Source organism: Colius striatus, chromosome 9 (genome assembly GCF_028858725.1).
Source record: "Colius striatus isolate bColStr4 chromosome 9, bColStr4.1.hap1, whole genome shotgun sequence".
Classification (NCBI taxonomy): Eukaryota; Metazoa; Chordata; class Aves; order Coliiformes; family Coliidae; genus Colius; species Colius striatus.
Window position 1 is genome coordinate 6,592,880 of NC_084767.1, and position 144,179 is coordinate 6,737,058.

The window sequence follows — 144,179 nt, forward strand, 5'->3', positions numbered from 1 at the left end:
ATAGAATTGTTATGGTTGGAATAGACCTTTAAGATCATCAAGTCCAACCACTAATCCCACATTGCCAAAATCATCACTAAACTAAACCATATCCCTCAGCACTCATCTACACATCTTCTGAATATTTCTAGGGATAGTGACTTCACTACCTTCCTGGGTAGCCCATTCCAAGGCTTAATAACCCTGTCAGTGAAAAAGTTCTTCCTAATGTCCCATCTAAACCTCCCCTGGTGAAACTTGAATCCATTTCCTCGTATTCTATCATTCATTACTGGAGAGATTGATCCCCACTTGACTATGACTCCTCTTCAGGTAGTTGTAGAGAGTGATTTGTAGCAAAAGTACAATGATTAGTTCCTGGAAAGGAATTATCCCCGTGTGTTGGTTTTGTCTCTACAGTTAATTTTCTTCACAGTAGAAAGTAGCTAGTATAGTGCTATGCTTGGATTTGTGCTGAAAAGTGCTGATAACACAGGGATGTTTTCATTATTGCTGAGCAGTGTTTGCACAGCACCAAGGCCTTTTCTGCTTCCCACTCCATCCCACCAGAAAGTCCGCCTGGGGGGCATGAGAAGTTGGAAGGGGACACAGCTGGGACAGCTTATCCCAACTGACCCAATGGATATTGCCAACCAGATGCCATCATGCTCAGCTTTTAAAGCTGGGGCAAGAAGGAGGAGGGTATGATCGTAGTGATGGCACTTGTCTTCCCAAGCAGTCATTACACACAATAAGGTCTTGCTGTCCCGGAGATGGCTCAATACCTGCCTGCTGATGGGATGAAACAATCCCTTGTTTAACTTTCTTTGTGCATGCAGCTTTCACTTTATCTATTAAATTGTCTTAATATCAACTTATGAGTTCTCACATTTATTCTTCCAATTGTCTCCCCCACCCCACTGGCGGGGAGGGACCAAGCAATTGTGTAGGACTTGGTTGCTGGCTAGCATTAAATTACGACACCCTGCCAAACATGCACTCATATGCCCTCATTTAACAAGGTATATATGGTTTTTGGTACTCAATTGCCAAAAACAGACCTTCAACACTGAGAGCTTTGGCAAGAAGAGATTTGCATGCATCTTTCTGAAAAACTATCTTTAGCAATTTACAGATAGAGGTGAAAAATCGGGATAAATTGGACTCCTCTGTTAAAACCTCTATTATTTTCAGACTTTATTAATGTTAGTTTAGAAAATGACCACATTCAACAAGGCCTCTTTTCACTTGTTTAAACTGCTTTAAGTCCCCACCAGGTAATACTATTAGCCTCTATGTTCAAGGGTTTGGTTGTTTGGGGTTTTTTTACTAACAGAACATTTCTTGAAGGAATTGGTCATTTACCAGCATTCCAGAAAATAAGCTCTTAGGAAATTGATACCTGTGCACAATAAGTTTTGTTCCAGAAATTACAAATCCCTACAGCAATTCCAATGCCCATTAAAACAGCAATCTGTACTTTCAGTGCAACCAACTATTTAGGTGATTCAACTCACCCACTAAGAACAAAAGCATATAATTAGTAATGATTAAGAAGCAGCAAAAAAGATCTTGTAATAGGTGTAATATTTATATGTATATGCCACTTCTACCCCCTCATATATACTATTCACCCAAATGAACATAATTAGAATGCAGACAGCATACACACAAAATACAAATGCTCACTAAACCAGAAGAATATAAGTCTCACTACAACACAATGGTTCGTAACACCCCAGAAAGACACAAAACCGTATATACTTGGAGCACAGCTCTGATGAGATATCATGGTTTTTCTTCAACAGAGCAAGTTTTTTGTGTCAACAATGATTAAGTCTTTATAAAAATAACATTATTAAGCTCAGTCAATAAAACACTGAAATAGCAAGGATTTTGCTCAGACTGCAAGTATGTCTGGTAGTTGCTGATTATTATTCCCACCATTTACATTTTGCATGCATCAGCTATATTCTGAGGTTTTTTTTCTTCTAGAGTTTTGTTTAAAACTCTGAATGAAGCAGACGTACTTCATCAGATCTAACACAGATCTTCAAGAGGATTTTTGCAGATCTTCAGGATTAATCATGAAGGACTCCATCCTTCTACTCACATACAAGGTGTTATTTTCTTCAGGATCACAGATTTCAGTAACAGTATATTTATATATGCAAATTAGCAAGTATAAGGGTAGCATTTTGAAATACCTCAATCAGAAATTTCTTGGTTTTCCTCAGTTAGTAAATCTGACAATATCTGGCTCCTAAGAGACCTGATTTTGTTGTGAAACTTAATCTTTCTTATCCTAGCAATAAACTCTCAGTATTCTGTTTTCAGCTTAGGATGCCACTGCTGAAAACCCAGCGTCAACTCTTTCTCAGGCAGCACTGTGAGTCTAATGATAGTTTTGCTGTGTAAATTAAGTTTAAGAAAGAAATTTCTTTCTTTAATTATCTCCTACATACAGCATTTTTTCTCCATATTACACTACCTTCCACACATTCTCTATTAACATACTTAACCTCCAGAGGACTGGCACAACATAAGCAAAAAAAATGACAAGAGCAAATGTTTAAATTGCAGGTCAGCCAAGTGCTGCAACACACTTCCAGAGTTTCTAATTTGTTGTTATACATTTCCAGAGCTCCACTGAAAGTTATCAAGGGAAGAGACTCCAGATTTGAAAGCTCCATGCTTTCAGTACCACCTGTATGCAGCAAAGGAAGCCTCTGATGGATTTGCTGCACTTGAACAGAACTTACAGAAAATGAAAGCTGTAGTGAAATGTGATGATTGACTTCTTTGTACCTCATTCTTTCCTGGCAGTTACAACATCTTACTCTTATATGTACAGTTTCAACAGGAATGCAGATCACCGTGTCAATGATAAATAACTTTAATTTTTGTCTTAGAAAACTCCCTTTATAACTGCTGAAGGTACAATGAATATTAGAAAATATACCATAATACAAAACAAACTCAGAAGACTGCATTTGTATGGGAGATAGGATGGAAAATGGAAAAGTGTGCAAGGTACTAGTACCTAACAACTTTCAGTTTTAGCTAAAAGGTTACTCTCAATATTTATGTCTTGGACTCTAGCTCCTGCTCTTACCAGTCATACGGGGAACAATGAATGAGCAAAGATTTAAGCTGAACTTATGTTAAGTGCTGATGCCCTGTGTCAGTTTGATGTCATCAAGTTTTCAGTTTTGTTTTTCTCAAGAAATGAAAAAACATTCTGAACTGGAAAATAGTACAGCAACTCAAAGCAATCATATATTAAAATCTTAACTAGAGGAAAGGAAGACTTGGGTTTGCAAATGTTACATTTTTCCTCCTCACGTGAGAGAAAAGTGACAGAGCAATTTCATGTCAAGAACAATTTTTACGCACGCTACTACCTTCAGATGCAATGACAGACTTGTGTAAATTGCAGGATTCTTTGACAGTTGCAACTAGCTTCCAATAAGATTTCAGTTGTTCTATAAAGGAAATCCAATCCATAGATTCCTCAACAAAAATAGTATACAACTTTCTATCCACAGGCCCACATGATTCATCCTCTAGGTTTCATATCCATCTGCCACCAGTTTCATTGAGAATTATCTACAGGAGGAAGGTATGCTCTTCATCTGATTGCCATAAATTCATTCTGTTATGATTTTATTAAGCATTTTCACCTAATTTGTTAGTATTTCAAACTGAAGTTTAGGATAGAATTGGGACTTACTGGTAAGTAGTGTCTACAGTCTATGATTCTGCCTTAAAATTAAACCAAACAATATCTTCTGAAAGATCTTTTCCCTGTCTAGTTTTATGTGGTGAAATACTTGATTTTTCAGCCTTATGGAGAATCTAAGCCAATTCAAGTTCACTGGAGGCCTGAAATTTGCCTCATTTCCCTAGTCGTATCTTCAAAAGACTTTCACACTTTCCACCTGTCAGCTCCCATGTAATAATTAGTAATTCTTCTCCCTCTCTCTCCAACAAAATAAAGACTGCAAAGCTGGCTAAGTAACAGCAAAAAATATATCAAGTAGATTCAATATGTCTGTTCATTCTCCATTATCACTCTGCCCAGCTTTCCTATACATCTCACCTTCACATTCTTGACTTCTTAGATACAATAGTCCACAACAAACTTTACTGTGAGCAAATAAACAGCAGTAAGCACAGTCTGCTGTATGATGCAAGGCTACCCTGTAGAAATTACTGTATTTGTATGTGTGGATTCTGTTGTTTAGAGCTGAATTTTACTATTTGTGTTTACTGTTCTCATTCTCACTGTTTTGTCTTAGTAAATGGAAAAAGAGTTACAAGTAAATCATCTGCTCTAAAAAGAATTGGACCAAGTGTCTTGGAAGTGGGAACTGTGGTATGTTTGGTTTTGAGAATTTTTTTGTTGCTGTTGATTGCTTGTTTGATTTTCTGAAATGAGAGATTTTACATTTTTTTGTGACAGTGCTATGAAACCTAGATCCAAATGTAAACATAGTTGTAACTTCTTTCTGCAAAAATCAAATATCTGCAAAACAGCTTGGAATAGAAGAGAGGATATTATTATTGCATACAAAATTACTACAGAGTCTTTCAGAACTAGGTCACTTTTAAGTGAACCACGTGTAATATTCCAAGCCAACACTTTCTTTTTTTTTTAATTTAAACTGCTGCCATCTTATCTCAATAAGAATACATTAAGGAAGACAAGTTGGCAGAGGGTGAGAACTTAATCATATTTTTTAGCTACTATCAATTGCCAATAAAAACTCATAACTGAAATCAAACTTTTAGAAGTTAAGCTTACAGCTGCTGTGTCACTGGAGTGACCTAAATATGCCATCATGATCTTTTCTCATCCCAGGAGGTCAACAAATGTTACTGCAAAACAGGGAAGGAGGCTGTCTTTTTTCACATAGTAGTTCCCCATAATTAACTTCAGTGGGTCCACTGACACCAAAGGCTTGAATTAAGCTTTCAAAAGTGCCATCACAGCAGCAGCAGGGGTCAAGAGTTCTTGGCTAGAAGCTCTGCCTGAAAGATTGGAGCAGAGCTAAAAAAATGTGGCTGTGAATGAGCTTTCTAAAGTTGTTTTAAGAGATTTTTATCAATGCATAGAAAGATCTTCAATATACAGTGCTGTTTGGAATTATGAGTTTTTCCATGCCCACAGTTATGCTTCTGGTTCCAGTAGTCTGGTCATTCTATGCAATTCATTCTGTTCTATTAATGGGGTCAAGTTTGAAGAGAACTAAGCACAGGAATGTATCATTAGGACTTCAAATGAAATAACTCTGAGGGGATTAAAAAAAGGCAAGTTTGTGGAAAGGATAGCAAACAGATTGGAGAAGCTGGCTCTCATAACTGTTTCTAATACGATTTTCCAACTGAAAGTAAAGATTACACAGGTAGTTTCCATGTTTGTGTACTTAGGAACAAAGCTTTAGAAAGACTTGCTGGAGGCAGATATTGCTGCCTAAGTAGTTTTTCCTTCCCCAGAAGAGGGTTTAATTAACATGTGTCCCTCTGGTGTGTAAACAAGAAAGAGAACTCACATTCACAATCTAGGAAGAGTATCTCACTAGCATTCTTGTGTTTTCTTACATCAGAAGCTGTGATTCTACCTTCCCTATAACTGCAGAGGAAAGTTTTCTTCTTTTTCCCTTCTTCACCATGTCACATATTCTATGCAATAAACTGTGGAATAAAACCCTTGAAAAGACAATGTCATTTTGGCATGGACCAGAACACTAGGAATTTTAAGTGTCTGGGGAATCTGTTGCATAAACTATTATCAAACTTGGTTAGAATTCACCTGAAATTCCACAATGTCTGTTCTAAGTCAGGTAAACTCAATAAATAGCATCCCAAACCACCAGCAAACTCAAAGTCAACCTCTGGCAGAACCAGAGCAAGGCAATAAAAATAATCATGTCTCTTCAGGTGACAGTCTGCCAGATCTTATTTGTTTACATAGTCTTGGCATCTACTAGATATGTGAGCATCAAGGCTGTCTAAACACAAAAAGGTCAGAGTAGAACCAGAAAGAAGAGTCCCAGAATTGCCTTTCCAAGGTTATTACAATCAGTGCTCAACTATCAGTCTTCACAAAATGCAACCATGCATGGCCTGACCAGTTGGTATGTAACAATACATTAAACAATAACTAAACAATACTTAAAACCAAAAAAAGAGATTAGTTTCAGCTGAAAATATTTGTTTGTACAGGAATGCTAATATGGTCATTTTCTCAAACTTTTTTTTTCCAGTAAAATACCTAGAGATTACTGTTCAACTAGAAGGGAATCACTGTAAATGAGTGCAGGCATGAAATCTATAATGGTGTTGTGAAGTTACACTTAGAAAAGTTATTTAAATACAAAACCATTTCTTCATTAAAAAAACAACCCTCAAACAACTTTAGTGACCACAGAACTCAACAATGATAGAGAGAAATAATTCAGATTCAAGATTTACCTGGATTCAGTGAATTAAAGAGGAAAGTCTTAATAAATATACATGAGTAAAACAGCTTTAAAACTTCTTTAAAAAATAAATATTTGCTTCATTTGCTTTTCAAACACTATTGCTAATGATGGATACATACAGCACCTTGGAATGAATGACATGCAAGTACCATGCCTAACTGCACTGAGTCCCAAATTAAGTCTCAGAAAAGACAAAAGGCTGCATTCTGGAAGTACATATTCACTTCTAAGGTAGCTTAAGGTAGCTTCTCGTATCCCTTTGGAGCACACATGGCACATTAGGTGCTATTTAGCAATAAGAGTTTTAAATCTTTTAGGGACTTTGTCAAAACAGTTTTGAGCAGATTTAAATCTCAAGAACAGGGTGCAGGCTTCTCAGTAGTAGAGCTCAAAGAGAAGCCTACTTGCAAGAGCCTGCTTCTCTGGAGAGGATTTGGTTTTTCTGCTAATATGCTTCAGGAGTGGTTGCTTTCCTCTCTGGCAATCATCCTCCTGATAATCATAATAATAAGTTTTGATACCATTGCAAAAAAAAAAAAAGTCCTCCTTTTCCTTTTGGTCTATTAACTGCTAACACTATATGCTATGTCTCAAATGTTTGCCTGTTTTCCTCAGAACAGGGAATTAAATTCCTTCCTTGCAGTTCTATGGTGGCATGAGTTACAATGAGGATCAGAAAAAGTAGTGTCTTTTGTTGGCAGAACAGGTCCGACAGAGATCACTGGAGACAAGTTTCAAGTAGCATTTAATATACAGATTAGATTTACTTTGCATTATTAAATGATCTAGAGTACACAGTTTGTGCTACAATTAACTCAGGAGGGACATTTCCCTGTGACTTTGGCAGGGAACCGTTGGTAAGTGTGGGATGGGTTTTTTTGCTGTGGGGAGAAAGGGGATATTTGTTCTATAACCTGTTGCCAGCCTAAGGCAACAAAGACTGCAAATCTTACTGAACATATTCTGCACTGTTACCAGAATATAAGGTTATTGATCAATATTTCTACCAAGAAATAGTGCCTGTCATTTAACTGTAAGCTTTCAGATTTTCCAGCATCTGCTGCAGGACATGACATAAATCTTCTACAGAACCTAGGCCTTTGTTGAAAGCTTATCTGTGTTAGCAAGATGCAGTGACAGAGAATCATCTAGGTTTATGTCCTTAACTGCATTCCTGAGAAAATTATTCTAGAGGTAATATTAGTGTAGTAATTTTAAAGGATTCGTTGTTTCAATAATAAGACTGGAAGCGGTAAAAGAGCTTGTTGACTATTACATGTGGTTCAAAGATTAGTTTGAATAAATCTGCCAGGATATTTTTTTCCTTCCTCTTTCCTGCCTGTTCATCCTCTTCTGAATCTCTAGATAATGAAAACACAGTTTGTACTTATAGAGGTAGGTGAACAATAATTTTTAGTGATAGACAATAAATGTTAAGATTATCTGTCTAAATGATAAGCGAAATAAACCAAGACTCACTCAGTAAGAAGCAGACCAATAATGACACACAAACATAACCAAGAAGCCTAACAGGCAAAGACAGAAAACACTGACTCAGCTAGTTCTACACCATCAGAGAAAAATTATACTATCCTTGGGGCAGACATCCACCAAGATGACTGTTAAAGGCATTCTCTCTTGGAAGGCCATGCACCTAAGGGGTCATAGGAGGTGAAAGAGAGAGATAGAGTTGTGTAAGTGAGGAATAAGCATGAGAAAAGAAAACCAACACAGGAAAATGAAAGTAGCTGAATGTTATTTCATCAAGCTATTAGTTAACATACTAATCTGAGCAAGCTCTATTTGATTACTGCACTCTATTCCATATTTTTATCAGCAGGTTTGCATGCTCTCTATTCTGAACCTGTGCGTGCAAACAGTATTGAATCAGAAGGCTGACAAGTCAGCAGGTAGCAAAAGTGGTCTGAGTGCCAGGGAGTGATGAGGAACTGTGGGTCTGGAGGGCGAGTAGGGATGAGCAACCAGATTGGCTACTGAGGAGATCACACTGTATGCAGGTCTACGTGAACTCAAGTGAACCTGAAGCCGAAATGGCCAGTGAGTAAAATCAGAGATACTCAAGAAAACAGCAGTTCCCTACCAGCCTGGACAGCCAGGATTAAGCTACTTGTGCAATGTGTGTTTATGCAGATATCACTTCAGTGTGGTCAGCTGTTTGACAGTGTGCCCGTGTGTGCATCTATTGCAAATACCTGCTGAACCTTGCACCTGGCTGGACCTGGGCACACCAATAGCAGCTTGCCATCTACCAACCTGGGACCAGCTGCAGAATTTGACACATGTAGCTCTTAGAGTCGGAAAGGAGAAGTCCCAGATGTTAAGTGCACGGGATTGGTTTGCCTCTGGCAGCAAGGATGAATGCTAATTCAATTTACTCAGAGAAACTGAATTGCTACATGCAATTTTACTTATAATAATCACCCATAACAATAGCCCTATAATTGAAGAAATTTATTACTCTGCTAATGCATCTAGGAAGACTGTTTTGCAGGTATCATTAATGGCATGGTTTTCTACCAATGCATTCCTTCCAAAATCATCATCACAATCCACAAAGCTTTTCATGATCAAAATCAAACAATAACATAAAGAAACAGCAACAAAAGCTCCTTCTACTCTATGAAAAAATAAGTCTTCATTTTTCACTTCATTCAGTCTAAATATCTAGATAAAGGGCCAATGATAGTAAAAAGTACTCCCCAAATCTGTTCTCTTTTTTATAATAATAAAATGGAAAAGAAGTCTTATCCCACAAGTGCTTGTGCTTTTCACTGGACAAACCCAGAGGCTTATCAACCTCATGTCATCACAGCACAGAGTAAAATCTTTCTCAGCTTATTATACTGACAGGACATCAGCTGTAAAAACTGCTCCATATGCTAACTTCCACTGTCTTTAGTCACGTCACTTGTTGGAACTGAATCTGTCTCAGATTAAACTGCATCCTCTTTAATCCCTGTATTCTATATCCTCCACTGATCTCACTTGTATTATTGCCTCTTCACACACTCAAAGGAATCACACATGCACTCTCACCTCACTTATTTTAATGAAATACTTCTCTTAGGAAAACCCTTGAAAATTATTAAAGTGTCTCTATTTAGAGGAAAGTTTCTGATATTAGATGATGAATACAGTAGATCATATTAGCTTGTTCATCAAAAGAATGCAAGACATTGACACTTCTTCCACAGAAGCAATATAAAAAACTCACTTAAAGTAGTAAGACATACTTTCTCCTTCATTTCTACTGCTGTCCCACAACTGCTCATAACTACTACAAATTAAGCTCACTAAAGATGTTCAAACTTAGACTTTTTTTTTTAGAAGCCACATAGTTGCAGTACACTTGTGTTAATGATCAAATAATAATATAATGGGGAATAGTAAGATTGTTTTAAACAATACCTTAATGATTGTGAAGAAAAAAAAGAGGAAAACCAGAAAAAGTAAAAAACAGAAGAGAAAAAGAAAGACTCTGTCATGAAACAGACTAGAATTTCTTTTGTACTCTAGAAGCATTTAAAAATCCCATGCTACATTAGATGTTACAATTAACAAATAGTTTCAGGTTACCCAATAAGAGGATTACATTATTAATATTAACCAACACTAAATTAGAATTTTTAGAAAAGCCACAACACACATTAACAGAGAATACTAAGTCCACTGGGACAACCTTACAAGGTGTACATAAAACAGAAATAACACCTTGAAGATAAAAACACTGTGTACTTTCAAAGGCTATATGAGATTATTTTTCCAAATCTGAGGCATAAACAGATTACATTTCAGAAATACAAGAATAAATGTGTCTATATACTTTGGTCTTCACACTCAAATGTAAGAAAGTATAGTAGCTATATTAGCAAACATTAGTTCCTACACATTATGCAGGCTCCTCAGCATATGCACACTGCGTGCTATTTCTTTTTTCAGCAAGCGCTTGTCTACTTAAAGTCACAGAATGGTAGTGTCTGGAAGGATCCTCTAAAGATCATCTAGTCCAACCTCCCTGTTGCAGGTCCACCTAGATCAGGTCCCACTGGAACGTATCCAGGTGGGTTTGGAAACCTTCAGAGAAGGGGACTCCACACCCTGCCTGGGCAGCTTGTTCCAGTGCTCTGTTACCCTTATAGTAAATGTTCCTTGCATTAAATTAGCTTTGATTTCCAAATCAGATTGCCTTAAATCCCCCATATACCCAAAGCATTATGGATCTAATTGCCTTTTCACGATCCTCTGCTAAACTATCTCTAGTAATTTGGTAATACTGAGCTAGCTGATAGAGTCTTATAAATTAAATGGAATAATCCATTGACAAATGGAATAATCCACTGAGCCCAAGTTGTAGCCAACATCGCTTCATGCTTGATGTCTGGTGGCAATTAAAGATAATAGAACTTTTCTGTAGCAATCTGATATCATTACTAATGGTTTCAGATTTTAGCTTTTCTATGAGCTACTAATTTTTTCAGAATTAATCTCCTGTACTAGTACCTGTAACAGCATGTTATATTGCTCAACAATGTGTATATTTTTGAATGTTTATCTTCACTTGATGAAGATAATTTTTGAGTTTCAGTTGTGGGAAAATTTTCTAGGTGCCTATATTCTGTTGAATACATTTTTCAGTCTCAATATTCCAGACTCATGATTGACATTTACTCAAAATATCTACAATAATTTCATCTTGAAACAGTCACTTTTATCCCTGGCTTGAAAGGGAAACAATTTTTTACAAGTGCCAAATTCTTTAACCTCCGAGCTTTGTTAGACTTGACAGATACCTGAATGTCCTAGGCAGGTTTTTGTCTTACTGATTCAGCTAAACAAAACTGAGGTTAAAGCAGACCAAGGAGCTTCAGAAATTACAATTGAAAATTCTTTCCAAATGATGAAACATTTAAGGTGCCAGATCCTATCAATTTACACAATGGCTCAGCTCACAATAATATACTCTTGCCATGTTTAAATGGGTGTAACAAGGAGAATTGTACTTAAAATTAGCAATAAATTTACATTTCTTTTTTGTCTCTCATGGACATCAGAGATTACAAATGAAAATTTAGGTAACAGAGGTACTAAATGACTTGACAATATATCAAGTGTAACACCATAATGAACAAGCACTCATTAGTAAAGTCAATAGAAGTATACATCAAATCATCATGGCATTAGTCTAGTAACTTCTAGAGACCTTCTCATCTGAATGTTAAATGGGCTACAGATATCTACAGCCACAAGGCAACAAGGGTGACCTCTCAAAACCTGAAGGAACATGAGTTTGGATACACTATTAACTGTCCTTTTACCACATGGTTGAGCAAATGCCAGAGTTTCTCAGTCACTGATTGGGTAAACACCACTGTGAAACAGCAGTCATAAGGAAGACCAAGTCACCTTAGTTGTCCTCACTAAACGAGAAGAAACAGAATAAGCTCTCTGCTATCCAAACCATTACATTTTTTTGTTAGTCCTTTAAGATTTTAATTTAGCTATGTAAGGAATAATAGGAAGTTTTATATACATATAGAAATATATATAAAATAAGCAATTAATCTTCAGTAAATGTCTTTACATGGCCTACTTCACAATTCTATCTTAATTCTGCCAAAGGTTAAATATGTGATTACAAATTAATCTATCTCCTTGTTAGTTCAGATTGGGAAGATAAGTCAGACTGATACAACTGAACAGATTTTTCTGTGTTGAGTCTATACTGACTACATTGTGCTTTGCTGTTAAAGCAGACCAATCATTGCTACAGGATGAGAATACAAGTAAAACGATCCCTCTTAGCATTGATGCTGATTGAACCTCAGAATTCATCAAATCCAAAATATGACTTGCTCAAAAATATGACAACTCTTCCTCTCACAAAACAAAACACTCCAACTGTCATTCCCATGCTTGATGCACAAATGAAAGTTAGTATATGATTGCCTAGAGCCACAGAAATAATAGCCACACAGACTCTTCTTATATGGAGCTGGAGGTTGAAAGAGAAATCTTTTCTATTACATTGTGGTTGTTCATTTCCCTGCTCTGAATTTGAACAGCCTTGAAAGACCTTTCTTTCCTCTTTCTTCACATCAAATACAACACTTTAAATAAAGTCTAGCAAAAAAAAAAACAACCCAAAACCGAAATGTCAGAAGTCTGATAACACTGAAATATTGCATTAGTGTTTTGTATTACAACTATAGCACAATGAAGCTTCTCTGAATGGAAAAGGCACTTGGAGACTGTGAGCAAACTTAGCCTTAGACAGTTTACAAAAGATCACTTAAGAGAAGATGCCTTTGCTTTACATACATTTAAACACAATATTTTCCTTGAAAAATTAACAAAAGTTGAAACCTATCAGAACAGGTCCCTTCTAAAAAAGACTTAATCTGAGTTAATCTAAATTCAGTCTTTGGCAAATGGTTTTGGACAAAAATAGTTTTGTGGAGTAGAGGAAGAATGAGATAGAAAATGTCACATCCTTTTTCAAAAGGAACATTGCAATTTTCCACGTAGAAAAGACAGCTACGTCTGTCCTTTCATAAAACATATTTCTTATCTGTCTCTATTTAATATGGTGGGGAAAAAAAAGAAAAAAAAAAAGATGAAACCTCAGTCCTCTCTGAATGAAAGATACATTGATTCAGGATAGGCCTGGCCACAGTAGAAAGATATGATCATTTTAGAAAAAAATTAAGCACAAGAAAAAAAAAACCCTGTAATTGTTTTTTAAGTGGTTACTTTGCTACAGAAGTCTATCCTTTGGTAACCATTCTGTCTTGGCCAACTTGCTGAGGAACTGACATCACAACCTTAGTTCAAGTAAGCACAAAACAGGGCAGCGGGTAATATAGGCCACCCGTGCTACTTCCAATAACGTAACAGAGTACAGTCTTCAAATGAAGTCTTCCAATTAATTCAGTACATCGATATTAAATCAATTTTCATTGAAAGTCAGGTAAAGAGATAAAGAGATTACGGTTATGCAATTTTAATAGCTGAAGTTTCACCCTGCTTTACAAAGATTTCAGTTTCAGTGGAGATTCAGAGAGTGACTTGCTGAAGTTTAATTCAAATCCCATCATGAAATCAATTCTGTATTCTCTGTAGGGAGCCATGTCAGCTTCCCACAAGACATGAGCTCTTTAACTGCTTCTGGAAAATATTCTTTAAACAAAAATGCAAATATAATGCTGTCAAGGTAGTGTATTAAAACACTAATGGTATTTGCACCAGCTCAGAAACTGTCCTGTTGCAGCACAGTAAGCATCAGCTGATTATGTTTATCAAGGACAGGATAGAGAAGGCTATTTATTTTTTTTTAATCTTCAAAGAAGTTAAAGCCAAAATCTGGAGAACAGAGAAGTGTAGAATCACAGAGGAAGAAAAAGTATCACAAATATGTTGACTAACTTTTCTGAAGGGATGATTTGATGTTACCAAGTAGAGAAATACGTAAATGAAAAATAACCCATTAGGGATGGCTCTTTGTTGAAATTTTCAATTACTACCTTTTCTCAGCACAAGCTAGTTTGTGCCTTTATGTTACTCATATGAAAAGGTTAGTTCTGATGAATTTCACAATTAAAATATATGGAAAATATCTCATAAGTGCCAGAATATTCTTTTTGATGAGTAAATAAAGGATCTATGTGTTTTCTCTTAAGGTCCAGAAGAAAAATATCTCTAAGGCAAAAGATCTCTATATAAAAGTTTCAAATAATTATCATTAATGGCTGTAATAATAATTAGTGCACCATGTCATAAAGAATACTCGAAGAAATGTATGAAAACTTAGTCTCTTTCAGCAATACTTGAACATTGCGTAAAATTTTAGGGAAGCAACTAACTTGAGACAGTTTGTATGAGAGTTTAGCATGGTTTAGAATTAAGTAGTCACTTCAATGTTCTGCTAAACAAAAGTTTTCATCTACCTGTGTATCATATGTTTCATATCGATAAGGTATTATGAACTTTATTCTTCTTCCAAGCACTAAACTAAAGCAGTTTCTGGTTTGCTAACTGTGATGTTATTCTACTGAAAAGAATGCCTAGGGTCCTGTCATTTGTGACCTTTAGCAGCTACAAGATGATAATGACTTCTGCCTGCCTGCCTTGGCTAAATTCATTTTCAGTCCCATAATAGGAAGTCAGAACTACGATAATGCTTCATTATGCCACACAGTATGTGCAATTGTTTTTATGCTGGGCAAAAGAGAAACTGAATTCAAACCAGAATTTGCCAAGAGAAATAACAAGTCAGCTGACAGCAGAAAAGGGCACTCTAGTTTTTGGCGGTGGGGTGGAATATGACCTTTGAATTTATTCACATTTGAAAGCTCTGTTCCCTTTTTATTTTAATGGCATAAATGTAAAAATAATCAAATAAAAACGACAGTAGCAGTTTCTCAAAGTTTCATTACTGCTAACATAACTCCAGGGTCTGGTATCTTTTATGCTTCTGTACTAAGCCTGTGCATGAGTCTGAGATTTTAAAATCCCTCTAAGAAGTGGAGGGGCAAACCAAACTTCAAAAACGAAATTTTTGCTTTATTTACTGCCCATTACAAGATTTGCCCATGGATTCATGTTTCCACACAAAAACATATCTAGACCTTACAAGCAACACAGATTCTTTTCTGACAGCTTCCAGAATTAGCATGAATAATTTGAAAACCATCTAAGAATTTTTTGATAAATCCTTTGTAGTTTTTAAACTTGCTAGAATCCTTTCTCAAACAGGTACAGAAAGACTTTAGTTCATTCCTGTTTTAATGACAAAACCATAAGAGTGCACATAAGTAATCTGCCACCTATTACAGCGTTAACTTTGTACCCTATTTATTTTGTATTGTCAAGTATAATTGGCATAATGCAAAAAGGAAAGCAAGAAGCAGGACATCCTCAGAGAATATCCAACTGGGTTTCAATTTTAACTTGTAAACAGCTTTAAGAAACGGTATCAGTAGGGATGTAGGGTTATTTTTCCTGCCTCTCCACTGTTCCTTAAAAAAAAGGACATAATTTAAAGTAACTGAAAAATCTCCACATGCACATTGTGGATCTCTGATCCTTGCTCTAGAGGAAATAAATGCTAACCAACTCTAATAAATTATGCCATTTATATTTTGCTTAAAACATATTCCCCACAGACTGTAATAAATAGATTAAGAATTTCTAAGTATGACATGATTTTTTTCTCCTAGTTTCTTTGAAGACCAAGTCAAATTACTTTTGGAAGAAGAAATAAAAGCACTTTTAAAGGTTTGCTAAAGATTTTGGTCTATTTATAGATTCTGCAGTTTTCTACTTGAGCAGCAAGTACCATTCAATATCTAGCGGAACAAACAAATCTTGTGTAGTACATGATCACAGAAAAACAGGTAAAATTTGATCAATAAATGTAAAAAAACCTCCACTACATTAATTAAAATTAGCCTTGTCAGAATTTTTTCTATCTGATTGGCACCAATTTTGAGAAGGACTTGGAGGTGCTGGTGGATGAAAACCTCTACATGAGCTGACAATGTGTGTTCACAGCCCAGAAATCCAAATGCATCCTGGGCTGCATCCCAAGCAGCATAGCCAGCAGGGCAAGGGAGGTGATTCTCTCCCTCTACTCCTCTCTCATGAGACCTCACCTGCAGTGGTGCCTTCAGCTTTGAGGTCCCAGCATAAGAAGGATGTAGACCTGGTGGAATGAGTCCAGAGGAGAGCCACAAAGATGTTCAGAGGGCTGGAACATCTCTTCTATAGAGAAAGGCTGAGATAGCTGGGGTTGTTCAGCCTGGAGAAGAGAAGGTTCCTGGGAGACCTTAGAGTAGGCTTCCAGCCTAACACAAGCACCTACAAGAGAGCTGAAGAGGGACTTCACAAAGGCATGCAGTGACAGGATGAGAGGTGATCGCTTTAAACTGAAGGAAACTAGATTTAGATTAGTTATAAAGAAAAAAAAACCCCTTCATTGTGAGGCACTGGAACAGGTTGCCCAGAGAAGCTGTAGCTGTCCCATTTCTGGATGTGTTTAAGATCAGGTTGGATGAGGCTCTGAGCAAATTGATCTAGTTCAAGATGTCCCTGCCTATGGTCTAGGGTGGATTAGATGACATTTAATGCTCCCTTCCAACCCAAACTATTACATATTTGAAGTTTGCTATACTGAATTGTTCAGTCTCTTCCATCAGAGCAATTTTATTCCCTATAGCTCGTGGTGTTAGAGTTGCCAGAAAGGTAACAATGACAGATGAAATCCTTTAAAGATAAATTACTTTTTTATAACAATAGATGTTATACCTTCTAAATTGAAATTGACTTTCTGATGAATAAAATAATTTAACCTTAATAACCTCCTAGATATCATCATGATTTGTACAAAAGAAACAGGACAGGTTAGAGGTGACGGTCATTCATGAGTGGAGTATTAGTTAGACCACAACAGAGGTGATGAAAGATATTAATATTTAGCAATGGGTTTATGATCTAGGTAATGACTCCTAGGTGTAATAAATGCAGTAAAATTAAGCAGTATATCAGCACCGCTTTTTTTGAGACTATACAACTGGATTCTCTTCTGCTTTCAAAACAGTGCTTTATACATTATGCACAAAGAAAGGGAACGATTACATTGGTTGGCTGATGTTATGTTCTTTCTAACTATGAAATACTTAGAGTTCAAATAATAAATCTACAACAGTGATTCTTACCAAAAGAAGTTGGGAACTCTCTGGAAGAAAGAACAAAGGAAGAGTTATGTTGTCCTACAAAAATACAATCGTAATTTTTGTAATTGTTTGTGTTCAAACCATGACCAGTCTGTTCCATTTAGCCACACTGGATCATCCATCTTTTTTTTCCACTGAATCTTACGATGCCTCATTTGCCAATCAAACACAGAGTTTTCCAAACTCCAAAATCAATAGCGCAAAGCAGAAGACAGGATATATTAGTATTCAGTGTGGGCAACTTTCTGGTCCAAAAGATATGCCAGCTTAATCCTGTCTAATTTTAACTATTAATAAAATGGTCTGTCATATGAAAATAAGATTCTTTAAAAAATGGGTCTCCCAATGAAAGGAAGGTATTGAAAACATGTCTCAGATCTAAAATATTTTCCTTCTTTAGTCAATGCAATTAAATTGGCCAGTTGTTTCAAAGTCATTAGCATCGTGTGTGTTATTCTAACTGTTAATAGTGGAAAGCAGCATATGTTCATTTTGCTGTCTTTGCAACTTCCAACTGAACATGTCCCCACGTTTATAAACATTAATTATTCTTTACAATAACTATGTGGCTAAATACCATTTTTTCATTATTCATTTCACATATAATAAAGGGTACCAGCTCTTTAGTGAGAAATCTACCAAAATTATGTAACCGTAATTCCTTATCACTGTCATAGCCCTATCCCAACAGGCAATATAACTACTAGCACTCTCAAATTAGATTGTCTATTAATTTGACTAGAATGTGTGAATACCTTGACATGACCTGCATGCATCATGCTCAATTATAACTTCTTGTAGTAAATCAGCTTTCAAGTCAATCTTTTAAAAAATGTATGTGATTTGTCACGCACCTAGATGATACAAATAGTACTAAGTCATCCTTTCCAAGCAAAGGCATATTTTCATTGTGTAAGCAGTTTTGTTTACAGATTAATCAGATATTAAACCAAGTCCTTTTGCCTTGGTGAGGGACTCCAATAGGATCTATAGCAGGAAAGTTGTACCAGACCTAACTGAAACTTGACATGAGACAAAGTCAGGGTGTCATTGAATTAGTTGCAATCAATAGGGATGTGAGTGTGTACTAAACAGAACCATAGTTAAGAAAAAGGAATGTAAAAGGGATGGTTGGTATTTGTTTTGGAGGTAACAAGTCTCAGAATGGGGCTTTAGAAACAAATGGATAACAGCCCAGAAGATCCATGTGAAATATCTTTATAGTTAGCTTAATTGGAAAATCAGAAAATGGAAAAGAATTGAGGAAGCATCAAAGTAAAAGCTACAAGGTACCATAAAGTTGTAAGTATTTGTTTATCTCTCTGTATCACAATGTCTAAACATAACTGTGTTAGTAAGCTTTTCACTGGAGTAGAATAAATTCAGTTTTTGCTTTCACTTTAAAGGCTTCCTTGACTGTAATGTTATTCACAACTGTTAAACTGTAGTCATTCTATCTTCTAGAAAGCAATCCTAGACATGGGATTCATGGGGTACCAAACACGAACTACAAAACAGAAGATATTGTGAAACTCAACATTCCCACATGAAATTGTTTTGACTCTTTGAGGAATTGCTAACATGGATAATAGGTCTGGTATACCATTACACCATGGGCAGATTATTTTTGGTCTGTAGCAAGACATTGGCAAGTTGTTTCTCAGTCTCTGGAGATCCCTCAAAGTTTCCTCAATTTTTCTGAATTATGCCATTGTGAGATCATTCCAGTGTTTCATTCTACACTATTACTAGTATTACGCCAAAATACCAATTGTGCTTGACATAGGACAGATACACAGTTTTCCAGACTGCTTTATCAGTAGCCTCTAACAGAGGAAAGACAGGTGAAAAGTCTCATTCACATTGCAAATAAAAGCAAAACTAAAATGCGTCCCCACATCCATTGCTTTGGCGAGACAAGTTCTGTATCTGTTAGATGATATTTTCTCTTGAGTTATCAGGGTTTCAGTTAGTTTCATAATTGTATCCAATAAGGTTATTTTCTGAGCAAGGAATGTTCTTCATTCCATCTTAAAATCCCCAGTGAATCTCAAGGGTGGCTTTTCATGCAAATGTTCGAGGTCCTTTAAATTAATTGGTTGGTTTGAAACATCCTTTGCTTAACTTTCACACCCCAGTAGTCACATTTTCATTTCTCACTCTACTAAATTTAAATACAGAAGAAGAAAATACAAATGAGAATTGTTTGTATTCTATTGGCTTTGGTAAAATTTCTGTGCATTTTCCATGTGAGTTGTTCTCTAATCTCTATCACACTCTACCCAGAATAAACAGTAGGCAGCAATGTGCCTTTTGCCCACAACAAACTACAGGGAGGCTGAAATGTCTTTGCACAACCAAGAATCAAATTTACAAAAAGCCACTCTAGAAGAAAAATATTCAGTGACAGTAAGAGGCATTTATAGAGTTACAAAGCATCTTACAATCATTTACTCTAATCTCACTATAAAACAGGCCATATGAGCTTCCTAAAGTACTTTTAAAGTAGAGTGACTTGTAGATGAAAAACAAGTCCTCTTTTGAAACTATCCAACAATGAAGAATCCACTCCAATAATTCACAAAGTATTCCTTTAGTAAGCTTTATCTATTGATAAAAATATGTCTTTCTAGCCTGAGTTTCACAGGATCAAGTTGGAAGACACCTCAGGAGGTCTGTAGTCTAACCACCTATTCAAAGCAGAGGCCGCTCTGAGCATAGAACAGGTTGCTCAGAGCTTTATTGTGTCTGGTCTTGCAAGGATAACAAGTACAAAACCTCTTCAGGCAACCTGCTCAGTTACTTGACTGCCCTCATGAGGAAGAATTTCTCCTTGTACCCAGTCAGAACTTGGTCACACACGTTACTAAATGGGGAAATTCCATTAGCAAAATTAAGATTTTTTTGAAAGGCAACACTTCCACCCCACCCACCCTAAAATTATCATTCCTTTAAAATGGGTTTTTGGACTTCCACCAAGATAAATATCCTGCTCTGGGGATGAGATACTTGCAGTGTTTTGGCTTCATTAATGCCTTAGTGGGGAGACAATCAAGCTGCTAGTATGGAACAATTACTACTCTAGAACCTAGGTATCTTGAAATCTTAGCATAATCCTATAAAGATGTACAAGTGCATACTACAATCCATAGAGTTCATTGACTGTATTTTATGCCCTTTCCATTTGCATATTAATTTCACAAGTGTTAAATGTCTCTTCTACTTTTCACCCAATCTTTAAGATCAAAACAAGAGGATTTTTTCTCACTTTGCTTTTTTTTTTTTCACTCTGCATATTAAAATACTGTTTCTATCTTCTCTTTTTCTCATGCTAATTTTCTTTATCTAGAGTAAGCTAATTTCTGTTTGGAACCCTGACTGTGAAGCCTCCACTACCTGCTTCTCAGGAGCATCACAGTTCCTTTGATGAACATTTGCTACTTAGTAAGAGACCACTGTTGGTTATTCCCTAGATTTAGGTTACAAAGTCATAAAGCAGAAGCTCTGGGGACAGTCATTACTGTAGAATATCTCTCACTTTTCTTACATGAAAGCCCACTAGCCAGACACACCTAATAGTGAATCATATGGAGTCAAAGGCTCCATCATTTAATTCAAGTGAGGTCTGAGCATGATTTCCAACAGCTTATTCATTACATTAATTTTCTAGTAGATATTATGTGATTTTTTTTTAAGACTCTTTCCAAAGTGTATCAGGTTCTGAATAAATGTACTTATTCCATCCTTATCTTAGGTTACCATTAAGTACAGAATCATTTTTCAGACTAATTTGCTCTAAGTAGTCTTCATATAGAAATTGCTGAAAGCACTTAAGTTACATAAGGACAAACCTTCCCCAGCGAGACCTTAAAGTCTCTTTTTTTTTTTTTGTTTTCTTAAAACATATTTTCTTTTTTGCATCTTATTTTCTTAGCATATGAATCAGTGGATTGCATTCTGTTGGTTTCCATTAAGATTGGTATGGATTTATAAAAGATGTACCTTCTTCCCTTTAACGACCTCCCAGTCAACAAGTTCTAAAACCATAACTGGCTCTTCTCTGATCCTTTTCTACCTTAGTTGAAGCAAGGTTTTCTTGAACATGTAAGACATGTTCTCTCAGCATCTTTCTGAGACAATTACCTGAATGCACTAGCTTACATTTGCAGATTAAACATTGAAGTTAATCCCAAACACAAATACCAAAACTAAGAGTATTTCCTCGACTCAAGTATGAATTTTGCTTCACTTCCTCCAATGGCCAAAACATCCCAATTACCTTATTGTTTTTAGTGCCATAATTTCCCAATTGTGGTATGAGTATTTTGGGTTTTAAACAGTTCTTCACTCTATAAATATATAGTAGGAAATGTTATTCAAATCTACCTAATGCTCTTCATATTCTTACACAAATAATCACAGAATGTCAAGGGCCGGAAGAGACCTCAAAAAATCATCTAGTCTAACCTCCCTGCCAGAGCAGGACCACCTAAAGTAGGTCATAATCATGATGGCAATTACTCTGTAATATTATCTTCAAGTGTACATTTATCTACAGAATAGAAGAACAAACAAATTGCCTTTTATTTATTTGTATTGCTTGGGAGATTCAGCTAGAGATCAGGATCTGACTGTCCTAGGGACTAAACAAATGTAATCAAGGAGCAATTTGCAAATACACAGTAGTAAATTTTTAGTTGCAGACTTTTCCACATGAAGAAAACTATTAATGAAAAGTTTCATAATCAAGAGGGAGTTACTGTGCAAAAAGCCTGGCAAAGATCTTTTCACCCAAGATCTGTGTACTGCAAATTCATATTTGAAATCACTGGTGGGAATTGGTGAGGTGCAAAAGCTATCCACAAAGACATAAACATGTTTATGTGAGATAAGTCAGACTCCAAGAACTGTTTAACTGCATCCTTTACATTTCAAAGCCCAGCAATAATATTCAAATACCAGAACCTAATATTGATACTCCATTCCAAGGTGCTTGCTTTTTTGTAAAGCTAAAATGAATTTCAGTTTTGATTCCACCTAAAATTCATTTAGATTTTGATGTGGCCTTCTTGAAGGCCACTTACTGTTTCAAGATTTTTGATTATTCCTTAACTAAGAGTTTAAGTTTTCCTACAATTCCAGAATCACTCTAATTGTTTAAAAGTGCACATCAAGCAGCTTAAACAAGTATTTGTTTGTATTTAGCCAACAGTACTTACTAATGCTTTTCCTTTGACAGGCTAAGTTGTTCAAGTAAGAAGGTGGTTACAGAGGAGTAAATGGAAACTATCTGGCTACTAATTGTAAACCATCAAGGAGGAAATTAATGGATATTACAGGTGCCCACATTCAATGAATTTAAGTAGTTATTTCTCTAAGTCTTTGTGTTCCTTTATCTTTCAGAACTGGCACTTTTTTTCACACCTTATGTGAAGTTCACCAAAAGAATGGTGAACAGCATTCTTTTGCCTTTCATCAGATTCTTGACTTTTCAGAAATAAAGAAAAAAAACGTCTTGAAAGACAATACAGACTAAACTGCACTTTTCATATAACATTTGACATAACTCTCAAGAGCCCATTGTTACACTAACTAGAAGTTCATTTTGGATTTTTTCTGTTTGGTTTCTTTCCTTTTAAAATCAAGGTAAATACAAATTGAAGAAAGATTTAAGATGTTAAAAAATTACTTCCAAATTATAAAAGACAACTCCAAAGCAGTTTCAGAAACTTGCATCAGCTATATTTTTCTACCTTGTCAAAGTAATTTCCATAATTAATGAAATATTTGCTATTCCTTTTCACAGATTAGTTGGCTTCATACATCAGGACCAAATGTACATCATTTTTTGGTTTATTTTAGGGCAGAGCAAAACAGAATTTCACACCTTACAGAATACAGCTATGAATCCTACTAGAATGCTAATCAGCTATAATTTTTCCATAGCTTTAAATTTCCATATTAAAACTTTTTTTTTTTCAAAATTCACAGGTAGTATCTCCTAGTTGCTTGTTTCATTGTCAGATCTAAATTGAAAATATTCAAAGCTTCAAAACTCTGTTTCCAAATATTTTGTAAAGGGCTCTAATCACTACTATGCTAACACCTCAAATTAATGATGGTTTATCTGCAAACTTAAACCTCAAAACATTAAGTGGCAGGCATTCACAAATCCTGAGTCCCAGTCTAAATTTTTGATTAGATTATAATCAGGTATCCAAATTGAAGTATGATGAAAAGAGATATTTTTTCTAAAGCCTCATCACAAACATAACATCTTCATACAAAAATAAGATCCTGTAAAATATGCAGTTATCCATCCAATCCCTAATGAATTCGACAGCAGTTTGCAAGACACTTTTCTTTGTTTTACTTTACCTTCATTATTGTAACAGAACTATTTCAACACTTAGGACAGAAAAAAAAATCATAATGAATGAAAATCAGCCTTATTTTAAAAATCCTTTCAAGGCAAAAGCAGATGATAGAGAATGATCAGGGCACCTACATGAGACTTCATTTGTTTCAAAGTAAACTGTCACAGAACTGCCAGGTATGCCACAGTGCCTTCTATACCAGTTTTTAAAATGTATTTCATTTTTGTCTCCTTTGTGTGGTCATTCATAGGACTAAAAAAATAATGTGTCAATGTATTAGTCAGGTGGTCTGTGGTTTTCAAATAACTTTAGGATATTTATTTCTGTACTAAGTGTACTCTAACAGTACAGAGCAAGCTCTTTATCTTCATAGAACATACAATGCACCATGATCACCTGTAATGGAAGAGAAAAAGAGTAGTAGATTGGGATTCAAGATGCATTTGGTATACAAGTAGTGACATGGCCAGGTTAAAGGAAGGAGAATAAAAGGCTGAGAAAAGGATTATTCAAGAAGGAATGATAGGTCAACACCTTTGCTGTAAAGGAACAAAGACTGGGAAGATCAGCCCTCCCAAATGTACTACCTTTAGCAAAGGACTAGCTGTTTCAGAACACCACTGAAGAGTACTTAGGTTGTAGCACTGCAAAAGTCCTTCTTTCTTTATTTTTTTTCAGTATTTTGTGTATGCTTTCATTGAAAATTAAAGTACATGACAAAAACCTATGGCATTAAAAAATGAATACACCACTGGATGAAAACACGCTATAGCTTATTTCTGTTGTTAAAACTCTAATATTAAGTTGAAAAACTGATGAAACTGAAGTAGTCAATACTTTTACTCACGAGGAAGATGGAGATTTTTCTCATTTACGCTTCTTTTATCAGTGATGGATGCATTCAACCTCTTAACCAAAATAGCAGCAGTTTGGTACAGGCTACATAGGAGGTAAAGGCCTGAGCCAAGCTGAGACAAGAACTACTCTAGTTTCAACTTGTTCTCTGAAAACTCACAAAGGATCAGAGTGACACAGTAAGTGCTGATGACTAAGAGCTTTGAACACCAATAGTGACCACCATATGAATAGTGTGTAGCTTCTCCAGTACTCATTTACCAAGGAGCAAAGCTTAGCATATAACGAGTCCCTCTAGACCTTTTATCAACAGCAGATCTTTGGTAGGCAATAAAATCACTCATATTCTTGTCATATCATAACTTCAATTTGTGCCTTGGTAAGTTCCATTTGTGCCTTATGAGTTTTGAAACACTGTTCAAATGATTGTGCTGTACAGTAACAGAGCGAACCTTGCCATCGAATTTTGTTAAGTCACACTTTTACAACATCACATTAAAACCACTTTTGCCAATACCTTTGAGAGTGGTTCTTTAAGTGATCTAAATCACCCACTTGTGACAAACTGACATTGTGGGCAGGATATTAAATCGGCATTCATGACAAACTGGTGTAGTCGGCAGGATCATAAATCAGGATTTGCAATAGGACCTTGCTTTCTTGTAAAGTCTTTTCTTGCAAATAAACACAGTCCAGGTGTGCTGACAATGCCTGTTTTTCTACTCTACACTGCTAAATGGGAAAAGAAAAATGTTTTTGTATTGACAGCAATATAAAGTACATTTTTCATACCATCTGCAAAGATAAGTAATTCATTTACTATCCAGAACACCTCTGAAAAATTCTACTATCACATTTTCTGGATCAAATATAACTTGACAGAGTTGAGCTTGGAGGGAATGAGATGCTAAAGTATTGCACAAGTGAATGGTCTATGATTATGAGAAACCCAGCAGCTAAGTAAGGATTAATTCTAGACCAATATGGAGGTTCAATTTCAGTGTCCATCCATACAAAATACCAAATGCTGAAATAGTATCACAAAAAGATTCAAATCACATTAGTTTTATTAATCAAGGGCAAACCATTACTTGTTACCTTATAGTACACAGCCATTTAGTATGTTTCGTACAAAGATGTTATTCTTATTTAACAGCTTCACAAATGACAGTAGGAATTAGGTGTATCTAATAAGAACTGTTAAAATATTATTTTTTTTCAATCTTGAATAACATTTCAAATAATTTTTACCAACCCAGAAGTTAATCTGGGTCAAGCAAAACTTCTGTGTTTCATAGTTAATTATACAGATGGTGCTCATCTAAATGAGGAAGTCTACAGTTGGCAACATCATGCCCTCTAGCAGGCAACTATTTTAAATAATTTGCAAACAAAGAATTTCAGTCTATCAAAAAGGATGTCATGTATTCAATGTTCTCATCACACATACGAAAAAGTTTTTAGCACATGAAAGAAAACATAAAAGTTAAAAGGTAACATAGTCAGGACCTTCCAGAATCTAGTTTCTGTAGACTCATCATTTCCATTTCATCGGACAACCTGATTGCTGCTTACAGTGTTGCAGATGGAGTTATGCCATATGTACAAACTGACTACTCATGATCTGAGAAATCTGTGTGTTTTGCTTTATCAAGCCTTAAAATTAGAAACCTGTTCACAAAAATTGCAAAGAATTCCACTAAATTAGATGGACATAATCAGTAGAAGATTTTAAGACTGACTCCAGAGGGAGCCTCACAGATCACTTAACATTAATGCCATTCTACATGGTTTTGGCAAGCATATAAAGTGCAAAACACACAATGCCTTTTTTCACCTGAGGTCTGCTCTCCAACTTGGGAGCTTAACTGCCATGACGCTAGAAATTGTTTTACCCAAAGCTTCCTTCATCTAATTGTCTACAACACAATTTCTAAAAACTCATTGTTCATCACCTGTTCATGTGCATCCACCAGCATCTTCTATCAGTTATTTTGAACTGAGTGATTTGCAAAGTGATTACCTGCAAGTACTGCCAGGGTTAGCTTTGGAGTAACTGAGAGTTCTCAAACCAGCTACAGGACTACACCTGTAGTTTCCCCTTCAGCTTTCAGAGTGAAAAATTATGATCAAGTTATCCAAAACCTAAACAATCTATATACACACATAGCTGGGAGTACTAGGAGTGCCATGAACTGGAAATTCTTAAACAAAAAACCCAGTATTAAATGGTAAAGTAATAGAAATACAATGACATTCAACAGTTTAACAGGTAAGTCTCAACTCAGAAACTATGATCTGAAAGTTCTCCTACCACTTAGAAACATACAAAGAGACAAATATTGCTGGGAGTTGTGGGCTGGCAGTTCAGAACTGTGACAAGGGGAGTGAAGAGCAAGTGTAAAAGACAGAAGATCCTCCAAGATGAAAAACAAAAGAAATTAATACAAACTAATTATGAGAAGACTAGAAGTTTTCTAAGCAATCAGCAGAGACTGATATTTTGGAATATGCTTCACACAGATAAAGTAAGGAGAAAACTCAGTTTACATTTGCTTATATATGAGGAATTGTATAAGTCACCTAAGGAAATATTTTCTGTGTTCTGCTCTGAATTGGCTGAAATACATAGAGTAAAAATGGAAACTACTGCATACTGGAGACTCAGTACAAGTGAAAAAACTGCTGCCACACTGCAGTTTGCTACAGTCAGTAATTATTCCTGGTTGTGATTAAGTGAACTAGATTAAGTGAAATTGCTCTAGCAATAATTGTTTTTCAATCTTAGGCCCCTGCACTTCTTACAAGCTTTTTAAATAACTGTAAACTGCAACTCAAGCGTCTTCTTGTGTCTCTTTGGTTGCTTATAAGTGAATTTGTGTTTAAGAAGTACTGCTGAGTTATACAAATTCTTTTTGCCTATCCAGAGCTCAGTATGCTGTTACTGCTCTTCCTGTTAAGCAAACAGCATGTAAGAAATTTTAGTCTTCAAAGTGTTTACTATAGCCTTGAACTTCACATGCATCTTGTAAAGCTCTGCCTTTCTTTAGGCACTCAGCTCATGTCGGTCTCTCTACAAAATAGGTTTTGTTCACTTTCTGGGGCTGGGGAACACAATAATAATGTCTTTTTTTGTCCATCTTAATTTAAATTTCCTTTGATTTTTCCAGGTATCTCTGTGTATGATGCTATTCTTAGTTATAAACTTGGTCAAAAACCTTTCAAGAAATTTAATAACAGATAAAAACTTTGAAGAAGAGAACTATTACACTAAGAAAAAATATCCATAATAAAATATAATGCTTCAGATAAAATACTTGGATCAACCCTCACGTTGTTCCATTATGCAGTATTTTAAAAAAAGACAGACAAGTAGGACAGTTCAGCTGAAGTGAGAACTACAGCTAACTGAAGAAAGTGCCAGAATAAAATTTCTCAGAACTTTTAGTTCTGCTTTTATGAATTTGAAAGCTCCAAATCCCACATTTACAGATTTTACCAGTGCCCAATTAAAGAAAAGCTCTTAAATATACTTCATTTTTTTTCTACTTTCAGGTGAACATATATGATCAACTGTCATTTTACACCAAAGGTCATAATGGAATAGAAGAACATTAGGATACAGTTTCTTTGCCATTATTAACTACAAGGTTGATATTCTTATCCTGGTATATCTGATCATGCACTCATTTGAGTATGATCTGCACGAGAGATCCAGCACTAAAGCCAGTGCAGCTTTTATTACAATCTGATCATCGCAGAATAATTGTTTATTCTGTCATTCTTGATTGTAGCTCTGATTATAGATCTTTTACATCTGTGGCTTTAAAAACTTATTTAATATACTGATATGAATGTATGACTGCTTAATACTGTGCACTACTGCTATCTGAAACAAATGACCAAAAATAAGGCTGTGATCATTTTTCCAGGCTACAACTCTTATCAACAGTTTGTGATGAGAAGCTCTTGCAAGGCACCCTTAAGTTGAGAGAGCCATTCACAAGGATATTAAAATAATATCTTTTCTTGCTTCATCTCTTTCATTTGTCCTGTCAAGACAGATAGTTTCAGACTTCTAAGAAAACACTGTTCATTTAGGAATAGCTGACCTTACCAGCCTTACTAAAATTTTATGCTGGAGATTAAGCAGTCAATGTCAACCAGAATACTGAGATACAATAGCACAGCTATTGCTGAGTCATGGGATAATAATACGATTAAGCTGGGTGGATTTCATTGCCAATGGCAGAGGAAAAAACTTCTGTTCTCTAATATGCACAGATGAGAAAAACCTGCAGAAGAGAAAATCCTTTCCACAATCTTGGCATGAAAATCGACTTTGACCCTTAGTTTATACTCTTGAGGGCTTCACATTTGCTTGGTAAGTTGAAGAGTTTTGATATTTCTCAACTAAGAAAAAAAAAATAACAGAGAAAAACATGCAGAAAGCAAGTTGGCATCTGAACCTGTCTTTAAGGCTTTCTCTCTGCTGCTCTGCACCTCTCTTATTCACTGCAGCAACACCCCAGCAGGGCTGGATTGTGATGCTGATGTGCATGTTAATAAAATAGCATTGTTCAACAGCAATTATCTTGGTCAAGCAGCCTACATTTTATAGGATTTAAAGGGACAAGAGTAGTACCAGAGGAATAACAATATAAGAAGGTGACTACATTTGATATGCTGGTGTGTGTCAAACTTAATATTTGCACTTGTAAATTGGTGGTTCATAGCGTTACTTTAAAGCAGGAGCTCAGGAGATTCAAATTGTGAGTACTGGAGTACTCATATTTAATGTTAGTGAAGAAGTCAGGCATTACAATTTGGCAACACTGTTACTTAATGTGCCTGGAGCATGTTATGAATACTTATCCTGACACATCTAGAGGCAGTGCACAATTAAATAATAATGTATGCAATGAGGACAAAGGATAAGATAGATTGCATGTTCAAAACTAAACCCAGAGAAAACAGGACTGGACCACTGAGGTGGAGCTTTTTTTATGTTAAAAACATTGATTGGACAGAATATGAGCACCTCTGTATCCCACTGCACAAACTAAAACGCATGGTTGGTTGGCCTCGATGCATGGAAGTTAATTTTTATAATCGTCTTTTTAATCTGAATATTTATAAAATAATGAATCCTTAGAAGCTAACACAGGTATACCTTATGTGACACTGGACACCCAGTAGGCCTATTTATACATAACTGACCTAATCAAGACACAGCACAGTTAGGCATATTACTTTTGGTATGTCCTACTGCCACCTACTTGCCATTCCAGTGCAGTGTGGCCAAGTATCTGCTGTAAATTCTTTTTTGGTCTAGTTCAGTTTGAAAATTGATGAGTGACAGTCAGTCTATGCTCTATTCTATTTCACTTTTAAGTACTCCTTCAAAGTCAGCTGTTAGTCCTGGAAATCATTGTTTTGCAATTTCCTTATGTCCAACATTTTTAAAGTCATTTTTCTAGTTGTGGCCATTTTTAAATCTGGCATTTCAGCTCCTTCACCTCCTCTATTTTAGCTGCTAAGGAGTCTGTGTTTTAGCAAGAAGTGGTAGTGCTGCTGTGGTTCTACATGTACACAGTATTAATCAGTGTTAAAAGCATCAAGAAGTGACTTTCACCACAGTGATGTTACCTGAAGCCTGAGTCTAGCTCAATATCTGTGAGACTGGCCCCCTGCCTGCCAGCACACTGTCAGCCTCCTGCCTGCACCTCACATCCACTGCTGTCCCACCAGCCCCTCCATGGGAGCAGGCCCTGGAACGCCAGGCTGACAGGGCAACCCTCACATCCCTCCCTACTACATGTTAGGTACATGGCTGCTTACCAAGCCCAGAGCACATCTGACATGCAGTTAGTGTGCTTGAAGCCATGAGTGTCAGGGCCCTCGATCACCAGCATGCTCTACTGACATCCCAAATATCTCTGTGGCCCTTCAGGGTCAAGACAGCTCTGATACGGCTCAGCCTGTAACCTGAGGCTGCTAAGAGAAGGGCTATGAAGTCTCCTCAGGGGCTTCTCCCCCTTCACTGGGGATCTGTTCCCTCCTGCCCCTTGCCTGCTACCAGGCTGCCCAGGGCTGGCAGTGTGGCTGTCCACAGGCAGGCGAGCAGGGTGAGATGGCAGCTGCCCCTCTCTCTGCACCTGAGCAGACGTGGGGCTGCAGGAGCCAGGACAGCCAGGGCTGGAGGGGCTCTGAACACAACTTGTCTGGACACAACAGCATATTTTGTGAGAAACATTCTTGTATCAACCTTTAAAGAACTTCAGCCTCCCCTGCTTCAGCCTCCTCAGCTATGCAAATGGCAGCTCTTCCCTCTGCCTTCTTGTGGAAAAAATAAAATAGATTAAAAATTAAGTGTCAACACCTCTCTAGGGCAAGAGCATAAATAGAGAGTTCATTAATGGTGTCTCACTGAGGGAGGGTAAGATAGGAAGATATCTGAAGACCCAACTCAGACCTTAATTATCCCTACATTGCTGTAGGAATGCATCTTCATTGCTCGAGGCAAAAAAAAAAAAAATTACCCCTTTCCTGGTCTTCTAGAAAACTGATTTGCTATTTATAAAGAAACAAACATGGAGATTACAGTCTGAGCAAACAGAGGAAAAAAAAAAGAAGCCTGTTACTTGTTCAGCATTAGGACACAATAATAATAATATGCACCAAGTCCTCAGGCTGAACGGAAAGAGAAATTAAAAGAGATGGTGCTTAGGAAGCTGCAAGGCTGGACACAGTGATCAAAAGCTCTTCAGAAGTGGCAGGTTTATCTCCTCCCTGTAAGCACAATACAGCCCTGTAGGAGCATCTCCCCGAAAGCCTTGTGCAGGTTCACAATATTAATAACAACCACTGCTGCCAGGAATGCCTCCTTCTGCAGTTTAATTTGATACTTATTTGTCAATGGTCCTACACTCTAGAAAGATAAGGTTAATATTTACTGTTTGATGCTAGTTGGAAAAAAAGGAAGCTTATAGAAAGCAGGCCTAGCCTGTTAAATGCAGAAAACGTTAATAATCTAAGGGCATTTCTAGAATTGCCATCACATCTCCCTCCCAGTTCTATCCTAATACCAACACTTCTGTATACTAAATCATCAGTCACAGCATTTTACCAATAAATAAATAAATAAATTGGTGTAACCACTCTGAATCTTTCAGTGAATGATAAATGTACCCACATATTCCCTTGAACAGGGTGTGCTGGTTAGGAAGCTCAGTGCACAGGTTTACTGTTGTGTGGTAATCACTGCAGAATACTGTTGTCAGCAACATTAACCAGTGCGAATGCTCACTTACTACAGCAGCAGCTTTTCTTTCCCTCGAGGAAGTTCGCCAGTACCACTTAGCGTTGATGCTCTTAGTTTGGAATATCAAGAGAGATTGATTTGTTAGAAGCCAAACAAAAGTTGAAAGGAAAAAAATTATTCTGCAGTCCTGAAGAGCTGCTGCTTTTCAGATTTACAGACTTGCCAGGATTTTAGTTGTAATAACGCATCAAATTAGAGCATGCCAGATGAGCTCTTCTTGTATATGAGATCAGAAGCAAATATTGATATTGATATGTAAACTATAAGGGAATTATTTGTATGGGTAAAATACTGCAAGCAGAAATAGGTATTTCCTTTGCTATCTAAGTTAAACCTGCTGGGTTTTAGTCTCCAGTTAAACAGGTCCAAAATGTTTTCCATCTTAAACACATCTTTGCCTGTAGATGCCTGTAAGTATTGGATCAGAGAGAGAATAAGGAATTTCCAAATCGGTTTTAGCTCTTTGAGTTGTTCAACATCACAGCTGCCAAAAAGTTTCTTTCATTCTCAGTAACCATTTACCAAATTATACTGAAGAATATAGCTTGAGTTGTTCATGTATAAGTCATTTCTGAATTATGGTAGCAAATTCTCTCTATTCCAGATTATCTGCAACCCCTCCAAATCTTTCAAAAAGCTGTTTCATACTTCCCTCATTTTCTGCAACAGCAACGTTTGAGTGTTACAAGTCATCATATCAGATTGCAGACATTTTTGACACCTGCTGAAAGAATGCATGTTGAAACAAACAAGGAGTTATAGCAGTATGAACCAAAAAAAATAGGTGTTGGAGCTGACTGGAACTAAGGAGGTACTGAGTTAGCTTGGTTGGCTGCAAAGCTTGTAGAAAGCAGACTCTGAAGCTAGAATAATCAGTTCAGCTGTAAGTTACATTAAAAGAGGCTAGAAACGTGTTACCTGAAACTACATATAAAAAACTATGAAGAAATTATATATAGGAGTAGAGGCAAAAGAAAACAGGATCTGAATTTATTTAGAAGCTTGGGTTTCATGAGGAAAAGACAAGTTAATTCACAGTCCTTCAATACATTGGACAACCCCCTCATCTTTAATTGCATAGTTTAAAAGAAAAAAATAATACAAAACACCTCAAGTGGGTTTTGTTTCTAATTTTTTTATCTGCAAAGCTGTATATAAGTTCCATTTCTGCATTAAAAGCCATGCTGACTCAAACAGTCACTGAGATAAAAACTATTGTCCCAAGTAGCTTGGGAAATGAAATAATTCACAAATGAAGAAGCAGAAGGCACATGTTTACAGATAAAACTTGGAGAAGAGACAATGGAGAGAAAGATGACAGGAAGTTAGTCCAATATAGAAAAGGACCCTCAGGCATAAAGGTCATGTGGAAGAAGTTAGAAAACACCAGAAACAAGTTTCTAAAACATATTTGTTAAATTTGTAGATTCTTTGTCATATTTGCATACAGGTTTGTTTCTCCTCTGTAAGAACAGACTCTTTCAGAGAGCATCATTTAGGTCCAGAATTCAGTTAAGAGCCATGAAAAGATGCTGAAATAAAGAGCAAAGACCTGAGTAAGTACAACGACACTCTGCCTAGCACAACATTCCACCTCCTGTAACAGAGCAGTTTAAGGACATCTGAAGCCAGGACTTGCATTTTCCTTGCCATATTTAATACTTTGAGAAATACAGTCTCCATTAACTTGCTGTGGCCTTTCCTACAATATCTCAGAACCCCCAATATCCTCCCAGCAAGGAAATTTACAGTGATATTGTACTTCATGTGAAATTTTATCTCCCTATTAATGCGAGACTGATGCTTGTGATATTTACTGTGTTCCTTAGCTTTAATCACAACAATGTTAACTGTTCTGCTCCTGACACAATTTGTATTTTTTTCATAACTTCAGTGTTTCTCTCAATTCTTTTCATTTTGAAAGAAAAAATCCTGGTATACTAACTCTTATTTTATAAGCTGCTAAATAGCTCCGGATACACTTTGCCAACTTTTTCTGTACCTTTCTCATTTCTATTAGATCCTTTTTAAATAAGGGGAAGTACAGAGAATGCAAGTAAGAACTGTGTGAAGTAGTCAAGGTGTTCACTTTCAGTTTAGAAGTACCTTAAACAGGTTTTTTTCTATTTCTAAGTACTTTTTTCTATTTCTAACGTTCTTGTACTCTCGGTACTGCTCAGGCATGCTATGCATCGTATCATGAGCATCTTTGTTCTGATTGATAACCAGGAATTTGCAGCCCATCGTGATGTACATTCAAGGATTTAGTCAAGTTTATTACCCAACTATTGTTGTCTAAAGCTTATTGCTTAGTGTCTCAAAATCCCTCTGAAACTTTTTTCACCATGTTTTCATTTAAACTATGCTGAATAATTTAGGTGGAGAAAAATATGTAACTCCGTTTTTCACTCTGTGTCCTAACGATTCAGGAATCCATTAAAACAGCACAGGCCTAGTTCGGCTTCAGAAGTTGCTTCTGCCTCAAAAATTGACCTTTTCTACTTACTTTTATTACTTTTTACTAGCTATGAATCCCTCATTCAGATTTTCTTTCTGCTAAGAAATACTAGCTGGCATATGTAGCAGTAATACGTCTCCATCAGCTGAAGACAGAAAATTGATAAAATGCCTTCTCAAAAAGGCTATATGAACTGTCTTACAATCATAAGAAGCCACTACTAGTAGAATGTTGTCAAAATGAACAAGCCATTTTAGTCTAACAGCCAAGGGAAAAAAATTGTTCAAACAGAAAGACTGGGATGAACAATAGATTGTGATGACTTGTTTCATAAAGCCCTACACATATACTACAGCTCTCCTCTTCCCATTACAAGGAACTTTATCTTTGGAGTGGAGATAATGGAAATAAAGCAGTTTGGTCTGCAATAAAAGAAAGCTGAGCTCATTCCACCTGCACAATCTTGGTACCATTAGTCAAATGATTTTTATTTTTTTTGGTCACAGGTCTCTGTGTAGAGTAAGATTTCCAGAGCCTCCCTAATCTAAAAAGGACAGAAAAAAAATCAGTGATGTGAGACACTCAGACACAAGTCTCTCATTATGTAGTAGTCTATCCCTACCATGCCAGCATCTATAGTTTGCAGTATAATGGCAACAAGAACTCTGAATGTGACTATGAGAATAATTTGCATGCTACTCTATTAGTATATATTAGAGTAAGATATGAGGAAGGGTTCAGTTTCAGAGTCATAATGGTCACGTGCTTGTTCATCACCTTACCACAACAGCAGGAATTATGAGTATGGAATGATGTACACAAAGAAAAGCAGTTTGAAGAGTAACAGGGAAGCTATCTTTAATATACATAGTTGTGAAATATTACAAGTATACTAAGATTAGCTGAAAAAAAACACCACAGTGGGCAAGGTAGATATTTCCTTATTACTAATGAGACAGTGCAATTCTTTATAGTGCTTTAACTTCAAAGAAAATCTCTAGTTTGTGTTTAATTAGTCTCAAAAGGAGGTCTTCATTGAATAGGAAATTCTCAAATGACAACAGAAAATAGAGGACTCAGCATAAGTGAAGTGAACTAGAACCAGATGAAGACAAGATGAGTGTCTGCTGGACAAGTTTGCCAATATTCCAGCAATTCAATGTCACTTAAAGCAGAAGCATGCAGCAAGTGTCTCATTATATTAAGGTGCTTGCAGCCTCAGAAAAAGTTGCTGACATTGGGTTTGCATGTGAAGCAACAAAGTTTCAGCAACTGCTGAAGGGTTTTTTGTTTGATGGTTTCTTTTTTAAGAACACAAATTAGGATTCATAGTACAACAGGTAAAGGAAAAAAATAGAATCCATTAAGCATAGAATGGGTCTCAATGCAGCTGCTCCTTGGGCTTTTGGCATTTTGAGGAGAGCAGTGGGTGAAAGGTATCTGTAAAGGAATGATTCTGTCCCTGTCAGATAAAATGTGTGGCTCACTAAAACAAATACAGTTAACTAAGGGCTTTTGCCAGGAAGAAAAAGCAAGCACAATGCCTTCCCTTCAGAGGTCCTTCTATAACTTTGCTGTTTCTATGGTAACATGTTCCTCATATTGAATAACTAATAATTTACACAAACTTTACTTGAGGTGGACACACCACCATAGCCTATTTTGCAACAGTTTCAGCAGAACAGCTATTGATTCCTAAGGTCCACATAAGCCCAAGTGTCAGACCATTTAGACACAGAGTTCCCAGTCAAAAGAAAGAGGTTCTTGCAGTTATTGTACTTATGAGGTATGATTCCCATAGGCTCAAACTACTCAAAAAACTCACAACTTCCAGTTTAAACTGTTTAGTCTTTCTGTCCAGAACCATGATACACCACCTGAAGGAAACCATGAGTTTTAGAGCTTTACATGTTCTCTTGCAGCCTCCCATTGATAATCTGAGGGTTAAAATCTAAAAGCTAGCTATACACTATAAGCTACACACTGTTATCCTTGCATAATTAAGAGGTAAGGCAGCTGTAGTCCATGAGTTATAATAGCTGTATATACACACAAATTGTTAACAATATTACTCAGATAAGATTCCAACTAGGTTTTTGTCCAAGAGACACTTCATCATTACACATGGGTTTTGTTCACTTATATTTCATCTAAAATTTCATCTAAAAAAAACCCCAAAAAACAATGCATTTCTCCTATAGCCAAGCCCATATAAGCAAAAAGACCATTATAATTGTTAACATGTTCCATTGCATAATGTGCTGCTTGAGAAAATGTCATATGTAGTTACAGCTCTGACAGACACATTTGGAAAACAAAACCTTTTTCTGCCAGTTAACTGTAATATATGATATTTTAAGCAAACAGTCTTCCCAAGAGACATAGAAATACAGATGAGATGACAGCAGCAAGATTCAGCAGCTATCCAGCCTTAATTAACAGTTTAAAAAATATTCTCAACTTTTTAAAAAACAAGTCCAATTCAGCTATGACTCTGCACAAGTACTTGACTTCACTAGTTTATATATTTATGCAGAAAGTTAGCAAAACATTTCTGCAGTTTTAATAATACAGACATACTGGGAAAATTGATGTGAGGCATTCTGTGAAAGGCTTTCCATTTTCCAATTCCCCTCCTCTCCTGTGTCCAAACACAAATCAGCATAGTGTTCTATTTACACTGCACAGCTTCATTATCTTTCCTCCTTTTAAGAACAATTGGGATGTATAATTAAGACTCTTTTGTGTATATATGCATTTTTGGAATAACTGCTAACCATGCCTTAGGCAGAATTCAGCAAACTATAGGAATAAATGAATCATCAAAACAAGTTTTCAAGGTGTTAAAAAGCATCTCCTAAAATTTGGTTTTAAGAAGAGGAATATTTTATTTTGACTCTGAATTCTAGAACAAAAACTGATGGTAATGCTGATGAATAACAACTGGTAAAATAAACCTTGTTTAAACATGAGCTTATTTTGTCAAGTTGTAAATGAACTAAAGATGTATATAACACAGGTTACAGACTAGGAAAAGTAAATTCTGTCAAAAAATTAAATAAACTAGAGAAAGAGATGTGCAAGGACAGGATAGACAATAATTGCATAAAGTGGAGTTTGAAAAATCCATGTATGCAATCCATGGATTTTTCAGTCTCTTGCCCTGCTAATAAGAGCACCTGAAATGTCAGGTTTACCTCCACAGAGAAAAGAAATTAATGATGCTGAATCAAACAATGAGCTATCATAGAAGTATTGTTTGTCACTGTCTACAGAGTTCTTCATAGCAATCAGTGAGGCTTATCTTCATTTTCAGGAGATTCAACCTCTTTCAGAAAAATTCCAAGTGCTAATACCACTAATGATAGCATAGCTCTCATTTGGCTTCACAACAAGCAAGTCTTAAAATCTGTTCTGCTTTTCCTTTTGGAATACCATGTGAAAGATTTTTGTGCAGTTAAAAGACTTTGGAAAATACCTAAAGAAATAATATGCAGTGTGCAAATGCAGGATGTGAGGAGTCAATATCTGGACCTTCAGGCAGCAATGATAAATAGTGTCCTGAGTCAAACAGTTGTCACTAATAATATTCAAGACCAAAAACTTAACATTTGTTAAATGTATGCTTAGACATCTTGCTATATACTGCTACAAGTCAAGTCAATTTATTAATTCAGTATTTAAAAGAAAAAAGTGTTTTCAGTCATTTACTACTGGAAAGGTGAACATAAGGTTTTTCCACTTCTTTGTTACTTAGATGGGAGCCACTTGCATTCCTTGCAATTTGTGCAACATATTACAAAGAACAATGCTTTCTAATATATAGCATATTTTCAGAAGAAAACATCCAGAATAAGTGACATGAGGATTTGAGATATCAGCTAGATTTAAGATTCTTCATTGTTAGAAACTAAAAGTAAGAGGCAACACCCTATAATCCAACAACAAACAAATGCTGGTAGACAGATATCCATCACTAGGCAAGCTATGTATTTTTCCTCACTTTTTTTCTTTTACTTTCCAGAAAAAACAAAGGTCATTGTGTTCTACTCCATTTAGCAATCCTGTACAGTTTTTTTGCATTTAGTTGTTATCTGCTACACTGTATCAACTAGGGTTGGTTCTTGATACAAAGAGAACTTTTTTGCCCATTACAACAGAGAAAGCTAGATATCAGTTTCTTGTTTCGCTCAAGAAGCCACTTACTACCTAGAAACACTTTTAGCACACTGGATATTAGGATGCTGCAAGGCACACTGTAGCAGGCAATGATTTGTGGCACATGTAATTTTTTATAATTAGTGTAAATCTTAACACATGCAAATCCTTATTTGCTTTCCCAGTATTCAAACTTGATCTAGTGGTGCTGTGACCCTTCAGATTAACTTATAATGAATAGATAGACCATTCCAAAACCAGATGTACCTAAAGCAGTAAAAGTATAATTTTTTTCATAAGTAACTTCTGTTCAGGCTTTAAAAATCCATGAGATTTTTTTATTCATTGTACAATTTGGTAGTTAAATTGATGTTTTGTGATCGTATCTAGGTCACTTGCATTTACTTGGAAGTAATTTATAAACATTAGCCAGCTGAAGCTTTTATAAACATTCCCATTCATCTTTATAGTATTATAGTCCATTTGGGGGATTTTATAATCAATGTACTCATAATGTTTCCATTAAAAATGAAGTAAGTTTGATTCTGATTAATACAATATTCTTGTTAAGTCATACTTTATAAATCTCCAGAACCCAGAGAAAGTGTGGTGGTTGAAACAGGGTAACAGCTGTATCCATCTATGAAATATTAACGATATCGGATAGAAGTGATACTATTTGAAATTACTTTGTACATCAGACCTACTGTTATATTTGCCCTCCTGGAGGAAATATTCTCAACTCTACATAGTCTAGTTCAAAAGTAAACATTTAATTCACAACTCAAACACCATTCACTTGTCTATTGACTTTATGATTACCATTCAAAAAAAGTTTTGTTTTGGCAATTGAAAAAATAACAGCTCTCAAATAACACAACTTTCAGCATAATGAGAATATTTTCCTCTGATATGTCCTTAGTTTCAGGGGCCTTAGAAGATTTTGTAAAAAAGTCAAAGACATTAATGTATTTTTCATTTCTCAATAGTACTATTCATTGCTAAACAGCAGCAATATTCAGAAAGCAAAAACCATTAGATGTTTTCCCCATATATTTCTTACTAAAAGTGACCTCTGAATCTTAAAAATCATGAGTCCCTGGATCTTGGTTGCAGTAAAAACAGACTACACTACAAAGGGGCTCTATTGAAAAATAAGCTTTTAATTCTCAGAGTGAAGAAGAAAATAAGTCTAGTGCTCCACCACAGAAAATTTGGCCCCCTAGTATTGACAGCATATGCTGGAACAAAGCAAAAATCAAAATCAAACCAAAACCACTAAACCTTAAACACACAATTAAACTAGATAAAAATAGAAATCACTCTTTCTACTCTGATTTGCTAAATTAGGGGTTAAAACTCTCCTATCAGGTACACACTGGTAGCAAATAGTGCTATTTTGTGTTTCCAAACTTGGCATTTCCAAACCCATCCTTTTGGCAATGTACTTTACTTTTCAAAAAAAACAGTTTCTAACTTTTGTTTTTGTTACTAATGAATTTATAAAGTCGAAAAACTTTTTTTTTTACCTGAAAACAGATGAAACAACTAAAAAGAAAAAGCTGAAATAGCAACAGCTATCTAGATACTCATTTTGTTTCTGTTTTGAAGAAAAACACCTTACCTGCTGAATTCCTGTCCTCCCACAAGCTGAATTTCACTCTTAATGATCTACAAATTGCCTCCCACAAAAAAAATACTTGGCTATCTATTTCTTTTTGTATAAATTAAAACAACTGCTGACCCAATTGCAGCTTGAACATTAGTTTCAATTCATTATCTATCACACTTTCTTCTGTGCTACTTATCAAGCACAGGACTTTCTACTTAGCTAAATTGCCAAGTTCTTATTGTTGCTGGCTCTGACAAAGAATCTGCCCTGTATCCTAGAAACAGGATTTAAGACAGAATTTAAACAAAATATAGGCACTAAGTCCCCCGCTACAATCCACCAGGGCCACAAAGCCACTCCCCAACGCTGCAGCTATTACGCTCCCCGTTATGGCAGGAAAGCTTCTTATGAGCCTGTTGCTGCAACTTGAGCTCACAGTATGGTCACTGCCCATTGCAACAGTTTGATACCTAGCTTGCCTGACAGAGACTTAAGTAGAAGAAGGAGAGACTCACTTTTGTCACTTGTCTACCTCAGGTGTTTGCAGTTGCCCTTAGTAGACTGTCCTAACCTAAATGATGAATTTCCATACTGAATAATGGCTCCAATTTCATCAAAACTTTTCCTGTGATTTAGGAACTTCACTGAGGTTGAGTCTAACCTTCAAACCAGGCCTATGGGTAAAACTTACCCTGCCATCCTTCTGACTCACCATAGTATTAGAGAAAGAACGTGGCGGAAAAGACTGGGAATTAACAGCCTCTAAAATGTCATGTTTTCATTTGGTAAGAAAAAGTAACTAGCAGATGAAGATGACTTTAATTGCAATATCATGTAGTAGCCAAGATAATAATCTTTCTTATTCACAATTTAGCACTGTAGGGCTGGTTTGACAGAGAGGCCCACAGCAAAGTTCATTTAATATAAATGACTGAACATCTTAGGGTGAGGAAGATGTATCCAGCTTGAATTAATTCTGTAATGAAAAACCAATGAAGGTTTCTTCCTCACTCTTTAGACACAAAGAGATTCCTAGAATGCTCATAAAAGGAATTTACATTGTGAAACCTAACATAAAGGTACAGTGGGTTTCAAAACTACGCCCATGCTTTACATTTTAAGAACTATATTGTTAACAAAAATTAGACTTAACAATGGGTTACCTGAGATTTTGATTCCATTTTTCTTCTGATACAGGCAACGTGGTCATATATCCACTTATTAGCTCTATAAGGTAATTAGGACCAGTCAGGAGGTGTTGCATGTCCCTGTGGATCTGTTTGGCAGCGGGTGCCACAGGCACCTTTGTGAGGCGAGGGTAGGGCCGCCCTGTGCCGGATGTGACCGATTCCTGCTGGCTCCAGCACAGCACCATGGCTGAGCCACGCAGCCAACTGGCCACATACAATGGAACCTCCCGAGAAAGGGCCAAGACCTCATGGCACTGCAGGGTGAGGAAACGGGAGAAAGAGCCCAGAGAGCGGCAAAATGAGAGAAGGATGAAGTTTCAGTAAAGTATACACAAAAATGATTCTTTTCCCAGTCAGTGCTGCTCTGCTTTGCAAAACTGTATGGTTACCAGCATTCAGGTGAAGACTACACTCTGCAATGTTGCTCACATTTTGTCCATGCACAGATGTCTACTGTTTGGGATGAGGATGGGAGAAAGTTTAGAGAACACGACCAAGAAAAAAACTGCATTTGCTTTGTAAGCTCTGATCCAACATATCTTCAATTCTTATCTCAGACCCATCATCTCCTCAGACTTTTGGCAGGGAAAAATGTTTTTGAGTGATGAAGACTACTGCAACCTGATATCACTTATATATATGCTGAATCTGTGTAGTGGTTTAGCCCTGGTTGGCCTGGTTTTCCTCTTGGATGTGGGTATTTCGGGGGGCAAATGTTCTGGAGTTGTTAATGATCTTTGTGTTTAGCTTACATTGTATCTTAAAATTTGTACCTCAGCTCTAACTGGGGTGGATTAAAGGCCAGCCATTTCCTTAGCAGTCAGCTGTAGCTGTAACAGTGAATATAGAATACTTGTAGATGAGGGGTTTTTTTCCCCATTTTACTTGGAAATGGCACTATTTAAATGTAGTTACTCAATAATCATTGTGTTGTATATGTGGTTACATTAGGGGTAATGATCTGGAAAAGCAGTGTTCCTAACTGAGTTTTCCCAACAAAAAGCTTTTGCTGCAAAATAGGCAATTAATCTTCAAACAGACCATGTAAAAAACAGGTGTTCAATGATACACAGATTGGTGGCATTGGTATTGAAACATCTTGTTTCATAGCATGTTAGTACCAATATGGAGAAAAGATAATCCATTTACAGTTTTCCATGCAAAGCAGACTGACATCTTTATAAATAACTTTTGTTTCTAATACAACTCTTCATGTACCATGAAGACTCTAACATCAGAATGATAATCTGAATGGAAGATGTATCCTAAAATTAGTGATAAACCATCTGCATCTGTGAGCTCTCATACACAACTTTGAAATATCCATTCCTACATTTTGTGTCTAAAATAGAATAAAATAAAAGAACAACGTCTTTATCTATGAAATCTGTGTTAAATGATTCAAGTTATCCCGCCACTTAAGCTATGTTCTGCTGTCTAGAGGCCATTATCTCTGGGTAGTTCAGTTCTCTACTTGATCACTTATTTTGACATATTAACACATTAAATTATGAGAAAAGTGCAAAATACAACAGCCAAGTTCTATACCATTTTGCCTTGCTCTGCATTTTCCTCTACCCAGTTTGGCTATTTCACGGATAAAGAGACAAAACCTATTAAAGTTAATAGGAAAAATAATCCAGTTGCTGAAGAGGGGAGTAAGATCATTGAACCTTGAATGTGAACCTAAATACAAACTACTGCTTAGGTGTGTATAGTGAAGGAAGTCTGTGTATTTAGGCATTTTCAGGAATGTCCCTATGTTGATGAGATGATTGATTGTATTCTACTGTCAAGACAGCTTCTCAGAGGGCAAAAACCTTCACTGTCCAAGTTGGTAGAGCTTACCAGCACACAGCAACAAGGAGAGGGCCTGCTACCTTCTAGTAAAAAAGTTATCTTCATTTGTCTTTGTTATTGTTTTTATTTATGCTAAAAATATTGTTGCTTTTGTTTATTTTAGGGAGAAAGTGCAGAAATTGATTTCTTTTTTTTAGAATAGTACACTTGCCCACTTAAATTATTTAATGCTCTACATTTTTTTTATAACCTAAGTGCATTTTCCTCTGTCAGAAAGGGCCAGCAGAGGTCAACACAGCAGGTGCAGAGCCTGATGGCCTTTTACAAATTTCAGAATGTTATTAAAATTTATTTTTAAAAGGTTAAGATTTTTCTTCTCTTTTTCCTGTCTAAATAATGGAATAAACTGAAATGCCACTCTCTGCTAGAAACGTTGCCGAGTTCACAGCATTTAGAGAACAAACTATCCAAGCTTTGACATCTAATCGACATCACTAATAATATAAAGAAAAAAACCAACTGATTTTAAGAATTCAACTCTACGTGCAGATTACACTTTTGCCAAATAAGGACTATAAACCTTATGATAAAAGGGACTAGTTGTAGTTCTTACTACATTTGACGCTGGCTGGAGGCTTTTAAAAATGCATATTCATCAGCAGCCCTGCTTTCTAAAATCACTTCACGAACTGAGCACTATTTAACACAAAAGCAGCGTGATAGAAGTTAAATTTACGGCAGTCCTTTAAATGATGGATGTTGAAATGGATTTGCACAGTACAGTAACTGTGTTCACACAAACTCCCTATCAGTTCAAGACTTCAGTCTGAGTGATTTCCAATGCAGTCTGTTCCAGGCCATGGAGTTTAAGGACAGAAGCAAATGTCTCTGAAATTTCAGCTGATTAATGTTGTTTTCCAAAGTATTTGTCACCTGTACAGATATCCACATGCTCGACTTGTAAGCAAACTTTTTCTGCAGTGCATTTTGAATGGAGAGAGGCAAATAAAGCCTTTTTTTCAGTGCATGCTGTTGGACATAAAGAAGCCTGCTATTTATTAAGTGTTCCTCTGAATTTCAAAGTCAAAATTGAGAACTAGGCTTTCTAGAGCTTAGAAATAAATATTCTGCCCTTAATAGTTAGAGGTTAACATTGAAAGACTGTACCACAGAAATATATCATCCATCTGTAGTCTGATTTCCAGAAAAACTGCAATAGAAAAAAGCTTTTGTCTCCAAAAGTATTTAATATTATAGAATAAAGTAATGATATGCCTCAATAGTACAAAAAACTGCGTTGTTCCAACAGGCATTGACAAGAACAACTCATTCAGAAAAAAACCAACCAAACCTACTAATGTAAAGAAAAAAATTAAGAATGTAATTAAAGGAAATAATAAGAGAAGCAGAGAGGGAATAGTCATGTATTATATACATACCACATAAATAACTAACATAAATAATTCACCTACATAAATATCAGTATGGAAACTGCCCAGTGTTTTTATCAGTAGTAAATGCTTAATTATCATCTCAGGCTCTGGATACCAAAGTCTCACATTTTAAATTTCCTTGTACAGGTATTTCTCTAACATTGATTCCCCTTAAAAACTGGAGAATACTTATAAGCATCAGAAACATTTAAAAATAAGTCAACCACATCACTACCCCCTCATAGAGACAGACAGTGCCCAGAGAATAACCTGAAAAAATATTTTCTGACAGAATGATAAACAAGAACAGCCATGAGCATCCACAGCTTCAGGGCTAGGACTGAGAATTTGCCTTCACAAGGTAAATCCCACATCTCTGAAGCCAGACCACAGGCCTTTAAGATCTGAGACCTGCTCCAATGACCAACATTTCAATTAACTTAAATGAAAAGAGGATAAGACTCTAAATATTGAGAGACTTAAGGTTTTTTTTCAAGTGATGAGCATTGCAACCTTCCATCTGGAAAGTTTGCAGGTGATTTATACAATGTGACTGCAGAGAGATATAGTAGCTGGCATCATCCCTCTGAGAGAAAGTATGGGATGGTGGCCTGAGAGTCCAAAGCTCTGAGTGCTGGAGGGCATTCCAGGTAGGATTTTCAGAAAAGAAAAATCACTTTTCACTGCTCACATAAACTATACATACCTATTGCCTTCTGGAATTGGAGGTAGGGTAGGATTTTTTTCACTTTATGTTTTAGCTGTTCATCACTGTAGGAGTCAGATTTTCTTGTACCCCTTACACACTATAACTTGCATCAATTGTAGGGTCTACAAATGGAGACTGCATAGCTGATCTTGTAAAAAACATCCAAAACTCAAAGGATATACTTTCATAGCACAAATCCCCTTCCTTCTGTTGCCAAGGAAAATGAGTGCAATTGCTATGCTTTTATAATATCTCAGGGTGTTTAGGGTTTAATTACTGGAATCCCAGGGAATATTTTATATTAAGGCCTAGACTTCATGCTCAGAGAAGTTCTAAGATAAGTTTTACACCACTGACAACTCCATCTCCATATTTATTCCTCTCTAGAGCCAGTAAAATATTCGGCCTAACTTCAGCACGTGGCCCTGAAGGTCTACTTGAACTGGAGTAGTTGTTCCTGAACCACTTAGGTTGTACAGGACTCCTCAGAGGTCTCTAATTTCCTGCCTGAGGCAGATTCAGTTGTTTCAGATTCCTCAGGGTCATGTCCAGCTGAGCTAGGGATGTATCCCAATGTAGAGATTCCACAACTTCCATTAGCTCTTGTTCCAATGTTTGCTAAGAATAAAGCAAAAAAGTACTTTTTTCCATTTGTCGGCAATTTACAAGTTTCCAACCTGTGTTCATTACCCTCGTTCCTTTAAGAAGAGTCTGGCTCCACCTTTTGTCTACCCTCCCACTAGGTAGTTTTGTATCTCAGATGTCAGAAACATCACAGCCCAGTGACAGTTTCACAGTAAATCTTTGGGGGTTTCAGAGTTTTAATAGAGTCATAATCTTTATAACAATAGCATGGAAAACTAATTTCTGAAGTTAGTGGGTGACTGAAAGTTTGACAAGAATGGCAAATTAAAAAGAACAGCATCAGTATCCCTTCCCATATCATTCTGGATTTAGAGTGTGTGTCCTTCTGCCACCTGCTTGTCATTCTGCCAAGGTTCAATGTGCTACTTGTTTCCAAAGTACACAGAATTCTGTCTTTGAGTGACAGCCCCATGCCCACTTCTGGAAAATGGAAGAACAATCTCTCAGGCTGTCTTTGCAAGTGGCTCTTCCCTGTTCACTAGAGCTTAAAGAATTTAGGAACAGCTAACTTTTCATTTGCTCAAAAGATAAAATGAAGCATCAGAAACAGGAATTAACCTAGACTTTAAAATGAAGGGGGAAAAAAAGAGAGATACATCTGACATTTTTAGGGCTACAGAATATCTATCCTATGAGGTTACCCAGATATTTGAAGTCAGGCAAGGAGCATGGAGTGGTGGACTTGGGCTAGTACAAATAAAGTCACTCCATTAGTTCTACTGTTTTATGTAATCACTTGATCCACTTCACTGGTTGCAATGGTCTGATGGGACAAGGCTCTGAAGTAGCTCAGCAGCCTCTTTATTTTGTCAAGTCACTCTGCAGCTAGCTGCTTGTATCACTTCACTCAGACATGCTCTAAGGTATCTAGTGAGTCAGAAGAACTCAAGACCCTTAAATGACCTATTTCTTGAAACTGAATGTCTCAGTCTGAAGTTAAATCTTTAACTTTAAGTCTGTATTTAAGAAAATCTCTGTCCACATCAACACAATCATGTGCTAATTACAAGGAACTTCATGGTCAAGCCTTGTGATCTTTTGTTATTACAGCACTCTGTTATCTTTTAAGTAACCAAAATAATTGCTATTTGAAGAAACACGGGATGAAAAGAGAAAGTACAGGTAAGAGACAGTAGAAGTAATCAGATTAGGGATTTTCTTCTGAAGATTTCCTAGGATTCCTAAAGTTATACATTAAAGGCTAGATTTTTTAAAGTATTTAGCCATTTAAAGATGCAGATAAATGGTAGCACATCTAAAAATCACAGTGGAAGCCTAACTGCAAATTCGGGTGTCTAAATTCTTTCAATACAATGAAAGATTCCGTTATCATCATATTTAAGCACATAAATAACAGTACATGATATCCACATATGTAGATGAATTATGATTCCTACTGATCATAGTCAAGTGTTTAAAATACTATGTTGATAATATAAGTACTGCTCTTCATTGGTCTATATTGATCATTTTTATATCAGTGCAGATCTGAGTAGAGTTACAGTTTTGGATTTTGTACTCATGCAAGTCATGTACTAAAACTGTGCATGATAGTTGCAGTCCTCTAGCACAAAAAAACCTCATCTACTGACACTTCTTTTATGTATCCATGGAAAACAGACTGCAAGGAGGTACAGTGACTTGCCAAAAATAAGTTTGTTTTATTTTCTGTTTTCTGTAATGTTCTTAAACTGGAAGTAGAATTCTCATTAGGATTCTCAGTATCTTACCAGGGTCTCATGGTGTCTAGGATATATACAAGAAAACAATCATTTTCTTTCTAATAAAACATAAACAAAATAATATGAGGTTTTCATGAACAGTGGTTTTTCCAGACAAAAAACCTCAAGCAACCAAACAGTAAATATCATTCTGAAACATCTAATAGTTTTGAATTAAAAGCAAACACTTTTCAATTCAGCACTTCTGTTATGGAAGTCAGTTATGCTGTGTGCCCCTCTCTCTGAAGGCAGAGATGTGAGTTTAGAAGAGGTGAAGTTTGTGAAGAGGTGCTCTGTTCACAAAGAGATTAAATTATATAAACATTCTGGTACAATGGACATTTAACTACAATAACACCCGTCAGTTTGCAATGAAATGAATGATGGTGAAATGATAATCAAGTTTAAAGTATCTTGAAGTAACTGGATAAAAGGACTAGAAGACTTGTGCTTCTCTTGAATCCTGCTTTTCATTTTTAAAAAAGGTAATTTTAGCATCGTCAACAACACTTTTGATGGGGTGAATCAACAGGGAAAAAGCAATTTCTGATGAAAACAAAAGTCGTATTAAGTTAATGCTATCCCTCTATTTTGTAATTACCAGCATATGCTATAGGAATGGATACATGTGTACATTCAAAGATTCCTGTTGGGTTTTGCATAGTCATTGTACAGAACAACAAACTCCAGTATTAGATGATAAAAGCAGTGTCTCAAAACAGATGCCTTCCCCAGAAAGCACTGTCCAGATCTTGCTCAGTGCCGCATGAAGCAAAACTGATATTGTGAGAAGAGAACAAGTTCAGTTGTTTTAAGCTTTCAGAGTCTCATATCTTTTGATCTTCTCTTTGTTCCCTCTTTGTGAAGCATGACTTCCACTGACTGCAATTTATTTAGTTCACAGTTTGCTTATCTCTGCTGAGCAATAACATAGCATAGCATAAAGTTCTCCTGCAAGTATCGGACTATGATTTGTCTTGTTTCTAAAGATGGCATCTCCATTTCTTTCTGTTGTACAGTCTGGATGTCAAATCACCTGTTTGGTGTCTGTTTAAAGTCAACATCTGAACCTCTAATTGCATAGTGTTTGTTTAGTGACTAGAACACACTTTTCATCCAAGCTCTGATTCATTTCCCTTCAGATTTTGTTTAGAGGCTGTGAAAGACAGTTCCACAGCATATGCTGTGGCTTTTAATGTGGATTATCATACAGTTTACATACCAATTAATTAAGAAGTAGGCAATTCTCATAGAAACTGTTAATTACCAAAACTCCCCATGGCATTTCTTATAAAAAGCAGGCATGTATTGCTGTATTGAGCAATTTCCTCATCTTTATAATTTCTTTTTCTATAAAAAGCTGAACATCTACAACAAAGAATAACACTGTACTTGGTACCCAGCTACTGGCAAAGCAGACTCTTGTCTGGGAAGATATTTGTTCATTATAGTATATTTGACTCCTGCCAGTGCCACACTAGAGTGAGAAAAAGGACTGCAATGCATTACAACCTAGTAATTTCCAGAGCTTTGAGAAATACAAAATAAGACGGAGCAATTAATACCATTATTGGTTTATACTCTCAGAAAAGGTACAGAAACAGACAGAGCAAAGAAATAAACAAAGAACTGGCAGCACCAGAACATTTGAAAAGTAACTGGGGCAGAGGCTTCCTTCTTTAGAGAGCAGACAAGGTAATGGAAAACATTAGTGGCACTTGATGGACTGGACCTGATGAGCTGAGGTGTCTTTCACAGAAACGTAGCAGAAAATATTTAGCCATCTGCCTAACATCTTAGAAACTCAGGATGGAGAAGTTCAGTAAGAAATAAAGCCTATTTGTTCAGGTATGGCATAGAAGAAGAGGTGGGCATAGCCAACATCCCTTTACAACACAGACAGATAATACTTTTGCTATTCTATGTCTATAGCCTGTCTTCCAGGAAGCTTGTCTAAAGGCTTCAAAAGCCTCACATGTAATTCTTAAAATTAGCCATTTTCTGAGGAAACTGCAGTACTCTTCAGTAACCTATTAAATCATGTTTTGGATAATTTGAGTTTCCAAAAGCATAGTCTGATGTGGCTAGCTGACAATTCTGTGAGTGGTCAAAATGCTCACTTGATACATAATTCACCCTAATGGGCTGACACCAGCCTTGGCTCAGCATGCAAGTTGTTATGAAAAAGATTTCAGAGACATTACATCAGAACTGACTACAGAGAACATGCTACAAAATGATGTAACAGGTTACTCTAACCTGCATTAGAGGCAAGTCAGATTAGATCAGAGCATTCACCTACCCCAATATACCTCAAATCCCCAGTTTCTGTGCTAAGCAAATCTCAACAGAAGCACAATACTGAACTGGAACCTGTATGTATTTTCAAATACATCTATTGTTATTTTATAGCTTTAATCAAACATACTTAATCATAGCTAAGTTTCTGAGATTATAATAAAGTCAAAATCCAAACCTTTGAATGGTAACTGCTAGCTTTAAATGGAACACACAAATAGCAAGATTGTTGAATATATTCAAATGCATCATGCAGGTCGTATATCTCCTAAAACCAGTCTTGCTGAATTCTCCACACACATTGCTTGCAAGGTGAGGTTTTCAAAGTCACTATAGAGAAACCTCAACAAAGATCAATATGTCCAGGCTTATGGTATAAACCTAAGACAACCCAATACATTTATCTTCATTTATGCATATACATGTTTGGAATTTTTGCTTTGAATTTTCTTGTTAAAATTCTAGTTGTACTTTTGAGCTGAGAACACCTTTGCTATCTGACTAGATCCATTTTTGATCTTGTCACAGATTTGATGCTGGGGAAAGGTAGAATTATGCAAGGGACACATGGAGGTTAAGCAAAAAGAGAATCAGAACAACTGTGTTAGCACTCACAATTCAGAGAATTCTTCATCTGGATTCTGGTGAGTACCAAAAGCATTTGGAAATTCAACAGCAGTGATGGGGAAGAACATCAGTGAAATCAAAATGCATTCCTCCTAGTTCATAAAGTCTTCTAGTCATGTATCAAGGGTGAAAAGACTAATCCATTATGTTAGTCATTCATTTGGAGGTAGGTAATAGGAAAAGATCCTCAGGGACTAGCAGACATTTTCTACTAAGTAACTTGCTGCTCTTTAGTAAGTTCAGTCCCACTGGACACACATTTCTGAAGTCTCAACACATTTTTTCAAGTGCCAAGGAATGCAGTAACAAAACTGTTCTATATAATTCCTGTCCCCAGAGCTTAAAAAGAGCAATTTAAATCCTTGCAGCCATGAAAGCACAAAACATGTAAAAAGGAAGTATTCCCAACCAAGGTACGAAAGATTAAATACAGGTTTTATTCAAAGATATATAACATTTTAGAGGTCAGACTATAAAGGATGAAGTATTTATTATACCAGAAGGTCAAAATTCAGGACCATATGACCTTCCTTAGATTTGGCATTCTGCCTCTTCATGGAGAAGACATAACGAGAATTGACTAATGAACGTTTTGCAACTATTTAGTACTGGTGGTCCAGTTGTTTTTCATTTGTAGTAATTTATGGTTCTGTGGGAATTTTTAAGTTGAAGAATCACAGAATCTCAAAGGTGGGAAGGGACCTTGAAAGATCATCTAGCCCAATGTCATGTGGACAGCTACGAAAAGCTGAATTAGAAGTGATGATGGAAGAATAGAACAGAAAGACAAAGATTTCACATTAGTATTACTTAAAATCCTAATATCAAATCCTGAAATTTAGGAATCTAAAGAACTGTTAGAATCTGTTAAGGTACTCGCTGGGACCAACTCCACCCTACTTCTACATTTAGTTTCAAATCAGCTTTCTCTTTCAAATCTTGTCAAATTCAAAAAAAAACCAAGCAATTTTTCACAATGCAAAAATGATCACAACATAATTTCTAAAAGAGAAAAAATCTTTTGGCATGTTTGTCTGTCCTACTGAAGTTCATGGAGATAATTTGGCCTGGCCAAGCTCATTCTATTGAAGATCTGCTGTCATACAAACATATTCTTTTATTATTAGTTTCTCTCAGAGACAGGCTGGTCTGAGGACAATTGGTGTAACTTCCTAGACTTTCTGTAAACTGTATAACTGACAGGGCTAATGCTCTTTTTGAAAAGTATCTGTAAATGTCCCAGATTATTTTATTTCATTTAAGTCAGTGTGTAAGATTTAAGTTATTGGATCTTAATCATATTGTTAGTGCTGCTACTCTGGTCTTACTTACAAAGTTTTTATATTGAAATTCAGTGATTTGGATATTAGAAAAACAATATAAGACCTCAGAATCTTGTCAGATTATATCTTTTTTTTTTTTAGCTATTTAACTAGGACAATTCCAATATTAAAAATGTCAGCCAACACATCTAAAAATCAAAGATGAAAAAGGTAAAAGAAGATGAATCTTCATGATACTTAAATTTTCTAGTAAATCCTTAATTGAACTTGTAAAATCACCATCATCATCTATATTTCAGAGGATCATTTCCAACATGTGCAGCTTTTCTCTTTCTATGTATCACTTATTATTCAATTTGATTCAGCTATTGGTACATTTATAGTGAATAACAGCAGCTTTGCAAAACTACCTGAGATGCTTACTGCATACAAGGGCCCTACTGTGTTTTCATGTCAATGTTTTATGCATGCCAGAAAGTGATGATAAAGCATTTCTATGATTTAGAGAGGAAAAGCACTCAAAAATGTATTTCTATAGGTCTCTGAAATTGTATCATAGCAGGATTGTGTGTCTTTCAAGTATAAAAAATAAGAGCAATGCATGTTAAGTTTATATTCCTTGAATCTAATTTGCTCCTGAAATGCATGAAGGTATTTACTACTAATGTAAAAGGTAGATGTGCTCTAGTTGTAAACCCAGAAAAAGAGCAGGCAGGTATCATACCATTGTTCACATTTCATAGTTTTTCCAGTTTGTAACATTCCCATTAATTTTCCATTTCATTTTCCTGCATAAAAACTGTCAAACAAGCCAATCTATGTCACAGCTTTGTGATGTACAAACTGTTGGACCCAATATCATTGTCCTCTTCCTTAGGGGCCCAGCTTTCCATACTCATGTCTTTAACACATTAGATCTCATAAAAGGCAATGTAATAAATACATTTTCAAGATGCCTTTTACGCCTTATAATTTTGATGTTCCAATAAAACCAGATCTTTTCAAAGGACACAGCAGTGTCAACTTCATTTTTTTCAAGCATTTATTAATTTATATCTTTTACCCACATGCTCAGTTTCTGTTTTATTACTTTATGTGTTTTTACTGGAAGAAGAAACATGATGAAGGAGGATGACACTGCAAATGTGTAAATATTCTTGAATAACAATTTGATTTAGAGACAGATCTGTCTTCCTCACATGTAACACTTCTTAGATATTGGATTGAAAAGGATGAATAGCCTTCACTAGCCTGCTACTGTTGGTAAGCCCAGATTGAACTGATTCACAAACAGAGAGAAACTCAATTGAGAGCAAAACAGTACCATGTTAGAGGTCTTCTTGTAGTTCCAAGTCAGATAGGAGCTTAAGCCCTCCAAGCAGAACAGTTGTGTTGAGTGATATGATGAGCAGCATCTATGCTAAAGCTGTGAGTTGTTAACTAGACCTGTGCTCTTGATCTGAAGAGGTGTCTGCACACCTAGTTTGAAAAACAAATTTAAAATAGGACTAAATGTAGGTGGGATGCCTGCTAATTTAAGAGCCAAGTTATTGCAGGCTCCCTCTATCATCACTGGAGACAACTAGCTCCCAAAGAGGAAAAACCCATCTAAAACCCGAATCTGGAAGCCATTTTCATTTTTCACTGATGATAAAAAGAACATAGAGTACAGTTTCCTAAATTATAAATCTTCTAAGCATTACTTACTAAGAATTCTAAATTGAAGAGGGTGGGGTTCAGAATCTAAACTCTGCTTCTGTTCCTTGGGTTGATTTTTAATGAGAAATAGAGATTATCTCTCATGAATGGATGTACCAACTGTTTTGCTATTGCAACATTTGCAAACATCCTATGTTTTGTCTTCTTGAAATTTGTTGCTGCCTGTTCTAGAAAAAGGCAGAGAGATGTTATGCACTCACCTTACACTGGTGAAGCTTACCACACTGAATCTATTTGAGTTCATCTACATCAGATACAAGTTACTTTCTATCCCACATGTCCATTCATCTGTCTCTGGATAAATCTACTGAAAATACAGCATTGCACTTACATCATTTATGAGAGAGAATACTGAGTGCATACAGGTCATAAGGCCATTATGGAAAAGAAAGGTGTAAGAAGTGGGAAAAAGGGGAAGAAAAAATCAAACAAAAATGGAGGTTATTCTTGGAGTTACTGTAGAGTAGAATGTTCTCTGGAGAAACATTACAGGAAATAAATGTTTCATGAAAGATGCTAAAAAGACACATCATACTGCATTGAATGAATGCTATGAATAATGCTGTTACTGTGCCTGCTCTGCCTGAACATTACTCTATTGTCTGTTCCCTGGTTCAGTGTTGCCTTCCACAGTGAACAGCTTCACAGCACTGTTTTTTCTACCTGATGTAAAGGTTCAGAGGCACTTCTCAAAAGAAAAGACTAGATATCAAAGTATGTATTGACCTGTCAATATGTCTATATATATATAGGTAGCTATAATTAGTATATGATTTATGATGTCATTTAGGAACTGATCTTTCCATCACTCAGCTTACTTATGTTTTCCAGTCAGAATATATCTATCAATGTTTCGGAGTTCATGAAAAAAGAAACCAGTACGATCTCTCTGGAGTATGTATAAAGCACAAAGAGACAACACCTAACCAAAATTAATATATCAGTTCAGAAGGCTATTCATTTTCTGTGTTCACAATGTAAGACCTCAGTAATTGAATTTTTGATTGAAATGTGGATAAATTCAACTTGTTTGGTAACGTGTTTTAAAGAATTGATGGGAAAATTAATTTTTCAGTGATGAGCCTCAGAGAACAATGGAAGCTTTCTATTTATTTGTTCCATATTTTATGTCATCCATAAAATCTATTTAAAGTTGAAATAAAAAGAATTCATCCAATATATACTATTCTCTAGTGTCTTTGGGTTGCCTGTTCAGATTGACAAAAGCTTGTGTATCATTTGCCACCTGTATAATACAGTTTTCTCTATTATCAGTACTAGCACTTACTGTACATCTTGCAAAATTTGTGCAATGTCATTGATTAAAGCTCAGTTTAAGGCAAACATTGGCCCATTGCATAGACCTCTACAAAACAACTCCAGTGCGTTAAACTTCCTCAAACATTTTTAAGGATTCACTTCTAATTAGAAACACATTTCACTTCCAAAGGATGGTATGATTACAAACCTTTACTTCAAATACAAAATATGGAATACTAATGCAGATAAAGATCTCGTGTCAGCATGGATTCAAAGAAGCAAGAAAACTAACAACCTGCTTCATTGTGTTGTCCACACAGAATATTACTGCTGCATTCCAAAAGAAATACAACTTTCTTATTTAAATCACAATAAAATGATATCATGTTTTTCAGAAATTATAACATTTAACAACTTTCCTCTAGCTATCAAATATTATATGATGGAAGTATTAAAGATTTGGTCACTACTAAGTAAGAACTTTAGAGAATGCACACTGTAAAGGAAAAAATGAGATTACTAAATATTAAGTAGTATTTGAAGGAAATACCTTGGGATTATATCATTAGAAAAGTAAGCTTAAAAGAAAACTAAATAGGACAATCATGATTAAATAGAAAATAAATGAATATAAAGAGTTATATGAATACTAATACAGAAAGGTTTAGTTTGCTTAGGGCTAGATGTGTTGTATAAGAAGATATAGAAGACCTCAGTCTTTGGAGAGATGATGAAATCCGACATGAAGAGTAAGAAACAGAAAATGTTTGCTGAATTTTAAGCAAAGAATATGTAATTTATTCTTCTATATACAAAAGTGAGGGGGTTTTTTGCTAAGTAATAGAATGAACTGGACTAACATTTCCCAAATGGTTTCTATAACTTTAAAAAACCTCATAGTTAATCTCAGGGTTCATTCTGACTCATGATACAGCTGCAGATGATAAGAAGCACTTTTGATCAAAATTTGAGACAAAGGAACCAAAAGCAACGCATAGTTTTCCTTTTATGAGGAGACACTTATCATAGCTGACTTGAAACAATAGCCATTGCCATGTAAGGGAAGTGGTCTGCATGCAAGTCGCATTGATTCCTGGAGGAAGTACAGTTCTGACTGTAGTGATGGTGTTGACACCCTGTATGAAGTTTGCTGTGAGAAGACTTGGTGACATGGATCTGATTGCTTTCAAGTTGCTCCTTGCCGGGCATCTCTCCATGGTGCTTTATCCAAAGCATAAGAATCAGCCTCAGTTTCAAAGATGATTAGATATTAGTGCATTTCCCTACCTGAACTAATAAGTCTTACCTCCCTGTGATGGAGCCCCTGGCACAGGTACAGTCCCTTACTAGTGCACTTGAAACAGTCAGTTTTACTGAGCATGGATAATAGAATGAGTCCCCAAACAAACCTCATATTTGGAAAAGCAACATATACAGTTTATGGTATCCAGTCATGAAACTGACACAATACAAGTGGAACAATGTGACACAGGTGACCCATTATAACAGCGTGACTATAAAGTCACTCATAATACATACACTGAATTTGTGAGTAAGCCACTGGCTCGGTCTGGCTCACATAGAATTTCTCATTGAAGAAATATAAACAATGTGAGAGCTTTTTATATACAGGGCAAATAAAGCAATCGGAGCATTGCCTAATAAATTATTTCTTTTGAGTTGCTTGGCTTCCCAGGCACTAAACATTTGTAAGCAAGAGAAAAACTTAGTCATGGCCTGAGAGAAGAAAAAAGAATATTTTGCACATTGTGGAAAAAAAGTCAAAAAAAGCCCTGAGACAGCACCTCAATCTCCCTTTTGATTCACAAGGAGTCTTGAAAAGAACTCTAAGAAAAGGCTTTAATTAAAACAGAGTTCTATAACACACAGTAAGAAATGAGCCGTTAATGCAGCAACTGTCAAGTCCCTGATCAGTTTTGTACCTCTGAGAGCACTGTGTTAAAGCTGCACTGAGGAAATACACATCTGGCCCATTTCTTCCTTCTCAGCTTTTGGTTCCAGAAACCTTCTGACTTCTCAAAACTGAAAATTTAAATCACTCCTCTGTCTTTGGGCTCCTCACCCTTAATGTCAACAGTATCTACATAGCATAGTAGATTTGGACCTTATATTCAAGATTCACGTTTCTTCCCCATAAATTCTGAGCTTTTGGTCTCCTAAAGATTTTTCACAAGAGGTCTAATCTTCTGTTCTTTGAGGCACACATTGTGCATGTGGATACAATGCAGAATCACAGATGGTATCTGTAGATTTGTTCTTAAAATACGATTACTCTTAGCAGCATGAAAAATGCTCATCTAGACAAAAGAATGAGCCCAAATTCTGGATGTATTGCTTTACTTTTGTACTGTTATGGTATGTGGATAGTTCACACTCAGCATCTTTATCTATGTTAACCACTTTCCACAATATCCCCTCTTTTAATCTTTTTTTTCATGAAATTGCAAAACATTACAGAACAATCCTTTCAATAAATTTAAACATATTTATTTATTAACATTTATAACAAATACTGATAGTTTCACATAGATTTATTCTGATTTTTGAACCAAATATGAGACATCCTAATCTTTATGACCTTCAACAAAGTTGGAGAAAACATGAAAAGAAGCTGTTAGCTGAAATGCAGTCACATCCTAACAGGTTTTCTCTAATCTAAATATGTGCTTTAGGATTTCTTTAAAAGTCTTGAACTTGGCTATGTAGATAAGCTGACATAGCTGTCATTATTTAGCTATTCTGTAGTTTTTCTTAGAGTTCTCAATAGGACCAACAAATCAGGCCCACAAATCTGGGATAACACTTTAGGAAAATAATTAGGGATTTAGAGATACAGATAAGGGAAGATTAAATTTCTGTTTCAGACAAAACACACTGATAAAAAAATTAAGGTTTAAAAAAAATTACACACTATCTACTTTTGTATTTTTATGGGGGAAGAGAATTAAGGATTTACCTTGTACTTCCTTCCTACTCAAGGTGATTCCCAGAGGCCTCAAAGAAAATTTCCCCAACTCTAACGTGCTGAAAGGACATCATTCATCTACCAAAACAGCCAGATACATATAATCCAGCAACACAGATTTATCTAGAATGGTTTATATTCAAAACCTAAAAAAAGGACTAATTCCAATCTAATTTTCAGGCAAAAGATATTATTTGGTTTGGGGTTTTTTCATAGCTAGAATTTATACCATTGAGTTGCTAAGTAACTTCCAAACATGGAGTTTACTTTGAGACTGTAAGAATGGGACAGTGATTTCCATACTATTTTATAATTTACCCTAGCAAAATCTTTATGGTACAGCTGGAATGTTAATCTCTGAGCTTCACATTTTCTGCCACAGGCAATTCTCAGAAAGAGATACAATCAGGCAATAAAAATAAACATACCAGCTAAAGGGTTGTTTATCCTATTGATTTTCTATTTAATCCCACAAAATGCCTCCCTTCCAATACTAACAGACTCTCAAAAGAAAGCTCAAAGTGATACTATCTAGTCTAAGTATACTTTGGCATAAGGCAGCAATAACACCAAAGGTTAAAAATTGAGGAAATAGTAACTTTGCTGCCCATTAGAGCTGAAAGACTTAAAAAGATCAGCAAATCAGGGATGTAACAAAGGGGTGACAGAAGACATAGGGAGAAGAGGAAACACATGCAGGTTTTTAAATGAGTAGAATCAGTTACAAAAGTTTAATTAAGTGACAGAGAAAATGTGTCATGGGTATGTATTGATTTCAAATAACAGTTTTCACAGGAAGAGCTTATCTAACATTCTTCAGCCTGACATTTAGGGTATTAAAAAACAATTTCAAAGATCTCCCCAGGACACAACCACCATTTTGTAGTCATCTTCCCTGCAAAACTCAAAAATCAAGACATATTCCAAGTTTTTTTTTTTTCCTGCTCCATCCTACTTGTCAGTGATTTGTACTTCAGGAATGAAAACCAATGGAAATCACTGATAACTAAAAGGAGTCTTAAACAATTGCTTGCATCTCCAAGTTCACTGTTGTTTGGAGAACTGACTGTAGTATCATGGAACCGCCTTGAGGAGCCCTGAGGAGCATGTGGCTTCTGTCTAAGAGCTCTGGGAGAGTGAGAGCAGCAATGTGCACTGCTGTTTCAAGCTAAAAATGCAGAAAGCCAAACTACAGCAAGACCTTGTTCTCAATACTGAGACTTTTAGTGAGTTAGCAACACTGAAGTCAAATAGGATTGAGAAGGCACAGACAAATGTGTCTAAGTAAGTGGGTTCTGGAATTGATAGTGAAACCAGTGTATTGTCATTTTAGCAAGTATGAGGAAAAGGTGACATTTTTCTAATGGGTTATGCGTGTTACAGAGCTATTAGCTATATGAATTCTTATACAATATTTGAACTAAAGTATGTTAAACTGATATTTGAACTCTAGGTGCATAGATATTAACTTTATAACTTTTAATTGATAGATTAGAAAAAATCCTCATTAAAGTACTTAGCTGGCCTGTCATTACCTGATATACATAACTACTGTAACCGCAGGAGAATACACTCCTGAGCTGCTGATATTACTGGCACACAACCATATACTAAGAAATTACCTTAGGAAAAAAAATAAGATTGGCTTCTTACCTAGAAGATAAGAAGAATCAGATTCAGTGGTAATCAATACATTCAGGGATTTGGTATCAGGGAAATTGCAAAGCTCTCCCAAGTGGAAATGTACTGAGAATAACTTACTCCATGAAAATGAAATCTAAAGTACATATGCTTCTGGTGTCTAAGCTTTTGAAAGTCAGATCCATAACTATCTTGAAACTGTGAGCGATTAAAGACAGGAAAAACTCCGCTTTCATTTATCTTTTCTTCATGTGCTGTCAAATCATTTTCACCAGCAGTTCTCTCAGTCACGTCAGTGAGCACTGCACACACGAGCTGGTACAACACAGCTTCAGAGATCATTCTCTAGTGAGGGTGGGAAAGTGTGTTCACACTGCAGAAGTGGTACTGAAATATAATACACCAGAAAAGATGCATTTTGTTCAGAGTTGCTCCTGCAAGTGGAATCTGCAAATAACACGTTGGGCTGAAGCTCTAAGACAGCCCTTTAACAGCTGCTGCAGTACTGAGCAGTTTGTGATTGATATTCTTCCTCTAATTTAAGAATACATCATGTATTTTTTAAATGTGTGATGCAAACAAAAAATTCATGTTTTCAGTAATATAGCTATTAAAAATCTGTATGATTAGAGATCTGAATATGATGCTTTTTTCACCCCTACACCGATTACTAGAGAACTGTTATCTCATAAAACACTGCATCAAGCTAAAAATGTTAAAAATGTTAAATTCTGGTAATTCCAGCATGTCTTTACCCCTACGAGCAGTTCTTAGGATTTGTTCTCAGTCCATAGGAAGCCAGGTAGCTTTCACCATAATTGCTTAATGTCTTAAAAAAGAGATCATTCCTCCTTGGGACCATAGAATAGTCTTTTGTCTTTTTGCCTTTTCTGCTTCTCTGTGGGTAAAATATCAGTTTATTTTCCTGACTGACAGGCATTAATACAGTAGATAATAAAGGTGAATCAACTGTGAAACCTTCAAAAGATTTTGTTTCTTAAGAAATAAAGTAATTTATCCTTTAGGAATAAACCAAATTTGAATTTGGAGGAAGTAAAGGATCAATATCTTCATGTCATGGCAAATAATTAACATACAACTATCTATTCTAAATTGATATGTGCGAAATGTTTAACCATGGGCAGCAGCTGAGACATGAGTCCTAAGATGAAAAAACAGAAGAGTAGTGAGATCATTGAAAAGTATATGAAATGAAAGACGAAGAATCCCAAGCCAACAAGCACATGGTCTGAAGTAATTGTACTTAAAGGGACCATCAGCCAGATCTTGCCAATTCTATTGACTGAAAATATGAAATTAAATGCTGCATGCAAATCTGTCTGGAAATTATTTGAATCCCTGCAAGTCTGTCAGATTCCTGCCAGCAATACAGATGGAAAACAACCTCACCCAATAGAGTTTTTAAAATAAATGAAAAAAACATCTATTTCAGAATAAGAGAGGATTGAATAATCCACAACTAGTCCACATTTTGGGGTTTTTTTTCCCCCTTTACAGCAATTCTTGGTAAGTATGTTTTCAACAGCATTCCCAATAAAATCAGGTTTTATTTATCTAGAGGGTTGAATGCAGATGAGCCTCTCAAGCTACACAGAACGTCGAGTTAACTGCAGCAGCAAGTTCTGATCAATTATTTTTCCAGCATCAGATGAAAATTGATGACTTTTGGGAGAACATTGTCATTTAAAGACTTTTGTCTATTGGAAAGTTTATGTAATGTGAAGATCTACAACTGCAATTTTAATGTAGCGATCTGAAAATTTTATGTGATCTGGATAGACAGGTTGTTTGTTTTGCTTTCCTAGACCAGCTGTTTGGCCATGCTATGTGTGGGAGGTACACTGAATGTTGTTTCAGATGTGAATAGTACAGTACAAGCAGATTTTACTTTAAAAAAAGCCCCACTTATTTATGAACCTTCATAGCAGGTTTTCAAGATTTTAATGATTTCAGTAAGAACTAACCATCAGCTCACAAAACAGATGGTTGTATTACTGCCCACCAGATTTAAAAATATCCCAAGAGAATTAAAAACACACAACAAGTCTTCTGTAATTAATCCAGTAACTAAAGATGGTACTCTGGGTGTTAATTAACAGCTTCGCTTTGAATTAGCTGAGAGAGAGAGAGAGAGGGGAGAAAATATAAGTTTGTGATTTTTTTTTTTCCTGTTGTTAATAAGGAACTTAGCATGAAGAGTCTCTAAAGAAACCTGTGGAGTTCTTTTCACCTTCTTATCCTGCTAAGTATTTATAATTATTAATGAGCTCTATAAATCCTCACTATTACTTTTGGTTGTGACTCCTGTGGGCATTAAGCAAAGATTTAGGTCTAACATAGACACAGTAAGCTTATCAGAAACTGCTTTATAAATGTAAAGGTACATTCCAACAAATGTTTCCCACAAAATGCAGAAGGCACAATTTTCCTGGATTATTATATTGACTTAGCTTTATCCACTCCTAATTCATATGGAGTAAATGAGATCAGTATTTGGCTCATTGGTTTTGTTCAATTCTAAATTGATTATTAAATACAAATAGCATGTTATTTTTCTTTATACTAGGAAATGGCTTCTATAATAGAGAATATTTTCCTCAAAATATTCTTATAAGCAGATGAAAATGGCTCTCTTCTTCTGCTTAATTAATACCTAAGCATGTGTTGGAAAAGATAGTGCCAGCTCTATGGTGGGTCCATCAATCTTTCAAAGACTTCAGTGAAATAAAAGGAAAAAATCCACTGTTCCCATGATCGGCTTAGAGTTTTGGATAGGATTATGAAGCAACTTGAAAGCTTAAATGTTATCATTATATTACAATGGTTTCACTGTTTTTTAATCTAATGATTTTATTTCCCAGGTAAGGGAAATAAAAAACTGGATTTGTTGTATTTATAGTAATAAAGTATAGTGCTGTTCAATGAAAAACACTGAGGTCTTCCACAAATGCATTCAGTGTTCATGACTATCAGCAGTATGAGCAGAGAGCATCCTGCTGAGAGCGCTCCCCATGCTCCCCAATGGACTAATAAGAATTGAAAGAGACAGTGAAAGATACAGAGGCTTACAGGCACACTCAAGTCTGAAATGCTTTTGTAACTCTCTTTGGAATTCTGAATGCTTATAACATGTTTGAAGAAATCTGTAGAAGATGGTTCTTCATATAGTTTCGATATCTCAGGAAACCACAGGGATCTGTTCAGTACATTGTCTGCATCATAGAATCATAGAATCATAGACTCATAGAATCAAAGAATGGTAGGGGTTGGAAGGGACCTTCAAAGATCATCTAGTCCAACCCCCCTGCAGAAACAGGGTCACCTAGATCAGGTCACATAGGAACATGTCCAGGTGGGTCTTGAAGACTTCCAAGGAAGGAGACTCCACAACCCCTCTGGGCAACCTGTGCCAGGGCTTCCTCACCTGAACAGTAAAATACTTTTTTTCTTATATTTAAGTGGAATTTTTTATGTTCCAGCTTCATCCCATTACCCCTTGTCCTGTTGCTAGCTACAATAGAAAAAAGGGATGTCCCAACCTCCTGACACTCACCCTTTAGATATTTATAAATGTTAATAAGATCTCCCCTCAGTCTCCCCCAGACTAAACAGCCCCAGGTCCCACAGCCTTTCCTGGTATGAAAGATGTTCCAGTCCCCTGATCATCTTGGTGTCCCTGTGCTGGACTCTCTCCAGCAGTTCTTTGTCCCTCTTGAGCTGAGGAGTCCAGAACTGGACACAGGACTCCAGATGAGGCCTCGACTTTAATACCAGGTTTATTTAACCAGATTTCATACAGACAGTATGAATTCTCATTCTTGGCTAAACTAAATTCCATTAAATTTAACAAAAGATCCATTTATCTTTACCTAAAGAGTCAGAAAAATCACAACTGTAAAATTGAGGGTGTAAATTTTTGAACATCAGCAAGCTGACAGGAAAGAGCACTCCATGCTATCATTCCATTTTGTCATTGTTTTGCCTTGGGATCATGTCAAATATCAGTAAAATCAAAACACTTTTAAGGCTTTGGCAATGAGGAGTTAGCACCCAATAGCTCTAGGTATTGAACTAGGAAAAAAAATCTGGATTCATACTTCACATGAACAGGCTAAAAAAAAAATACCTTAATCTACTACCAGAGTGTTTAACTATATGTTTAAGACACTGAATGAGAGCTGAGCTGATAAGAAAATGGCAGAAGTATCCAAGAAGTATCTATAATGAACTGAGATTGTGTAAGAAGAACAGGTGGAGAGGATGGAGATTTCCTGATATAGTACACTTTGGAATTTGAGATGTAAGTTGGAAGCCTATGTTAAGTGGATGTAATATTTAGTGAAGCTGTCATACACAAAGTCAGTGTTACCAAATAATAAAATGAGCATAGAGTGACATTCTTTGATGCTGTGAAGATTTCTATGAAAGATATTAGAAGAATTTATCTAATGCTTCAATATGAAAAAATATTGATAACACAAAGTCATATTTTATATTTATAAATGTATTTTTTCCCTTAAAAAATCTTACAGTGTTGTATGGATCCAGATTCTAAAATTACATTTTGTAAACTCTAGAGTTTTTACTCTAACTATACATGCATTGGGAAAAAAAGCCCACCTATGTTCAATGATTTTTGCAAATTCTGAAATATATGGTATAAAGTAACTCTCTCCCTGGTTTTAAATCCTTCTAATCTTTCAGAATTTATAAATCTGTAAGATTTGGTTAAATATATAAGTATGTGGGAGGCTACCTGAAAAGTAAATAACTTTCTATAAAGATTCATAAATCACAGTTTACTCAGTTGGAAGGCAATCATAAAATTGGGACTGGAAGGTTCTTCAGAAGGCTTTCTCATCCACCCTCCCACTGTGAAACTTGCTAACTAATTTTTGCATCCCAAGTTATTTCAACAGATGAATGAATTCCAACAAATGTAAGTCTCTTAGTCCTAGTTTCTTCTCCTCACATATTTAAACTGTTAAGGAAATAGTCAGAGAGAATACTGTTTACTTTGAAAACTTGTCCATTTTTGGAAAAGTTCTGTCTTCTTCCCTCTCTATGCAGCTGCAAGATGAAACAGGTTATGGTATATCAGTTTTACGTGGGACGAGCAGGGTGCAAATGTCACTATTCAAATTGGTTTAAATTTCCCAAGAATAAATCAGCATTGCAACCCAAGCAGTCATACCTTGAGAGGTAAACTACCCAATGTAAGTATGTCAGGAGGTTGGGACATCCCTTTTTTCTGTTGTAGCTAGTGACAGGACAAGGGGTAATGGGATGAAGCTGGAACACAAAAAGTTCCACTTAAACATAAGAAAAAACTATTTTACTGTTGAGGTGAGGGAGCCCTGGCACAGGCTGCCCAGAGGGGCTGTGGAGGCTCCTTCCTTAGAGGTCTTCAAGACCCACCTGGACATGTTCCTATGCGACCCGGTCTAGGTGAACCTGCTTCTGCAGAGGGGTAGGACCAGATGATCTTTGAAGGTCCCTTCCAACCCCTACCATTCTTTGATTCTGTGAAATGCAACCTTGGCCATTCTTCTAAAATCTACCTGAGGAAAAAAAAAATTCTTAAAGGGAAAGATAGATTGCCCACTACAGACCAGCACTTATTTTTGCATGGCTGTGAAAAGTGCATCTCCCTGTTTGACATCTTTTAAAACTCTTAGTAAGAATATAATGTGGTTTTGTTCTTCTTACCTAGTTCCTAATGCTCTTATGGAAAGCAAAGATAATCAATCTACTTTTCTCAGGCGGCACCAGGAGATAGCGCTCTGTAGTCACTGCATGTCTCTTCTCCTCCAGAGACTTTGTGCTGACTGTCTTAATTATTGGCATCCGCCAAAGCCAATGAACTATGATAATCTACATCAGTTGAGTATTGTACTTTTATTCTATATTGTAATACAGCAGTGAGCTGAGGATCAGTCTGGCTGTGCTGGGTGATAAGTACCTAGAAGAAAACATGGCTTGAAAGATGAACGTCATAGCCTCAACATACACGCTCTTTGTTAATGAAGAACCATGATGTGTTTACCACAGAAAGAGAGGAGTATGTCAAACAGAACAATATGACAGCCAGAAGGGAACAGATGGGAACTTTTCATTGACTACTGCACAGTGAAATTCAGCTATTTGCCAAACTTTTAGCGAACAATACCCTTTTATATATTTAACTCCAGGATAATAACCTCACAAAGTCCAGCAATATCATTATTGCAGGATATAGCTCGAGCATGTGCTTCTAAGAATTGTACAACACCACTCTGGGGGCTCGAGAAAGTCACCAAAAACAGCGTGAGCAGACAATTATCCAAGAATGTGCAAGAACAGAGTTCCTCATGATGATTAGCCAGTAGGAATGATAACTAGTAGCAATCATCCGATCGGAAAGTACCGATCACATCATTGCAGGCTTGCACAAAAGAAAAAAAATCGCTGCTGATTGAACAGCAGAAGCAGCGCACAATAGAGATGATTAAACGGATGGTGGTAGACATGGGGCTGCAAGAATAGCAGCTCACGCATCAGAATCTTTGACTAGCAGAAGCTGTGAAAGTAAAAATAGATGCTAAAAAGCAGCTGATAAGAAATCAGAAAGGAAAGAGGAATTCGTTGGATAAATGGAGTGTGATCAGGGCACACTGAAATTAAACACAAGAAAGACAAGAAAGGAGAAGCACATATTCATATATTTGGAACAAACTCAAAATAAAGTATTAACTACATGATATGTGAAGATATAATTACATAATCAGAAGATCTGTGCAAAAAGAACTGATCCTACAGCTACTGAGACAGACAATAGGATTAGACCATGGAAAGGATAACTTTGCAAAAACAGCTGATCAGACAGCTGGAACTTAGAAACAGGAGGCCATACAGCTGTTTGCTTAGACAGTAAGAACTCAGCAAATATAACTATGGGACAGCTGCAGTATTAGACAACATCAAAATTAGGAAGCAAGAAAGAATATGAGAGTCCCAGGACCAGGCAATACAAATAGAAAATAGCATATAATAAACAGAATGGAAAAGAAAGCAATTGATTATAAAAACAACAGGATCTGACAGCAGCAGGGCTTGGCAGTGTGGGATCAGACAGTAAGATCAGTTGACTGGACAGGGACAGGAGCAGACAGCATATGCAGCCCATCAGGCAGCAAAAGGATCCAAAACCAGGAACAGTTCTTTGGCGAGAAGCACAGTAACCCAAAAGAGGCAATTCATCAGATTTGACAAGATGAGTGAAGTCTCCTGCACTAAAAATGGAAATCCATGCCACTGTGGAGCAGAGCAAGCATCACCATTTAGTCCTGAGCACCACTAATATAGACCCCTGTATGGAATGTGCGGCACCTTCCTCTGTCACGGCACGTGGTCCATTCCTGCTGCAGGTTAGCAAGAGTCAAAGGGAAGGGGCTGGATCTGTGGAAGCATACACCATAAATTGATGACTATAATCCTTTACCAAGGCAAGGTCTCTGTCATTTTCTCTCATTGCTGTTTCAGGCTCCACTGGTTTGAGAGGCTTATGAGTAATGATTAAATCCAGAAGCCTCTTTTTCTCTGTACAAAGCACCAGAAATTGTCTTTTGTATCTTCTTCCTGCAGTTGGCAAAGTTCTGTTTTAAGCTGCAGTAGAGAGAACCCTTCAGAAAAATATTATCAAGGTATTGAAGGAACAGAGGAGATTATAGGTCAGTGTCTCTAGATATCATCTGGCCCACTGCAGGAGTACAACATGTGACACTGAGAAAGAAATAGCACTAATACATCATTGATCCCTTAAGCATATAGGACCACTATTAATTTCATCTTTCATTGGCTTATTCTCCCTGTATTCTTGCCAGTTTCTGACGACTGTTGCTGTTTCTATAAATCACTGGAATGCCAGGAAGCATTACAAAAATCACAGAGAAGTGAAACAGCATTTTTCATTCTCTCCTCTGCTCTCCCCTCTTTTCCCACAAAAGCCACAGAGTTATGCCTGTATGGAGGTTTTCTCAGTTTTCTTACTCAATCTTTGAAGATCTGTGACAATATCACCAGTCTGGTCCTCCTAGATAATGGTTTGAAAAATGCCTAGACCAGTTCTTTTACCAAGAGCTGGTGTAGCTAGCACTACTGTTGCAGCTCAGTACTGTCTATCTATTGCAGCCAAGAAAAGAAAGATGTTAAAATCAGAACTGATCTTCTACTGGCTATATTGACCTTTGTTAGTGCTACAGCTCCTGGTGACAATTCTCTTCACAGAGAATTTGATGAATTTCTTGATCATTCCTCAATGACTTGAAATCACATTATCTCATCATATCTGCTCACAAAAACTTATCATTGATTTTGTCTGTTCTTGTTTTGCTGTCCCTTATTTCTTTTCTTTGAAAGATTTTTCATCTCTTCCAATAAGACTCCTACATGCCAGATACGCTGATGAAAGCTCATGGGATCAACTGCACTACATTTTTCATGAGGTTTCTCATCCCTCTGCCTCTTAGTCCTCTTGACAATTAAAGCATTCATTTACATGGCAAACAGAATCTTTCCCGGCCTCTCCTTTTGCCCAATCAACAAACCAAAAAAGTGAGTATGTGAGAGCTTCAGTTTCCTCTATGTATATATATACCCTGAAGTCATAGATAACTCAGAATCTCATTCAGGTCCTGACACATGGTCGTCAGCTGTTCTCACCTGATGGCTCTGATATGAACATAATTCTGCTGTTAACTTGGGCCACTGGAGGCTGCCTGAGGTTGCAGGCAAAAGCTCAGGAGCAGATTTTAGTCAAACCAATAGCCTGCTCACTTTGCCTGGAGAAAAAACAACAGAGGCACTGATAGTTCTCAAGTGGCTTGCCATATCTACCTTTGTGGCAAGTGTGTATTTGGCCTCTGCCTTGTCCTGTTCTGCACTACACTCATTCAAGGCCTATCTATGCTAGTCAAGTATACTTATACCTCAGTCACATTTCCCATCCCTGCAACCATCAACATTTGACCAAGTATCCTGACCATGTAGCCTGTCACACACCTTTTAGTGGGATACTTTGGCCAGCCACTCTGACAGAAGTAGTCCTGTTTGCCTATGAATATTCTTGGTACTGGGAGAATACATATAATGACAGTCTGAGGTAGAAGAATGTCTTTTTGTCTTAAGTATACAGTTCTATGCACCACTAGGCACTAGGGTGTACAATGCAGATCTCTGAAGCTGCTTCTCTTTGTCTGAAAGACACTTTACACCTCCGATCAGACATGTGGGAAGAATCTAAATTGTACTGATGTTCCTTTAGTGTGAATTATGTCTGCTAAGTGGCAAGTCACCAGCTGCAGTGTGTTATCACTTTTTCAACTTCATTCACAGAGCAGCATGACCAAATGGTTTGCAATGTTAGATTTGGAGCAGGAAAGAAGTCATGGTACAGCTCCATAAATGTGGGAAAGCACTGTGGAGTGTATGCTAGAAGCTAGAGAGTGGTGTCTGATTTGAGAGACTTGCTATCACATTTTTAAGGACAGCCTTGCAGTATACAGCCTCACCATGAGTACAGAAGTATGATGGTGAAAAAAGAAGTATATAGAATGTACTGGAGATTTGTGTCACTAGAATAATTTATTCTGTCATCACTATTGCAAAGAAACTAGGTGCCTGAATCCATCATGTCTTCCTAACCTGTATGTCACTATATTCTCTGATGCTTTAGTAATGTCTAAAAGAAATTAAGGGTAACTATAACATCCTGGATATAGGATATTCTCTGAGAGAATCTACTATGCTTTGTAGCTGCTGTTGACATTAAGGGTGAGGAGCCCAAAGACAGAGGAGTGATTTAAATTTTCAGTTTTGAGAAGTCAGAAGGATTCTGGAACCAAAGGCTGAGAAGGAAGAAATGGGCCAGATGTGTATTTCCTCAGTGCAGCTTTAACACAGTGCTCTCAGAGGTACAACACTCATAAGGGACTTGACAGTTCAATATACAGAGCAAGGAAGTGAATCCCAATATTGCCACCTGATATGGAGAGGAGGGCTATATCCCCAAAGTGCCCCTTTCAAGCCTTATGTAAAATACAACAGTGGGGTTGGGTTTGTTTTGAAAAAAGTGACGTTAATTGAAAGACAACAGCCAACACTTGTCATTTGCAAGGCTGTTTCACAGCCTCTCCTCAGTCACACTCACCATCTCCCAAAGTTCAGAATGACAGAGCAGCCCAAAGCAAAAAGATGATTTCTGCCTGCAGCTCAGCATGAGGTATGTATGACAGGGTGAGGATTGGATTGAAGCTCACCCTTTCAAGTCAGCCTTTGCCTGTGATGGGAACTGGAGGAGCCAGAGCCATGATGGGGAGCTAACAAGACCTCCTCCTTGTAATAAGCTCCCCAAAACACTTTAAACTGTTCTCCATGCTGCTTTTAGGTAATGCCAAGATCAATCATAGCCCTTCCTCTTTGAGTGAGTGGGCTTATTTATGCAAGTAGTTTATCTTGCCTTTATTTCCAGGCTTAAAAAACACTTACTGGTTGTGCAGTAACCTTAGGGCCACGGCCCTCAACACTTGGCTTCCCATACATTTAAGTGTTAGGGTCAGGAAGCTGAAGGGAAGCTATATCTCTGTATTTGAGTCAGGACAGGGCTGCAGTCTCTGCTAGATCTGGTCCCAGGGTGGCAGGGCTGAGGAATCGCACCCATTTTGCACTGCCACAGCTCAGTATGGCAACTGATCTGTGCACATAAGATCTGCTGTCAACCCTTTCTACAGCCTAATTTGGCTTTATAAAAGTATCTTTAAAAGAAACTTTAAATAGAACCAAAAAAAGCAGTGAGTCTGGAGGTATAATGCTAACTGCTGACGCTGCCAAAACTCTCTTCTAAAATACCAGCTGAATTTGGGAACTTAGCAGCGATCTGTTCCCTTGACTTATGATAAGGCAAAATCTTAAATCCTCTTTATTTTTACTGCCACTAATGCAGCCTTCACATTGTGTTTAACAAATAAACTAATGTGTGTACATAAAGAAAGCTATTTTCTGCTAAATAAGTAGATTTTGGTTTCCAAGTTAATAGATAATTGTAAATAGTAGCTGCTTAGATATCATCCTTTAGAGCATTAATAGAACCATCAGCACAGTGAAAATAAGGAGAGAAAGAATTGTTGTTTCAACTGCGTACTGACTTGTAGTTCTTTGCAGAAAGAAAAAGAACCCTTCACAGGATGTAGCTACAAAGCAGCTGTTTAACAGCAACAACAACAACAAAGGGATAATTTTCTACAGCTGAAGGAACAAGGGGAGAAAAAATAGCAGTTATCATAATAGGATGTGACGTATTATAAATTCCAGGAAGAATCAATCTCTCAAAGGAGAAAACAGTTGTGTTATGAAAGGTCTCAATTCTACAGAAAAAAGTAAAGACACCTTTGGAATTATCTAGACCATTATATTGTCTTAAAAAGAAACTTTGCAGTTCTGAGTTTTATTTGTTTTTGAGGGGTTTACTTTCATTGTTCACAACATTCTAATCTCAACAAAAGCTTGTATTTTATTGATTGAGACCACAGGTCTTGCTTCTCATCCTGAATTTGTCAGCGTTGGGTATTGATGTAGCTACATTAGAGAAAACACCAAGGAAAAGCCATCATTTATATTTGTGGAGCTAATAGTCATCCAAAGCTGAGGTCAGTTCCATTGATACAGACTCTAATCCTCCCCCTCTACACTTGAATTTGTCCTCATATAGCTGTCTTTTGATAGGCTGCTGTTCCTTAAATTGAGACCAAGTAACAATATACATGTCCTAGCTTCCTGCAGGAAAAACATGAGAATGTGGTTATTGCCAAAGAGAGAAGTAAATGGGGTTTAATATCTATAGTATATAACAGCTATTAAATGCTAGTTTAGTTTTTTTTTGCACCAGTGTAAATCAGAGAACAACCAGTTCTAAGATTTTGGCAGTTCCAAAGTCTTGTCAGTTTTAAGCTATTTTTAAAAATATTTGTTGATACTATAATGATTGGGAAGATGAGCAAATACTTTCAAAAGGTATCAGCAATCATGTAATATAGACATTGAAAAGCCTGTTTCCCACAGTAGCCCTGTTCTTGAGCAGAACTTTTTAGAGCAGTATCAAAGGACTTTCTCATTAAGTGCCTGTGTTATTTGTATTAATATATTGTTGGTTTATGTATCCATAGCATTCTTGTGATTAACAGAGATATCTTCCATGAAGAAAAACTGTTTTAAAAATTCAGTTTGATCTCTATGGGATTATAAACTCACATATTCAGACTTTTCTTTCATATGGTTCCTGAAATGTATCTATGTTGTATTTGGGCATCTCCTATGTCTGAAGAAAATATATTGTGGAATATGTTGAGTATGGTTTGCAATCCTGACATTCAGAACGTTTATACTTCTTACCTGACTACTTACAAACGTTTTCCAACTGACCTTAATAGCTTAAAAAACTTAGCATAGGAAAGAAGCTATATTTGTCAAAAATGCAGACATTATTGCATTAGCTGATAATCAGATATCAGATCAGAATATTTAAATTGATTGGATATGTTAATGACTCCTAGCTTAGTTGCTGGAAAATGTGTAGTATTACAATATGAGGCTTGGTCACAATGCTTACAGAAAAGGATAAAGAAACTCACCTTCAAGCTGCTGTGTGCCCTCATTATACATGTTAAAATAATAGCATTTATAGTCTGAATTTTTTCCCTCTAAAAGGAAAAAAAAAATAACTTACATGAGGTAAAATCTCTATAAAGTAAATAAATGGAAAGAGAAATTAATTTGAAGGGGAAAAATAAATCAGGAACAAACTATTAAATACATAAGAATCAATAATATTCATTTCACTGTAATGAATACAGTTAGAAATGGCTAGCAAGAAAGATGGCAGAAATCTCTTCTCTCTACACAATGAATTTTTCCATGATAGTCTCTGCAAAACATAGAATGGTAGAATCATAGAATGGTAGGTGTTGGAAGGGACCTTCAAAGATCATCTGGTCCAACCCCCCTGCAGAAGTAGGTTCACATAGGAACATGTCCAGGCGGCTCTTGAAGACCTCCAAGGAAGGAGCCTCCACAACATGGCTTCATATATTTAATTCAAAGTAGCCTTCAGATATCAACTGCATCATAGATTTTTGTTTCAAAATTGAATGCTAGTAGTTCTTCAGATAAGAGATTCAAATTTCAGCCTGAATTTTATCTCAAGAAAACAGTTGCATACAATATTTATATAATGTACAGCTATTATTAACAGCCTTGAACAAAGTGTTGTGCTTCATAGACTGCTCTGTGATAGCCTCTCCCCTGGAGTAAACCTTTTCTAGTTTAAGCAAGGTAGGATCAAGCAGAAACCGAATTCTGTGATGACACTAAATCTTCACTCCCAATGTAATATCTTTGGAATAAATCTGAATGAAATGACTCAGCTTTGCTACCATAAAGAGAGTGGTCAGAAATTTAGCCATCATGGGAAACAAAAGTGATATATGACCCACAGGGCTATGAATCCACCTAATGACAATGTCACATGACTGATTTTGACTAAAAGAGAGCACTAGAGACTTTCCCAAGGGTAGTTCACATCCCTAGCTAAGACTTTAGATGTAGCATACTGACAGTTTGAACATGCCCAGTTGTGCAAGGTGCATACTAGAGTTTGAATATACGTATTGTGATTCATTTGTTGGTATGCATTAGCTTGTACTTGCTTTCTGTTTTTGTCTGTGAATGTTGTCTTCAGTAGACAGTACTCTAGAAAGTGCATTCATAAATGCTAGGGACAGAAGTAGAAAACATTTCCTTACATCATGCCTTATGTAACATTCAGACCATTGTTTGTCTATATCTGTATCTCAGAAGATTTTGTAGCTGTCATGGCTGGCTCAGTGAATAATGTTTCCTGACTAAGATGAAGGGAGTCCCTTTTGACTCCCTCTCTTTTCTGCTCCACAGAGGTTTAGCAGACTAGTAGATCAAGCTGTAAGTGAAAAAACCATAAATATAGCCTATAGAAAAGGCTGCCAATGTCAATCCCACAAGATCTCAAAGCTTTGCAATGGCCTCTGCTGTGACTGTATCGATTTCTGTCATATTCAGAGAAAACTATAGAAACCAAACAGTTACAACCAGCTTTGCCAGTTATAAAACATGATGTAAATTCTCTTTCAAAATATACTCATAAAATACTTTGCCTGTTTATACTTTGGCATATAGGATTTGGTGAATTTATGATTTCCCAAAACATACACAGGTAATAGTATGTTAGTATTTAAAATCCTATTACATCTATCAAATCAATTATGAGGTTTAACAGCATTCTCCTAGATTTTGTCCTGAATAAAGGAATTATTAACCAAATGAGGCTATTATATGCTGTTTAATTTCATATAACATGCCCTGCACAGTATATTTCAAATTACAGTGTCACAATCGACAGAAAGAAAGAGGACAAGAACTTTGTGAAATAATGTCAGACTAGCATAGCTATTGAAACCTTGACTTCTTAACTTTTTGATGGGATTGAGATGTGTCAAGATTGTCATAATCTTGACAATTATGATTTGCTTTCCTTCATTTACACTCTTCTCTTTGCTTTTTTTTTTTTACAATAGAAAGAATTTTCTGAAATGTGCAGCATATTAAAGCAAGTTTAGATACTTGAAGAAGTCATGAACTTTCAAACCACTGTGGACATTCATGGTGAAAAAGTACTTATGGATAAATCACCTAAAATCCTTCACAGTATAAAGCTTCAAAGCTGTGTAAATTCTTCAGGCAGAATACGCATATATCAAATTTTTGTGTGACCTAGGGCCAGTCCAACTCACAGTAGATTGATTATCTTCAATGAAATCCTGCTGATCCACAGTTAAGAGTAGTCACCCATGATCTTTTAATATACTTTAGCTGATTAGTGCTGATTCTGCTTTCTATAACTATTTTCATGGTATTATTCCATCTACTTTCTCTGGAACTCATTTGCTCAAAAGTGAGACAGATCCAAATCTGGGCCTTAATGCAACCTAAGCACTTAAGCCACTTTACAGTAGCTGTAAGATACATAAAAGAGTACATACTTGAAAGCAAAGGGTCAGAAAACTCCAACTAAACAAAATAATGATCGCTGAATAAAGGAGTACTGTACTCATACTGTATCTGGTAAAGGATAATCAATCAACACCATACATTTATTCCAGCAGACCTGAATCTGCTTGTAAACTCACAATTATTGTCATATTCTCAATCACAGCTGCCTGTACCAGCTGTGAAAAAAAGCCTGGTGTGTACATCCACATTGGCATCACTTCTTCACCTCTTGTACAATCCATATACAGCTCAGTCCTCATTTATTGAAGAAAATTAAGAACTTAATGTGACTAGCTCGTATTTCTCCCTCCATCACCTGCATGACCTAAGAGCCCTAAGGGGATGGTAGAAAAGTCTCATATTGTTCTTAAAACTTACTCTTAATCACAACACCTACATCGAAGACTTAGTAGACTTAATATGTGCCCTTGAGAAAAGGAAGTAGAGTCTTCACAAACTCACATTTCAAAGGCACTAGATGTTCTCAGATGCAAACTTGCTTTCTTGGCAACATCCACAGCATGTGTAGAGCCAATTACAAGAAATCAGCTTTATCCAGTCAATAGTTGGATCAGCTGTTCTATGGAAACTGGAGCATTCAGAAGTGGTCTAAGTAAAAGAGGAAAAAGTGGAAAAGAATCTTCGAAAGGGAGAAAATATGTTTTAACATTCTTGGAACTCAAAAATAGCTAGAGAAATTTGATCAAAGTATTCCAAGAGAATCAACATCAAACAAAAAAACCCCAGAAAATAACCTCCTTAGGCCATAATAAACGTTGTGCTTGCTAAAAATATGTGAAAGACAGAATTAAATAAAAATGGTTTGAAATCTGAATTCTAACTGTCTATGCAAAAATTTATTAAAATATTAGACCAAAATAGTAAAGCATCTCTCTATAAATATAGTATCTCTTTATAAATACTTATTAAAAAAATATCTCTTTAATCTAAAAGTTCAAAATGAGTATTTTAAGTGTATAGAACAAAACAATGATGAATGATGTTCTGAGTTCACTTATTCTCTTTATGGTATTGATGACATGTGTGTTCAGCTTATTTGTGGAAAGAAAGTCTCATTTTCTTCTTATTTTGGCATTGTTGAGACGGTAAAACTCATAAAAAGCAATCTGTCTTCATAAATGCTTCATACATCAGCCCCAAAATAGACTGCGCTGCAGAAAACCAATTTGTAGAAAAAAATATGTGGCTGCTAAATGTCTGTTATGCTAAGGAGTCAATGTTCAGTGAGTTTTATGTCTTGGAAAATGCATAAACTCTCAGAAAATGTATGCAAAATGCTTTGAGATGTCTCAAGACATAGCTGCTGTAGATAGCGTACAAACTCCTAATTGCATGAGGCAGCTCTTGGTGATATAGAAATGATACTTTTTTTTTCCTTTTAATTGCACGTCATCACTGTAATTTCCTCCCTCTGCCTTTTTGAGCTCTTCACCAACAATAGCTTGTAAAAGAAGTTGTCAACTATAAGTTGTACACAAACAGGGCAGGAAAAGCAGTAGAATATGCATATGAACGTCACAATGCCAGGATATGACACTTGTTGCTTGCTAAATAACAGATGATTTAAAATTTACTAAGTGTTTAGTTAAACTAAAATTTTAAGTACTAAGGATCATGTAAATCACAGAGCCTAGATCTGGAAACTTTGTCTCAGCTAGATAACAGACTCCTCAGCAACACTAAAATATTCTAATACCTTAAACTATATCTGTCATAAAGTGCACCTAAGTGGTGCTCACCGATCTCAGAGATGTGAAAGAGTGCTCATAATTCATCATGCAGGCCTCTTTTGACAATTAGTTCTTCTAATATCATTTTTAGCAAACTGCTTAGGTCTAATTATTTGTGGAACAAGTTCTTGCACAGCAAACATTGGTGCAGACAAAGACATAAATGCCAATATGTGTTAATCCATTTGGTAACAACGCTTTTATTTTATAGATTTTATAGCTTATCATAGAATCACAGAATGGTAGGGGTTGGAAGGGATCTTTAGAGACCATCTAGTCCAATCCCCCTGCAGAAGCAGGGTCACCTAGATCAGGTTGCATAGGAACATGTCCAGGCGGGTCTTGAAGGCCTCCAAGGAAGGAGCCTCCACAACCCCTCTGGGCAGCCTGTTCCAACTTTATTTGCATTTTATGTCTTGTTTGCGCTTCCAAAAAAGGAGACCAATATGGATTTTTTTCTACCAGCCCACTAATTCATAACACAAAAGATTCACACTTCATTGTAGTTGATGAGACTAAGGTAACTTGTTTGAAGATAAAACAGTTTTTTTCAGCAATAAGTAGCATGCAAATACTTGTTATTCTTTTACTGTTCTGAGGACCACAAAAATACTTATCAGAAATGGAAAAGAAATAAATTCCATGCTTTCTTAATGCTTCCTTTTCCATCTGTTTGTTGAAGGAATTGACAAAATAGAGTAAAAAAAGACCCTGAACACAAACACCTCTACCGATGTCCTACTTTTGACTTGCTAGAAACAATTGGGATGAAGGAGCAACGACCACGTGAACGACCTTGTGTCAGGGTTCCACAGTTGCACTGGCAGGAACACACTAATGAGATATTGCAGCAGACTGGCAAGACAGCACCAAGAGCCTCTCGATGGCTTGAAAATCATGATGGAAGTGTACAAAAACTGAAAGCAAGTTCACGATTAAAGACAAATGTAAGAAAGCAGCACCTTGATGTATGGCAAGGTTGGTAACTTAAGGATGCAAAACAAGTACCAATTACCAAGGGACATAAAGTAGCACAGTTAAGCCCTACAACACATTTTAAGGGCAGGTTTAAAGAAAGTATGGATGTTACCTAACATAGAAGTAGAGAAAATTAAAGATCAAACAGGGAAAGCTGATATAACCCATGCCTTATTTAATTCAGTTTTCCCCAAAACCTAATTAGTGATCATAAATGCAACCTAACGTGGTATTAGCTTGAAACAGTCAAAGGGACCAGTTAAAGAATATTTTTAAATTGTAGAAATATTCACAGGTTTCAGCACAGAATATGTCAGGAACTAGCCAAACAATCTCTGCACCATTCAACAGGACATATACAGAATGTGGGATGGCACAGAAAGCCACAGGAAGTCAGACATAATGTTCACCCTGAAAAGGAAAATAGAGGTCCCAGGACATTAGTGATCAGTTACTCCTGCTGCTGCTCCTATATGAAATGTACTAACAAATGTAATAATCATTTCTGAGGCAAAGAGAAATAATGAGGGAATAAAAAAATGCAGCTGACATGAGTTTGACAAGGATAAACTATATCAAAGCAATTGAACTGTCTCTCGGGTAACCAGTCTACTGGAAAAAGGAAAAGTGTTAGATGTTTTATGTGTTGATATGATAATAAGCACAGTCTAATACAACTAATAAACATATCAGTGAAAAAAGGCTAGTAGAACTCACTATAATATAGCTACCCAACTGCAAGCAAAGCAGCACTTACAGAACAGTTATCAATGATTACATGAAACGGCAAGTCTCACAATGTCTGTCCCAAAACCTATTCTGTTGAACATTCCCTCTTAGACTTTGATGTAGATATTTTTATAAAAGTAAATTGGTTATACATATCAATATGAGAGGGACTGAAAGCACTTTGGAAGACAGGATCAGATTTTAAAATTATATTAATAAATAGTTAAAAATTAGCAAGATGAAAATCAATAAAGTACATCATTAGGGATCATGATGAAAAACTCATATTTTAGCTTAAATTGTGAAGATTTTGAAACTAGATTACGAGTTTTGATCTAGGTACTTTCATTCAGAGCAGGACTTTGGACTGGGTGTTATTTTTGAGACTTACATTTTTACACTCATATTTTATAGTATTTTTGATAGAGGTTGTAATTTATTATGAACAAAGTAATCACTTTAAATTTTATGGCAATGAATTAAATATGACAAAATGGAGATTTAAGACCACACAGCATGTGTAGCTTTTTTGAAACACAGACCAAAGTAAAACTTCCTTCAGGAAATGTTTACATCCTCACTGCAAACCATCAGTTTTGTGACTGAGGAGCAGGGATTTGTGATTTGAGAAGTGAGGTTTGTGTCTCCCTCAGAAGAGTGTCTTTTTGTGCAGAAGTGAAAGGGCAAAGGAAAGGGCACAGCTCTATTACTAGCACTGTTCTACTGCTGGCAGGGTGTTTGAAAACTAGAAATACTTTATATTAAAAACAATACTTGTGTTTCATTCCTGTTCTCACAAAGGTCTTAAAATAGGCAGAAGTCTGGAGCCCTGACTTGTGCAAGGGCTGGGACACAAGGCTCAGGCTGTTAGTGGCAACAAGCTTTAAAAAGTCACTGACCTTCTGTGAAATTAAAGTTCAGGGTCTAAACATGGGATAAAACAGAAACAGTGAGTCACTTTATATGTCATTTTTAATGGGACATTTTCCACTAATCAAGTTGCAGATGCTGCAGTAGACAGAAATACAAAGTGATTTTTTGAAACAGTTAAAGAAACCCATGAGGGTTTTTTCTGTGATCAGAAAGCACTATGAGTCTGCAAAGCAGCAGGTTCCATTGCTGGCTAACATGTAAGTCTAAGATCATCCAGTAAGCTTCCATACCCAGGGGACAAAAAGTCAAGAGTAACACAGGTTAGTAAATTATGACTCTTGTAAATTAAGATCATCCAGAACCTGCACAGTCACATACTGTGAGATTATATTGTACTGTTAGGCTCCATGTTATCTGCCATAACTTAAATGTTACCAGAAAGATGAGCCATACAGACTCAGTTTTCTAAGGATTTCTTTGAAATGAATAACACTTTGCTACACTGGAGTAGGTGTGCATCATCATTATAGAAATTTGGTGTATAATGCCAGCACTATGCTCCACTTTGGAAAATTTTAATGACATAGTATCATGGCAAAAAAATGAATTGATGCTCCTAATTTAGACACTAGAATTCTGCTATCAATAATTGTGTCACCAGGAATTCTGCTATTAACGTTTCTGCAGTTACTCTGCAGTCAAAGTCCTTTTGCTAATTTAATGTAGCTACTGTCAGATTTTTTATCAAAAGAACTTTTTGCCAATAGAGATTTGTAATTCTGCTAAGACAGTTTTCCAATACAAGATAGATATAGAGGTAAACTCATCTAAGTACTGCTAAGACTGTGATACTAAGTGCAAAATTTTATAAATAAAACCCCACTGTTGTGTCACTTTAGAAAATTTCTAATTGGGAGGAAAATCATCTTCCAGTTACAGTCGACTGATGCTACTTATTTTAATCTATTTGCAGTGTGTAATTGACCCCAGAGCTTCAGACAAGTTTGAAAAATGTATATGTAAATGAGTAAAGCTAAGAGAAAGTGCAAAAACCAGCACAATCACTCTCCAACTTGCAGAAAAGAGCAATGTCTACAGAAGACTACAACATGTCCTGTAGAAATGAAATTCTTTTCAAGGATGAGGCCACCTTTTTCTAAACAGCTCTTTTTTTTCCCCTTTTTCCCCAAAAGTGACTTGTCTTTCTCATCCCTTTCCTTTTATAGTTTAAAGCCACTTTCAAAAACATATCTTAATGTTCCAGGTGACCTTTGCTGCCACTTCTTTTATCTAGCTGCACAAATTCACTTTCATGTGTGAGCTCCAAGATGTCTAAAAACCCCAAACCGATGACTACTTAAAAGCATGCCCAGGCTGCCAGCCCTCAGAAATGCTTTTTTAGCCCCATAACAGGATTACTATAAGCTTTGGTTCCCTTAACACCAATGTTCAATTGGCAAAACAGCCACATCTGCCTCTGAGCATGGCAACGTGCACACTTCTATTTAAATCCAAGGTTTTTCAGTGACATCAGTTAGACATTTTAAGAACTGTAAATTAAAAAGTAGAGTTGTTCTATGGCTTAAAGATTAATGTTACAGTACCTGGAAATCAACCTTAAAAGTGAGTACTATTAAATTTTCAGAATGTCTTAGAATTCACCAGATCTTTCTTGAGGAAAATAGATTAATGCTAACCATTGATTTCAAGCATTAAAAGAAGATGACCTGAATTCATTGTCTGGTTAAAACCACATCCATACATGCAGTTTTCAGTTAATAACTGTACAATAGATAAATATTTTTCATAGTTTTTACATTTATAAAGAATCTATTCTATGGCTTCAAAATTTCAAACTATAAACTACAAGAAAATCAAGGTCTAGTCAGGCCTAAAATGATACAGCAAATGGAACCTCAACAGATACATCAAGATATGTCAGACTGGCATTTTAATGTAAAAAACAGCATTGGTAAGTATAAGCACATACAGAAAGCATTATTGCTTGAAATTGAACTGACATCTGATAAGATTAGCTAAAATATGTGAGGTGAAGATAGAGGAATAACTAAGAATGAGTTTCTCAGTCTTCAGCTCAATAGGCTGTATTTTACGTAGGATGCTGCATAGGATACAGCCTCTATTCTAAACCCCTTGGCTAGGTATTAAAACTGAACACATAGCTTCAGAACCTCCTCATGGGAAATATACTGGAGTTTTATATGTTTGAATGGAATGACAGATGGATCTACCCCAGGTGGTATGCATTAGAAAACAATGAACTGGGAAATTAAATGGGAAAAAGTAAAAAATGTCTGGTGCTAGAATATTCAAGAAACAAGCAACCAACCAGGGGATCCTAGGAGATAACTGACTTCACCAATACCTTATATCATTAATTTGCTTCATATGTTAACATGTAATTATTTTATTCACACGTACATTGGTGTGGAATCAGAATAAAGCCCCAAGTGTAAAACATTGTCACCAAAGGGTTTTAACTCGTTACCAGATGTCATCTGATTATACATGTAGTTTCTTATTTCAATTATTTGTTTAATTCTATCAGTTTCTTTCACATATCCTCTCCATTCTTTGTCTCCTCCTCTCTTTTATTCTGATTGATATCAAAATGGACTGAAAAACATGAAATTACTCTCATATGTTTATGTAAAGCAAAACCAGAAAGCTAGGAACTCTAAAATTTAAGAGGAAATCCATCTTGTCCAAAGGTTAAAAAAGACAGAAAAAAAAATGATACCCTAATAAATAGAGAAAAAAAAGAAAGAGAAACAATGAAAATGGGTCTATTTTATATTTTTTAAATGTTTATGCACCTATGCAGAAGGAATCTCATGGAAATCTTGAAAAAGACTGTGGTGCTAAACATCACAGGAGCACTGCTAGAGAAGAAACTGCCACCTTCCTTTAGCACTGGCAACTAAATACAACCATATCATTTTGCTTTCCAAAAAAATTGTTTCTGTTCCCAGAGTGCAAGATTCTAGATGAAAATTGTCACCCTGGAGCGTCTAGTACTATGATCACATAAAAACCCTGTAACATAAACCAATAGGTACTCCTAAGCAATCTCAAAGCATGGGAGATGCTGTAACTATTTCCATTCATGGAGTGAATCAAGCAGTGCAATAGGTTTCTTGAGATTGCTAAAAACAGAGCAAGCAGTGGTAAATGTGTAAGATTTATGTCTGGTTTTCCTGATGTTGACCCTTGCAATATGTCACTGGACCAAAAAAACAGCAGACTACTAGAAACACGACTAAAATATGCCTACTGGCCAAATGGGATGAGTAATTTCACTTGGCTGCAGTGGTATTTAAGAGATATTGCAAGTGCTCTTAGCTAGAATTATTGGAGAAAAAGACAATCAGAGGTGCTGGCTAGAAATGGTTACATCTCTGCCAGAAATCCTTGGAGGAATTTTGTGGAAAATACAGTCATTCAGCTACATTTGGAAAGAAAGGAGGAAGACCCACTGAAATATTCTGATTTATGAATATTCAATGGTACATTATTATAGAGTTAATCCATCACTGAGGGCATGAAAGGCAGCTATGGAATCAGCAAGAAGGAAGCTCTGTGAGGAGTAACCACGAAATTACAGCAAGATTGATGCTGCTTTACTTTAGGCTACACTTCCTATTTGCCACTGGCAGCCAAACAGCCATTTCCCATCTCTGCTTCACATTTGTTTTCCACTGTCTCCTGTGTATTTGCCTGTGTTTTGCCCTTTTGCAGGGGACTTTCCCAGAGCTACTGAGGTCTTTAAACAATGTAAAGCAGCCATTAATGCAACAAAATAAACTCTTCACTTTCATCTTCATTATTTTTTAGAAAATGCCTCTGTTGGGAGGCAGTGTTGTTTTCACTGATCACACCAGCAATTCAAAGTTTTGACTCTTAAAACCTTCTATGTGCACATTATGATTCATTTTACTGATGGGTTGCAGTTCAGTAAACTCTGCCTTGGTGATCACAGAGGTTGGCTACAGGTAACAGAGTGTGAGTTTTCCTTAGTTTAAGCAAGCTCTGGATTAACAAACGTTACAGACAGAAGTTTGGGGAATTGCTACAGGTATAGTAGGATACAACATTGATACAGGTGAGATGAGCATTTTTGGATTCAGCAGTTTGTCCATCCCATAAGAAAAGCTTACTCCATCTCTGATGTGCAACAGTTCATTCAGTTAAAGCTTTATGAACCAGAGTTGTAAATAGCCATCATTTCCCAGTTACTAGAAGACAATTGTGTACTGACTGTGTAGCCTGTGTTTGCTGTTGGTTTTCTGAATGTTGGCACAATTCATTGTATTTTATCTGTTTTTCATGAATGCTATCTTCTGTTTTCTCCAAAACAATTTGAGGCAGAATAGTGGGTAGTGAGTTTGACAACAGCTGTGCAAACATAGAAATGGTTTCCCTGTGTGTCTGGAATATACCCAGAACAAAACTCAAAGCACCAGAGTGGTTACTAGAACTACAACTTCATTCAACCACTATGTCTTTCTGTAAAAAAAAAAAAGAGTTAAACACAGTACTCCTAGAATTGAGTTGTCTAATAATTTTGAGTATTTCCTCTTTTGCTTTCAACTGGATCAATTAACAATATTTTGTAACTAGTCACGAATTACTTAAAGATTGAGAAAATCCCTCATGAATGTTTAACTGAATTAGGTCTGAAATACATAAAAACCAAGTGAATTTGGAATTGTTCTAGAGCCTCAAAGGTATTAACAAAGGATTATTTAGGCTTTTTATTTAAAACAACCCACAGAGCAACTAATTAGTTGGTGTCTTCATGGGCTTTTTGGACTAAATGATCAGAAAATATTCTGTTGTTGTGCCTATTTGGTTCAGAGAGCTGATAACACAGAGGAGCAGGCAGTTTCCTGCTTTCATGCTGATACTTTCTAATTGTTTTAATGTTGTTCCCTCTGAAAAGTCCCTAACTTTCTAATAATTTGTCTTTTTCTTGTTATTGCTCAAATACTTTTATCTTTTTCTTGTTCCTTAAGGCATTAATGAATTGCTTGAGTATTTTTAATGGTCTTAATGGCCACTTTTGAAACTTGATACTACTAGTGCAAGAAAATTTTAAACACAATTTTAGTAGCATAAATTGAAGACAGTAACAGGGAGGGAATACATGGTAGAAGTGGTTCTTAGGACAGAAAGAGAATGATGCATATGAGAAGCAGCTACTCTAGAGAAATATGGTCATATTTTCACATAGAATATTTATGATTTTACTGAGAAAAAAAAAAGACCCAAAAAAACCACGTTTAGGTTCTCTTACTGTCATATAATTTGGCTTTGCTTTCAAACTAATCCTTTCAAAAAGGCTTCAAATTACAGTTAAATTCTATTAACAATTTACTTGTGCCTCTTTTTATCATTTGTTTTCATATATTTAATAGCATATGTGACAGATGTTATGTGGATAGTGATAGCTAATGAATAGAATGTTAAACAAACCAGATTTTTTACTTAAACCCAGCTCTGCTGCTGCTTTACTCTCTAACTCAGTTTTTCTACCTTAAAATGCAATTAGCAGTAGTTATACTATATGAAAAAATTACCTGAAGGGAAGACACAAAAGGCTAACTTTATAAAGCCAAACTTCTGTGCATCATTCTTTTGCTTTTTTATCTCTTTTTGTTGACCATACAATCAAAAGCAAACGTTACTTCTCTGAGATCCCCCAAAGGCTGTTAAAAGATTTAAAGCAGTATCCAGACCTTTTCAGAACTAAAACTAAGTCCCAAAACACTCCAGATGCATCCATTTCTCTTTCTGTGCGTGGACATATATATATATATAGCTTTCTCTCTTTAAAGCAATTTCTTATTCCTACAAAGCACTTTCAGAAGTACACGTCTGGAAAAATCACTGCACTGTAAGACTACTAAAAACTTGATCTCGTAGGATTCCTGCTCACAGATTTCTCTAGAGACTGAGTCCACCCACACAATTGATACAGCTCCAAAGAGCTTCAATATGTGGAATCATAGTTTTTAAAATCTGATGACACTTTTCAGCTCCATATTTTAACATAATTCTTTTCTTTTCCCTTTTGGTATTAATAGTATGGTGTGGGTAACTTGTCTACTGATGGCTGAAAGACCATGCAATACAAACTTTCCTCCCTCTGAAAAGCATTTGTCATTATATTGCCTCTGTGTGTCTGTTGGATGCCGCCTTACGATCTTGTTAGTTGTTTTCAATTGAGTTTAGTATAGCAATGCAAATCCTAAAGCTAGTGGCTTCCTCATGATTTATTAAAACATGTAGCTAGGTAGAGGAGAAATGCTAGAATTCTTTTTTCAAAGGCTGAAACTCAAGAACACTCTTCCTAAGCACAAAGGAGCCACACTGAAAATAGACATTAGGAGTGCCTGATGAAGTGAAAAGTTTGTATAGATGCTTTAGGTTTTTTTATACATCAGATGTGACTGTAAGATACAAAAGCACTGAAAAGTTTCATTTCACAGCACCAGTTGTTTAAAAAGAATGTGAAACATAAAAGATTTTCCTTAAATGAGGTTGAAAGACAGTGTTTGTGCTTCCTCAAGGTGCTATGTCATTCAATCAACCTGTGTTCTACAACACACTGAAGTGAGACAGAGCTTGCATCGTTCTAGTGAGTCAAGAATAAGATACATTGCTCCAGCATAAACTCAGTTTAGCATGGAACAAGGCAGAAATGAAGCAACACAGCCACACTGAAAAGTTAAAATGAAGAAGCCACCCAAGAAAATCAATAAAGCTCTGACGCTTTGCAGGTGTTAAACGGAGTGGCAGGTTCACTGTCCCTGAAATTAAAAATAAATAGAGGAATATCAAATACCTCCAGGACCTCCTAGAAATGCCTTTTTATTCACAACATTTCCATTTTATGTTTCAGTGAATAATTGCTGAACATTTTCACAGCCTTCCATGAAAGGAATAGGCTGCAAGTTTTCTGCTGAAGTAGATTAAATTCTTAAGCTATGTCAAGTGGCCAGACTGAAAAAGACAATCCTACAAAAAAAAGCTGCCTCAGTCCTGCTGTCTCCTTTCCAAAAACATCAGCACTGGAGCAACATGTCACTTTTAGCATCTCAGGATGCATTTTTTGTTATCTGCCTTCTGAAATGTATCTCTTCCTGAGAAAGAAAAGGCTTAGAAAAGTGCCAGAGTCTGGCAGGCCAGAGAGAAGCACATGGAGCATCTTTGTTTATTTGTGATAGAAATGAATCATGTTTAAAGGAGTAAGTACAGCAATGCTTCTAGATGCTTATTGTGCAGAAATGAGTAAACCTACAAATTACTGGAATAACTGAGACACCTGCCTTTGCAGTACTCTGTACTGAGAGTCTTTTGGAAATGCACCTTTCAAAAGAAAACGATCTTGATTATTTTCCTATTGGTGCATTCTCATCTTGATAGTGACAAGAACTCTAGTATGCCACTGGCCTTCCTATGTCAAAGAGCACTCTGTGCATTTTTGATCTGTGTGGCCTTTTCCATCTATTTGAAAATTCATCTAAGTCCAATTAATTAGAAGACAGTAGAATTTGTACAGTTTCCTCCTGACCACAACTTTTGATTCAGAACATGTGCTAAGTGTTGGGTTATTGCAGGAAGAAGTCACTCATGCGTAGTCTTGTTAGCAAGGTTTCTTGTATGCAAGTTAGAAAGGGCATGAAACTGAGATGAAAAGATTGAGCATTTTTCACTTATTTTAATCTCTCCTTTTCTATAGGAAGTTTGCAAACAGAAAGCTCAAGGTGAGATATAGGAAGCAGAAGCATGGGAAGAAGAAATTAATGATGTCTGACCTAAGACACCGGGATACCACCTGAAGGAAAAAAACACTAAATAAAGTGTGCTCCACAGATAAAGAAAGGATATGTAAGATTAAAGACAGCTTCTGCAGTCCTCTGAGCACTTGGCTAAGGTTCACGTGTACAAAATATGTTATTTAGAAACAGGCATAAAAAAATTAAGTATCTAGATTGAGGTAGAAATTGCTCTTTTATAGTACCAAGGCACACAGCATACGCCAGTCTATTTTATCCTGAAATTTCAAACATACTTACAACTGATCATTGTGTTTTCTATTGGCTGAGTAATTTCCTCCACTTCAAAAACGTTTCTTGAGTAAGAAGTGAGAACTATGAGATTAAGCATTTGACAGATTTTACTAGTGTTGACATTCTACTTCTATATCAACAGGTTTTATTTTTCTATTTATGCTTTAAAGTGATACCTAAACAATAATGCTGTAAAAGTCTAAATATGCACCATAAATAAAATCATAACATTTTATTCTCTATGAACTTTTTTAAGTATAAGGTTTGAAAGATTGTCCAGGAAAAGTGTGACACAACATAATTACCTCTTGTAAGAATGTTGGTTTTTCAGATGGATTAAGATAGCAAAACAACTTTCAGAAAATCTAAGATTTTACAAGAATTTCATCATCACCTTAAATTCCAGAAGTGTTTTAGAAGGTGTGAGTGTACTATCCATCAAAACCACTCTGCATGTCTGGGACATGGACCATGTTTTACTTGTTTGAATACTGACAAACAAAATCTCAGTTTTGTGGGGATTACCTTTGCACTACATAGGGAAAAAACACACTTGGTGGGGTATGAGGTGAAGGAAATTGCCAAACACGTGCTGCAAGTTGAAACACATATACTCTGTTGTTGATGATGACACGTGTCTGAATGAGATGAGCCTTGATTCAAGGGAGCTGGAAACAGCTTGTCAGGTATAATGACAGGACAATAAGTTTACAGGGTGGAGGAAATACAGAGGGAGGACTGACTTCAGACAGAAAGAAAACGTGTTTCACCATCCAGAAGTATTGCAGCAAAAGGACAGAAAAGACAGATTTAGACAACATCCTTCAAGAAGGGTGTTATTTATCTAGACTCCAAGTATGCCTGTAGGGAAGCTGGATCCTGTTTATATGCAGAAACCTCTGTTTTTACACAAATTACATTGTGCAATGTGACCCCATTTTCCCTTCCTCTCCACAGATGACAATAATGACATAAATATGAAGAAAGGATTGTGTGCTAAGAAGCTTGAGTTGATCTAGTGAAAATCTTACATGACTGACATAAGCAACAAATCTATTATTGGAACAGCACAAACAACAGAACAGCTAGTGCAATACTTGTATTAAATTATTGAATTTCTGTGGGCAGCATATAAAAAATACCTAAACTGAGTTCTGATGGTGATATACAATATGGGAAAGGGATTGGTTTTTTACTTTTTTACCATAGAGTATGCTTGTAGCACCTATAAAAGAACCTTTTAATTCCATCTAGGTAGCAGCTGAATCCAAGTCTCTAAAACATTAGTGGAAATATGTTTGATGTGACCCCATTTATCTAGATATTTAAGTGTCCACTGAAGACATTCAGTAGGATAGAAGATGGTGCAGTATTTTACTGCCAAACCTGAACAGGCAATAACTGAAATACTTGTGAAGAAGTCTGTTTTTTTGTAATCTTCTGCTGTCACTTGTGGAGTCTTTTCTGCAACTCCTTGCTCATATTTACAACTTGAACACTGTTCCCATTTACACACACACTTACTCACTGCTTTTTGGCTGCTCCAGCTGAATTTCTTCTAATTCACCTTGCAACAAGATTTATAGACTTAATAGGTTTTTAACGACTGCAAAAGTTGCTTTGCTCAGTGACTCCATGAGAGTCATATTCCCCAGTGAGAACTGCATGCATCAAATGTGCAAAATGTAAACAGGGAGAGTCTAAGAATGTAAAAATTGGACTTGCTGTACATTGTTTTTTCAACAGAAAAAGCAAAAGAACATTGTGTGGGACAAGTCCCTTGAGAGCTTGCATGTTTTCTGCTTTTCTTAAATGATTCTTGTTCACTATCTTTTTTTTTTTACGTGGACTACACTGCCCTCTATATAAACAAGCTCCTTATCTTTGCAGAAGATGCAGCAAGAAAATATTTTCATCATATGTCCCATCACTTACCTAGGAAGGATCTTGCCAGATATTGATTCTTGTTTCATTTTTATGCTTGTTATTCTGTCCTGCTAACTTTTATTGAAAACATCTTATGTCCCTTTTCCATATCCATATTCATCCATCTTCCCCTTTCCATTATATAAGAATATGTGTGTGCATCAGTTAAACTTGTAAATGGTTTATGTGCTTAGGCCTGAAGGCATTCTAGGATGTTGCTCATATACACAATATTGAGAGCAGTTCACAAACAATGATAATAGCACACACAGAGGTATATATTTCAGTGAGAATGCAGAAAAGCAGAGACATATATGCACATAATAGGGACAAAATCAAGAAATTAAACATCTCTTTAAAAAAGAAAAACAAAAACAGGCTAGGAGAGGCAAGAAGGGCTGAGCTGAGGTTCCCATGCTGCTTCCCTGGTATAGAAGGCAAACTAGTCCTTGATGTACTCTCCTCCCCTGCAGCTCTGCTGGGAGCCCATGGTTGTGCCAGCTGTCTGTATAGCACATGTCTTGGCTACAAACACACAGACATCACTGCAGACTTACAGTTGAGAAGATGCTTTGTGCAAAGGGAAGAGCATCTGAAGAGAAATTATTTTCTGGGTATGCCAGCAATTTGCAGGTTGGAAAAAAAAACCCCAAACCTAAAACAATACAGGTATTAAACTAGAAGATGAAGTGCTTTCCTGGATTCCATCCCCAAACTCTTGGTTCTGTGAATCTACAGATATAATGTTAATGTCCTATCATAAATTAACCTGTAGCAGTGTGTTCTGCACTTTAAAGATCTCTCATTTGCCTCTGTCAGAAGTATGGAATTTCTCTATTTATTACAATATGGCAACCTAGAAAAGAAATACATTTACATATGCTGCTCTGAACCCGTAAGAAGGGTTCTTGCCCTTTTGTTAGAAATAGTACTATAACTTGTTATTCCATAAAAATATATTTATCAGATACATGAATAACATTTGTAAAATCTTAGCTTTTCTTAATAATAATGATTCATGTCTCATCCCTTTACACAACAATAATTACCAGAAATAAGCAAATAAATGAGTAACATGACCTTCAAGTGAATGTTCTCACAATTGTCAGAGATCTTCTAGGGAGTAGGATAACTTTTTTACTCATCAAGATATGCTTCATGACACTGCTTCTATTAGTACTAACACCAATACATTCTGGACAATTTGCTGTCTGTATTAAAAGATGTTATAATTCTTAGCTTATATTAATACTAACATACTACTTCTTCAAAGCAAATGTGGACTTTGTAAACTGTTAACTGACAGCAAAGTGCACTGGATTGGTTAAGTGGTAACAAACTTCCAGGGTTCACACTTTGGACCATCGGAGGTTTGCAGCCTACAGTCTGAGGATCACTGGATCACTTAGCTTAATATTTTGTCTTACACAAGTGTTCTAAACCATGCAGGATTTCTCTGCCTGGGTGGTGCTGAATATGAGGAGTCAAGGTTCACTGCAGTTGTAAGTAAATAGTTCCAAGGAGGTCCCATCAAGATTTGCAGAAGCTTTGAACTTAATAGCTTTTTCTACTGGGAGATGTTTGGGATAGTTGATGCATAAAGCACATGCTATGTCCCTCGATATGCCAGTTGTCCAGTATCAAAAATGCCATTTTCGTAATTGTCTTGGCCAGCTGGTAATATTGCTTCTTGGGAAAGAGTCTCTGAACAGACATAGGTATGCTTAAAAGGGAACCCTGCCAAAACATTTGCTCTTTACATTAGTCAAATACTCTTTGTCCCAAGTACATTATCTGTCATTAGAAGAATCATTCCCTTTGCATTCACGTGGTCAGTACATCTGTCACACTCTGTTTCTGGCTCATTGAGAAAAAACATCTTTGTGCCTTGACAAATAAAGAAGAAAAAAGGAAAGAAATACACAAAAGGGTTAAGAAAACCAAGAAAACAATTCCCCATTGCCATTAGAAGAACTCGGACATTCCCTCTTCTCTGTGTTTTCTGGCATAGTGCATAAGGTTTGAAATAGAAAGAAATGGCTTTTTCTGAAAGTGAACACAATTCTGTGTAATTTAAAGACTGAGAGTCCAGAAAACAGACAACGTGGAGTGTCATCAGCTGCAATACTGAACCTTACAAATTGTAGGCTTTTAATTTACACTGAATTTCAGTTTTTTGAATGGATCCATCTTCAGGTCATATTCAGTATGTGCCAGCATGCACCAGGTTTTAGATTGTGACAGTAAAGTAGAACTACATTCAAATCCCACCTCTCAGAGCTCCTAAATACTGTGGGAAAAAAAAAAAAATGAACCACTCAGTTGCAAATGCCAAAATGTAGATTTGAACATCTTCACAGCAGAGACTTCTTGCAAGTCCATGTTTGTATGACATTTACTGTCAGTCTGCCTCGACTCAGGCAAACCCTCTGGGCTGTAATGTAAGCAGCAGTAGCAACACTTTAAATTCTCCGCTTTCTCTGCTTGGAAATAAATATTATGGAACCCAGATGGAAAACTAGGAAAAGGCACTGGTTGCTGTTGTCGTGTCTTCTATAAATCATTTGGATGTGCTTAGCAGCATTCCCAAGTCATACGCCAAGTTAAATATACAGAAGCACACCATGAAATCCACATGACAGTGCTAGAAAAGATTCATTGGCAATTAACTTAGAGCTGTACTTGCTTGTCATGGAATCTACAGCATTATCTCCAAAAACTAGTGAATATTTTGCAAACTGAACAGACTGAAGGACAACACGGGGTCACATTTCAATGCCAGAGTAATTTCCAGTGGAAAAAATTTCCTTCTACACATTTTGCAGCACCCCAGCATTTGCACTGAAGTGTCCTTTGCCTTCACATGAGATGAAGCTTGATGCTGTAAGAGTTTCAAGCATCAAGTTGTTATATCAACAGACTACAATACACAAATGAGAGAAGGAAACCAGTCACTATCAATTCATGGCTTAGTAAAATATGACTGAGATTTCATTTACTATCACCAAAAACTCTTCTAGACTATAGCTGACAGCCATCCCTGCCAGGTAGTAACAACCCTTATCTTCAAAACAGTGGCTGAGGCTTATCCAGGAAAGAGCACAAGAAGTCTTATTACAATGAAATAGTCAGTGCCAGGTCCCTTGAAAAGGATCACAGTTTTACCCTTCTTAACACATTTTAAATGCAGAATTGGAGGAGGAATCTTTTCAGTATGCAAGTTCTTGAAAGTAAATCTAAGTTGCATGATTTTATAGTGATTTCACCTTTTTCTAGTATCTCTGTAACTGATTTATTACATTCTCCCTTATGTTTCACATGAAAGAAACATACCAATCTTCCCCTTGTCTCTCTTCCTCAAGGAAAAAACTCCACTTACTCATCAATTTGATAAATAATTGAATTTCCTGTGCCAAGAAATTAGTCTTGCAAACATACTATAGACATTTCTGTACAATCACAAGTCCACAAAACCAATCAACTAGAGAAAAACCATTTTGCATCATCAAATATTGATTAAGTTAATGAAAATTTTGACAAACAGTCATCTGATGGAATGAAATTAACTGCTGTGTGTTTTTACCAGATATTTTTCCTTTGTAATTAAAAATGAGTTTATATGTCAAAGAAAATTACATGAAGAAATGAAGTGGAATTAAATTCATTTTATATTACAGTGAAAATGCAAATTATACTCTTCCAATATAAATTATAGTCTTTTCCCAGGACCACCCTTGCTATTTCAGAAGCAAAATTAAGTTAGAATGTTACAGAGACTTGTACTAGACCAATTATTAGTATTATTTATTAAGACAGTTAGTGCTGGCTAAAAATTTAGTCTCTTCTGTGCTTCAGAAAATCTCTCTTACATTCAATATACGTGCTCAGATCAAGAGGATTTTAGAAACATCCAAAACAAAGAGCCACAAAACTGCACAGACAGTATTAATAAGAGCTACATTGTAATGATGTGAACTGTGCTTAAAGTTCTTTTTGCCCTCTTCTCAAAAGTTGCCTCTCTTTTAAGCTATGAGGAGTTACACACTGAATAAAAAGCTACATTCACAGTGTAAGAAAGAAAAAAGAAAGGTCCTAACAGTTAGTAGGCAATTATCTACCAGGTATGTTTGCAAATCGAGAGGCTTAGGGCAGCAAAGGGGAAGTAGTGAAAAGCACTTTTGCATGGCTTGGTTTCAGGCATATTCCCATGAGAAGTTGTGGCCTGCTAATATATTTTCTAATAGTTGTTTTGCAACATATGGTTTGTGAGCATTGAAAAGAAAATAGTATAACCTGTAAATAAATGTCATTTTTACGAAGGACTATGTGTGCAATTAGGAGATTCCCAAAAGAGCCAAGTGAGGTTTAAAAGCTACTCCAATGCCTTTGGGCTAGAAACCTTGGCACAGATTGAACCAGGAAAAGATAATCTTGATTAACAGTGCCTCAGAGGCAGAGAAAAAGCAGCAGTGATTCTCAGCAGCACTGCTGCAAGGCCTGCTGGCTAAAGCCCAACAGGAGGTTAAGCTACACTCATTTTTTAGGTGTGACAAATATTTCTCCTTTAAACACTCCTGGGATTGTGTATAAAGACTTCAGTTCTTGCTGCCCACAGTAAGGCTCCTAGTGCCATTGGCAGGATACTCCAGGGTCTGCATGATCTGTAGAAGACTCCATGACAACTACTGGAGTTTAGGAAATTTCTGATACCCCTGCCATGCCCCACATCTTTCCCATCTCCAAAGAACAGTATCAGTACTTGGACTACTGGATGATTATGAAGAACATTTATAGTCATTCTCAACAGATTTACAATGATACTATCTAGAGAACAATAAAACATTATAACTTACTCTAATCCAACGTAAAACTGATGTTATTTATTGATTTAGTCTTTTTTAATTACAAGTCAGGAAACAGTTCAAATACTGTAACTGCTTGTTTCTAGTCAACATAGGTTCATACAACAAAGAAGAAAGAATACCTCCCAGGAGTGCTTAACTACCTATGGCTAACTCTTTTTTTCATTTTATTCTCGAAGAGAAAAAAATCTGGGTTCAGGCCAGAACTGAGTTTCATTGTTTTACATGATATCTCCCAAGGATGGCTCCTCAAAGACAACTACCAAGCTCAGCATCATCAGCTTAGCTTATATGGTGCTGTTTGCTGTCTACTGTCCTCCTTCCTTTCATGTAATTCATCTAACCTGTTTTTCAGAGTGAAGTTACAGCCCATGTGAACAACTCTTCACATTATTTATCCTGAGACTGGTTTCAGCATACTTGAAGTGTAACCTGTAAGTAACATCTTTCCAGCTGAAATAACATTTCAGTTTCCATTCCTATTCATTTTTTTTTCTCTGTTCAGTGAAACAACCACATGATTGACAATTACACCTTATAGCCAATAATTTCTGGGATGTTTATTTGCCCATTGAAACTAGATTAATTCACTTATTTACAAAGTGTACCAAAGAGGTGTCACTATTCTGAAAACTCCTAGTCAATATTGACTCAGGGTGCACCGAATCAGTGGCCAGACATGACAGCTCTATGTTCACTGCAATGGACCTCATTTTGAGTTTTATTATGTCTCTCTTTTGTAATATCTTCATGTGTCTGAGTGACTATTTATGTCCAGGAAAATGGCATTCAAGCTTTCAAGAAGCCTTATTTTACTTTGAAGCAGACTTTGTGAACACGTCACTGGAGATACACATTTCTTCCAGTTCCCTGATTCAGTTATCAAGTGAGAGCTGAAATAAATGCTTTTGCCTTTTCCTCTAAATGCCAGACAGTAGATGACAGATTGTACTCACAATCTGAATTAATTGTGAGTGCAATTTTTGTAAAGACTGATGTTGCACAGGCAACTATAGGCCTGGCTTTGAAAAGAATCTTTTCAAGAGAATCAGAGTAGCACTTCAGCATATGTCTAATTGGAATGTCATTCTGCTCTCTCTGTAATTCAGTCAGGTTTAAGCATATGACTCAAGTTAGCTCTTGCTGAAGTGTTTTCTTGATCCTCGTTGAATAAATATTTACAAATCCAAAACATGCTTATTGTTCTTCTAGGGTCTGTTGAAATCTTAATTTTTATTAAGATTTGTTATTAAATGAATCAAACATTGCCCTGGTTTTATGCCAGACACGCTCGAGATTCTTCTCCACTTTAGATGAAGGTAAAAAGCAACCCTCACGTAGGCTTTCACAAAAACAAAATTCAAAATCAAATCCCCAAATTCTCAATGATTTTTCCAAAAGTGGTTTTCTTCATTTCCCAACAATATGCTGTTAATTTTTTTTCTAACCCAGACAGGAACCCTGTTCTAGATGACTTTGGCTAGTCTGTATTGAACAAACTTTTAAACACCTTCTACAGTACATTATCTAGGCAAAGAACCATCATTTCTGTTTTGTCTTGCAGTTTCAGTGCATAAAGCCATTCCTCTCACACCATCTCATACACCCACAAAGGACTGCCTGAAAGCTCACCTCCTACCTTCTTGCAGCTGCTGCCCTTATCACCAAGTCACTGACAAATTCTATCATGGTAAATTGAGGTTTTATCATATTTAATTTTGTTCTGGAGGAATTTCTTTTGAAGTCTTCTGCAGAGAAAACTTCCTCTCCTGAAGCACAAATTGAATGTATCACAGAGCACTGGACTTGTTCAGAATACCACATTTAAAGCACAGAGCATAATGTTACTTTAGCAAAATTTCACACTCTGCATAACAATAATTACCATTTTTATACAAAGCAAACCATTAGGCACACATAGATTAAAGTCATCTTAAGCCTGCCACAGGAAAATGATTTATTTTGCTGTACAGGTGGTGATTATATTGTTTCTAAACTGGACCATTACTATGGTCTTGTATATGTTGCACAGCTTTCTCTGATTTGCTCCACTGCCATTGTCAGGTGAAGAACAACTGTGTTGGCTCTATCTGTCTCAATTACTGATAATTGATAACAGATAATTGGTAACAGATAAGATTTATTAGGCCCTTGATGTTACAATAAGTAAATGAGTAAAAAGAAAATACTCTCTCTCATTATGGCCCATCAGGAATACATACACACTTTAGTCAGGTGCAAAGTAGTAAAAATATGTATTACTCTGAACAAAAACCTTTGTTCAGTGAAATGCAATAAACCTGCTTAATGCCTTTATTTTCCTTTGATAATTGCCAAGCTTTAACTCTTAAGCAGATTCTCTTTTTCAGTGTATCAAAACAGTTTTAGAAGGAAGACTTTAATTGTAAAACAGCTACAGGTAGCTAGCATGGAACAAATGTCAGTGATCATCTTGAGTCAAACAGAAATGCAGGAAGACAGGTATGTGCATGCAGGATGTTCATCTGCTTGGATGGCAAAGTGAAAAAGCACCCTCTTATGCATTATGTGATCCATCATGGCTTAGAAAATAGAGGAGAGTTTATTGAGTATGCATAACTGATAGGGTTTTCCTATGAACTAGAATCCTGGTTTGAAAAGTTTGAGATGACTCCAAACCAACTTCTAACACTGGAGAAGGGTGTGGAGAACCATGTCTGAAAAAAGTACACTGCTCCCACACAGGTAAGAGCCCACCTGAACCTGGACTACTTGTGTTCAAATCCACAACAGAAAATATTCCAAGTAACCAAATCTGCTCATGACAGTTTTTTATAGATAGCTTTTTCCATACAGACAAGGATCAGAGGAGCTTTTTCTCAGAACTAAATTTCATTTGTGAGGAAAAGACAACTTCCATTGAAAAACATGAGAAATAATTTCAGCAAGGGTTTGGTATTACATTTAAAGTCAAGGTCATGAGGCTTTGAGAGGAACCCAAGCTCACAAAATATGGTTTAAAACCAGAATCACATAATGGTTCAGTTTGGCAGTGACCTTTGGGGATCCCTTACATCACCTGCTCAAACTGGAAGAGCATCACACCAGGATGGGTTTTGAATATTTTTGTTGATCAAGACACGAGGCCAATCAATTCCAAAACTGCTTAAAGCTCCTACTGTCCTCAGTTATGTGCTGCATTAGAAAGCAGAGAGAGAAACAAAGAGGGCATTTATAGCATGAAGACTACTAATTGAACTCACTGTGATTAGCAAACTGAGAAAGCAGTATGGAAATTATTGAGGCAGAGTACATAGACACCATCAAGTTATTGTTTTGACAGGGTGACTTTTCTCTCCATGGGGACATTGTATATATTTGTGTATTCAGAGAACAGTCTGCATAAGACTTGTAGAAAACAGAGGGTTTGGTATGCTGGGAAGGAAATTGGACTTTTCTCTCACAGAATGCAATTATGCAGCAGTAAAATAAACATGACTATTATTAAAGAAAGTGACATGACATAACATACATAGTCTGTACCTTTGTCCAACATGCAATCCTTGCACAAGTCAGATCAGTCCCATTATGTCAGCACCCTGGAAGCAGCAGTTCTGAGACAGAGACAGGTGACTTTGCTTTATTTCTGATACTCTCCACTAGCTCCTAAATCACAGTGTGCAAAGGAAAACTATATACTTGACACTACTGAGTTGCATGATAGGTCACTACGGAATTTACTCCCCACATATTCATTGTTTGCCAAGTCCATTAATGTGAAGGCTTAGTGTCCCCATACATTGCAATGACACTACACAAGTTTTAAAAGTGAAATTGAATGTTACAGTACATCACATTGGCTGAAACGACATGTCCTGCTATTGCCTTAAAAAGTGACTTCTTTTGTAAAATATGGCACTGCTGAGAAGTTACTTTATAAACTGGTATCAGATTTCTACATGACATTGTGTTGACTGATTTGCATTGTATTGGCTGAAGTTACAGATAATTTGTTTTTCCTCAACTTCCAACTTCATTTTTAATTGACAGTCAAGGACACTTTTCTTGAAAGCTGAAGCTCAAGCAGAGATCTGCCCAGCCCTCAAACCACCATCCCACGACTCAATTGCAGATGGACAATAAGGCTGTGTTTCCATCTGGAAATAAGGTAGGAATAATTTAACAGGAATTTAGAAACATATTTGTAAGCATTAACTATATATAGCCTAGTGAGGCTGTATCTCCAGTCCTCCTTTGTAAGCAACCAAGTGCCCCAAAAATCCTCACAGCTTGTTTTATTAAAGTCTTCTGCACAGACTCACAACTCTGTACAAGATTATTCCTCCACTTTAGTCAATGAGGAAGCTGAAGGTAATTTTACAAAGTTGCTTTTGTAACTCTGCAACCCAGTGATCACTCATACTGTTAATGCTCAAGCCAGAAAATAGCATCCATCTGAAACTTGCCACACTCAGAACTTTCCATTATGCACACATGGCTCATATTAAATATTACTAATTAGAATATCTCTACAGATTGAGGTCATACACTAGTTCAGATAGTGAGAGTAACACTATAGCAGTAGCAGGATTACACTCAGATCCGTTTCTGATCACATAGATAAATTGGATTGGTATTTTCAGCAGTAAAATGATAGCTCTGCCAGTCTCCACCATAACTCAAAAATGGATCACAGATCAACAATAAAATTCTCTAAAAAGTTTCAGTTTAGCACTTGGATGCCATTTAAAAATTGTTAATGATGCCTTCTTCAGATTTCACAAATATTTGTGTAAATCAGTGAATTCAAAGGGTTAAATCAGTGTCAAACCAGCATAGCAGTGAATCAAAAAGCCCTTGCAACCAACACAGTTCCACTTCTGCTTTGACAATTTACCATAAATATGTTCACACATTAATACTGTAAATAAATATTTGACCTTGTTGAGCCCAATAGTCAAACGAAGTCTAGGCTATACATTAATTGATGTATAGAACCGATTTTCTCCACTAGCTTTTGTATTTCTTTTGCACAGAGGAGGTGAGATTGTCATTGATTAAACAATAATCTAACAACAGAACAAGGTTTGACAGGACTGATTGAATTTAGAGGATCGAATGGGCTGTGCAAGGATTTTTAAAAGCCTCCTGGAAACCATGAGGTGAATGTCAAATTAACACATCTTTAATTTCTGACCTGGAAAAATCACAGACATGAGGACTGCATCACTAAATGGTTTTGGTGTTATTGTGTTTTTATATTTAGGGGATTTTGATAAGGTTGGTAATTTGATATCTCTGATTTTTACACAGTTCAGTGTTTATATAGTTAGCTTTTAATCGTTCCATGTAAGTACAGTTGAGATTTATACATATTTTTAAGTATTGTTTTATATGTATTTTTTAATATGGTTTGAGTATTTGAGTATAGTTTGGATTTTTTTCCTAGAGTTGGCATTTTTTACTCTGCTTTTGTATATACTTTTTAATACTTTCTATTTATACTGTTGATTTTCTATGTGGTGACATTGAATATCATTTTACATTTCATTATGTACTTTATATTTAAACTTTATTATACATTTCTTTTTTTCTACAATTTGACAGTTGGCTTTAATTTGGCAGGGTTTATTATAGAGTTCTTTTTTCCAAAAGTTCCTTTTCCACTTTTTTATTCCAGCTGGTATTTTGCTACACTCGGTTTAAACATATTGTTTATTATACTTTGGGTCTTAAATACGGTTGAGCTTATATATAGTTGCTTTTTAGTAAGATAGGCTTTTTAGACATTTTTGCAGATTTTTTTTTAATATGGTTCTCTTTTTTCTACTATTTTTGTTTTTCCTACGTTTATATGACTATTTTCTTATATGGTTTATTTGTATTCACTTGTTTTTACACAGTTGTTTATCTTAGATTCCCACAGTTTTAGATAGTAGCTGTTTGAGGTTTCAGTTGTTTACACCTTTGGTTTAATACAGTTGTTTTTCAGCATGGTTTTATACACTCAGTTCTCATACAATTGGGGTTTCGTTGCTTTTTTTCTTTGGCTGATTTTCACTGCAGTTGGTTTTTGATGTTTGTCTGTAACATGGCTGTACTTCAAGGGACTGGTTGTGATGCACTGTTTCTATTCAGTTGGTTGCTCATATGGTTGGATTTTAATTTTGGTATCCAGTTGGTATTTCTGTGGTTAGTGTTCTACACTTCTGGGGTTTATGTGATTGCTTTTTAATATGATTTATTATACAATTGGTTAATCATACTTTAAGATGGTTAGTTGTTTATGCTTTTGCTTTGCAACACAGTTTTTATACTGTTAGCTTTTCATACGGTTGCTTTTCCATAATGCTGGGGGTTTGTATTGTTAAGTTTTTATTTGTTCAGATGTTATACAACTGGTTTTTACACACTTGGTTTGAATACAGTTGGTTCTCTACACAGCTGGGTTTTGCACATTTGGCTTTAAGGAGGTTGCTTTTGACAAACTTCTTACAACATGGGTTTTAACATAGTTGAGGTTTGGTATAGTTGGTCCTTCATATGGTTGGTTTATTATATTTTAGTTGTTTAATATGGTTGGGGTATTATGCCCTGGCTTTGTTATACAATTAGTATTTATATTGTTGGCTTTTCATATTGTTTGGTTTTTATATGGCTGGGTTTAGATGATTTTTTTATCCACAGGGGTTTTTAACACTATTGGCTTTTGACTATTGTTTTTTCACATTTGATTGAAATAAGATTAATTTTTACATGGTTGGTTCTAAACCAGTTGGTTTTTATAGGATTGGGTTTAATACAGTTGATTTTTATATGGTTGAGATTTTACAGATGTGTTATACTTATTTTCTTTTAATATTGTTTTTACAAGGTTGTTTTTTACTAGGGTGGGTTTTGGTGCAGTTGGTTTTAATATTATTTGGTTTAATATGGGTTGTTTTAATTATGGTTGTGTTATGCTGTTTTTTTACAACTGGTCTTTAATATGATGGTATTTTTATACACTTGGTTTTTACATGGTTTTGATATGGTAGCTACTTGGTATGGTGAGTTTTTTATATGATTGGCTCCTGTATTTTGGTAATTTGATACTGCTGGGGTTTTATGCCTTGGTTTTGTTTATAGTTGGTTAGTTTTCATACTGATGGACTTTTTTACCATTTCTTTTTACAGGCTTAAGAGTTTTAGGAGAGTAGTCTTTATACCATAGGTTTTTTTACCTTGGTTTTAATATAACTCCTTTTTTAAACTCTGGTTTACATCACAGTCGGAGCTTTTTTAAGGTTGGATTTTATGTGGTTGATTTTCAATGATGTGGGTTTTTAACATGGTTTTAGTTTGTTTGGCTAATTTTGACATGGTTGGTCGTTTATACAATAGGATTTTTTAGTTTTTCCTTTATATCTTTGCCTTTTCTAAAATTGTTTTTTAATACAGTTTGAGTTTTTATCTATTTTTATATATACTTTGGATGTTTAATATGCCTGGCATTTATTCTGTTAGTTTTAATAGTCTTTCTAAACAAAGTTGGTCTTTTCACAGATCATTTCTAACGTCTTTGGGGTTTTAGATGGTTGAGTTTAATATGGTTAATATCATTATTTTTTTTAGAAGGTTGGTGTTTTTAGACCACTTGGGATTTGTGCTGTGCTTTTTAATATTGTTGGGTTTTAAACAGCTACGTTTTTTAACAAGGTTGGGGTTTTAGATGGTTGGTTTTTTCAGACAGTTTTTCACTTTGATACTGGGGTTTTTAAGCTTTTTTTATACATGCATCTGTTTTTCTGTTTTTTAATACAAGTGCATTTGTATAATTTTGTTCTTCTTAATCTATCTTTTTTTGCAACTTTTTAAATATAGTTGAAGCTTCAATTATAGCAACAACAGCTGAAAGATTTCATTTCTATATAGTGTGCATTTTGCTAGCAAATGCTGTAAGCTCCTCTAAAAACTTTTCCCATCATTTATAAAGATCAAAATTAATTCATTAGGTAATATAGCAAATGGCTATGTTTATCTGTTGGAATAAAGTAATTTCCATAATATAGGCATTTCACATATTAAACACATGTACACCCACATACAGAGATAGATCCAGGGTAACATGCATTCCAAAAGACTGTGCTATTATTGAGAATACAGTGACTGGAAAAACATCAATACTATTGACAGTGACATTATAAAATTAATGTTGAGAGACTGGCCATGTGCAATTCTAGTAAACTGGGCTCCTGTTTTCCTCCTTTCTGCCTTTGGAGGCAAACCTCGTATACAACTAACCTACTACTCATGCTCCCAAACATGCAGTCTTTACTCTTGAAAGTGTTTTTTGACCTACCTAGTATATTTTATGGCCAAACTCAGGTAGCTTGGACCTAGTAAATCAAAAACTTATTGAGATTACTCTGACCTTTCCATTTACTGTTTTTTTCCTTCTTCTCAAATTTCCTTGAAAAAAAATCACATAGTACCTTCTAATTAAATGTTGGATTAATATAGGGATCTATTCATTTGGAATTAAACAGCAGTTACATTTTCAGTAGAGTTATTACATAATTTAAATGGAAAAAAAACCCCATGCATTCTACTCATGGGAAGTTAGAAGAGCAACAATTTTTAAAAGGTAGATTTTTGATTACTGAATTAAATGATCTAGAACAGAAAACTGTCATGTTTAAAGAATGGGAAACTCGGTTTTAAAATACAGTCCTCATTTTAAATTGTTATTTGCACATCTGAGACCCACTGAAAGCTGTTGCTGTACACCTAATTAATGAGCCATATATATTTGAACATCTGTATTTCACTCTTCATTTACTTTCTTGCTCATCCACTTGAAGAAAAAACATTTAAATGAATATCCAGTCAGTAGATAAAATAGCAGTTGTCTGGTAAAGGGTGACTTATTATATCTATAGTTTGCAGTTGAATGACCTTCTGACAACACCTACTTTCTCTCTTCTACACTATCAGCTCATAAATACAACACATTGTATATTCCAAGGTAAGTAAAATTCAATTCAGCTACTTCAGAGTGCAACACTATTGACTTTGTTCAAATGCTACACTAGAAGATTCTCTGGATGAACTGATAAACTAAATATTGGTCATAGCTGGCTACTGCAAACTATACATTGGGTGAAACAACTATCATTCAGTGCTTTCATTGCTATTAAATAGAAGATTTCAGCAGGTTCTTCCTTCCACTCTACCAAATTAGGCCACAGACTCTAAGAAATGTAGATTTTAACTATAAAGCACATAGCAGCTTTTGGGTTGGCTTTTGTTTTCCCCCTTAGAGTGCAGTTTGACTGCTCTTTTTTTGCAGTTATTGAGCACAGACAAGAGTTTTCAGTCTTGGTGGAGATAGATTTTGACACTGGCAACTTAACAGTAACACTGGCATCCTCAGCAAGAGCATCTTATTGATCTGCCTCATTGATATTTAAAATGCTAAAAGCAAGGGATAAATGTTTGGTAAATATCTCCCAGAAGTATTAGAAAGATTTACAGATAATGAAATAAAACTAGCCATCATGGAGAACAATGTGGTTTTACTGATATTAAACATAACTTTAACACTCACAGAAAAAAGAATAAGTAAAAGAAGAAGAAATTTAACAAACAAAATCAATCACATTTTCTAAGCATATAATCCTGAACTCTTAACAGTGTGTATGACACTCTGACTGTTATAAACTCAATGTCATACATGAATGTACTTAAGGACCACTGAAATAAACATCAAAACATGCTATTTCAGTTTGACTTGGTTAAATTTTCATACTTATTGAATTTAGTAGGCACACACATATTTTACACGTTTCAGTGAAAGCCTGACATCTCTCATTTAATGTCTTCTAAGCCTACAGTAATGAAATGAGTTTACTGCCAGAATTTTTCAGTCACTGATTGACTGAATTGTAATACCATAAAAGCCTGGAAAATATCTAACAAGAGAATTTCCTCAGTTATCTAACAGCTAACAGGAAATGAACACACTAACCAAATGTCTTCCTGAAAGGAGCAATCCAAGAAAGTGTTTTTACTTTTTGCACTGCAAAATAAAATGTTACTGATCATTAGAGATACAGTTAAATACTCTGGGCACCAAGTCCAACCATTTCATATCACCACATCCCAGGATGTCAGCTGTTTGCTCTAGTTTCCCTGCTAGAGGCATTACAGGTATGTCAACTTAGAGAAGTTCATTTCAATCCTTTTCTACAATCCAGCGTACTCCATCCAATATGCAATATTTATGCATGTGAATTTATATTGGAAGTTTTCATTTACTCAATGGATAGTTAAAGAAAAATTGAGTAATTTTCAACCCAGACGAAGACACCAAAGAAATACTTTGTACAAAATTCAATGTTATATTCCTCTTCCAGACATACTACTTCTAAATGTTTTTGTGGTCTCATCTAAATAGTTTATCAAGTATCAAGTGCCATAGCTTTGTCTATTCATTTGCATATTTTTCACCTAACAGCATGACGCCAATCAAGTCATATTTTATATGACACACTAAGTATAAAGAAGTACAAAAAAAAAGAAGTATACATTATTCTATTTTTTTCCTGAAATTCTCATTGGAGAAAAACAGCTTTAAGGAACAAAACTTTCTTACAATAGTCAAGTTAAATGTAAGTGAATGCTTTTAAAAGAAATTTTATCCTTCAAGCTCCGTTCCTCCTGGAATAAAACAGTCTACCAGTTTTTTATCTGCCTTGATTTTCAATCACATATCTTAGTCAAGTTTGTCTTTTAAGGAACAGTCAGGTGTCTAATTCATTTTCAGTCCATAGCAATCCATCTCAAATTGTTGCTTGCAGTTTGGAGAGTTGTTAAAGTAAAGCTTAGAAAACCACAAACTAATATGAATACTCCCATAGGAGGCTGAAGAAGATTTAAATATTAATATACACTGCTTAGTTTCAGGCCCATTCTGTCATATCAGTTGCTTCCAAATGTACAGAAGAATCACCCAGCTGTAAACTACCATAGCAAACTGACTTTCTAGGCATTGCTCAACTGCACACGTACCTGCATACGATCACTTATGTCAGTGCACAACAAATCTGACCATTGCTCAAAAGCAAACAAGTAATATCATCAGTTGAAGGAAATGTTCTTCTGTCATGTTCTGGGGGATGGTGAGTGCTAGCATTTAGGCAAGAAGGATTTTTATAAAGAAAACTTTTTGTAGAGATCCTTTAAAAGTTGTTAGAATCACTACAGGTTTTACAGTTCTTCAGTTTATTTTACTGAAAAGAAATTCTGAGATGAAACAATTAGGTTTAGCAATAGAAGAAAAGAATGATCAGTCACACAATCTATGGAATACTCTTGTAGATATCAAAAATCTAGACCTAATACAGGTTTTCCAACAGCTTAAGAGTCATTCTCAAAGTTAACTATTTCAAAATACAGACTCTGTAAAAACCTTTCATATTACCTCTGCAAGTGGCTAATAAACTGATCTTCCACAATGACTATGTAGTAGTAGAAAAGGAATTATTTTACAAATGCAGCTTACTCAATTTTTTTTGCAAGGAATAATGAAGACTGAATGAAATGCAAAAGAGCTTGTGAGATGCAATTTCTAGAAACAGGGATCAAAGCCAGCTTTTGAGATAGGCAAAAGTTGTTATTGAATGTCTGCTTATTTTATGGAGAAAATTTCAAGTAAGAAAGAAATGGGCAATACAGAGGAGTCTGCTGGGAGTCTCCAACTCCAGCTCCTGTTCAGCAGCTGTATCAAATACTTCAGATATCTGGCAATATGCCAGCAAGGCTCACCTGCTGAAGACACAGTTTGAATGATTTTCCCAGAGTTAATCAGTGTAACTCCAGGTTCTACAACAGTGACACCACAATGTGATGCAGAGTTGACATGTTAGAGATTCAGAACCACCATAAAAAAACCCTCCAAAACAGCAGCAAAACCCCCTAGAAAATAAGATACTACCTTGAAAGAGAGAATAATGCAAAGTGCCTCCATTTAAAGTGCTCACAATTAAATAGATTTAAAAAACCACTAAATTCCTTGCTGCTTCACTACTCTGTTCTATCTGACATTATTCAGGACCTTATGTCTCAGAAAGCCCAGCACGTTCAGTGACTACCATGGATTAAATGTTGTTTGTTTTATTGTCTACAGGATCTGAAGGATCTGCCCTAGGAAAGGACTCTTTTGTTAGGACCTGAGACATAAAAACATTTCCATTTTTCCTTCATTTTCTTTCTCTTTCTAAAAATAAATGACAGTTCATATTGTGCGTAGGTTCCTGCTCATGACAGTCCAGGCTGCTAACAGATTGTTAATCTGATAACTGGTCTATTAAAAGATCTTGAGGAGACAATTTCCTCTTGCTTTCCAACTACAATTTGGGAAACTTATTTGAATCATTAATAGCATAAATTACTGCCATGGCATACCTAAAAAGATAATATTCCTTAAAACCATTCCACACATTCAAAAAGTACTTGATCTGCCTCCTCATAACCACTGCCAAGGAAGAGAACATACTGTGTTATGACAATATCCTAGACTAGGGAAGTTTTCTCCGAGAGAGGACAACAAAACACACCAACTTATGCTCAAAACACATAAACATAAGATAGAAAGTTGACAGATGAAAACAGTATGGCAATGGCAAATGTTGCTGTCTACTGGACATATATTTAATACCATATTTTCTAGGTTGACAGAATATAGAGGAGTCTACACAGAGACAGCAGCTGCAAATAGAAACAAAACACTAAAAAAAACAGTTGTTCTCTACTAATTTAATACTATAAGGATATTATGCTTGAATCCAGTTTGTATTATAAAGCGTACCATCAGTCCTAACAAGGCAGAACTTCTAATAAGCCTTTCCATCATTATCTTTTTAGGTAAATCTAGAAAGAAGTTACTTCCCACAACAATATAATTATTCCTCAGTGTCAAAAGAAGCTACCACCCACTTTCTTCTCATGCAGCCCAGATAAATTTGGTGATTAAGCCACCTCTGCAAACTTGGAAACAGATTATTGTATTGTTACTTGTACTGAGATAATTCTTAGGGTTCCAGAAACAGGATAGGATCCAGCTGTACTAGGTACTGTAGAAAAAGCAGAACCAGAAGACATTTCCTTTCAGTTGTATGGAACTGCAGGCCTACAGGATAAATATAGGATGACATGAAATCTTTTGGAAAAGGACATTAAAGTATTTCTGTTTCTATCAGGAATTATTAGACTATTGCAGTCCCATAGCCATAGTCAGTGGCACCAAGTTCCTCAGCTGTTACTGCTCCCACTGCCCACCTGCTAACATTCTCAGTGGGCAAAGAGGCATGAACTGCTTCAGTTGCAACTGCCAAAGATCTCTTCTCTCATCTAGCTTCTGCACAAGCCTGCAAATTCCATTTTTTCTACCCCTCTAGAAAGCATAATATCCTGCAACACAACTGCACAGCTATGCAGCAGATGCTGTTGAGAGAGGCCACCTCTCCTCCAAAATCCAAGAGTAGGTGTAGATGGCTCTTTACTTAGTTTATATTTAACAAAAAATAGCCCCAAAAAAAAGAACAATGATGATCCCAAATCCCACTTACTTTGCAAAGTCCCCTCCTAAAAAATCAGTGAATCAAGAACTCCTCGCTTCCTGTCTAAATGTATTCTGAGAAAGGTGAGCATACAGGGTGCTTACAAAATGAATTAATGTAATTAATAAGCATAACACATGCAGCTTGAATAACAAGCAATTGTGAGGTAAGTACTCCAATGAAGTGAAGGTATAGACACATGTTAGTAACTCACTGACTCACACAAGTGTTAAAAATATTTCTACAACACAACAGACAGTGTTAAATTCAAATTCTTCATTAGTTCCTTTGTTGCTCCAGTTGGTTGACACGGCACCTTAGGCTTCCAGGGTTGTGGCCAAATGTGGGTTTTTGAGCACTCAGGTAATTTTTAACATGCAATAAGTTGGAAAGGGTTATATTTATTCTAGCCAATGTTACTTCTGCAAGATTTTTTTAAAAAACATAGAATATTTGCTGAAATGTCAATGTTTCTCTATATCCATTTGTTTTTCTCTATATCCTTTTGGTTTTTTTTTAACCAAGCTATACTGCAGCAAGGAAGAGAAATAATAACAAGTGAAACAAAGGAAGAGAACTAGTAGTCCTTCAAATGATTTCACAAATAAGAAACAGAGACAAAACAACTAGAAACTGATAGTTACTCAATGGCAATGTTTGGCTGATAAAAGGTGAATTGAACAGGGCAAGCAACAATACTTGTGCTGAGATTTTATGTGAGAAATCATTAATCTAAGAATAAAAGCTGCCTAATTCCATATCAAATCATTTACAGACTGGAAAGATTTCTTGTGAAGTGCATTACACTTTGCTCCCATGGTTTTTGAAATAAAAAGAAATTCAGAATAGTCGCTTTTCAGACAGCTGTCTAGAGAGTGAAGCACAAAATACTGCTGCAAAAAAAGTAGGAAACAAGAAGAAAAGGTCTATGTGAGAAATGCAACCAATTGTCATGAGGTCACTTTGCTATCTCTTGTCATCTTAACATATTTAGTTTAACTAGGCTGAATGAAATAGTATTAATGAATAAGAGATGTCATATAGCAAGGTTATCAGAAAACAAATAAGGTTGCAGACACTGAATACATAACTTTTCTCAGAAACAGGAAAACTATGGGTGAGACATAGAAGTTAAGACTTGTCTGATATTCTGATCAAATCCCACCAAAATCAATGAAAAGCCTCACACTGACTTTACCGAACTCTGTCAAAACTAACACTGACAGGTAAAGGAGCATCTTTTAAAGTACATACTTCAGAGTTAAGCTTTCTTTATGTGAGAAAAAAACTCAAAGATCATAATAGAAAATTAAGAAGACTCTCTAAAGCATGTAGGGTCTCACATTTGGTTGGGCCATTGTCCTGTGACTCATGACATATGTTGGACTGTAGACAGTGAACTGATTTTTGTCAAACAAAATGAGACAACAGGGGAATTTGAGCAAAGACCTTTAAAACCAAGAGCATGAAGTACTGTCTTGTCAGATAAAGCTGTATAGTTATGTAAGCAACATAAAGAGACCAGGAATGTTAGCAGAAAGGTTAATCTTACTGAAGCAAAACCTCAGAGAACAAACATATATACACCAAATTGTTTGCTGCATCCATACTATTTTATTTTGGCTTGGGAATGCACTTCTAAAGCAAAAACTCCAGGTTATTGCAACCTATCACGCTTTGGTGTGCATTGCAGAGTCCTATCAGAGTGTTCAAACTCACTTTCTTTTGCAGAAAACTGAATTGGCTGATAAGACTCAGGGAACACACACTCCAGGTAACACATATCCAACTGACACTACAGACAAGAGCTATGTCAAGGTCAAATCCCCAAATGTGTAATGGCACAGGGGTCCTCAATGTCAACTGTTTTGCTTTCTAGATCAGGCCCTGCTATCTGCTATGCCTACATAGATCATAAATATGCATGCAAATTGTGCCTGAAGAATCTTCCCAACATGTCTGAGAGTGCAATAGATTTGGACATCAGGATGAGAAGCAAGGTAACTGTTAAAACAGTATTAAAAGAAAATCCCCAACTTTCAACCTGAGTTTATTTTGAATTTAGCAGAAAGAAAACAAGTAGAAATGGAACAACAAAAAAAAAAAACCTGGAAAGAGCCTCAAAGAAGTCTTAAAAGTGCACATCTATCCCTTGTATTTTTTCCCTTTCTATAGTTCAGTCACGGAAGAGCCATCCTACAGCAGCTGAGAGCTGACTGAAGGCAGGGATTTGAAGTGGTAACACTACTACAGAACCCACCTCTACCTGAAGGCTGATACAGATATTATTTGAATCAATTCTCTCCCCACTGGGTACTGAAAACTTTCAGGTCCCTATCTCACAGGAGAGACTAGAACCACCGTAAAACTCCTTAGGTTTCATAGAAGATTTGAAACAAACCAAAAACACCCCAAAGCTAAAGCCAGCATGAACCACGGTATTAATAAATAAACTCTCAATTTTAAATAATTAAAAGACTCAAGTTGCATGTACTATCTGAAAACAAAAGTAAACACACTATCTGAGCTAGTCTTTTTTTGCCATTATGTTTCTCAGTTTTGGAACTGGATAGTTAATTCTTAACACTAATATGGCTAGTTTATAGCTAAAAGCTATTTCCCTTGGCCTATATTAAATGCTGTTTACTTGAGAAAGTCAATAAAGTATACTCAGGGAAAACTGAAGTATGAGAGGGATTTCTTATAGTGGAAAACAGCCAGATATCATTGACAGTAATTTGACTCCTTATTGACTGGTTCAACCCAAAGGTCAAGGGATGAATGAACCATGAAACACTTAACTATGCTGTTTCTTGGAAACTCAGAAACTTCCCAGATTTAGTCTTGTATTAATCTATTAGAGTCAACAATTCAATAGTATGTGAAAGAGAAAATGGCTCAGTCACTCAGGCAGTAAGGGGAAAGATTTCAGGTTTGCCTTTTGTTTAGTACTTAATCCCTATGATAAACAAAAGCAAAGAAGCTAATGCTATTCTAGGTCATTTCTACTTACAAACTAAAGAAATTAAGAACAGAATAGAGACTAAAAAGTGAAATAGAAAATACAGAAAAAACATCACAGAGTTCTAATAAATTTTGTTCCAGAAAGAAAGACTAATTTTTCCAATTCATTGTGTTGTCAGACACACATGGTAAGTTTAGAGACTGCAGACACCTTTTATACCATATTAGAAAACTATGAATTAGATGAAACTCTAAGAAACATGATATTACTTCAATTCATTCCTTAATGAAGTTGTCATTTTATGTATCGTAGTCTCAGCAGTTCTGATCCTGGGAAATAAAGTTCAGACCTCTTGCTATGTTTTGTAAATTCTTGCCTTGCCTAGGAACTGGAGCCACAGACCTGAAAATAAAATTAAAACATGGAGGAGGTGGTGTAAATTAGTTCTAGATTGATAGCTTGCAGCTAACCACGGGCATTTCAAAGGTTATCTGATGAGAAGGGTGTCCAAATGCAGCAAATTTCTAGTACATTGTATATCTCAGAAAAAAAAAAAAAAGTAGCTGAAATATGAATAACTAGAGTCTATTATTGATTAGCTGATAGTCAGAAGATGCCCTTGGACCATTTCTATAGCTCAAATTCATCGGCAGTATCAACATTCTTTAAAGAAAGAGGTAAGTAGCTCATGTTTAAGAATAGCACATCAACTTTGAGATGGATATTGTGTAACAGTGCTTAGAAACAATAACATAACACCTTTAAGTTCTGCTCTGTGGCAGTATGCCTAAGAAGGAGTTTGTGAGATGGGATCCAATCTTCATGGCCATCCATCAGGCTCCTGATTGCAACCCCCAGCATCCCAAGACCTTGCAATGGAAATTTTCTTGGACATCTTCAAATTGGAATGTTTTGAAAATGTCCATTCTCTAAATAACTTCTCAATCATGATTCTGTTTGCATTTTTTGGAGAGAAAGTGCTTCAGCTTTTTTTAAGTATGGCTTTTAATCTTATCCCATATAAAACATACACTTATGTCTAACTGTTTGTGCTTCATACTGTATTAGCTATTTTTTTACCAATAATTATGATGCAACAGTACAAAGAAAGAACTCTCTGGTACAACTTAAATTAGCAAAGCACCACAGCTCTCTAGAAATTACATTGTTGGACTATACAGCAGATATTTTTTTTTGGAGTACTTAAAATATCCTCTATATTGTGAAAAATAAGGATCAACTCCCAAGGAAATTTGGAATAGAAAAACAATAACATGTAACACCGAATGTTGCTCACAGTAGATAAGGTGCTGATATATTAACCTACAGGTGGTAGAAATCACTTTGCTGTATATTGCAGAGCTGTTGCAACAGTGATTCTATTGTCACTGGTATACCATAACAATAAATTTCTGAAGGGTGCTTAAGTTCCTTCTGTCCTTCAAAACACTTAGTGGGAAATACTGTAAAGGCTGGCAGTTAACCTATGGCAAAAGTATTATGAAACCTGTATGTAACTCTTTAGGGATGAGTGTTTAGATAATACTCTTAAGCTGGTTTGTATTTCTATTCTATTTTACGTCCTGATGCTCTCTATAGAAACAATTTAGCTGATGGAATCAATGAAAAGAGGTACAAAATTGCTGATGACACAATGCTAAGCGGCAGTTCAAATAATTTAAGATGACACAGGAAGGATTATGGGACTTAGCCACTGAAAATTAGCAAGCGTTTGTTGGCATTCAGTGTAGATGGCTACAAAATCAGCTGAGGCATTTGAAAAAGCAGTTGAAGGACAAAGAAATTTTGGACAACATCCAGTTAAAAGGAAAGTTAACTTTTAACAATAATTGACTGGTACAGAGGAGCCATGAAGCCTAGTACTCTTTTTCAGTATGAAAAAAACCAATAAATGGAATGAGGTGTGTGATTTTTATATGGTTTATGACTTAATTCATGAAGTCATTTTAACTGGGAAAAAGTCAAAATAAGAAACAAATCAATGATCAGAAATATAGTAATGATTTGAGGGTTTAGTTTGTTGGGTTTTTTTAATTACAGCTGTGAGAAATCATAAATCTATGATTAGATGTAGAATTTACTTCTGTAGAAAGATGCAACGGGATGATTTGCAATGTATGAATATGGTTGAAAAACTGCAAAATTTTAGCAATAGAAATCAAAAGCAGCCCTGAGGATTTCTGCCCAAATATTTGCTGTGTTAGGAAATGAAGCTTTTCTTTTATATACAGACTGACTTTCAGTTCACCATTCTGGAGAGGCTTCTTGCCCCAACTGTCAAGTAATCACTAACGAGTTATACTCAAACGCTGTTAGTCTCTGGAATGTAAACCACCAGTACAGTTATTCCTTAAGAACATCTTAAATCCTAAACTTTCGGTAAAATGCACAATAGTAATTTCAACACCTATGTGGTGACCTGTAATAGATAGCAATTGCAAAATCATTTGGGAAGCTGTTAAATGTGTCACATTTTCTCCACCGGGAAAAGTAAAATGTACCAACAGTTGAGATGAGATTATGAATTTGGGTAATTTCGTCAAATAAATGGCTATAATGGAGTATGAGTATGTGTTATTTTAGGTTAGGTTGTTTCTGAGAGACAAACACTCTTGGGTAAGTCAAACACCAAAACTGCTGTGAAATTCTGTCTTGTAGAATAGCTATGAGGAAGTTAAAATCAACAAGAATATTTTGAGGGATGATGATTGTGGGCATCCATTGGGTGACCAAGTGACTTTTTTTAGTTCACAGACTCACCTTGACAAGTATAAACACGCTCTTAAGCTGTAATTCTGTAGCAAACTCTGAGTTTCCTAGTAAAAGATCACTCTGGAGCACATCACTTATCCTCACACAACCCATCTTCTCTGATGAGTCCCCACAGAGGTGCTCCTTATCACTTTGAAATGCCTTGTTTTCTGTTCCTGCCCATACAAGAGTTAAGTCTGTGGCTGATAAAAGACTTTTTCTTCAACATTTACATAAAATACCTTCAAGTTACCTGTGAACACTGAGTGCATATGGAAAACTCATGTTTTTTAAGAGTATGGTAAGAAGCACTTCATTCACTTACGATTCTTCTCGACACAACATTATGTCATATACATATCATGCACACTTATTTTAAGCATTGTGGCTTACTTGAGTAACAGTATCAATTTGTGAACACATGCTTATTTGAAATTTCAACAAATTTAGGTTTCATTAGGCTAATCAAGCCCAGCCATATGCATTTCCAGCCTGGCAAGTACCTCTGAGAGAGATGAGGCAGGGTGGGGAAGACAACAAAGGAAGCTCTTTCCATTTCTATTCCTTTTTAACTTGGCTTAAGCTCTGTTGATATCAACACTGAAACAGATATCATATCAGAAAACATCTGCTAGGTCAGATGTATCCTGAAACATGACATTACAACCATAAGTCATCAAAACTTAGAATCAGATAGATGGGTACAAACTGCATTTTAAAATTAAACAGAACAGATCCCAGGGACAAGAAGAAAATTATAGCCAAGTTTTCAATTTATATAAGAAGCTAAAACTCTTAAGCACACAGCAAAAGAGCAATAACAATATGAGACTGCCATCTGGCCCTCCTTATTTATAAAATAAGAGGCATAACAGGTTGGGCAGCCAAAAAGGAGAAAAGGTGATAGATTGCTACCTTCAATATCTCTTCTGCCTTTGTCTTATCACCAAGCTACGCTCATCAAATGCAGCTAGTGTGATTCTTTCACTAGTGTGAATCTTCTTAACTTTTCCATTTGTTCCTTTTTCCTTCTTGCCTTATTTTTCTATTAGACCTGCCAACCACTCTACCACTTTTGTTAAACAGTAAGGAACCTCCACCTAGAAAGACAGCTGCTAAAAGGCAATTTCTCCATTACCTAGAAAGTTTGAGAGATTTTCCTGGTCTCAAGTTTGCAGATAAATGTATATTCTGTATAATCTCCATTTCTCCAGTAGAGAGACTGCAAGTGAACATTGGCATCAGATAGAAGCTGAATTTCCACTTCCAATACTTTTTTTTCAGAGGTGAACATGCTGATCAGAAAATAAAAACTGAAAGCATTGCTATGGAAGCCTACATAAGCTATAGAAGTTCAACTCATTCCTTTTTGTTAATATATCTGCAGGGTGCTTGTAATGAAAGATTCCTCCCAATAGACAGATATCAGAACAGTAATACTGCAGACAGCTGTGTGTTCTCTTCCTCCGCAGTAACACTCCCTGGGAAGTTTAATCAAAATGCTTTGTGACTCAAAGAAGTGGAATAATATAGGACCACAGTCAGAAGCACACTGTTGGGTATATAGTTGAAGGACCCCACTTCTATCTACTGCATACTCCTGGTGAAAGGCCACACAAATGCAGTGGTGGACATCCCCAAAGACGGCTTTGAGCTGGCATTGAAATAATCTCTTTATAGAAATGTGGAAGAAAATATTTCTTCTATCTTTTGAAGATGTCAAATGAAAATTCTCCTTTCCAATGTGGATTTGCTAAAACAATTCGACCATATTTTATGTCTCCTTATATGCTAATAGGCTGGAATAGGTTCACCATCTCCAGATTTACACATTAGAAAATAATCATATCTCAATTGGGCTGAGTATTGTGTAGTAACACCTGGTAAAATTATTCTGAATTTCTAGTTAGTCTTTTCTCCTAACTTTAGCTCTGAACCCCCACATAAATGTCTGTCTTCATAAATGATTGACTGGCTGATACACGGCACTAGCCTTTCTGTCTGCTTAGAGTTTTGCAGCTGCAAATGCCAGTTGTCTTGCACTTCATATTGTCTCAAAATTCTTGTTACAAGTATTGTCATGCAGAAATTACCTAAAATTAGCTTTAGGAATATACTTTTCTTTTTTTTTTTGCTATTGGAACTACCCATCCCAGTAGTGCTGAGCATTACAGATACAGGCTTCACTTATGCACCTACCAATCCAGTATCCATTTGGCCAAATATTTAATACTGCAACATATAGAGATCACTTTATTTAAAGATGCAGATGCTACCAACTGAACAGAGTGGGTAAATATCTATTACTCAGCAGTGAGGAACTCTGAGCTTTGGCCCTGGAAAAAAGTTAGCAGCATTATCCCAGTCTTTCTGATCTCACTAAGCCCTTGCTGGACATTTTTGCTCCTCCTCTCTTCTCCTATAGCTCCTTCTTGAACTTAAGGCACTTCTACTGCCTCTGCACTGGATATTATGCTTGGCTCTACAAGTAGCTTCATTCACCTGCTTCAGTCATACAGTCTTTTTTATTTATAGACTACTCTTGTAGCCTTGCAGTAAAATAAATTAACATCCCAGAAGCCCTACATGTACACCAGAGGCAATATAATCTCTTTAACACTCGGTTTATATCCCTTCCTCAGCTTCAGGCCCTTTTTATCTTCATGAAAGCAATTATTCACTTTCATACAAATCTCCTTCCATACTTTTGCTCCTTTCTTCTCATGTTTAAATCTGATGGGATTCAGGTGAAACATTTCTTTCAGCCTCCCATCTGAGTAGGTTACTTGAATGACAGACTTAATGTATAGCCATTCTCACAGCACCTGGACAGATATTACCATCTCTTCTCAGTCTTTACTTGTTGTGGTCTACCTTATCACAAGAGTTAATGCATCTTTAGATGCCCATGAAACTTACAAAGCCTTGACAAAGCAGTAGCAACAGTCATTAAAGTGAGTTTTCACCACTTAAGTTCTTTAGTCATCCTTTTGGGAAATGACTCTGGTTTCCAAAATAACTGCATTTTAACATAGCCGGTTTTGAACTACCTTTGGGAATCCCTATACGGCATTTAAGATTTCATATACATATAAAAATATCTGTGACTGTTTTGTCCACAAAAAGGACTCCATTTCTCTTTTGTTTCACTCATCAAATTTTCAAGTGGATGCCACAGGATGGGATTTATTCCTTCTGTCTCTCAAAGTCTGCATTACTGTAACATCTTGATTAATGTCAATAACCTTGTAACAGAATAATTCCATTAAAGGGAGGTCTTACATAAAAATAAAACATCAAGCAAGACAAATTATGTTCAGTCTACTTATAAAATATTCTGGTTTCTTCATTCCTGTAATAACAAATGAAGAAATACAGGAAAATGAAAATGCTGATACTGTCCATCTTAAATGCAAATAGCTTCAAACAAAAGCACTGTTTATCATCAAAGAGGATGGCTTTGGATATAAGCATTTTGAAACAGAAATGACCTAAAAGTCTGCAGTGTGCTTCTTAGTATGCTAATTGCTTCAGCTCTGAGCAGTGATATAGTTCTGTTTAGCTGTTCTGCTTGCACATTGCATACACTCTGTAGTTGAAACCCCCAAAAACATCAGAAAGAGAATTCTAATTGTATGTTTCATTAATTATCAGAAAAATAGTATGCACTACTGACTTTTGGGTGCCACAATAAATGCTGCTAGGTGCTTCCACCACCACCCCTTCCCCCCCTGCCTCCAAACTAATTAATTATCTTTCAATAACTGCCCTTCAGTTGGAGAAAAAATATTTAGGAAGGAGTGGAAGGCAAGTATATTTACTTTAGGCAATAGCTGGAGACCAGTAAATAGATAGTCCATATATTTGAGTTCAATAACTCTACTCACATAATATAAACAATCTTTATCTGAATATCAGAACATCTGCTAAAGGACATGTTCAAAACAGCTTTTGAAAGCTTTTTCCAAGGAAATACTCAGAGTGGTTTGGATTTTTTTCAATGCTTTTAAAAGATTCCTCACAGTTGGCCGTTTTTCCTTTATTATCCACCTCTTGATAACACATTGGTTCCACTTAAATTCACTTCTAAAATTTATTCAAAGGGTGGGTTTTGGACCATATTACAGAAATTTAGTACAGAAACTACTAGAAAAATAGATTTGCTTTTTTTCAGCTACATAAATTCAGATAGTCCAAGCCAGTTAATTTTGCTCCCTACTGCCTCCACCTGAGAAGTCTTAGGCATTTGGAAAATGTAAGTCTTTCTGTAAGCATCCATTAAAGATACTACCAAGTTCTCCCCTCTTCCATATGCCACTGCTCCACATCTTTTCCTTTCCCTTAAATAACTTTATGATAATTTTGTTCCCGACTCCTATTTTTGACTTGATGAAGCTGGCTTTCTAATCAGGAAAGGTAAACTTAAAAGTCAAGTGCAATCAGGGATTATTAGACAAGAAGTGATTACGATAAGTATTTGAAGACAACAACTAATGCCATACTAGTATAAAAACCAAACATCCTTTAAACTTAAGACAAATGAATTTCACTATCTTGGTTATCATTTACCACACAAATAACCTAAAACTCCATTGATACGCTTCTATCTTATCTAATTTTAGGAGAGAAAATGTTTTTGAGAGTGAGGTTCAACCACCTGAAATCTGATACTCTAATTTATTTTGAAAGCTTGCACAGAAAGCAAAGACTGGTCAGAACTAGAAACTTCTCCCCTACAATTTGCCACACTTCAGCTCAAGTGTGCAAGTATTTTGGTTGTTGCAAAGTGAAGAAAGAGATTTTGACATTACATATGCGCGCAGACCGTGTTCTGTCAATATTGGTTGCTGGTTCTGCAACAGGACATAAGCAGGAGAAGACAATAGTAGATGATGTTCTGAATATCAAGGAGAATGACTGGTGGAGTAAGAAATACAGATAGTGACATTCAGATAAGCTCACAAAATATTGTGCGTGTAATATGTTCTGGAACATCATCACATGTGGGAATGGAACAACAGGCAGTTATAATTTCTTCTTCTGCACTCATATCTTTAAATTTAATTCAAATCCATTTAGTTCTGATTCTGTAGCCCTCTTTCACCCTGCTCTTTAATTACAGTGCATTTCTCATTGTACACTACAGATTACATATGTCATGGATATGTACTGTAGATGTGTAAAAGGTTCCTCAAGGAAAACCTGGACCTCACTAAACCTGAAAGTACAAGCTTTGTCAGGCATTACCAGGAAGTTTACAGAAAGTAAAGCTATTATTATTATTAAGAAGATATTATTATATTCTACAGTAACATAGTGAATTACACTGAAATGGAACCACTCCACAAAAATACAAAAAACAACCTTTAAAACCTACATTTCAATGGAAGAAGAGCCTTCACTGAAAAAAATTGACATTATCATTACTCAGAAAGTGCTTGAAGACTGTTTAAAAATTCACAAAGAACAAGCTCCACCACTAGGACATCAATAACAGTAAAAGATGATAAAAGTTTGCCTGTTGCAGGGCTTTGGGAAGTCACATTGCTTTCAGACAAATTGTGTTAAATTGTGCAATAGAGTTCATTTCCTATCGTCTTCATAGGTGCTGGGTGCATATGAACTTGTGACAAACAAGTTGACAATATGACAGCCTTTCAGAGTATTTAAAGACTGTTTTAAAGAAGTATTTAATGAATCCAGCTCTTCCAGTATTCCATATAGTAGCTCAAAGTCCCTGGACAAAGTACCTAGACTGCTCAGACATTGTATTATGACAGGTGACAGAAGTGGTTTGTTTAAGTGCTGCATAAATAAGATACAGGATCTTATAAATACAGAAAGAACAGTCTGCTGAGATGTATCTTTATAGCATACAAATACAACTTTCCAGTTTTCTTGTTTTCCCTTTCTCTTCTAGGGAAAGACTAGCAGCAAGCTCGCATGAATTGGTGACATCTGCTACTCTGCACCTTCCATCCTCACTCAGTAAAGCTTTTGGTACCACCAAGGTTCTAGATGCTCCCAGCAGCCCTGGTGCATCAGCAAGCAGCTCTGCAACACAGAAATGCAAGGGCACCTACTTGTAAGGAGCTGTTCCTGACTGAGAAGAGAGCAAGCTGTGGAAACTTTCTCACATGAATAGAGATAAAAGTTTGTGTTTGCGAATGCAAGTTCTCAGACATGAAGGGTTGCATCTATGCCTTACCATCTGGAAAGGAGAAGCTATTCTGCATTCCTATATTCAGTTCTGATGTATTTCTATTGAGTATATTTTTCATAAAACCCCCACAAAGATACAATGAATTAGAATTTGGTTTTACAATGAGTTATTATTCTAAGGGGTAACACAGTAAAAAAGTATAAAGGTACTGAAGGTTTTTCAGTATGTTAACAGAGATTGCTCATTGGTTTGTATCTTAGCAGCACTCTCTATTTGCAACTCAAGCGACAGAGACTATGAAAAAAATGCAGAAGTCCAAATAAAATAGAATGAGACTATTTGTTGTCTCTTTTTTTCATACATAATAATGAAATCTAAGCTTTAAGGAACTTACCTCTTCTGTTTATGAATCAGTTTTCATGCCCCAGGATTATAAGTGCTTGTCAACAGTTTCCAAAATTTCAGACTAAATCTAGTATCTTTGACAATTATTTCTTAATTATCTTTTAAATTTTCAGATGCACATGTTCAAACATTTTATCTAGAGAAACCATGAAAAAATGAATGCTAGAATACTGATCGTTATTTCCAGTAGAGTTATACTTGTGTTCTACTAGACAGTTAATTAACAACCAATGTCATCTGAAGACAGTGTTAAAAACTTAGATTAATGCATAATTTTGACACCACATTTGTTATGGACCCTTTGAGGAATTAGTATGTAAAGTTCATCCTCTTTATTTCAGTTACAGATATAAATATAACACAAGTAAATTAAGCCAAGTCAATATTCTCAGAAGTCTATTCCATCTATGCCAATGTCTGCTTGGATTTTTCAAATAATAATCTATGCATACCAAAGAACACTTGGGTTTTGCTTTTGTGCTTTTGTTTTGTTTTTTTCAAGCTAATCTTTTGCCACACAGATTTACATGGATTAACATTTATTTAAAGAATCTAATACTCTATTGTCATTCCATTTTGCCTCATTTTTTCAAGTCTTTCTCTTTCCTATTCATTTCAGTCCTTTTTGCAACATATCTATTTCCTGCAAGCATTGAGGCTTTTTGCAAACTGAGGAACAGAAATCACCTTGGTGCCAATCATATTATATACCATTATTATATATTTGTGATATTGGAATCTATGTTGCTACCTTATACTCAGTGATTTCTATATATGGTCAGAAGAAAATATTGCCATGGCTCCACAGCAAGAACAGAGACTCAAGGATTTAATCATGCCGAAAATCTGGGTATAAGCAGTAGAGATGAAGCATTGATCTTCATGGTATGCATCAGTTTTAGTAAAGCAACAGGGTAAGGGTGAGATTCACGGGTGGTCTGCTTAATGTCTTGTAAGGATCTTGGGAAGTTTATTTGGATGCCTGCTGAAGTCTAGTGTAAAGAACACACACAAAAATCCTCTTAGCATGTTTTGTTTCCTTATTTTCAGATTCTGGGATTTTTGTATGATTTAACACAGCTGTTACCATCGGGTATGGGGTAGGGATGAAATGAAGAGACAGTTTTTAGTGAGTACTAGGTAAATGATGTTTCGTTTAGGAGCAGAGCTGAGTGCTACCGTGATGCTGCATATGCACTACCTATTCTTCTGGATAGTGTTAGTGACTACTACAAGCAAAACAAATTACACCCAATGCAAAAGGCACACTAAGTATTTCCATGAACCAGGGAATTTCTCCAAGCCTGTATCATGATTAATATAACATAGCAAGTAATATGCAGCACAGCCTCTCACTTACTGCATACTATCTCTGCCAGCTAGATTGATGAACTTGATAAAATAAGTGATGTTTTTTATTCACTTCTCTGTTCAGTTTTAGACCCTGTAGCTACCTTGAATTGGCTTAAAAAGTCACATAATTTCTTGTAGTACTTCTCCCCCAAAAGTGTTGCAGCCAAGCATAATACTTCATTTGTACTCAAAACTTGATGAGAAAAATCACTTAAAAACTAGATATGACATTTCTTTTAAACACTATCATAACAAGCCAGATGATACATTCACCTGCTGCTCATGCATGGCAACAGTGAATTAGGATAAGATACAGATTTGTTAATGAACAGTTAATTGCCATGGGAATGAAGATGTCTTGGTTTATATGCTGTAATATTTCTAAGGCTGTACCCATGAAATGCAAATAAGTAGGAAAGAAGTCTTGATAGATAGAGCAGGAAAAATTATGCATGTTTTATTTTCTTATTGCATTTCAATATTATTTCAGACCTGACCCTTTGTTCTTCCCCATCACTGAGATGCTATTTGGCTGCTTAATTTTCAGCCTGATTGTTTCTTGACAACTGCTGCTCAGCAACAGTTGAGTAGTCAGACAGATCTATACTTACATTCTCCACTCCACACTGTCCCTGAGCCATTTCATACACACATGATTTTTCTGACACAGAAAGGTACATAATTTCCCATTAGAAGTGGGGTGGTGGCAAAAAAAAACAACAAAAAGGGAGCTTCTTGAATACTCAGGGCAAACCTAGGCCCAATGAGAACATTTATAACAATTTAAACATGGTGCCTAATGAAGTGCCTGGACCCCTATCCTGCTGTTTTAGAGGGGGACTGGTTGATATTAAAAGGAGTTAAATAGGTTGGCAAAGGCACATAGCAACTCACATGTCTTCCAGCCACCTGCTCCAGGGCTCTCTATGTAAACAGTTCTGCCCATTACCAAAGTTAGTTTTCACTAATAAGAGTAAAGAAATAAAAGTAGTTTTAATCTAAACTTTTTTCATCTTGTCTTTCTGATGAAGGGAGATATGACTGAAGAGAGAGATCTTCCTTGACCAGCTGAGCTGCCACGATAAAAGAACTCTCAAAATTGTTCTTAATATGAATTCAATATGAATTTAAGGATGAAAGTCACCATTGAAACAGTGACTGACTATAAACCAACAGGACTAGTTCCTTAGGTACTATAAAATCAGATGGCATTGACGGTGTCTTTGTGGAACTGAATCGTTTTGCTGAAAAAGGGAAAACTGCACTCTCTTATCCACCACTCAGCTGATGAAACCTCGAGTTTCTCATAATAACCTCAAAAAGAACACATCACATTTTTAATCTCCCATTAGTCAATTGTCTTAAAAACATTTCTCTAAACTATAAACATAGAGACATTTTCTAGTTTCTCAAAAACACACGGATAAACACACCGGAGAGAACTGATAACACAGTAACAGCTAAATCATGACAGCTGTAATCTCTGATGGGAAATGTCTCAGAGCATGAGGTGAAAAAGCATTCATTTTTCTTTTCACATTAGACAAAACCCCATTGATGATTTCAAATAGGAATAGAACCTTAGAACAAGTCATTGTCAGGTAGGAAGGATGACCAGTGTTACAGGTTCCTGTAGTTGATTACAGAAGATTCTGACTGCAACAGTCAAAGCTTTTGTAAGGCCACCCTGTTCATATGTTAGACTTTTGACAGTGCTTAAAATCATGGTCCTGCAAAGATCCAGTCACAGAATCAAATATTTTGTCCTGTTAGTCACAACTATCAAGACAGTTTCCTTTTAATCCTCCCTTTGAAGAAGAAACACAAGTAAATTTGTGCTCCAATTTTGAAGAATGTAATTCCATTCTTAGAAAATCTGTTTAAAGACCTCTTGCAAGACCCTCTTTATTATTAAGCTTTGTTATTATCAATGCACAGTTATGAGAATGTACTTGATATTTTTGAATATTCAGATAATTTCTCCAAATTAATACCAGAATGGAGGCTGATAGCACTCTTTCTTAGACAAGCTTTGAGATTCAAGGCTCTGAAATACAAGAAATAAAATGGTGCTATTAAATGTATTAACATACAGCACTTTGTTGCATGTCTTGGTCCATGAGCCACTTTTTAGTGTACTCAAATGATTTTGTGTAAATTAGAAAGGTAATATGGTTTTATTTATGATTAATACATCTACTGACACTGTTCTCTACAGGCAAAGGAATGTTCATGCTCTAGATCACAACTCCTGTTCTTAGGAAAGACAGTTACCTATTTTACAAAGAGTAATGTATTGAAGCTTAGTGGTCATACTTGCAGTATAGTATCTTTCACCTTTAAAAGTGACAGAATATGTGCACATGTACAAGATATATATTCTCATATATTTTTTTGTATAAGTATATACAATATACACGTATATAAAAGAAGACAGAATATATACATGTATCTTGCAAGATTCTTTAGCTAGTTCACTCTTTCTCATTATTGCAGCTGGTTGAAGTTTAACTAGACTTTTTGTCCATCTATATGCCTTAACATTTCATCCTTTTCCACATGTCTTTATCACTTTTCTAGTGGTCTATATTCTTAAGGAACAGAATGTTTCCAGATTAGAGAATGTCTGAATACATATCTCACTGAATTAAAGTGTTATCTTTTGTCACTCCTAATCTTCCATTTTTGTAGTCTTTCATGGCACTAGATCCTCAGCCAATATTAATTCTCAGCTGGAAGCACTCAGTCTTCACTTTACTCACCTACCATTCTCAAAACTGTTCTTTCCTTTAATCCAGCAACACAGATTACTTCTGTCAAATATATTCTGATAAATACTCTCAGTGCTTTCCAGAGCAAATACAACTTGAAAGTCTGTCTTCTCTCTCAAAGCAAGCCAATGTTTTCCTAGGATCATCTTAGAAGCAGAGAGGGAAGATTCCTCCAAAATATCATTAGTGCTACCAGCAAATTTAATTCTAATCCTGACCAGAAAAACACCCAGTGCTTCTGCTCCTTAGGCCTTCCCAACCCCTCAGACCAAAAGCTGTTAGAATGGAATACTGATATCAGGCTTTGAAATGCACTCAGAGGAACAATAAAAGCCTACAAGATGCTCAGCACTTTTGAGAATATGGACCCTAATCACTCTTATTGAAGTTTAAATGGTGACAATCAGCAAGAAACATCAGGCTAGCCAGCAAACTGTAATGGAAGCAATTGAAATGCAGTCTGTAAGGTGTCATCTTCAACTTGTGCAGATAATGAGCAAAAAGCAGTCCCTTAATTTGAGACATAGAGATACCCAACTAAAATGAAAAGTTATTTAAACCACATAGCCTTTCTTCCCATTTTAAAGGGAGTTCTTTCTATTAATTTGATGTAAGGGAGAGATGGCCTTTAATACCGTATCATTGTCATAGGCTTCAGGCACAAAATTAAAGGCATTTATCTCTTTTGGGCAATTACAGGAGCACAACAGAGGAGCCTCTGTTTTTGTCCCTGAGTGTTAGTTAATTGTTTCTATGGACACAGTAAGAAATTTAAGCTCAAAACAGTATGTCAGCACTACCTGCCTAAGTCTGGGGATACCATCTGAGAGCCTCATAAGTAAGCAACCATCATTTGTCCTTGTACATCAGCACCTGTGCACTTTACATCCTATAAGCGTAAAACCACCTCAGCTCTTCCTGCTAAAATATAATGGACACAAGCAAAAGTCAGTTGAGGCTGATCAGCCAGAAAGCAAAGGGGATAAATCACAATAGTATTGATCCTTTTGCTTGAGAGAAATCTATTCTGATGCATTTTCACTTCTTGCTTTGCTTGGAGTGCAAGAGCTTTGTCTATACATTATGTCTTTTTCCTCCTATATGTATTTCTGTATCTCAGTAATATGAAGGAGGTCTTAAAATCATTTTAAGGACAGTAGTTAAAGCAGAGCATCATCCTCCCATGTAATGAAGAAATGCAATAAACAAAATTAGAATATGCTTTAGACATTTAAATACCAAGAGTAAAAGATGATACAGCCAAGACGGTTCGCTTTTGCTCATTAAAAAAGGCAAATTAGCCAAGTTCCCTTGTCACAGCCCTGCAAAGCATCCTTAACAGCTAAATTGGATGACTGGGTTTTCTCTGCCTTATAGAGTGAATACTAAAGTGACACCAAACCATGCTTGAACTGTATGCTTCATGCCTGAACTTTCATCAATAGTGGGTAATCAGAAAAGTTACTTGGTGTGCAAGAAGAGTAGGTTCAAGCTGAGACACCTCACTTATATAATGTAGCCAGAGTAAGGAAGAGTAGCTCTCTTTGCCTTCTTCTATTTTGGCCACTGCACTTTTTCTGTGAATGCAGAAGTTCTCAACCACTAAATGGAATCCACTAAGTGATCTTAATTAACCACCAAATGCAAGAAGTCACACTATGTATCTATGAGCATCTGTATGTAAGTATGTCCACACATAGCATCTTGTAAAAAGACACAAAAATACTGTCTTCAACTAGTATACCAATAAGCAAGTTAACTGGAAAAAAAATCATAAAGAAAAACCTACAAAGGAAAGTGTCCTTCAAAGGACCAACCTCAGCTTTGTGGTTCATTCCAAAGTAAGAACAATTAGCCTAAATTCCTACTTAAGAGTCAGCACCTACTGTGGAAACTATTCAAAGGCCTAGAAAGGAAGTTGAGGAAACAGTGATTTAGTTGAAATAAATCACAGATTGGCTTTGGTACAAAACTAGCACAGGAAATTCAAATACGCCATACAGAAAGGAAGACTAATTGATTCAAATCGCTTTTGGTAGCATACCAGCTGTGTGTAAAAGAACCAGTATCCCAATTACAGAAAGCCAGAAATCTTGTTCAGACAGGCAGAGTATTGTGAATGAATAAGGTTTGTAGTCTGTTGAGTATAGGAAAGAAGTGTGTCTTCAGACCCTCCTTTATCAATTATTAGCTTTTAAACTGTTACAGGGCTGTTGCCTTAATAGAATGAAAAATCTTCATTAAATCTTCAAACAACCAGGGTAATTTTCTTCTGTAAAGGATTTCTTACATTTTGTTTACAGAGTGCCTGGCAGAGCACAGCATCTCTCTCAGGTGGGTCTTGTGGCCACACAAGAACTTTAACCTATCACACATCTGCATCTTTGCAGCCTCTGGTGTTCTCTTTGGTTAATATAACTATAAAACAGAGCACTCTTTTATGTTCAAAACTTGGAGTTGATGGTGCAAAATTATTATCTTATGATGTCATTTTGTTCCTGTTCACTTTCATAGTGGCTCAATTGCCACTTTATTTATAGCCTTTTCAGAGTCTAATTATGTCACAGTAGATATCCTCAGATATTTGTGGGTATGTGTTTTCTACACAAAAACTTTGTGCTTATTATTACCCTGGCAGCTATGCAGTTCCAGAACATCAACCAAGACTAATTAGATAGGCACAATATTGCTGAAATCTCTCTGGTTTGTTCTATCATCACTGACATTTCTACAACCAGTGAAAAGATCTGCTAAAGAAATATGTGACTAATGCTGAAAAAAATCCAGTCTAATGAGATCTCTTGGGAAACCACCGTATATGATCAAAGGAGAAACTTTAGTCCTTCTTTGTGCAGATGGAAAGGGTGCTGCATAAACATATACAGTAGCTATCTATGCTAATCTGATAAGCAGTCCAATAGTTTTAAATTAGCTAATTTGATTTCATGCCTTAAATATAAGTCTAGTCCATAAGGTTTGCATTAGGTTTTGCATCTATAGAGCCCAATTCTGCTGTCAACCAACTAGAAGAATTTACTTCCTTATTGCTTGACCAGTGGTTCACTTCTTTATCACCTATTGAATCCTGGTAAACTCAAGAAACCACATGCAGCTTGGTAACTGTAGTCTGTGTTTGCCAATCTGATGATTTTCTGTATGGTGACACGAATACAGGGGCATCACAATTCACAGAGATAGCTCAGAAAAACAAAGTGCCAATAGCTCTGCTGAGATTAGAGGAATTCTTCAACCTATCTAATTTCAGGCTCTGAGCCTCTTTATGGATTCCTTATACATAAGGCAGAGAAAGCTCATGCTTTGAACTGTCCTCCAGAAAACTGTCACTCATTGAATAGTGAAGATGTGTAAGCAATCAAATTACATGTTACAATTGGCAGGTCATGATACTCCCTAAGGTTCCTTGTTATCCATGCTAACCTTTCCTGGCTCAAGGTGTGAGAGGAGCTAGCAGAAAAAGTTAACAGAAGAGTCCAAATTTCAAAAAAGTCCACCACCTACTTTCTGTCCCGATCTGCTCATTTATATGACCTCCTACTGCCTTCCTGGGTTGGAGCACACTGTAACTGCTGCAATCTTTGAAGGGCCCTTCCTAAAAAGGTGTAGACATTTGTCTAAACTATAACCCTAAAGCATTTACCCTCCAAAGGATAAGCCAAAGAGGCTACCAATGGAAATTCAGAGAGTTTTTGATGCAAGTCAATCCTTGCATCAAAAGTCATAAACGGAAATGTTCATTCGAGAAACCAAACAGCAGCACACATTGTGTTTTCTTTTCTTCTCCTTCCTTGCTTGTACTTGGTTCTCTTTTTCTCCCAGAGGACTAAATATCTTCCATTTTTGCATCTCTCATATTTTTTTACTCTTAATTTGCTTTTCAATTAAGTTATTGCTGGGCAGAGAGTCTTCAACTTCAGGCAGTTTTGACCAAGCTCCAATTACATCTTAATTTAAAATATAAAAGAAAACAAACTACTTCATACAGGATGCTTCTGCCTGATAATTTGGGAAATGCATATTTTACTAGAGAATTCATCTTCATTAGCATATTCTAAATAAGGTTGCACAATAAGACTTCCTATTTCATAATTGCTGGGAAAATGGAAAGAATCCTACCGCTTTGCTAACACATTTGAATACTTTTAATGTTATTTAAATGTAGAAATCCTCAGATGTGAATATAATGCTTTATCACTAAGGAAAAAAAATGCAGCAAATTTCACAGAAAACCAGAGCTTGATAGACTTGAGTTGAACATAGGTAGAAAAAGAATGAGTTCCTCAGGGCCATATATTATTGTGAAGAAAATAGAGCTGAACAAGTCAAATAGAGTGGGAGATGTCAAAAAGCAAGCTAGGAGACTTCAAATTGCAGGCTACAGCATGGAGTGAGTGGCAGCCCCAGCAACCCTAAAAGGGACCTGACGTGAGTGGAATCAACAAGGACTTTTGGTATAGGACTGAATCTCTTGGGTGTTTTTCATTTTAAGTCTCTCCTTTTCCTGAATGTTAAAGATTTATTTCTTTCTAGAGAGTGGAAGCCTCGAGAATACAAACAGCATAAAAACTGCACAGAGGACAATAAAATAGAAAACACTAATGAAACAGATAGGAAGACGAACATCAGGTATTTGTTCTTTCTGAACTAATATTCATTCTGGATTTGTTGATCATAATACATACTGCAAAGAAATGCAAAGCAATTATGTATGCTAAATTCAGTCATCCCCAAAAGAAAGGACTATTTCAGCATGTTTGTGTTATTTTCTTTGTTTTCCTTTTTCTTTAAAATACACATAAAGGAAAAAAGAGAGACGTTATTTTTGCTGCTGCTATTACTGTTCTCATCTAGCAGAGACGTGAAGCACTGTCGTACCATTCACGACAATGAGTCTTGACAGCTCTAATATAAAAAGCTGCTTCAATGAAATTACTTGTATATTCTTCCCTCTCTGATGAATGACTGCACCCTTTATGGCAATATTTTAATAAGAACTTTCTGAAATCAAGTACTAACTTAGTAAAGCTGCTGGGAAGCAAAGTGGAATGAAGGCTCAACGTGCCCTCTCTGGGGATTTAGTGTTGGTTCAAATATTGAGTAAAAATGGAATAATTGAGTAGAAAAGAAAGCAGTGAGGACTTGGACACCTCAAAAAAACCAGAATGGATGTAATATAATGTGCTATAGCTCCTAGGTCATGAACTGAGCTCACAGCTTCTTAGCCAGTACAGGACAAGTTTGATCTGCACCAAAGCGAGCAAGACAGCTACTTCCCATAGCCTCTTTCTCTACTCACAAGTTGGTGATTCTTATTCCTGGAGCATCTTGGTGCTGTCCAGTATTCTTAAAATCTATCTACACTATTGAATCACAAGTATTTGAGCTTTAGCAACCTCAGAAGCACTTTTTGCTGTTTCCAGGTATATACAATCACTGACAATTTCAGCAAACAACAGTTTGTACTTTCCTGTCACCCTGTCTCTGTCTTCATGCCATTCTGTTTGCAGTCTAAAGACCATTCTGAGTAATGACTGCCTGCCTGACTGCCTGGAGTGTGAATAGCAGGTTTAGAGAGGAGAATACTCTGACAGGTCGGCATAGTCACTCTGCTACCTCTCATCACTGCGTATGAACTTACTAAATAAAGCTCAGACCCTAAAGTCTTCAATCATCTCATTCATCACAGAATCATTGAGGTTTGACAGAACTCTCAAGAGATCTTCTAGATCAATCCCTAAATCTTTTCATCATTCATCAATTCAATTCACTGTCCATCATTTTATCATTTTAAATTCATTTCATCACTTCCCTCTTACTGTCCTAGCTCATTGACTTTAGTTATTCTCATATAAAGGGAGGCCCTGCCACCTCTAGTCCATGTAAGCAGTCAGCAACTCCTCAACTTTAATTCACCTCAACAAAGTTTATTTTCTTCTACATCACTGTAATGCCATCATTTTCTATTCCAATCAGTGAGGAAAGTCACTCTATGGAAATGTACTATTTATATGGCAATCTACTCAGGAAATGTGGTTGCTATCATCCATTTTCTCAGCTAACAAAAAGTTTATAGAAACTTGAATGTTTTATTACTTAGCTGAATATTAACTATTTTTGTAAGAGTATAAAAACTGATTATTCTCATTAGTTGGGAAATTCTAATTTGCATACTTCTGTCTTCTGACTTATTGAAAAGACTGATATTAAACTGCTGAGGATTAATATTACAGTATACTAATCAGAAATGTATCTTTTCTGATGTTTAAGATAGTTTGAGTAATGCTACATGTTACTAGTCCAGACTATATTTGCACTGCGTCCAAAATTCATTTACAAGTATTTATAGGTAAACAAGTACCTAGTAAAAGGCTATGCAACAATTCTTACCAACTTACTGTGCAGATATGAAGAAATACCACTGTGCCATCATGGCATATTTGTCAAGGTCAGAAAAGAGATACACAAAACACAAAGAATTTTTTCACACAGGGAAAGTAAAGAAGTCACTGTAACAAACCAGCTATAGTTTTAGTCAAAGTACTTCATAAACAAACTTGATCAAGTCAAGACATATTTAAAGTCTTCTGTCACAGAGGCTGCAGATACCAAACAACAGATCTGAAAGTAAACAGGAAGGCAAATATCTCACCCTGAGCTGTTATTGCCTTGATAAACAAAAGAAACTTACAGTATAATTAGCACACTGAATATAGATGATGCTTCTGGATCAGAAACTTTGAATTTTATCCTTATTTTTTCCTTCTCTAAATATCACTTAATTCTTGCAACTGGACATCAAAATAGACAACAAAAACTTGGTTACTATAATAATTTGCAAATGATATAGAACTATGTAATACTGAATGAAAACTTGACCAAATTCAACCCACTTCAGATTTGTGTGTAAACTTCAGATTGCAATCAAAATTAATTATTCCTCATGGAGTAGAGGACTGACTGATGACCAGGAAACCACTTCATGTGCGCACTGGAGATATAACAAACGAAAACAGGAGGCAGTCAATGCAGGGAAGCAGGCTGGCTTTGGGAATGTTCTGAGGAAACTTTCAGGTTACAGAATAACACACCAGATACGTCTTCAACTTTCAAAAATGAGAATACAAGTCGTATGGACTCTATTTTCATTGAGGTCATTTTACTGACATCAGTACACTGTGAGTGTTCCAGTTCATTGCACTGAGAGTTAACTTACTCTGACACTAATAGAGGCATTTCAGGCCCAATTTTCCACCCAGAGCCACAACTTTCACAAATTTATACTATGTGATATCAGAGGGAAAGGCAGTGTTTCTGCAGAGAAATAGCCAAGGCTTGAATTTTTCCTTTAATCCTATCACCTTTCCTAATCATATCTGCTAGGTGTTCAATGCAGCATCAGTGACAAATATGTACATTACCCAAGATGATACAGTTAAATATGGCTTTTGATTTTACATGCATAAGGACCATGTTATATTGAATAACAAATAATGGTTTGGGTCCAAACTCCAGTTTTGCCTAGCAAAGTTTAGGTGTTCACTTTGAATAAAGAACTGATGAAGCCATAGCTATGCTAGGGTTTTTTGACCTTAGAAGACTTATGCTTCAAAACAGGACGTGAACGTAGCAGTGGATCTTGTATGTGCACTCCATAATAAGGTTGAAAAGTGATGGATATGCTCCCATATGCATCATCCCATTATACTGCCTAGTTCCTTCTATGCATTGAGTTTCTTTCCATGTTTGAAAAGTCTAAAATCAAGTCTTGTTTGTCAGTAGGGCAAGCTTAAAACTAATAATTCATGTCCCTATGACATCTTCATAATGATTTGTAACAGTATTATCAACATCAGACTTCAGTTTTGTGTCTGTGCTACCCAGAGACATTGGTCATTTTCTGCAAGGCTCAAACTTGAAGCCATCTATGGGCCAGATGTAAGGCTCATTGTGACATCAAAGGTAGGAGATGGGATGACACAAATGTTACAAATGCTACATTGAAGATGGTGCTCAGTTGTGTTGCCTGAGAGTTTTTTCAACAATCTTCCCTAAGAAATCAAACAAAACTGAATGTTTATTTTGTCTTTAGACCTAAATAGCACTGCTAATTCTTGAGGAATTATTCCAGACTTGGAATTAATGAGGTACATTATCACTGCACCTCGCCAGCCAAGATAATGTAAAATACACGAGCTCAGGTTCCAGAAACAGTCAAACTGTGACAGCACAAAACTCCACAGGGACTAATTTACCACGCTTCTTACCAGATTATATTAACCCAAACAAACCACCATGCTTCCAGCATCTAATACCTATTACAAGCTGTTCAGGTAACACTGCCTCAGCAGCTGCAATACCTAACTTGTGTGTGTGGATTCTTAAAATTTTATGAATGACAAAGTCAGCAATACCTAAATATTAGCTGAATTACAGAATCTTTAGATTTAGAATTACGTTACTAACTAAAAAACCAGCATGTACAAGAGATTCATGCATATACATGAATGTATTGACCAGTGACTGATCATTAAGTCATCGACAGTAGGTAAAAACACTGAATAGATCTATAAAGCTACAAGGTTTATAGTTGTTTATAGCATATGTTGAAGACGTACCCAGTAAATATAAAGAATTAAAGATGCTTCTGAAATTACCTCAGATATACTGCTGATTTTAAAGAGAAAATTAGGCTGTAGATTTCAGTAAGTACAATAATCAAGACTGATATTAATATATCTGCATGAGAAAAGGACTGACAATGATAATTATTACCATTGAATATTATTTTGATTAAATGATGCTTAAGTAATTAAACATAATTATTTGAAACCTCTCTGTTTCCAATTTTAGCATATTTGATTAAAATGTCACATAGAGATAACAAGGTCTTTTACTAAATAACCCGTGATTTCAATATTATAACCAAATCTTGTCTCCAGAACAAAGAATAAGGAGATGATCTCATTATTTTCTGCTCTTGTGTGTTGAATTAATTAAAACTGATTGTTTTCTTTGAACATTCCATGTTATTCAGTGTATGAGTAGTACAAGAGAAGAACTGGCCTGTCCAAGGCCACGGCTCCGAGGGAAACCTAGGCTGGGGCGGACAAGGAGAGCTCAAGCTCTGCCCTCACCTGGCCCTCTTTTCTACTCCACTTACCTCTTCCACGTGGCACTCCTTGCCTCCTGTAGGCAGCTGTGGGGATACCTCCTTACCATTCTGTGGCATATCCTGCACCTTTTGATTCAGGGTAGATAAAATGAAGGAACGATGCTCCAGCAGCACTAGTGCATCTCCTGCAGACGCCTCTGCGGAAGTGGGATGAGGTGAATTTGCAGCCACAGGCAAAGACTACTGATCCTTACAGCTCCATTAAGGCTAGGAAGTGCCAGGCTGACAGCCCGGATGCTTAGCAGGGCTGCAGCAGGGCCCATGCCCTGAAGCAAAGAGGCAGCCCTTTCTCTTCTGTCTTCCCCCTCATCCTCTGCACTCCATCAGTCTGCTCTCTGCACTCACAGACTAAGACCTCCTGCTGTCCCAAAGCCTTTGGCATATCCATTGTAATGTCATCAATGCATGTGACACGGACACTGCCCATTTGTTGCTCATTGTGAAACACTGTGTCATGGTTACCACCCAGCTGCTGATCACTGTGACATGGCCACCACCCGTTGTCTGTGGTGACACGGCCACCACCCAGCTGCTGCTCACTATAACATGGTCACCACCCGTTACCTGTGGTGACACGGCCACCACCCAGCTGCTGCTCACTGTGACATGGCCACCATCCATTGCCTGTGGTGACACAGCCACCACCCAGCTGCTGCTCACTGTGACATGGCCACCATCCATTGCCTGTGGTGACACAGCCACCACCCAGCTGCTGCTCACTGTGACATGGCCATCACCCATTGCCTGTGGTGACACAGCCACCACCCAGCTGCTGCTCACTGTGACATGGCCATCACCCATTGCCTGTGGTGACACGGTCACCACCCAGCTGCTCCTCACTGTGACATGGCCACCACCAGTTGCCTGTGGTGACACGGCCACCACCCAGCTGCTCCTCACTGTGACATGGCCATGACTCATTGCCTGTGGTGACACGGCCACCACTCAGCTGCTGCTCACTGTGACACGGCCACAACTCATTGCCTGTGGTGACACGGCCACCACCCAGCTGCTGCTCACTGTGACATGGCCACAACTCATTGCCTGTGGTGACACGGCCACCACCCAGCTGCTGCTCACTGTGACATGGCCACAACTCATTGCCTGTGGTGACACGGCCACCACTCAGCTGCTGCTCACTGTGACATGGCCACAACTCATTGCCTGTGGTGACACGGCCACTAACAAGCTGCTGCTCACTGTGACATGGCCACGACTCATTGCCTGTGGTGACACGGCCACCAACAAGCTGCTGCTCATTGTAACATGGCCACGACTCATTGCCTGTGGTGACACGGCCACCACTCAGCTGCTGCTCACTGTGACATGGCCACAACTCATTGCCTGTGGTGACACGGCCACCACCCAGCTGCTCCTCATTGTGACATGGCCACAACTCATTGCCTGTGGTGACACGGCCACCACCCAGCTACTGTTCACTATGACATGGCCACCACCCGTTGTCTGTGGTGACATGGCCACCATCTCCTACAATTGCCTGCTGTGACATGAACACTATGCAACTGCTGCTCAGTGTGACATGGCCACCATTTTCCTTCCCACTGATCTTACTTGACCTTCAGTATCTGCACAGGGAATAAAATGTGCGCACTGTAAGATAAGCAGGAGCTGTGTGATCAGCACAGGGCCTTACCAAGCCAGCAATGGCTGCTCCTTGAGCAAGAAAAGTACATACTGGGAAAGGTGCTGTGGTGCTTTGAGGCTTTCACCTACACAGCATTAAGTTGGTATTTGGGCAATGCGATTTGTATAGTCCAGCAGCAAATTGCTGCCTCTCTGGAGCAAAGGAGAGATAGGCTGAAGACATGGCAAGGCATTTGTTAATTGCTTTCCCATATTTAGATCTCTAAATGTAGTTGTATGTAATCTGGTACTGAAAGACACTATGAGGGATTCATGTGCTCTGTGCTCTGGTGGTCAAGATTCATCTGAACTATTCATCTGAGCTCTATGTCAGGATGGGACGAATCCTGGCCTAGAAATGCTGACTTTCTGTTGTACTTTAGGACTAGAGATAAGTCTTTATTTTGACAAATAGAGCATTTCATTTTTCAACTTAAAATTATATGAATGAATGTTGAATAGCTTATTGCATTATACATATCCTGTAGAAATTCCTGAAGACATAACAACTGCCAAATTGCAGTCACTTTCAGACACTTGTCATTGATAAGAATGACAGAATGACAGAAAGAAATCTGTCTGATATTTTTGGTGTAAATGTATCAAAATTGGAAAAAAAACCCCCAAACCAACCCATCTTTTTCTTCAGTGTGTTTTTCAGGTGAGAAATTCATCAAAACCAGTTCTATTGGGTAAGTCTTTTCCCCCCTCCCCACCTTTAACTTATCGGCATCCTGTCCCTTCATTTTCCCTCTCTTGCAGTCATTAAACACTTCCTGAGGAGCTGCAAGGGACTATGAAAGAGAATAGCAGAGTCTGCTTGTTGTTTAAATTAATACCTTAGAATAGTAAAAGCTCCACTTGGAACAAAAGATTGAGATTCCAGTTGCAAAAGAACACATTTATTGCCACGTGGAAGGGCAAGCTGAAGTCTTACCAGTACATCCTAGACAGCTTTAGCTAGAGTAATGACATAACTGCCTATTATTAAGTGGAAAAAAACCCATAAATTAATGCAGAGAAATATAAGTAACTGGTCTGATATTTGCAAATGGGGAAGAACGTAGAACTGATGATTCCAATTATTTTTTGGCTGACAAAATAACTTTAAATCTTAAAAATATTTTGTAAAATAGTATAAATAGTACAGACATACATTGAGCAAGTTAGAAGCAATACTGAAATAACAAATTTGGAGCAAAGAAAATCAGGCTGAAGAATTTATTTTGATGCAATACTCAGACTACAATGGCACTATTGTAAAAGTGAGTTTCCACATTTCCAGTTCATGACTATGACAGGGCACAGTATTGAAAATTAAGAGGAGATTGTGGTCACAACGTTTGGAATTCTTCCAGAGTAACCTTTGCAGTTTTTGAAATGTGCACAATCATTTTTCTAAGTGCTTATTCATTTTTCATGTGCCTAGTCTGTCTTCCATTCTGCGTTTAAATGTATTGCCCTTGCACTTTTAATGCATGTCTAAGATTTTAATGGAATTTCAGTGAACTGCACTTTGTATTTCCCCCCAAAAGGAATGATTCATTAGGGGCTGAAGCCAGTCTCCTTTTTTTATTCTAGCTAGTGAGAAGACAGCCTGGAGGTATATTATATTAATTTCTAATATAAATGAAGCTAGATGGCTGTGGAGTGAAATGATTATTTATGGTGAATAAGAAAACAGGCATAGTACAGAAAATGTGAAATGGGACAGAAACAAAAATATGTTTCTGCAAATTAGGGAATGAGATAGGAGGGAAGAAAGATGTAGAAAGATTACATAAGGAAATGTAATCAAACTATATGTACTATTTTCTTTCATAATCATAGAATCATAGAATGGTAGGGGTTGGAACGGACCTTTAGAGATCATCCAGTCCAACTCTCCTGCAGAAGCAGGGTCACCTAGATCAGGTCACATAGGAACATGTCTAGGCGGGTCTTGAAGACCTCCAAGGAAGGAGACTCCACAACCCCTCAGGGCAGCTTGTGCCAGGGCTCCCTCACTGAAACAGGGAAACAGTTTTTTCTTACATTTAAGTGGAACTTTTTGTGTTCCAGCTTCATCTCATTACCCCTTGTCCTGTTGCTAGCTACTATAGAAAAAAGGGATGTCCCAACCTCCTGACACCCACCTTTTAGATCTTTGTAAATGTTAATAAGATCCCTCCTCAGTCTCCTCTTCTTTAGACTAAATAGGATTTCTGGTTACCTCATTAATCAGAGCTTATAATGCAACAGGGAAAAAAAAGCATAAAGCTGAATGACCACTTTAGTTTCGTGACTCCAGTCACAGTCATTGTATGAGCTGTCTTCGTGCTGATATCCCTACTTGCAATAAATATACCTGATTTAAAAATAAATTAACAAAAAGCTGCAGAGTGTATTTCACCAGCTTTTTGGTAGAGCAGACTTAACAGAGATGTGTGCATGCCAAGGTAGATCAGTGTGCAGAACTTTAATTATTGCTATGTCAATTTTAGGCCCTCAAATCTTGTTAAAAAAACCTTTATATTAGAAAAGCTTGATTGCATCAATTGTGTAGCTATTCCTTTACATTTTGGAATGCATTTGTTGGAAGTAGCACCATTTATCTCCATTTTCTAGTTCATCAACACGTTCCAGAATTTTTTACTAAATCTCCAATGTGTAGCATCAGATCTTAAGAGTCTAATTAAACAGGTGTTTTGTAAAAGCAAAGAAAGTAAAAAGCAGAAGGTTTCATATTTAGTCATCAGGAAAGTGGGTTAAAATTTACATTAAATGCTTGCACAGGTTTAGACTTCTAATGCACAAAACTCTTCTTGTGTCAACCTCCTTTCATGTCATAAACACTTATAATCCAAAGATTTCTATTTTAAAGGCTGTAACGTTTTGAAAGGCAAAGTTAGACTCCATTTTAGTAGCAGCCTATTTCAAAACATCTCTAAAGGAAACGTCCCTTGGTGATAGAACTCTTAAAAGGTGACGTACCCAGGGATGTAAATAAACTTTGTCATTACTGAACATGTGTTTCGCTGATACAAGTCCAGATTAGTGAGCCAGCAGGCATTTGTCTGTGTAAAGGATAGAGAAATAGAAATGGTCCATTTAGCTCAGTAATAGTATTTTCCTAAGCTATTTTACAACATCAGTCATCACACTAAAACTAGGGCTTCTAGTACAAGAATTGATTACATTTCAAGGTGACTATATGATAACAGAGAAAAAGGAGATAGCAGAAGCTGGACTTATTGAACAGCTGATGTAATCTTCTAAGCTGAAAACATCTCCATTTTCACTTTTCTTACAATGTAAGATATAAAGGCAGGAAAGTTTAGATCTTTTTCTTGCCCATGACTCAGCTACATCAACAAAAACAGGCACATACTGATTTTCCAAAGTCTAACTCAGTGATACACATTGACTATCTTGCCTAGGAACATCAGGAAATGCAGTCATTTCATTTCCACGCCTAATTAGAAGCTGCTGTTCAACATAAGTGAGATTAACCTGAGGTATGCAGCCTAGTCCTACAGGTAAACTGGGCAACACGTGGGTCACTCAGATCACTTGTCCAATATACAGAATTTATAAAACATTCTCCATATGCCTCAATGTATCCTTTAAGCTGTGCATTTCCTTTCCACCCACAACATGCAACGTCTACGACATCCCTTAGGAATTATGTGCTGTGGAGAGTACCCATAGCTGCTGTAAGGATACGATGCTGCATTGCACTTGACTCAATAGCTCCTGAATACCCTATCAACCCTTAAGAAAACACTGCTCAGCTATTGTGAGCCAGATAAAATGCCCAAGCTGCAAGATATCTAATGCCACTTGCCCCTAAGTTAAATGGTATAGATGACTAGATCAACCCTAGACAGCCTAAAAGGAATAAAAAGGATGCAGTGTCCTGCTCCGTATGTCTGAAATATTGGAGCTGTTTTGGTATTTCACTGTCATGTTACATTTTGTTCATTGGCAATTCTTTGTATTCTCTTTAGAGTATTCATTCTACTTCTTCTCCACACTAAACAACTACTCCTTCTGCAGAAACACTTAGCTTAGAGATGTATATTATTGTGTTTAATTCATCTCATTCAGAGACTTCTCAATGCCTTCTCTAGGGGTTGGACCAAGCTGTACTAATAGATTTGAGAGCAGTTCTTTGACAGAAGGTATTTTTACTTCTCAAGGGTTCCTTCTCATTCACAAAATTCAACAATTCAGTCTTGGAAATACGTCCTTTCCAGACAAACTATTGAATATGTATTCAAAATAGTTCTGAGAAAGTACATGGTTTATACAATGCCCATGATAATTCAATGCTATGCAACTGGTAACTGTGTTTGAAGAAACATGAGTTGAAGACTTTCCTCTTTTGTAGTGAAAGGTTTTGAAGGCTGCTGAATTTCACAACATGACTGTGAAAATTCTGTCACCCACATACTTGTAAAGAAGAGTGGCTCACTGAGGAAATAATTCATTTGCACTAATCAAGTATAGATATGTTTTATAGGTATTAAAACATTTTCTATCAGACATTCTTGTTTTGACATGTCACAATACTCCCAAGCAAATGTTTGACCTTTTATTCAGTATCAACCCTGCTCTTTAGCAGTCTGGGATAAGTACCTTTTTGAAACGCATTTGTAGTCACAGAGAATTAGAAAATAATTGAAATCACCAGATAAAATATAAACAAACCATTAAAAAATACAAATAATTACTAAAACAACGTCTAAAAAGAGAGTATTCAAAATGCTATATAGCCTGCCATTGACAAGTAGCTGCACAACAACCTCAGAAGCCATTGTCACAGTTTATGATGCTTAGTGCTCAAAAGTTTGTAGGGTAAAAACCAGTTGAATTACAAAACCCTGCTCTCAAATGGATAACAAGAAAGAAAAATATTTTTTACAAATATTAATATCATTTTGGCTTTATCTCTAGCAAGCAGAAAGAAAAAAGGAAAGCATGTTCATTTTCAATGTGTCTGAAAACTGAAAACCTGAATTATTCTTCAAACTTGAGAACATAATATAAACGAAGTGCCATACCTGACCAGTCCCAAGACACATCTTCCTGAATAGCTCACCCCTGACAAAAGCCAACTGCAGGTATTATCACAGAATCATAGAATGGTAGGGGTTGGAAGGGACCTTTAGAGATCATCTAGTCCAACCCCCCTGCAGAAGCAGGTTAAAGGAAAAATTATTGAAGCTTTCTGCCAGAAATATTACAACTTCTGCCAATTACACTACTCATAAACTCAGGGATACTGTAGAAATTAAGATTAATTAACAAAGGCACATTTGTGACTCCTGAGTTGGGGAGAAGGAGGAAACTGGAAGAGTGCATCACCACATGATAGCGTGCTGAAAGCATGCATTTGAGAGAACTCAGCTGTGTACTAATAAAATATTAGCACTGCTGTTCAAAAGTTTAATCCACAAAGGAAAAGCTGGTCAATAGTTATTTCAACTAATCAGTTTTGAGTTAATGCTTTGACTCCTCTGTTTTGGAGGACTCCTTACCCAGGGAAAAACAAACATATTAATAAAATCTCTTAATTCCACCAGAGCTTCTGCAAATTTAATATGGACTCTAGCAATACTTGTTCCTTGACTCAGAATCAACAGAGAAAAATTGTAAAGACATCTGAGTTAGTTACAGATGTCAAGTAGAGAAAGTAATTTTTCTCATCTCTATTAAGTTGGAAAGGGGAACACGGTATTGGGGTAAAAAGAAGATGCTATCCTGCCAAATTACTCCATATGCCTAGTACATTAACAATGTGGGGGGGAAAGAAGCTACTGAAAAGAAAAAAAGAAAACTTGCTTTCTGAAATCATTTGGAACTCTACAAAGAAAAAGGAAGTACACATGGCAAGGGGAAGAGGTTTCTACACAGATGCTTCAAGCCTTTTAACCAGTTTTGGGTGGAAAATTGCACATGGAAAAGGAAAGACATCTGAGACACTGTGCATTGACAGAAAGAGCAATCAATTCTTGGATTTCCCAAGTAATTTGGAAGGAAAGAAGGTGAGAAGAAACAAAGAAGTGTCTATTTATTTCTTTTTCAATGATGTGCCATAAAAATATTAACTGGAAATAAATACTACATGCCTTAACACACAAAGATTTGAGTGCAAAAAATCCTCAACTCCATTAACTGCTGTTTCCTATGCTGAAAATGAAGAAAGTTAAAGGGTGAAAGGATGCTTCTTTACATACAGCCCCCTTGTTCCAAACATCACTTAACTTTTCACTGTTAGTAGTGGGGTTTCCATTTATTCCCCCATGCATTCTCTGAAAGTTTTGCTCTTGTCCTCTGCAATAGGTGTTTATCTATTTGAATGAACATATATGTCTCACATCAGAAGTCATCAGAAGCCATAGTTGGTTCTCAGGAATTGTAGTGCCTACTGCTTTACTGAAGACTTCTTGATACATTTATTCCTGGTAGTGGGTAAAAGAAGTGGCTGATGGACACCTGCTGAAAAGTTGTCACTGCTGCCTTTTTAAGCCATCAGTACTACAGAACAACTGAGGGAGTGGGCTGAAGACACTGGTCTTTATAGCTATCCATCCATCACCCCATCACCCACTGCTGCTGTTATATTACTCTCTTCTCTCTCAGCCTTAAGACAAAGATACCTTTACAAAAATTCTGAAGTTTATGTAAGAAGTATGGAGAACTTCCCAACCTACCCTCCTAAGCATCAGGAAGCATCATTTAAGACAGTGTTGTTGCCTAGTGATATGTTGCCTTGATTTTTGCCACCACTATGTCTTTCAAACCCTTTTCAACCAGGTTAATTTGTGGTTAACTGTTCTCATTATGCACTGCCTCTCTAACAGTGGTTACACAAATCTGCTACCCATTGACACTCCAAAGACCTAAGGCTTTAGCCAATAATCTGCACATTGTCCAAGATGATATTTTGTCTGTGTGGTTTTTTTCAGGATCTATAAATACAAACTCTAGTGTAACTCACTGGGCATAATGATAACAGTGGTTTTGGCCACATCTGAGCCAATGGCTTGGAAGAGATATGTACATGGATGCTTTGTTGCCAGCCCATCCCTCAGTGTTCACACAAGAAATCACAAACAGAAAGAATATATAGCAGGAGCTGCAGTGAATGAAATAAAGCATGAATACTTTGGAATCAGTGATAAAGAAACTTCTTCCACCTGAGAAACATCAATAACAAACACAATCTTTCAGATCTGGAGTCAGAGCACAGAGTGTCAGCATTATTTCAGAGGCAGCCAGTGGTCCAGTGATCTGATGGTTCAAGAGCCAGCCCATTATACTTATGCACAAATAGGAAATATTCACATTGCCCACAGAATTAATTCATTTATACCTGGAATTAGCTATCATACCACAGAAAAATAGTTCTCCCTGGGGAGCCATCTGCATGGGGCATAATAATACCTGCCTGTTTGCCTGTATTTGCTTCCCAGATCTCATGCTGCAAAAGTCTGCCTTGGTGTTCCTTCTCCACAATTCTCCCTGACAGCTTTTATTTTTTGGTACACAGACTCATCAAAGAATGTCCTTGAGGGGATGGATGCAAAAAAAGAATAATCCCCTAAACAGACAAATAGGGAGAAAATAGGCCTTTCCTGATAAAGTTTTATTGCTCTTTCAGTTATTTGACATTCATGGATGAACAATATAAACAACTGGAAATTGTTCCAGGTGATAGACTCATTTGCTGAGAAAGTGATACTGCATGAAGGCATAGATTTACCTATGAAACCAGAAGAACTTAAAAGACCTCTACTATGCCTAGAACCTTTCATCCTTAGCATCCTCAGTTAATTGTCTGTCTTTCGATTTGTTCCAAAATATACACATAAGGCTATATCAAATATAACACAAGGAGATATTATTACAAAAAGAATGCCATCATGAAAAGAAGGTGACTTGGGGTCTTGAATTCTCTTTGAATTTGTCTTGTCATTTACTTCCACAAATTGAGTCATTGTGAATTTGTTAATTTTTTCAGGCACCTATGCCAATTCTGAGGAATTAATCCTAACATACCTCCCATCCCAAAGTATCAATCACATACTACAGCTCTACAATATGTTATCTTGTACTTCATTTATATCAATTAGATTTTTGAGTGATCTATTCCACAATATAGTGTCTTAAGGAAAAATCTCTTAATTGTCTCAGGTTTGTGGGTTTTGTTTCTCTGCTTTTTCTTTAGATATTGCTTTAGCCAGAAATTACTCCTTACACATCACCACCTAATATATTTAGTGCAGTATATCTTTCCATTTCTAGATGCCTCATAGATAGATCCCTGTTCTGTTCTTTTGTTTATGAGGCTATCTGTCTTTTGGAAAGATCTTGAATCATCTCATCTTTTTCTTTCAAGCCACAGTAGCTACCTAATGTTAGGTAAAAATTGTTGCATTTAAAGAAAACTAATTATTCTCACTAATTCACTTTTCACTGTGTTTGAGGGGCTGCTCCCAATCCACAGCTGCAGAAAATACAAAGACCAGCATCACTGAGTCACTCTGGGGAGTGCAGTTGTGCTTTCATCCAGGCCAGATCCTGCACTGGCTGGGGAACCACTCTTTTTTCTCACATGAACTGTTCCCAGAAACACTTCTTTTGGTATGCAGCTCATATGGTCAGGAAAGCTGGCCATACCAGGCTGCAGTCTGTCTTTCATCTCATTAAGTCAATTTCATTCATTTTGATGTGTATTCTTTGTAAATGGGGTAGATATATTGCTGGTTTTACTGGCAAAGTCTAAAGCATGAACCAATTCTTTCGGTTATTCATTATCCTGCTGAGGCAAACGTTATGAAGAGCAAAAGGCAGAACTTAATAAATTAGCTGGCAATAATAATCTGTTGCGAGCTTTGAGCATTATTCAGGAAATATAAGCACTATGAAAAGATCTAGTGAAATCGGAAATACTGTCTGGTAATAGCAATGGAAGAAGGGACTTGTTCTCTAATTACCAGACATGAATTTGGGAAGTTTGCCTTCCAAGGCACCATGACTTTGCAGTTCATTACATTCTCAATGACTCATACTATGAATATGTCCTTTTAATCGCTCTTTGTTGTCTTAGGCCTTATAATAGGAGGATTGTTCATTCTTTCAAGATAGCGGTTACCCTTGTGTTCACAGAGTACTGCCTTAATCTAAGATTACCTGTTGCATCCAAATTGTAGCAGATCAGGAGAAATCAAGTGAAGAGCAAGAGTGAGAGAGTGAATCCAGAGAGAGAGAATCTTCTCAAAGTACAAAAGAGATCTGATAGAAAGAGCAAATTAAAGGAAGATTTATGTTTATCATCTTAGGGTTAGACACTTTGATTTCTCTGTTACATTGATATGACAGGTCTGGTATGATACTGTGGGTTCCTCATAAACATACACCTGAAATAAACTGTGCTTCCCATGGGGAAGTATTAGAAACTGTAAACTGGACACTTCCCACCACAGCTAAATACGATACACATGATACATCTTATAGAGGCACTAAGTGTTAGAAGAGCTTTCAGCATGTTTGGAACATGTGCTGTCTGAGACAATGTATTCAAAATATTAAGCACTACACATTCAGGTTATATATTCGATGTTCATGTTCCCTGATACTTCAAAAGTCCCACTCCAACTGATTTCCATACTCATATCAATACCA